Source organism: Anguilla anguilla, chromosome 19, assembly GCF_013347855.1.
Source record: "Anguilla anguilla isolate fAngAng1 chromosome 19, fAngAng1.pri, whole genome shotgun sequence".
Classification (NCBI taxonomy): domain Eukaryota; kingdom Metazoa; phylum Chordata; class Actinopteri; order Anguilliformes; family Anguillidae; genus Anguilla; species Anguilla anguilla.
Genome location: NC_049219.1, coordinates 2,806,506 through 2,950,684, shown reverse-complemented (window position 1 = coordinate 2,950,684; position 144,179 = coordinate 2,806,506). Strand labels below are relative to the sequence as shown.

Below are 144,179 nucleotides of genomic sequence, written 5' to 3'. Positions count from 1 at the left end.
TCATGAGAATTCTTGTGTCATCATCAAAATTCCGTCTAAAACAAACATGTCGTCAAGCAGAAAATTCGAGAGTGGGGCGCAAAAAAGAGCAAGAAAACAACAACAAAAAGCAAGAAACGAAGAAGTTCTCAGTAAAATACCGAAGCTTACTTCTTTCTTCAAAACATCGATGGATGATTACTTAACAGCAACCGAAGCAGGCTCCGACATCAACAACGATCCCTTCCCTGACACATGCCCTGACGCTGACGATGATGCAGATGCTAACCCAAGTCCCACCACACCAACTCAGTCAACCCGGCCGCCTTCTCCGGAAACTATACCGCCGTCACCAGGCAGAGATGGCACAGCCACGACATCAACCCTGTTAGCATCGAGTACGCCTTCTCTGGAACCCGGCTCCGGAGACACTGATAACATCAGCACTGTCAGTGCTGCTGACGAAACTACTCCGCTAGCAGGTGCAGGCGCCACGGTCGGGAGGAAAGATGCAACATGTGGAGCCACATCCACTGATGTAGCTTGTTGGGGACCCGTTACCGAAAACTTGCGTAGCTATTGGGTGAGCAAAGGAATAAAAGCATCCTTGTCATGTCAAAATAAAGACATAGCATTCACAGCATCAGAACGATCGTATAAAAATCAGAACAGACAATTGAGTAAGACCTTGTTTTCGCGTAATCTGCGTAATGGGGAGAGTGTTACCCGTGAGTGGTTAGTTTATTCTCCAACAACCGGTAATGTATATCGCTTTTTTTGTCGGCTTTTCGGCGGGACACCATCTGCCTTTTCTCAATCCGGGTTTTCTGATTGGAAACATGCTTCTTGTCGGACTGAAGAGCATGAGTCAAGCCAGTCTCATCGAAATGCAATGCTCATCTGGTTCGCTCGCACACAGGTGCACGGAATTGACAACGAACTTAAGGAGCGCTGCGAAGAGGAGGGGAAGTATTGGCGCGAGGTCCTAAAACGAATTGTCTCCGTTATACAGTTCTTGTCAGAACGAGGTCTCGCATTCCGAGGAGGCGATGAAGTTCTCGGTTCCCCTAACAATGGCAACTATTTGGGAATACTTGAGCTACTCAGCAAGTTCGACCCCTTTCTTGCCGAACATTTAAAGAAATATGGAAACCAGGGGAGTGGGTCTACTTCCTATTTATCCAACACTATATGTGATGCATTCATTGCAATTATGGGACAGCGAGTTCAAGCTGAAATTATTCTAATGGTGCAGAAAGCAAAGTACTTCTCTCTTGTTGTTGATTCAACCCCAGATTTAACCCATATTGATCAGCTAACATTCGTGATAAGATATGTCTCTCAGGAAGGTCAAGTCTTCGAGCGTTTTTTAAAATTCCTGCCCATATACAGTCATACCGGTGAGTCTCTTTTTCAGTCCGTTACAGACGTGCTAAATGACATGAATATTGATATAAATAATTGTAGGGGACAATGTTTTGATAATGCATCCAACACGTCAGGTGTGTACAAAGGACTGAGGGCCCGTATTCTAGAAGTAAATCCTTTGGCTGAGTGGATACCTTGTGCAGCCCACTCACTCAATTTAGTCGGAGTGAACAGTGTAGACTGCTGCTCTGAAACAACCACATTTTTCAGATCTGTTCACTCTTCAATCTTTTCTCGGGATCACCCCGCCGATGGAAGGTTATGATGGATGGACTTGAGCCCAATGTTAACAAACGCATAGAGACTTTAAAGGGACTGTCGGACACGAGATGGGCCGCTCACGCCCAGGCCACCAAAGCTCTCTGTGTAAACTATAAAAATATATTGAATTCGCTAATAATCATATCAGATGATGATTCTCAGAATGCTCTCACGCGTGACGAGGCGCGCTCTCTGGCTAACAAAATGAACCGATTAGAGACAGCTTTCTTGTGTATATTGTGGAACAAAGTATTACAAAGAATTCAGACAACGAGTACTATCCTCCAGAAGGTAGATGTGGATCTCGTTACGGCTGTGGATATGCTGCGATCACTGTCAGATTTCGTGGCAGGTTTACGCGACCAGTTTGGAGACCTGGAGACGCAGGCCAAGGAAATGGGAGGAACACAGGAATACAGGTCTGTGGTAACTCGGCAGGCGAAGAGAAAACGGAGAGCAGATGATTCCAGTGCACCTGACCACATTCTAATTGGAGCTGAGAAGTTTCGTGTCGAGGTATTTTTAGTCATAACTGACAAACTAACAAGTGCTTTGCAAGCAAGACATAAGTCCTACACAGAGACTTGCGACTATTTTGGCTTTTTAACCCATCTCAAGAGCCTGTCTGTGTCTGAAATACGCGAAGCAAGCCGCAATCTTCAGAAAAAATATAGCACCGATTTACAGGATGTTTTCGAGGATGAGCTTGTTCAGTTCATTAAATTCTGTGACACAACAACTGACGATCTGTCACCAAGAAACCTGATGGTCTTACTGAGAGAGAAACAACTCCAAAGTGCTTTCCCAAACGTGGACATCGCACTCCGAATTTATCTCACTCTTCCTATTTCAAATGCCACCAGAGAAAGATCATTTTCCAAGTTGGGCATTATTAAGAACAGACTGAGGGCATCCATTGAGGAAAATAGACTGAACGGGTTGACCATTCTGTCCATTGAGCATGATCTGCTGCGCCAGCTGGATTTTAAGGATTTAATTAAGGATTTTGCATCAAAGAAAAGCAGGAAAAAGGCCTTTTAATGACATCACTGGTGAGTCAGATTTTTTTTAATATGCTAGTTTAAGTCTTGAATATTATTGTGTAGTTTATAAACAAAAATGACTACGATATTCTATTCAGCGATGCCCATATGTATTTCTCATACAAATAGAATTAGAATGTTGTTTTTCTTTTGTGGACTGTTTGCCGTGTGATAAAACTGCTCGAATTTTGATTATCCTGCCGTTGTGTGTTTGCAGTATGACTATAATTGGCGTTCTTTTGTATGGCGTTGGTGTGTATTTTCCCATGGCCTCTTTGCACTGGCTTATTATGGGGTTGTCTTGTGTTGCGTATCTTTGCGTGCGTCGCCGCGGCGGGGGGGCCTCTGAGCTGCGTAGCCCAGGGCCTCAAGATGGGTAAACACGGCCCTGATAATATCTCATTTTATGCTCAATATCTTCAGAAACACCACAACCCTGTAGCACACACAGGTGTGTAATGTGAAGGAGTACAACTTATCTTCATCACAAGGTCAGCGTATGAAAGAGAGTTCATAGCAGGTAGTGAATAATGGGGATGGATGAAGACTGCAATATATGACAGAAGTGAATCCAGAAGTGGGCAGAAACCTGGCAAATGAAACTCAATAAAGCTAAATGTAAAGTTCTACATGTGGGAAATAATAACACAAGGCTAGATTACTTTATGGGAGGAACAACATTGGAATGTGCTCAATTTTGGGAGTAATAGTTGATCAAATCCTTTCAGGTTCTAGGCACTGTGCTGTTGCAGTAAAAAAGCCAACAGGATGCTGGGATAGTAGTGAGTATAAATCAAGGCTCCAGAGTGCGACCATTTTGGGTGCACATGCGACCAAAAATCTGTCAAGTGCGACTAAACATTTTCATTGGTCGCACCGGTGCACCTGACATTTAGCAGGTCTGTCTGTGTGTGTGTGTAGCGTTATTTTTTTCCCCACCCGCATTCTGTGAAGACCCGCCCCTACTCTGCCTCTGATTGGCTCTGACCCTGATATTCTTCTTCGCTGAATGCGGGTGGGGAAAAAAATAAGGCATGTGTGTATTAGTGATGTGCGGATCGCAGTTATATCCGCGGGCACCACGGTTAATCTGCGGATCGGGTGGGCCGAGTCATAAAAATTAACATTCTGATTAATAGCGGATGGGTTACGGGTGGGTGAAATAATACATCATTAATGAGGAAAATATTAATTACATTCTCTAAAATGTGAACATATTTTAAGCTTCATTTTTCGTCAGGCGTGAATTAGCAGACTAGACTCTCGTTGCGCCAATTGCGGCGTCCATTTGTCTTAAGCAGCAATGGAGGCAAAAAAGATCCGAGAGAAAATTAAAAAAGGAGAATTAAAAAAGGAAGGGCAGAAAAGTTCTGTGTGGGAGCGATTTAGTGAATGACGAGTCAAGTGCTGGGTATGTCATATGCAACAGCTGCGAAATAATGAGAAATAGCGGTAATGTGTGATCGGGTGCGGGTCTCTAAATCAGAGAAAATAATTTGTTCGGGTGGGTGGCGGGTGGATGATTGCGTACATGCGGATTCGGATGACGTCAGAGCCGATCCGCGCATCACTAGTGTGTATGTGTGAAACCGCGCCCTGTACTCCTCCGGGAGCAGCGCACACTTTTATTTGAGTTATTTGAGTTTGATTTATTTATTTCAGTTTGTCAAGCACTTTAAACATCAGCACTTTTTAAGTTTATTTTTTAAACAATTGAGGTTATTGCCATTTCTTGTTTGTGCTGTGATTTAAATAAAGAAAAAACATTTATCTGCACCTTTATTCCTGTTTACAATCATTTACATGTGTTAAGAAATTACCAATGTGTATGGGAACTGACAAAAAAGGTAACACTTAAAATGTATTATTACGGCGCCAAAAGGCGCGGTGAAAAATTTTGGGTCTAACTAAATTATGTGCTGCTGCACCTAAATGAAAAAGTTAGGCGCACCAGTGCATCCAATGTAAAAAGTTAGTCTGGAGCCCTGTAAATCCAAGGAAGTTATACTTATTTTATACAATACCTTTGTCAGACCACACTTAGTGAACTGTGTGCAGTTCTGGGGACTGTACTACAAGAAAGATATAGAGGATCTGGAAAAGGTTGAAATAAGGGAAACCAAACTGGTTCCTGGTATGAAAGATAAAAGTTTTGAGGAAAGACTTCAGATGCTTAACTTCTTCAAGCTTAGTAAAAGTAGACTCAGGGTTATTTGATTGAGTCTTTTAAATTCATAAAAAGGGATCAACAAAGTGAACTACAAGAGATTCTTCAGGTTCAGCTCTGTTAGTATGACGAGGGGGCATAAAAGGAAATTAGCAAAAGGTAAATTCCACACCGACGTTAGGAAGTATTTTTTCACACAGAGAGTAGTCACTGTGTAGAATAGCTTGGCGCATGTCATGTAGTAGAGGCAGAAACTCTGGGGGTTGTCAAGACCGGGCTTGATATGATGCTGGATACTATCTAGTTTGTAGGTAAACCTAGCACTAGTGGTAGGTAGTAAAACGGTGAGCATGTCGGGCTGAATGGCCTATTCTCGTCATTATGTTATGCTATTTTTGTTATGTTATGATAGACGTGAAACATATTACTGTACTGAAGTGGTCAATATTTTACAATGTCAATCATGCATTCAGCATTCAGTCATCACCTGTGACCTGATACTACAGACTCTACTGAAAACTTACATTCTGGTCAAGAACCACAAACCTGGCAACCCTAAGACTCATGAGGGTTTATCCTGCTTTTCTTTGTTGTGCTAGAGCAGTTAGAAGAGAGGGATGAGAACAATGTGGACAAAGAAAGAATGCTGGTGGACACAGGAGTAAACAGAGAGAAAGCACTTTATATATATTTCACTGCACAGAGCCATAATCACTAATTCTATTTAGTTAAGGTCACACAGTACACAGCACTACTCACCCCAGTCTCTGTAGTTTACAGTCTGGACTCATCAGTGCAGCACAGAGCAGCTTCACTCCTGAATATCCCAGGCTATTGTAGCTGAGGTCCAGATCTCTCAGGGCTGATGACTGGAGAGCTGAGGCCACAATTTCACAGGACTTCCCTGTGAGGTAACAGCTGTTCAGTCTGCAAAAGAGTGTTGATATATTATTGTATTTTAAATAGCGTAATATGCTGTAAAATCTGATATGTGCAATATTACAGTAATCATATTGAGTGATGAAGAGTGATATTGAGGATCTGCAGATATCCACCCCACACTTGCTGCAGCTGTGCGTCACCTGATCTTACTGTAAGAGGCCCTCTGTGTCAGTTCTGTTCTTTCCTAATACAGCTAGGTCTATTACAGGATCCAGAAGAAACCATGGGGAGATGACAGACCAGCAGGTTGAAGAAGCCATGTCTTTTCCCCACTTATTGTAGCTTTCCCCATTGCATACTTGCACAATTAATAAGAGCTTTTCTCCTCTTTCTGCCCTTGCATGTCCACTTCCCATGTGTCCTCAATAGGATGCTTAGCAGGGTGATCTACACTAGATCATTTAAACTTAATCCAGTTATGCAAAGCAAGTTTTATCCATCTATGCCTCAGTGATATTTCTCCCATCTCATTAGTAATGCATTAATTGGTGTTGTTCTGAGTGCCCCCACAGCATATCCTCAAAGCTTTTGCCTGTTTAACATGTGATACCAGGAAGTGAATTGGGGTGCTGTCCACCAGGGGGCAGCATTGGCCCTACAGACGGATATAGTTGCAACTGTGGCTCATTGCAATCACATCAGCTGTGGCCCATTACCTAACCATGGGCTCTATAAGAGGCCTAGCTTCCAGGCCAAGGGGAGGGTGCTTTTAGATGGTGTTTGGGAGCTGGGCTATGGACAGTATGGTGGGTTGGTGCCAGTTTTGTTTGGAGCAGCTAAAGGTGCATATAATAACCCTGTGCTCATTATATGACAATGAGGAGTCTCCTTGTGTTCCTGCTATATAATAACCCTGTGCTCTATACAGTAGTGAGGAGTCTCCTTGTGTTCCTGCTATATAATGACCCTGAGCTCTATATAGCAGTGAGGACTCTCCTTGTGTTCCTGCTATATAATGACCCTGTGCTCTATACAGCAGTGAGGAGTCTCCTTGTGTTCCTGCTATATAATGACCCTGTGCTCTATTTAGCAGTGAGGAGTCTCCTTGTGTTCCTGCTATATAATGACCCTGTGCTCTATTTAGCAGTGAGGAGTCTCCTTGTGTTCCTGCTATATAATGACCCTGTGCTCTATTTAGCAGTGAGGAGTCTCCTTGTGTTCCTGCTATATAATGACCCTGTGCACCCTCTACCCTCTGCCTAGCAAGATAAGTAAAGCCAACTGCTGTTGAAGTACACAGCACTACTCACCCCAGTCTCTGTAGTTTACAGTTTGGACTCATCAGTCCAGCACAGAGCAGCTTCACTCCTGAATCTCCCAGGTTATTGTAGCTGAGGTCCAGATCTCTCAGGGGTGAGATTGATGACTGAAGAGCTGAGGCCACAATTTCACAGGACTTCTCTGTGAGGTCACACCTATTCAGTCTGCAAATAAGAGTTTCTATATTATTGTATGATTAAATAGCGCAATATACTGTAAAATCTTATATGTGCAATGTTACAGTAATCATGCTGAGTGATGAAGAGTGATATTGAGGATCTGCAGATATCCACCCCACACTTGCTGCAGCTGTGCGTTACCTGAACTTACTGTAAGAGGCCCTCTGTGTCAGTTCTGTTCTTTCCTAACACAGCTAGGTCTATTACAGGATCCAGAAGAAACCAAGGGGAGATGACAGACCAGCAGGTTGAAGAAGCCATGTCTTTTCCCCTTCAATTGTAGCTTTCCCCATTGCATACTTGCACAATTAATAAGAGCTTTTCTCCTCTTTCTGCCCTTGCACGTCCACTTCCCATGAGTCCTCAATAGGATGCATAGTAGGGTGATCTACACTAGATCATTTAAATTTAATCCAGTTATGCAAAGCAAGTTTAATCCATCTATGCCTCAGTGGTATTTCTCCCATCTCATTAGTAATGCATTAATTGGTGTTGTTCTGAGTGCCTCGAAGCATATCCTCAAAGCTTTTGCCTGTTTAACATGTGATGCCAGGAAGGGAATTGGGGTGCTGTCCACCAGGGGGCAGCATCGGCCCTACAGACGGGTATAGCTGCAGCTGTGGTTCACTGCAATCACATCAGCTGTGGTCCATTACCTAAACATGGGCTCTATAAGAGGCCTAGCTTCCAGGCCAAGGGGAGGGTGCTTTTAGATGGTGTTTGGGAGCTGGGCTATGGACAGTATGGTGGGTTGGTGTCAGTTTTGTTTGAAGCAGCTAAAGGTGCATAAAATAACCCTGTGCTCTATATCGCAGTGAGGAGTCTCCTTGTGTTCCTGCTATATAATGAGCCTGTGCTCTGTATAGCAATGAGGAGTCTCCTTGTGTTCCTGCTATATAACAACCCTGTGCTCTATATAGCAGTGAGGAGTCTCCTTGTGTTTTGTTATATAATGACCCTGTGCTCTATATCGCAGTGAGGAGTCTCCTTGTGTTCTGCTATATAATGACCCTGTGCTCGATTTAGCAGTGAGGAGTCTCCTTGTGTTCTATTTAGTTAAGGTCACACAGTACACAGCACTACTCACCCCAGTGTCTGTAGTTTACAGTTTGGACTCATCAGTCCAGCACAGAGCAGCTTCACTCCTGAATCTCCCAGGTTATTGTAGCTGAGGTCCAGATCTCTCAGGGGTGAGTTTGATGACTGAAGAGCAGAGGCCACAATTTCACAGGACTTCCCTGTGAGGTCACACCTGTTCAGTCTGCAAAGAAGAGTTTATATATTATTGTATGATTAAATAGCGCAATATACTGTAAAATCTGATATGTGCAATGTAACAGTAATCACAAAGTGATGAAGAGTTATATTGAGGATTTAAAGTTACTGATGCTCTGAGGAAAATGACTTTGCTACAATCTCCAACTGCAGCACTTTGGGCCTGAGAATTAGACGTCCTGTTGGACAGAACTCTCTGACAGTTCTACAGATGAAATTCTTACCCAAATGGCCCCCTTTCTTCTGACATTTGCCACAGATACAACCAAATTAAAGATGCAAGAAATAACACACATCTTTCAGGGTGGATAGTGAGTTAGGCTCTGCTTCTTTACTTTTGCTGGTAACTGTGAGAAACTTCCCACAGCATTGCAAGCCAATACACAGCAAAAGCCAGATTCACTTTAGAAACAGGAATGCAAAAAAGTGATCTGTTCACATATAACCAGGTACTGTAGTGCAGTCTGTCTGTTTTGCTGAGGTTATATATAACCATGTAGTGCAGTCTGTCTGTTCTGCTGGTGTTACATATAACCAGGTAGTGAAACCAAAGCTATGTAGGAACTGTTAATGATGCCTTTGCGTTCATTTTGTTGGAATAGTGATACATTTGATGGTGCTGTCCAAGGAGACACCATTTAGCTTTTTCCAGGCTTTAGGAAACTTCAGAATCCTTGTACTGCCCAGACTTTAGCCTGAGATAAGCCACAGAATTACCTCAAAAACAGGCACTTTAACAGTCCCCTGAGAAGACCTCACCCTGACACCCCTTATATCCTACAATTCCTCTACCTTCCCATTTTCACTCTGTCTACAGGCACTATTGGATTCTGGGTCAGCCTACACCAGAATAAAGCAGAGACCAGGGTGGCACTACTGGCCTTGTAACATGGTGCATTTACTGCCTGAACTAATCTCACAATACAGTAACACAAACATTTCATTCACAACCACACTTGCCTCTCCCAAACCAAACCCAGCATTACATTAATCATAATGTTGAAAAAATATCTCATCTTCATGAACAATGTAAGAGGGGTACAGACTGAGCAGGCTCTCTCTGGTCATCTCCCACTCACAAATTATCTATGCATGGACTAGGAATAAAAGGGGGATTCTTCCCCCCTTTTGAAAAACATGGATTTGATTCAATCAACATTCGTCCTTAACTGACTGACATTTAAAAGGAGGGATTCTTTTTTCTACACAAGCACAGTTCGAACTACTTCACCAAACTGAGTTAGATAAGAATAAGTGTAGGCTAACACTTGTGCTTACTTGTCCAAGTCAAAGTTAAGGACAAATGTTAGTTCAATAAAGACCATAGGGGTGTTTGTATGGCTAATCTGCAAAAAATCAGACCTTGTTATTCTACTAATACTGACCAAACTCAGCTAAAAACTCAGCTAAAAATTGGATTAATTAATATCAGACCACTAGCCCCTAAGGCAACTCTTGTAAATGAATTAATTACTGATCACCAAGTTGAAATCTTGGCTTAAAACTGTATATTGCCTTAAATGAATCCACCCCTCCTGGCTACAGCTATACTCACGTTCCCCGTCTGACGGGTCGTGGCGGTGGTGTTGCTGCTGTATATCATTCTAATCTTTTTGCTATTTTGAAATCCGGCTTCAAATGTAACTTTTTTGAAGTGCTTGTTCTCAGTTTTGCACATCCAGACAGTTTTATCCTTGCAATTGTATACAGGCCACCAGGGCCATACAGTGGCTTTTTACTTGAATTTGCTGATTTCCTTTCCAGCCTGGTTGTTAATTCAGATAAAGTAGCAATTGTAGGGGACTTCAATATTCACATGGGTAGTGAAAGTGATCCTCTCAGATCAGCACTCTTGTCTATCACTGAATCTATTGGCTTTGATCAACATATACATCAGTCCACACATTCTCATAACCATATTCTTGATCTGGTCTTAACTTATGATACAGAAATAGCAAATATAGCAGTTATGCCTAAAAACCCTGTGCTATCAGACCATTATTTAATTACTTTCCAACTTTCACAAGTCTGTCATGTGTCACCAGATCCTTCATTCTACCTTATCTGTAAGCTTCCTCCAGGACTGCAAATGCTTTTATTAATGAGCTCCCAGGCTCATTTGTGCACTGTGGGGATTTTCTTGGCTCCCACCCAAACACATACAAAAATGCAAGCATTAGCTCAATTGATCAGCTGACAGACAACATAAATTACATACTTTCCAGAACCCTGGATACAATCACACCTCTTAAGAAGAAGAAAGTCCGCTATAAGAAATTAGCACCCCTCTACATTTAAATCTGCGAGTTGTATGTTTGGACCATTATTGATCCATCACATTGGTTTGCCTAACAAGGAATTCATGATGTATTTAATAACTGGTATCTTTAATGATAATATGTAAATTAAATCTAATAAAATACATGTTACATGTTGGATACATTTTTTACATTTGATGGTACTTCTGTATTCATTAAATGAGGGCACAATCTGTTAAAATAGCTTGACTCAAAAATCATAATTCTCACTTGCCTGACAATTTTATTGTATTCTATTTTCACTTTAACTATGAAGTGTTTATAAAAACATGCTGTCATCATCTACTTTAATAATTACATAATACTCACATGGCCTTCCTGCAGTTCCTGACTACTGGTAGCAGTCTCTGATAACCTGCTGCTGATGTGTTGTAGGTCTTCAAGTCAAACTCATCTAGGATCTCCTCTGACATCTGTAACATAAAGGCCAGGGCTGAACATTGGTGTGGTTCCAGCTTTTCATTAGAGAGTTTTCCTGATCTCTGGAACTTCTTTATTTCTTCCACTGGAGCGTTTTTATTCAGTTCATTGAGACAGTGGAACAGATTGATGGTCCTTTCTGCTGAAGATTCTTCTTTGATCTTCTTCTTAATGTACTGGACTGTTTTCTCAATGCTCTCTGATCTGCTTCTTGTCTGTGTATATAAATGGTAAATGGTAAAAGGACTGTATTTATGTAGTGCTTTTATCCAATCTGGTACAGGTGATCTGCTTCCTGTCTTTGTCAGTATTCCTCCTAATAGAGTCTGAATGGAGTCCAGAGAGAGGCCTAGAAGGAATCTGAGGAAAAGGTCCAGGTGTCCATTCTTACTCCCTAAGGCCTGATCCACTGCAGTCCTGTGTAACTCAGACAGCTGCACTCTGTCACTGCAAGGTTTTGATTCTTCTGCTCTGAGTACATTTCTGTTCTCATTCACACATGAATGAAACACAAACAAGGCAGCCAGATACTCCTGAATGCTCAGATGCACAAAGCAGTAGACCTTCTCCTCACCCAACCCACACTCCTCTTTAAAGATCTCTGTGCACACCCCAGAGTACACTGAAGCTTCACTGACATCAATGCCCATCTCTCTCAGGTCCTCTTCATAGAATATCAGATTCCCCTTTAACAGCTGTAGTAAAGCCAGCTGACCCAGTTTCAGGATGATTTCTGTATTTGATACTTTCTTTGAGGTTGTCTCATTGGTGTCAGGATACTTCTCATTCTTCACATTAGTCTGAATGAGCAGGAAGTGTGTGTACATTTCAGTCAGAGTTTTAGGCATTTTTCTATTGCCTACTTTACCCAACAGTGTCTCCAGCACAGTGGCAGAAATCCAGCAGAAGACTGGTATGTGACACATGATGTAGAGACTCCTGGATGACTTTACGTGTGAGATAATTCTGCTGGCCTTTATCTCATCTCTGATTCTCTTCCTGAAGTATTCCTCCTTCTGTGGGATCATTGAATCCCTCGTACCTCTGTCACCTGGTGGACGCACTCAGGAGGGATCCTGATTGGCTGCTGCTGGTCGGGAGGTGATCCAGAGGAGAGCAGAGGGAAGCAGATTCCCCTAATGAGGTTGGTCAGCAACACATCCACTGATGATGACTCTGTTATATCACAGCAGATCTCATTGCTTTGGAAATCTAGAGGAAGTCGACACTCATCCAGACCATCAAAGATGAACACAACTTTGACTTCATCATCTTCAAAACTTTTGATCTCTTTCAGTTGTGGATAGTATTGCTGCAGAAGTTTCATGAGACTAAAATCTCTCTCCTTTTTCAGATTCAGATCTCGGAAAGGAAGAGTGAAGATGAAATCAATGTCCTGATTGGCTTTTCCATCTGCCCAGTCCAGAATGAACTTCTGCACAGAGACTGTTTTCCCAATGCCAGCGATGCCCTTTGTAAGCACAGTTCTGATGGGTCTCTCTTGTCCAGGTAAAGGCTTAAAGATGTCATTGCAGATGATTGCAGTCTCCTGTGTGGTGTGTCTCTTGGATGCTGTCTCAATCTGTCTGACCTCGTGTTCATCATTGACCCCCCCACTTCCCCCCTCTGTGATGTAGAGCTCTGTATAGATCTCATTGAGGAGGGTTGGGTTGCCCTGCTTTGCTAAACCTTCAAATATGTGTTCAAACTTCTTCTTCAGAGCAGTTTTCAGCAGCTTCTGAGCTCTTTCTATGGATGTATCTGAGGAGAGGAAACATGAGAAACAATGTTTAAAATAACAGAACAGATAATAAAAAATACATATGCAGTCCATTTTCACAATGGTTTACACACCTCTTAAGGTGTTACACACTTCTCACAGTGTGTTCTACACACAAAATGAAAACATATCAAACAATGAAAAAGGATTCAATTCCTTTATCACATTCAATTTCTTAATTTTTCATAGTATGATGTGGTAAATATGGTCTTCATGGGTCATGTAGTAATTTAATCATCTTATAATTTTTATGCTCAGTGCTCATTAATCCTGAATAAAAACTCAGACCAGATTTGAATCTCTTTCAGGGACATTTAATCTGCATTTAATGTGCATTTGCTTGCCCCATAATCACTGCTGGATGCAGTATTTTAATTTAAACACCGTTGTGTACATGTAGTGTGTGATGGTTTCTATATGAAAGACTGTTGATGTAAAACACTATTATGAAAGTGTAGATGCTAAAAATCAAAACATTTTACTCTGTTATATTCGATTGCTAAGCTCATGTCAGCATTGTAATGGCCACAGTAGAAATGAGTGAAAACTCTTACTGTGCTGCTCATCTCTCTCCAGTGAGTCAGTGAGATCCTTCTGCTTCACAAGGTTGCTGGTCAGCTGTATCAGTGTGAAATAAACACATGAAGAGGTGTGCTGTATTAGTGTGAAATAAACACATGAAGAGGTGTGCTGTATCAGTGTGAAATAAACACATGAAGTGGTGTGCTGTATCAGTGTGAAATAAACACATGAAGTGGTGTGCTGTATCAGTGTGAAATAAACACATGAAGCGGTGTGCTGTATCAGTGTGTGAAATAAACACATGAAGAGTTGTGCTGTATCACTGTGTGAAATAAACACATGAAGTGGTGTGCTGTATCAGAGCCACTGAAACAATGAGATTCTTGCAATATGTCTCATGTTTTCTCTTTAGGATGGCCAGAACGGGGACAGATACTTTTAAACAGAATACATGCAGAAGGTCCAAAGCCTCAAGTTTGAAGTGCACCTTTAATCCCTGATTAATGCACAATAAAATGTCCAGTTAATGTCCAGTGTTAATTCAACTCTTAACAGATAACATTTGGTCCCACATTGCAGAGTGGGATGAAACATTACCTGTTAAGAGGTGAGAGTTGAATTAACACTGGATATTTTATTGTGTGATTTTGTAGAGACACTACTTGTGATAAATCAAGAGTTCCCATAGAATAAATCAGTTTCTCAGTGCAATACATTTGGAAAATTCGGACTATAAACTGCATGCTTCAAACACTCTGTTTGGAGTCTTACTCTGCCATTGTGTTTGGGACCTAAAAAAGAATTTGGGTTTTTCTGTGAGCCCAGGAGGACCAGGTAGCACTCTACAAAATTAAAAAACCTGATTACATGTTCAATCTTATCAATTAAAGGCTACTAATTCATTTTTTGTCATGCGATCAAATTCAAAGGAAATGCAGTGTACAGCAAAAGACAATCACACAAGCAAATATTAAAATAGAAAAGAATATAAATAATACCTGTTTTGACAACAGTTTATCTGAACTCCTCTCTACAATATGGTTGGACACCTGTGAGCAGTGGATCCTGTGAACAAATCATGAGACAGAGCATCCCGTTAAACTCATCTTCTTACTGCAGCTCTAACTCACAGCACATGGAGACAGAGCTTCCAGTTAAACTCATCCTCTTACTGCAGCTCTAACTCACAGCACATGGAGACAGAGCTTCCAGTTAAACTCATCCTCTTAGTGCAGCTCTAACTCACAGCACATGGAGACAGAGCTTCCAGTTAAACTCATCCTCTAACTGCAGCTCTAACTCACAGCACATGGAGACAGAGCATCCAGTTAAACTCATCCTCTTACTGCAGCTCTAACTCACAGCACATGGAGACAGAGCTTTCAGTTAAAATCACCCTCTTATTGCAGGTATAATTCAATACGAATGTGGTTCATTACCTTTGATCACCTCTTAACTCTCCTCTGAGGTTGACTGGAAAATCCATTGAACGGTCACTCTTCATAGACAGACAGCGGGGTACAGGTGACCCAGCCCGATCTACCTGGAGCCTGTGAACAAAACATGGAGACAGAGCTTCCAGTTAAACTCATCCTCTTACTGCAGCTCTAACTCACAGCACATGGAGACAGAGCATCCAGTTAAACTCATCCTCTTACTGCAGCTCTAACTCACAGCACATGGAGAGAGAGCTTCCAGTTAAACTCATCCTCTTTCTGCAGCTCTAACTCACAGCACATGGAGACAGAGCTTCCAGATAAACTCATCCTCTTACTGCAGCTCTAACTCACAGCACATGGAGACAGAGCTTCCAGTTAAACTCATCCTCTTACTGCAGCTCTAACTCACAGCACATGGAGACAGAGCTTCCAGTTAAATTCATCTTCTTACTGCAGCTCTAACTCACAGCACATAGAGACAGAGCTTCCAGTTAAACTTATCCTCTTACTGGAGCTCTAACTCACAGCACATGGAGACAGAGCTTCCAGTTAAACTCATCCTCTAACTGCAGCTCTAACTCACAGCACATGGAGACAGAGCTTCCAGTTAAACACATCCTCTAACTGCAGCTCTAACTCACAGCACATGGAGACAGAGCATCCAGTTAAACTCATCCTCTTACTGCAGCTCTAACTCACAGCACATGGAGACAGAGCTTCCAGTTAAACTCATCCTCTTACTGCAGCTCTAACTCACAGCACATGGAGACAGAGCTTCCAGTTAAATTCATCTTCTTACTGCAGCTCTAACTCACAGCACATGGAGACAGAGCTTCCAGTTAAACTTATCCTCTTACTGCAGCTCTAACTCACAGCACATGGAGACAGAGCTTCCAGTTAAACTCATCCTCTAACTGCAGCTCTAACTCACAGCACATGGAGACAGAGCTTCCAGTTAAACTCATCCTCTTACTGCAGCTCTAACTCACAGCACATGGAGACAGAGCTTTCAGTTAAACTCATCCTCTTACTGCAGCTCTAACTCACAGCACATGGAGACAGAGCTTTCAGTTAAAATCACCCTCTTATTGCAGGTATAATTCAATACGAATGTGGTTCATTACCTTTGATCACCTCTTAACTCTCCTCTGAGGTTGACTGGAAAATCCATTGAACGGTCACTCTTCATAGACAGACAGCTGGGTACAGGTGACCCAGCCCGATCTACCTGGAGCCTGTGAACAAAACATGGAGACAGGGCTTCCAGTTAAACTCATCCTCTTACTGCAGCTCTAACTCACAGCACATGGAGACAGAGCATCCAGTTAAACTCATCCTCTTACTGCAGCTCTAACTCACAGCACATGGAGACAGAGCTTCCAGTTAAACTCATCCTTTTACTGCAGCTCTAACTCACAGCACATGGAGACAGAGCTTCCAGTTAAACTCATCCTCTTTCTGTAGCTCTAACTCACAGCACATGGAAACAGAGCTTCCAGTTAAACTCATCCTCTAACTGCAGCTCTAACTCACAGCACATGGAGACAGAGCTTCCAGTTAAACTCATCCTCTTACTGCAGCTCTAACTCACAGCACATGGAGACAGAGCTTCCAGTTAAACTCATCCTCTTACTGCAGCTCTAACTCACAGCACATGGAGACAGAGCTTCCAGTTAAACTCATCCTCTAACTGCAGCTCTAACTCACAGCACATGGAGACAGAGCTTCCAGTTAAACTCATCCTCTTTCTGCAGCTCTAACTCACAGCACATGGAGACAGAGCTTCCAGTTAAACTCATCCTCTAACTGCAGCTCTAACTCACAGTACATGGAGACAGAGCTTCCAGTTAAACTCATCCTCTTACTGCAGCTCTAACTCACAGCACATGGAGACAGAGCTTCCAGTTAAACTCATCTTCTTAGTGCAGCTCTAACTCACAGCACATGGAGACAGAGCTTCCAGTTAAACTCATCCTCTTACTGCAGCTCTAACTCACAGCACATGGAGACAGAGCTTCCAGTTAAACTCATCCTCTTACTGCAGCTCTAACTCACAGCACATGGAGACAGAGCTTCCAGTTAAACTCATCCTCTTAGTGCAGCTCTAACTCACAGCACATGGAGACAGAGCTTCCAGTTAAACTCATCCTCTTACTGCAGCTCTAACTCACAGCACATGGAGACAGAGCTTCCAGTTAAACTCATCCTCTTACTGCAGCTCTAACTCACAGCACATGGAGACAGAGCTTCCAGTTAAATTCATCTTCTTACTGCAGCTCTAACTCACAGCACATGGAGACAGAGCTTCCAGTTAAACTTATCCTCTTACTGCAGCTCTAACTCACAGCACATGGAGACAGAGCTTCCAGTTAAACTCATCCTCTAACTGCAGCTCTAACTCACAGCACATGGAGACAGAGCTTCCAGTTAAACTCATCCTATAACTGCAGCTCTAACTCACAGCACATGGAGACAGAGCATCCAGTTAAACTCATCCTCTTACTGCAGCTCTAACTCACAGCACATGGAGACAGAGCTTTCAGTTAAAATCACCCTCTTATTGCAGGTATAATTCAATACGAATGTGGTTCATTACCTTTGATCACCTCTTAACTCTCCTCTGAGGTTGACTGGAAAATCCATTGAACGGTCACTCTTCATAGACAGACAGCTGGGTACAGGTGACCCAGCCCGATCTACCTGGAGCCTGTGAACAAAACATGGAGACAGGGCTTCCAGTTAAACTCATCCTCTTACTGCAGCTCTAACTCACAGCACATGGAGACAGAGCATCCAGTTAAACTCATCCTCTTACTGCAGCTCTAACTCACAGCACATGGAGACAGAGCTTCCAGTTAAACTCATCCTTTTACTGCAGCTCTAACTCACAGCACATGGAGACAGAGCTTCCAGTTAAACTCATCCTCTTTCTGCAGCTCTAACTCACAGCACATGGAGACAGAGCTTCCAGTTAAACTCATCCTCTAACTGCAGCTCTAACTCACAGCACATGGAGACAGAGCTTCCAGTTAAACTCATCCTCTTACTGCAGCTCTAACTCACAGCACATGGAGACAGAGCTTCCAGTTAAACTCATCCTCTTACTGCAGCTCTAACTCACAGCACATGGAGACAGAGCTTCCAGTTAAACTCATCCTCTAACTGCAGCTCTAACTCACAGCACATGGAGACAGAGCTTCCAGTTAAACTCATCCTCTTTCTGCAGCTCTAACTCACAGCACATGGAGACAGAGCTTCCAGTTAAACTCATCCTCTAACTGCAGCTCTAACTCACAGTACATGGAGACAGAGCTTCCAGTTAAACTCATCCTCTTACTGCAGCTCTAACTCACAGCACATGGAGACAGAGCTTCCAGTTAAACTCATCCTCTTTCTGCAGCTCTAACTCACAGCACATGGAGACAGAGCTTCCAGTTAAACTCATCCTCTTACTGCAGCTCTAACTCACAGCACATGGAGACAGAGCTTCCAGTTAAACACATCCTCTTAGTGCAGCTCTAACTCACAGCACATGGAGACAGAGCTTCCAGTTAAACTCATCTTCTTAGTGCAGCTCTAACTCACAGCACATGGAGACAGAGCTTCCAGTTAAACTCATCCTCTTACTGCAGCTCTAACTCACAGCACATGGAGACAGAGCTTCCAGTTAAACTCATCCTCTAACTGCAGCTCTAACTCACAGCACATGGAGACAGAGCTTCCAGTTAAACTCATCCTCTTAGTGCAGCTCTAACTCACAGCACATGGAGACAGAGCTTCCAGTTAAACTCATCCTCTAACTGCAGCTCTAACTCACAGCACATGGAGACAGAGCATCCAGTTAAACTCATCCTCTAACTGCAGCTCTAACCCACAGCACATGGAGACAGAGCTTTCAGTTAAAATCACCCTCTTATTGCAGGTATAATTCAATACGAACGTGTTTCATTACCTTTGATCACCTCTTAACTCTCCTCTGAGGTTGACTGGAAAATCCATTGAACGGTCACTCTTCATAGACAGACAGCTGGGTACAGGTGACCCAGCCCGATCTACCTGGAGCCTGTGAACAAAACATGGAGACAGGGCTTCCAGTTAAACTCATCTTCTTAGTGCAGCTCTAACTCACAGCACATGGAGACAGAGCTTCCAGTTAAACTCATCCTCTAACTGCAGCTCTAACTCACAGCACATGGAGACAGAGCTTCCAGTTAAACTCATCCTCTTAGTGCAGCTCTAACTCACAGCACATGGAGACAGAGCTTCCAGTTAAACTCATACTCTTACTGCAGCTCTAACTCACAGCACATGGAGACAGAGCTTCCAGTTAAACTCATCCTCTTACTGCAGCTCTAACTCACAGCACATGGAGACAGAGCTTCCAGTTAAACTCATCCTCTTAGTGCAGCTCTAACTCACAGCACATTGACTCTCTGATTCATCCATTTTTACCTCTTTCTCACAGTTCCATCGTCAGTCTCGGTCTCCTCTGAGGAACTCATTTTAGAAACAGCGCCCCCTGTCTCAGGACACCTGAACACACCAGATCAGTTTCACAAGTGGGTTCTGACCCAAATTGGTAGACCTGTAAATACACACAAAAAGAACATGATAACGCACAGACATAATAATACACACAGACACACACATTCATCAAATCTCATAGAACAGACAGGGACAAATCTGGAATTTAACTGAGCCATAAACTTGTACAGTAATACAATTCCCTCCAAAATATTCTGCACCCATGATAACAATTACTAAGACCATTGAATATAAAGATCACCAGTGCTGAGGTATATTTTCATTGTCCAACATATGGAATAGATTTAATGATATAATGGAAACTACCAAAATGACACATTTCTCAGATGATACAACAATTTTACAAAAATTGTGCGTCACAATTATTGGCACCCCTGTATTTGGTACTGTGTGCACCCTCCCCTTGCAGGGATAATGGCACAGTCTTTTTACATAACGTGTTATAAGACCAGAGAACACATTGGGAGGGATCTTAGACTCTTCCTCCACCCACAATCTTTCCAGATCCTGATGTCTTTGTTGATCCGTGCTTATGGGCCGTGCTGTTCAATTGATTCACAGGTTTTCAGGGAGTTTCAGCAGTCTTTAGACTGTTGTAGCCACTGCACAATGATGCTTCTGCATCATTAACCTTTTTATTTGTGGATTTTAACGTGAATTTGGGGTCATTGTCTTGCTGAAAGATCCACTAGTTTCAGTCTGCTGGCAGAGGTAGTCAGGTTTAGGGCTAAATTGTCCTGGTACTTGGGTAGAGTTCACGATGCTGCTTTCCTTAACAAGGGCCCCAGGACCAGTGTGAGCAAAGTAGCCCCATAACATTAAAGATCCACCACCGTATTTTTCTTTTCAGTATATGCATCCTTAAATCCATCCTACATCATATTCCTGGACATGGTTGTGAGAGGGGCTGGAGCCTCTCCCAGCATGCATTGGGCAAGAGGCAGGAAAAAACCCTGAACAGGTCACCAGTCCATCACAGGGCACACAGGGGCGATATAGCTCAGGAGGTAAGACCGATTGTCTGGCGGTCGGAGGGTTGCCGGTTCAAACCCCGCCCTGGGCATGTCAAAGTGTCCTTGAGCAAGACACCTAACCTCTAACTGCTCTGGTGAATGAGAGGCATCAATTGTAATGCGCTTTGGATAAAAGCGTTATATAAATGCAGTCCATTTACCATTACCATTTACTTACACACTCATACATTCAAGCAATTTAGTGTCTCCAATTAGCTTAACCTGCATGTCTTTGGACTGTGGGAGGAAACCCATGCACCCATGCACTCACACACACCACCATGCTGCCCTCCAGCAGTTTTAAACTTCTTCATTATTGCCCTCACAGTAGTAACTAGCATCTTCAGTTTATTTTTTGATCCATTGCCTGATTTTCAAAGGTCAGCAACCATTTTCATTTCTTTGTCAGTTCTTTGTCTTTCTCTGTGGCAAAGATGAAAAATGGGTTTCACAAGCAGGTTCTCAGTTTAATCCTCCAGTGAAACAGGAAGCCATGGAAGGCCACAAGAGTTTCTCTTAATATTGGTGTATATTTATTTTGATTTTATTTCTAAGAATCTTTAGGGGTGCTAATTATATATATATATATATATATATATATATATATATATATATATATATATATATATATATATATATATATATATATATATATATATATATATATATATATATATATATATTTGGGAAATAACCCTACCTGAATCCAACCGTCACACTAGAGGGCGCCAGTTCCCCCAATCTTAGTTTGTTTTCTGTGCCCGTTTAATGCTAATTAAGGTGTTGTGTCACAAACATTTAATAGCCTGACCAGATTCACATTACAGGTACCTGTAACTGATTTATGACTAGTCAAAGAGCTAATTTAAGATCTAACTGCATTTTCACTCAAAACAAACAATATAGGCTATCTTGCCTCACCGAAATTAAATACGATGTATTTCAAAGCAATGCTACCCAATATTTCCTCAGTTCTTGTAAATCACTAAAAATAACATCCCAATACATGTTATCATCTTACTCATTGGGATGGCAGGTATGCCATCCCGCCAAGTTACGCCTTACCCTCATATGTACCGTTATCTGTGTTGTCTATTTTACCTGCTATGGACCTCTTTTTAAGATGAGTCTTGAATAAAGTTGAAATGAAAAGAAATATAGAGTAATCTCTGCCTAATATAATCACTCCACTGTATATTTTGCCTCAATATTGCAAATATTGAAAAGGAATGATTTCCTATGAAACATAAAAGAATAAGTAACAACCTCTTAATTGTTTGATTAAAAACAAAATCCGGGTTTATACTGCAGCGTCAAAATGTCAACAACAAGCGACAAGTCCTGTGACCTCCGACTCACTAGGCTACCTCCTCACGAGGTAGAATTGGTCATAGAATATCAAAGATAGGCTACTGAAGTAAACTTTCTTAAAGGCTATTTCAATATTACTTTCTGGTCTAAATGGTATGTTCGGACTCCGTGTGAGCTCTTAGCTTATCAGGCTACGCATTAAACACACAATTTCATTGCCATTGTCAGTTTTTCTGAATTACGCTGGTTATGCGATTATACTTGCAGATTCCCATTCCTCGTCGCAGCCCTTTACCTTCAGCTTCTCTTACCTCAGTTCCACTCCACAACAGACGGTTTACTCCGTTTTTAATATTTAATTTAATTCCTTCTTTCCTGGGGATTCTTTCTCCTCCGTTTTTAAAATGGCCGTTAAGTTTCAGTTTCTCTTTTGGACCGCATTTCCTTACTTACTGGCTCAACTGAATGTTCGATGGGCGGAGTTTTATATATTTATACTATTTCTTAGCTGAAGCAGTCACGGTATTTAATAAGTTATGCAGAAGAAACAAATATTTCATCCATGTAGATCTTTGCCAAATTTTAGCACATAGCCTTCATATATCAGGCCTAATCAACAACTCGTGAATTATAATGTTGGGATTTAGGCTAACGTTCTCCAATATAATGGTGTGACCTGTAGGCTGAATACACAAATAAGCCTTTTTGATTATAACAAAGAATTTCAAGACAAATAGCCTACTACAGACAGCAAATTAAATAAATAAATCATTTAACACTCCACCAGCCTCCCTGCCATAGTCACTGACCCTTTAACATCCTGAGTGATGGCCCTATGTAACACGTTAATGTGTGAGGTAAGTGCTTTTTGTTATTTCCTATTACAAAATAAAAAATAACAAGCATGTGCTTTTGTTTATAAGTTTGTGTAATTTTTGGTATTTTGTCTGTACGTCTTGTGCCTTCCCCAATCAACTGTTTCTTTTTTTTTCTCTCTCTCACTTTTTTTTGTTGACAATTTTTAAAGTTAAAGGGCTATTTGCCCTTTGTATACTCATCAAATGTGTTTGTGAATTATTTAAATAAAATAATAAAACTAATGAGAGCTGACTTTCCATGATACCTGCTCTAACCAGTTCCACTTCATTTTATTCAAAATGAATCAAAATATATCAAATAAGCGTCATGGAAAATGTGGCTGGGGTTTGAACATTCAATACACAGGCGAATTTCATTCAATTAAATCCCAACTGCTTTCTGATACCATAACAGATATCATGCTCTGCTGCCTCCCCTGGACATGTTGTCTCAATGATATAGGGGTGCTTTGAAAACCTTGGACCCTCCACTCTTCAGATATGGTGTCACTTACATCAAATAAGCGTCATAGAAAATGTGGCTGGGGTTTTAACATGCAGTACATAGGCAAATTTCATTCAATTAAATCCTTTTAAGATGAATGAATTTCCACAAAATCCAGGTAGGGATATGCCTAATAATATATCACCAGAGGATCTAGTTTTAATTAAAAGTGGAAGATGGTTAAATGACCAATTTATTGATTAATACTTGGACCTCCTGAAAAAAAACTTAAAAGAGAATTATGTATGCATGGTCCCTTCAACCTTTGTCAGCCAGAATTTGAATTGTTTATTTTGGGAAAATATAGAGGTTCTCCCAAACATTTCCAAAAGTCATAGAAACTGGTGGTGCTTTGAAAACATTATAATTCCTTTAAATATCAGATCTACTCATTGGGCTGTGATAATCATTGAAATGCAAAACATAAAAGACAAAGAAAATAATATTACCCTAAAAGTGAAAATTCTTGATTCATTAAAAACATATGAAAATGATATAATTACTGTGATTTTCTCTCTTCCAAAGTATTTGGTTTTAGAATATTTGGCATTATTTGGCACAGTTGTGAAGTTATCACTAAATTATGAATTCTCCCACAACTGCCCACATTTTCACAAGCAACTAGATGCAAGTAGCTGTGGATTGTATGTGTGCTTTTTCACAAAATGTTTTTGTTTGGTCGGAATATTAACAAATTTTTCAACACAGATATGAGGACATATCTGCACTATGAATTAAGCCAACAAGTTTTGCTTTTGTAAGTCACACAAAAAATATCACTACAAAAATTCTGTTCACTGATTATTGTTATTGCTTAATGTGGAGGCCAGTTGTACTTTACATCCTGCTACAAGCCCAGGTGTCCAATACTGGCTGTTTCCTGCTATGAAATGTACCATGACTAATGACTATGTGCATCATATTCTGAATTCATAAAGAGATTTTAATTCATTCAAGACTGTTGTATGTGCACTTGTTAAAAACTGTATGCATTCAACAGTAGTAGCAGAAGATAGGAATACACTATTTGCCGAGAAATTGCATGTTTAAACCCCAGCAACATCTTCTACGACGCTTATTTGATATAAGTGACACCATATCTGAAGAGTGGAGGGTCCAAGGTTTTCAAAACACCTCCATATCATTGAGACAACATGTCCAGGGGAGGCAGCAGAGCATGATATATGTTATGCTATCAGAGCTATCAGAAAGCAATTGGGACTTGATTGAATTAAATTTGCCTATGTACTGCATGTTAAAACCCCAGCCACATTTTCTATGATGCTTATTTGATATAAATGACACCATATCTGAAGAGTGGAGGGTCCAAGGTTTTCAAAACACCCCCATATCATTGAGACAACATGTCCAGGGGAGGTAGCAGAGCATGATATATCATATGCTATCAGAAAGCAGTTGGGATTTAACTGAAAGAAATTTGCCTATGTACAGCATGCTTATACCCCAGCCATGATATACTGTGTGTGATATTTTCACCTTTACAAACGTGTTAATACTGTCCTATTCTCCTTGCCATACTAGCGCAATATCCAGCCACATTTTCATATTTATTTGTTTTAAGTTGCATAGTTGATGTTACAAGGTATCACAGAATGTTACAAATTACTCTAATTCTTCCCTTACCATTCAGTTAAACTCATGTACTGATGTAATGTTGTATTAGATATTGCAATAATAATTAAAAGTAATGGGTGTATTTCATCTATAATTCTCCATTAAAAATTTTGCATTTTCATTGTTAAAACTGTAGGGGAAAAAATAGAAAAAAGGAAGACATATTTGTTTATAATTAATGTTAGTGTGGTTCTAACTGAAAATGAATAGTATTACATGTCTATGTTAAAAATCGAAGTTGTTTTAATATTGTATGAATATAAAACGAATAGGTCATATTTTAGGACAACTACAGTTCGATTTTTCCTTAATTAATTTCATTTTGCTGAACGTAATAGTGGTTTTATCGTCGGACTTTTATTTTAAAATTTTCAGACCCGCGCGAAAGTCCTTACTGACGCTAGCATCAAACTGCTGTCAAACTATGAGTAAGATGATAATATAGCATATGTGCCATTGTCTGTATTGTCTATTTTACCTGCTATTGCTATGGACCTCTTTTTAAGATAAGTCTTGAATAAAGTTGTAATGAAAGCTCTTAGCTTATCATGCTGCGCATTAAACACACCATTTTATTGCCAGTTGTCAGTTTTTCTGAATTACGCGGGTTAATGCGATTATAGCCTACCTGAAGATTGTTATTCCTCCCCGCTCCCCTTTACCTTCAGCTTGTCTTACCTCAGTTCTACTCCACAACAGGCTGTTCACTCCGTGTTTTTACATTTATTTTGATTCCTTCTTTTCTAGGGATTCTTTCTCTTCCGTTTTTAAAATGGCCGTTAAGTTTTAGTTTCTCTTTTGGACCGCATTTCCTTACTTAGGTTTACTGGCTCAACTGAGTGTTCGATGGGCGGAGTTTTATATATTTTGTACTGTTTATTACCTGCACCACTCACTGTATTTAATAAGTCTTGCAGAAGAAACAAATATTTAATCCATGTAGATCTTTGCCAAATTTTAGCACATACATATTGTGGCGTTTTCGCGAGGAAGCAGAGACGGAGACTGGCTTGGCTGTTTTCGAATCGCTCCCGGGGAGCTTCGCTTTATTTGTGACATCTCCTCAAAACGGTAATTCGTAGACTGACCATCATAGCTGGGCGAAGCCTGCTTTTGTCAAACCCCGTTTGCCGTGATTGGCTGCCCCGGCGCAACGGAACTAACCAATCACACAGCCTTAACGGCACATCACTCAAAGGTCGGATTTACATACAGCGGGAAACAGCAGCACGAGACACGCAAAACAGAGACAGGCAGGGAATACAACAACAGTATTGGCTAATTGACTAATGACAGAAACATGACGGTGAAAATCATAAACCCGAGGGCTGCTAGCGCTACGGAAGCGATTCCTAGCAGGCTACACACATTCAAAATAACGAGTATTTACACGATCGCGGAGCGGGACAAGTTAACCGCTAACAAGCTAACAATTATTTAATTACACACAGGCAAGATCGCCACACAGCCCCCACCTAAAGGGTCGCTAGTCCCCGACGACCCACAATTTCTAGGCGATTTACCTCGTAGTCGATTAAATAATTCGGTAGCCGTCGCTTCCGAGTAGGTCGGCCCGCGGTGGGCTGTGCCATTTCCTCTGCTGCCGGTGGTGTAGAGGGGACAGGGCTGCTACCTTGTCCGCCAGCTGCGTCTTCGGTGGCGAGTGGTTGGTAAGGTGCGAGTCGGTCTTGGTGGAGCACCACCAGGCGCCCTCGATTTGGCATGCGCAGGCGATACGTCACCTCACTCAGCCGCTCCAAGATCTCGCCAGGCCCACGCCAATGTGACTGCAGCTTAGGAGACAGGCCCTTCTTGCGCACTGGGCAGTGGACCCACACTTTATCACCTGGCTTGAAGGCCTGCCCCTTGCAGTGCTGATCGTAGGCGCGCTTCTGCCGCAGTCCCGCAGTGTCCTGGGCCTGGCGAGAGAAGTCGTGTGCCACCCGCAGTCGTTCCAGCAGCTGGCGGAAGTAGCAGGCCTCTGTACGGGCTGGTTCCCTGCTTTCAGGCGGGGCCCCGAACACCAAATCCACGGGCGTCCGGAGCTCCCGTCCGAACATCAGGGCGGCGGGCGTGCAGAGGCTGGACTCCTGTACGGCAGTTCGGTAGGACCACAGGACCAGGGGCAGGTGGCGGTCCCAGTCTCGTTGGTGCTGGCTGGCGAGGATAGCGAGTTGTGCAGTCAGGGTCTTGTTGAACCGTTCAACCAGTCCGTCGCTCTGGGGATGGAGTGGAGTTGTGCGGGTCTTCGCTACCCCGAGCCGACTGCAGACCTCAGCCAGCACCCGCGATTCAAAATTTCGCCCCTGGTCGCTGTGGAGTTGGGCGGGGACCCCGAAACGGGCAAACATCTCCTCGACTAGCTTCCCTGCTGTTGTTGCAGCACTTTGGTCCGGCACCGCGTACGCCTCGGGCCACTTCGTAAAGTAGTCCATAGCCACAAGCACATAGCGGTTACCGGCCTCAGTGACAGGGAAGGGGCCGAGGACGTCCACCCCCACTCGCTCCATCGGGGCCCCCACCACGTAGCGTTGTAGAGGGGCGCGGGAGCGCCTGGTAGGCCCCTTGCATGCCGTACAGGAGTCGCAGCAGTGGACGTGCAGCTCCACGTCCCGGCGGCACCCAGGCCAGTAGAAGCGCCCCCTCAATCGTCGCAGGGTCTTGCTGTTCCCGAAATGGCCCGCCCCCACCGAGCCATGCACCAACCCGAGGACTTGGGGCCGGAGCGCTCGGGGAACGAGGAGTTGGAGGAGGTCGCTTCCAAGCCCGGGTGCCTGCCACCGCCGATACAGCAGCCCGTCCCGCAGCTCAAGGCTCCTCCTTTGCCCGTAGTAGGTCTTGAGCTCGGGCCCCTCAGCCGAGACCTCCGCCCACTGCGGCGGTGTTTCTGCCTCCAGCCAGCCCCTCACCTTTCTTAGCGTGCTGTCAGCCTCCTGGCCTTCCCGCAGCTGCTCCTGCGACACTGGCAGCCACCCCGCCTCGCTGATGTTAGCGGTAGCCACCGCTAGCTCCACCTGGCTCTTATCTTCCTGTCGCTGGCAGTGTTGACAATCCAGCTCAGCACAGGGACGGCGGGACAAAGCGTCGGCGTTGGTGTGGTGCCGCCCCGCCCTGTGCTCGATCTGGAAATCGCACTCCTGTAGCTCTTCTAACCACCGTGCGACTTGGCCCTCCGGGTGCTTGAAGTTTAGGAGCCAGGTGAGCGAAGCGTGGTCAGTGCGGAGGCGGAAGTGGCTACCTTGGAGATAGGGTCGGAAGTGCCTCAGTGCCTTGACTACGGCCAGCAGCTCTCGGCGGGTCACGCAGTAGTCCCGCTCTGCCCGGCTCAGGGCACCGCTGTAGTAGGCGACAGCTCTCTCTCCGTCGCTGTCCTCCTGAGAGAGGACGGCTCCCACCCCCACGTTACTGGCGTCGGTGTCGACAATGAATGGGCGGTTCACATCGGGATACGCCAGTACGGGGGCCTCCGTGAGAGCCGTTCTGAGCCGGGCAAAGGCTTCTGCGCATGCAGTGGTCCAGATGAACGGCTGGTACTTGTCAGTGAGGCGATGGAGGGGACTGGCAATGGAGGCGAAACCCCGCACGAACCGCCGATAGTAGCTCGCCAACCCCAGGAAGCTGCGCAGCTCGCCTACATTTGCTGGGGTCGGCCAATCCCGCACAGCAGTCACCTTAGCTGGGTCGGTGGCTACCCCTCGCTCACTCACAACGTGCCCCAGGAAGGCCGTCTCCCTCCGGAGCAGCTGGCACTTCCGGGGATTCAACCGTAGCCCAGCCCGGCGAATCGCCGCGAGCACGTTGTGGAGGTTAGCGAGGGCGTGCTCGAAGCTACTGGTATGTACTAGGAGGTCGTCCAGGTACACTACGCAGCAGCTTCGGGGGACGGCCGACAGCACCCTTTCCATCAGCCGCTCGAACGTGGCAGGGGCATTGCACAGTCCGAACGGCATCACGCGGAACTGCCACAACCCTTGCCCGATGGTGAAGGCGGTCTTAGGCTTCGCATCCTCGGCCATTTTGACCTGCCAGTAGCCACTCCGGAGGTCCAGCGAGCAGAACCAGCTGGACCCCGCGATGTGGTCTAGCGCCTCGTCGATGCGGGGGAGAGGGTAGGCATCTTTGCGCGTTACGGCGTTGAGGCGCCGATAATCCACGCAAAAACGCCACTCTCCGTTCTTCTTCCGCACTAGGACAGCAGGGGCCGCCCACGGGCTGTTGGAGGGCTCAATGACGCCTGCAGCGGCCATCTCTCTAACCTTCTCCTCTGCCCCCAGCCGCTTTGCTAGTGACAACCGGTGAGGGCGCAGACGAACCGGTGCAGCGTCACCAGTGTCAATGGCGTGCTGCACTAGCTCGGTCTGCGTGCATTCCTCATCGCGGGCAGCGAAGAGGTCTGCATTGTCCTTCAGCAAGCGTTCAAGCTGTTGGCATTGGTGAGGGTTGAGGCCGCTGCAGCTGCGTCGCCACAGCTCGCGGACAGCACTCACCGTCTCGACAGAGGGGGGCGCAGGTTGTGACAGTGGGGCAGGCGAGCCACGCTCTGTGTTGGTTAGCTGGGGCGGCGGCTGGTGAGGGTGGGCTGAGGCTGGCGGCGGCTGGTGAGGGTGGGCTGAGGCTGCTCGGCGACGGGTCCTCCTGGACCTGCGTTTCCTCTTGGGGGTGGCGTGGAGGGCGAGGGTGGTGGCACCGATGGAGAGCCTGGCGTTGGCGATGTCCACCGTAGCACCCCAGTGGACCAGCAGATCCAGGCCGATTATGCACGTGTCGCTGATGTCGGCCAGCCAGAACTCGTGCGTCACCACCTCTCTGTTTCCGACCTCCACGCTCACCATCTTCTTGCCCCGCATGGTGAGCCTCTGTCCCGTCACTGACTGTAGCTGAGTGGTTGTTGAGGACCAGGCAGTGTTGGGGAGCGTTCCCGGTCGCACCAGGGAGATGGTGGCCCCCGTGTCGACCAGTGCCCAGCAGGCTTGCCCATCCAGCCTACAATGCAGGTATAGCCCGCCCGCCTCTCCCAGTCGGCCCACTCGCTGTTGGATGGATTGCTCTTCCGCCCTCAAAAGGGCAGGCTGCTCTCCTGCCCTGAAAAGGGCGGGCTGGAATTTGCTTTCAGCTCTCATAATAGGACTTTGCTCAGTTCCCGCCTTCACAAAGGCAGATGAAACATTTGCTTCTGCGAGTGGGACCGAACTGGTTTCAGGCGCAGCAGGCTGCTCCTGGTTGAGGATGGGTTCTTGGGGCAGCGGTTTCCTCACAGCGCCGCCCCCGCGTCGTTTCCCGCCGGCCGTGGCGATCGGGGCTTGGGCGCTGGTGCTGGGCAGTCGCGGGCCAGGTGCCCTGGCTCGTCGCAGCGATAGCAGCGACCGCGTCGTGCTGGTGGTGGGCGCTGTCGCCGCTGTTGTGGGGGTGAGCGTGCCCAACGGACTTCCTCCTCCTCCTCGTAGCAGTCGATTTCGCGGACGTGGGGCCGGGTTGTCTGCCTTGGAACCAAGCAGAGAACGTCTTCCGCCCTCTCTACTTCCTTCAGAGCGTCGTCTAGGGAGCAGGGCGTGGTCAGGATGACGTGCTGGCGCAACCGTTCCGGGGAGAGAGTCTGGAGGAAGGCGTGCAACGCGAGCTCGTCCTGCCCTGCCGAGTCGAGGGACGGGTAGCCCTGCCGAGCGTGGAGCCGCACGTCTGCAGCCACGGTCCCCCAGCTCTCTTTTCCTTCGCGGCGGCGGCTGTTGAGCTTCTCCCGACTGCTCTGCATTGACCGCCTCTGGCCGAAACGCCTTGCCAAGGCCGTCGTCAGTGCCTTCAGATCGCCCTGTTCGGCAGCATCGAGGTCTAGCAGGACCTGCAGCGCTGGACCCTCCAGAGCGAGTGCTAGATGCGTCGCCGTCTGGCTCTCGCTCCAGCCGCAGTGACGGGCAGCCAGCTGCAGCTGGGCTAGGTACGTCTCCCACTGTGCTGCTCCACTGAACCGGGCTAGCTTCGGCTGTGCGCTAGCTGCCGTGGTGGTTGTCATGCTGGCGCTGGCTGGCGTGCTAACGTTAGCTTCCCTCTGGTGCGTTGGTCGAACAGCACTGGCTCCGTCTGGTTGTCTGGGGGCCCTCTGTCGTTGCGCCACCGAGCTCTGCAGATCGGCGCCCGTCGCCGTCTCTGCTGCCTCGGTCTTCCGCCGCCTCGGTACCCCCAGTCTGTCTTCCAGCTCTCGGATCGCCTTCTCCACTTCAGCTAGCTGAATCCCACTTCCGGACACCAATGTGGCGTTTTCGCGAGGAAGCAGAGACGGAGACTGGCTTGGCTGTTTTCGAATCGCTCCCGGGGAGCTTCGCTTTATTTGTGACATCTCCTCAAAACGGTAATTCGTAGACTGACCATCATAGCTGGGCGAAGCCTGCTTTTGTCAAACCCCGTTTGCCGTGATTGGCTGCCCCGGCGCAACGGAACTAACCAATCACACAGCCTTAACGGCACATCACTCAAAGGTCGGATTTACATACAGCGGGAAACAGCAGCACGAGACACGCAAAACAGAGACAGGCAGGGAATACAACAACAGTATTGGCTAATTGACTAATGACAGAAACATGACGGTGAAAATCATAAACCCGAGGGCTGCTAGCGCTACGGAAGCGATTCCTAGCAGGCTACACACATTCAAAATAACGAGTATTTACACGATCGCGGAGCGGGACAAGTTAACCGCTAACAAGCTAACAATTATTTAATTACACACAGGCAAGATCGCCACAATATATCAGACCTATTCAACAACTCGTGAATTATATTGATGTTGGGATTTAACGTCTCCTTCCAGCAGGTTCTTGTTTTCTTAGCAGATTCCTGGCACACAAGTGTTTTTGGGACCAGGACTTTGTTTCACGGTCTTTGTCTAAACTATTTAGCCAATCTAATATGCAGTAAAGTCATGTTTGGTGTTGTTGGAGAGCTAATATCATGAGCAGTTAGATGGTCTCATTCTATGTTGAGAATGTTGTCATTAAAAGTTTGTGTCACATGAAAGTGAAACACCCATCACGGAAATTTAGCTATTCAGCTGTTACACCTGAAATTGTAAAAATGGCGACACTATGTTTGAACAATTGTCTGCATCCAGTGCTTTGGGTGCTGTTTGGAATAAAATTATTCTTATTCTTATTACTATTATTATTCACAAATATGATTTTTACATTGTAAAATAAATGGTACTATTGTGCTAAACTTTATGCAACCCACAGCCATACAGTACATTAATTGGGAAAATGTCTGGATAGTTTTGTAAGATTAAAAAATGTTTTAATAGGCCACAATATTTGCCATTATTATGTATTTATTCATTCACTGCCCCACCCCTTTTTTATATGAAAAGTATTGATGTCAAAAAACTTTTAAAGGCCTAGATTTTGCAAGTTAATTATAGGCTTATAGACAGTGCTTTGTGTGGGTGAGTATCTTGGCATTTTTGTACGTTGAAAACGTGTTTTTTGTCATGGTTCTGTGTTTCTGTCTGTTTATCCCTGTTGGGCCGCCAGATGGCGGCACGTCTGTTTTGTGTCCTGCTCGTTCCCCTGTTGGTTAATTGTATTATTGCTTTCAATTATTTTATTGTCTCGTTATTTACATTATATTTACATTACATTACAGGCATTTGGCAGACGCTCTTATCCAGAGCGACGTACAACAAAGTGTATAACCATAACCAGAAACAAGTATGACGAAACCCCTAGAGAGAAGTACCGGTCCAAGTGCAGGGAACAACCGCATAGTTCAACTTGGACCCTGAAGGTTAAACTGATTAACACTAACACAACGAGAACGGCAACAACGCAATCTATGGAAAAAATACAAGCAGTAGTTAAGACAGTTAATGCACCTAAGTCACCTACGAAACAGCTGCCTAGTTACAACCCTAAGCTTACAGTCATTTACAGGGGGGTAGGGAGGGATGGGGAGAGGTGCAGCCTGAAGAGGTGAGTCTTCAGTCGTCGCTTGAAATGGGTCAGTGTCTCAGCTGTTCTGACCTCCACAGGGAGGTCATTCCACCATCGTGGGGCCAGAACAGACAGGAGACGTGTTCTGGAAGTGCAGGTGCGAAGAGGGGGAGGTGCTAGGCGTCCTGAGGTAGCAGAACGGAGGGATCTGGCTGGCATGTAGGGTTTGAATATCTTGTGGAGGTATGCTGGGGCTGATCCCTTGACTGCCTCATCCCCACCTGCCTCTCATTTTCCCTTCCCTCTGGTTTGATTGTTCTTTGAGTTCACCTGTGTCTTGTTACCCCAGTCTATTTAAGTTCTTTGTCCCCTTGACTCGGGTGCTGGTTCCTTGTGTTTGTTTCTGACTTGTGCTTGTTCCAAACCTGGTTGTATCTTCTCATATGGATTGCAGTGTTTGAAACAGTGCCTGTTTGTACACAGTTACAGAGCGAGAATAATGACTCAGTGCTGTCTGTACACAGTTACAAGGGAATAAGAACACAGTGCTGTTTGTACACAGTTACACAGAGAGAATAAGGAGACAGCTGTTTGTACACAGTTACACAGGGAGAATAAGGACACAGTGCTGTTTGTACACAGCAGCACAGAGAGAATAAGGACACAGTGCTGTTTGTACAGTAGCACAGAGAGGATGGACTAAACAGTGCAGGTATACACACTTTATTGATGTCTGGGGTTGCGCTGTGTTATAGCGTGTGCTGCACGCACACTCAGTGCTGTCAAAAAAAAGAAGCCAATCAATCCTCCGGCCACTGATAGCATGATCTGGGCTCCAGGCCCTGCAAGGAGTGAGAAAAGCAACCAATCACACAGCACATTCTAATCCACTCGACTACAATCACAACACATTCTAATTCATTCTACCACAATCATGCAGCACATTCTAATTCATTCTATTACAATCACACAACACATTCTGATCCATTCTACTATAATCACACCACACATTCTAATTAATTCTGCTACAATCACACAACACATTCTAATTCAGCCTGGAACAGTCTAAAAACCTGACAACGCACTCCACCCAGCTGCTCGTCCAGGCTACGGTGACCTCTCGCCTTGATTACTGCAACTCTCTCCTTGCAAGCCTGCCAGCTTGTGCCATACAGCCACTTCAAATGATTCAGAATGCCGCTGCCCGACTCATCTACAACCTTCCCAAATTCTCCCACGTCACTCCTCTGCTGCGATCACTCCACTGGCTACCGGTCGCCACCAGGATCCGGTTCAAAGCCCTGACCCTTGCCTACACTGCTGCCAACAGGACAGCCCCAATCTACTTGCAGGACATGACTCAATTCTATGTGCCTGCTCGACCACGCCGCTCTGCGGCAGCAGGGCGCCTTGTAACCCCTCCTACCCGCCCAAAAGGATCACAGAGCTTCTCCACCCTAGCTCCCCAGTGGTGGAACGAACTCCCCGTCCCTCTCCGAACCTCCCCCTCACTATCCATCTTCCGCCGTGGCCTGAAGACTCATCTCTTCAGACTATACCTAGACTAACCACCACCACGCTGTATATTTCACTCTTTTAAACCCCCCCCCCCCCCTTTTTGACACTTGTTACATGTTGCCCCATCCCAGCACTTTGGTAATTTGTATTTGTCCTAATACTGTAGCTTATTCCTCTGCCTAGTTGGCTTTGCAGAGGTTAGGTCAGAATAGTGTTCACTGTGTGAACTGTGTTCTTAGCTAGAAATAGCTGTACAAAATAAGTATTGTACCTTACTGAACCTGTGTTTAGCAGTTGTCTATGACCATGAAATGCACTTTTTGTACGTTGCTTTGGATAAAAGCGTCTGCGAAATAAATGTAATGTAATGTAATGAATATAGGCCTAATGTCTGGGTGGTATTATAATGCAATAATAAGAGCAATACTACTAATGTAATTAGTGTTTCCCATACGACCTTCAGTTTAATACGTTGTGTAGGATTATGCATACCACATTTTGCTCTGAAGTGTATCTTTTATCATTTCATATTTGGAGCATTCTAGCATGACCATATATTCGGATGGGGCCAACTCTGGTTTAGGGCTAGAAACATGATGTAGGTGCCAATGTAAATTCTCTGTTTCATCACAGAAAGTCACACCATTTGGCAGGTTCATACCATGCCATGGCTTTTTTTTCCACACACTGGAGAAAAGTTTATACATTTTTATAAGTTATTCAAGACCATATGCACAACATGTTGTATACCAAACCTTCAATATGGAATGCTGTGCGGACCCAAATAGCAAGTTTGTTCTTTTTGAGGAGTGGGATCTATGGGCATTGGTCTCGTGCCTCTAGGTCAAACACACTTTGATTGTTTAGTGTTTTTTTATGGGGCGACATAGCTCAGTAGGTAAGAGCGTTTGTCTGGCAGTCGGAGGGTTGCCGGTTCGATCCCCTGCCCTGGGCGTGTTGAAGTGTCCCTGAGCCAGACACCTAACCCCTAATTGCTCCCAATGAGCAAGTTGGAGCAAATCTGATAATGAGCCATAGCCATCACCCTAATAAGCCATCTACCACTGCAAAAAGCTTATTAAAAGGCAAAATTTCCCAAACACAGAAAGAGAAATAATAAAACCAGAAATTGCTACCAAAATATAATATGAAGAATAAAAATGACATCTTTTAAAAAACAAAAGCCATTAAATTACCCAGGTTCATGTTTTTGGTATAAAGAGTGCAATCCTAATGTTATCTGTAATAGGGCTATTTAACTGGCAGCCTGGGCATCAAATGCAACCTACCACTGGTGCACTCTTGGGCCTCCAAAATAAAGCCTTTTTATAAGGCATCTACTGTTATCACACGTACAATAAAATCTTATTCATACACTGTTTTAAAAGTACATGTTAATGAGACAAATACTACACAGGTACATGTCAGCAGAGCTTGAGGCACTGGAAATTAATTATGATTACAATGAGGCAGCATCAACCCAACAATCAAATCAAAGACAAAACGTAAAGGAAAAGAGAGAACTCACCCCCTCACCCCCCCTCAGGAACAGAGGACTAACCCCCCCACCCCTCAGGAGCAGAGAACTCACCACCCTGAGGAACAGATAAATAATCCCCACCCCCCTGAGGAACACAGAACTCAACCCCACCCCCACACCCCCCCTCCTCCGCCCTCAATATGAGAGAACTCACCCCCCCTTCAGGAAAAAAGCCTTCTTCTCCTCTTGTGGGTCTGCGGTCTGTGTGGCCCAGCAGGACTCCAGCTGTAGGCTCATGTTGTAGGCCAGGCTGTTCTCATAGTGCAGGGTCACCTGGATGTACAGCTGCTCTGCAGAAGGGAGCTCCACAGGGCCAGTGTAGTTGTATGCGTAAGATGAGTCACTGTACAAGGCCATGCTGATCTCCAGGAGGCGGGACGAATTCACCTGCACCACACTGTGAGAGGTAACCCTGCAGAGGAGCAGAGCAGAACACACAGCAAACACATCATCCATGTCCACGTCCACTAGATTTCGTAGAAAAGCACCATTTGTTTATTTTAAATAGCAATGTGATAAAAAATAAACCACAGTGCCAGCACATGAAGTGTATGACCAACAATGTGTGATGGAATAACAGACAAACAAACAGGCTGGATTATGACACACCAATAAAGAACCACACATTCCATTATATTAGCCTTAGTGCTAACAAAGACTAAGGTATTTTCATTGAGCCCAGGCTCTGTTACAGTTGTACATGCATAACTACTGAAAATGCTAGTTTGAGGCTTAATGTCCTTCATGCTACTTCCGTGGATGCTGATTGGATGGCTGAATGAGAGAGGGGTGTGTTTCTCACCAGTCCAGACCAGGCTTCATGCGGGCTGTGCTGGTCTGGAGCAGCGGGTAGGCACAGGTCCACAGCACCTTCAGGTCCCTCCGTGTGATGGATCTCCTGCTGCTGAGCATCACAGTCAGCGCGTTCCTCAACTCCACATGCGTCCTGTTAATCTAAATGAGCAGAAAGCGTGTTACACACCCAAGGCATTACACACTCATAATACCCAGTGTGATGTGTTACACACCCAAGGCATTACACACTCATAATACCCAGTGTGATGTGTTACACACACAAGGCATTACACACTCATAATACCCAGTGTGACGTGTTACACACACTAAGCATTACACACTCATAATACTCAGTGTGATGTGTTACACACTGCTAAGCTGGAAAGGTACTCAGTGAGGACCTTGGGACAGGTAGAGGTAGTGAGGGGTGCAAAATGGAGAGATGGGACAGGTAGAGGTAGTGAGGGGTGCTGAATGGAGAGATGGGACAGGTAGAGGTAGTGAGGGGTGCTGAATGGAGAGATGGGACAGGTAGAGGTAGTGAGGGGCGCTGAATGGAGAGATGGGACAGGTAGAGGTAGTGAGGGGTGCTGATTGGATAGATGGGACAGGTAGAGGTAGTGAGGGGTGCTGAATGGAGAGATGGGACATGTAGAGGTAGTGAGGGGTGCAAAATGAGAGATGGGACAGGTAGAGGTAGTGAGGGGTGCTGAATGAGAGATGGGACAGGTAAAGGTAGTGAGGGGTGCTGAATGGAGAGATGGGACAGGTAGAGGTAGTGAGGGGTGCAGAATGCAGAGATGAGACAGGTAGAGGTAGTGAGGGGTGCTGAATGGAGAGATGGGAAAGGTAGAGGTAGTGAGGGGTGCTGAATGGAGAGATGGGACAGGTAGAGGTAGTGAGGGGTGCAGAATGCAGAGATGAGACAGGTAGAGGTAGTGAGGGGTGCTGAATGGAGAGATGGGACAGGTAGAGGTAGTGAGAGGTGCTGAATGGAGAGATGGGACAGGTAGAGGTAGTGAGGGGTGCTAAATGGAGAGATGGGACAGGTAGAGGTAGTGAGGGGTGCTGAATGGAGAGGTCTGCTAGAGTAAAGGGTGTTAGCATTGTCTGAAGGGAGGAAGAAGCAGTAGCATTTGCAGCTTGCTATGCCAGGTTTAGTGAATCAGTTTTGTGACGGTGTGCATTCCCAGAATGCACCAGCTGTGTACATGACCTGGATCTGGTGCTGGTACTCACAAGCGTTTGGCCTCCACACTGGGAGGGGGCGCCAGTTATCCTGTAATAATAAAACTTGTCCGTCTCGTTGATGGAGCAGCGACCATCATTGAGGACAACAGTCACATTCCCGCCAAAGTGGTGGATGAGGAAAGGCTTGGAGATGCCCCCAGATACATGGTCCTTCAGGCATAGCGTGAACATCCCCTTCTCTGTTAAGACATGATGTTCTTTAGTCGCATTATGTAGGCATAGTTTTGATTAGCCTTTGGTTCATTACTTACAAAAGTGCATGAAATGCTAGGCTACGCCAATGCTGCCATTTTACAAGTAATACAGAAACAGACACAGCAAACTGCAGCAAACCACATAGGGTGTGTGCATGTGTGTAAGAGCAGCAGGTGTGTGAGTGTGTGTGTGTGTGTGTGTGTGTGTGAGTTTGTGTGTGTGTGTGTGCATGTGTAAGAGCAGCATTATAGTCTCTCACACACCATTATACTCAGTATGAGAGTATAATGGTGTGTGTGTGTGTGAGTTTGTTTGTTTGCGTGTGTGTCTGTGTGTGTATGTGAGTTTGTGTGCGTGTGTGTGTATGTGTGTGTGTGTATGTGTTAGTGCGTGTGTGTGTGTACGTGTATACCGTGGCAGGCAGGGCTGAGGATGGGGCTCAGGCTGTAGTACCCCGGCTCACACACGCAGGTGAATGAGTCCAGGGTGTTGATGCAGACGGAGTTGGAGCTGCAGTTGTTCAGGGCGGGGGAGTCACACTCATCTGGGTCTGTGGGTTATTACACAGTATACTGTCAGTCACACAGAGACCACAAGTACACAAGTATGCAGTATACTGCTGCTCCACTCAGTCACACACAGAACACAAGTACACTGCTGCTTCGGGGTGGGCGATATGGCATGCCCCCATACCTATACAGCACCGAGAGTTTGGCACTTTTCAGGGTTCCCCACAGAAATAACCACAACAGCCACAGACACTCAGCTCTTAAAAACATTAAATTCTGTACATTCTGACCCCATTTCAACAGACAGAATTCATAAACAACTTCACATATCCACACAATAAAGCCCCAAACTAAGGGGATTTTGCGTTTTCTCCTTCTTCTTCTTCTCTTTCTTCTTCTTCTCATTCTTATTTTTCCTGCCGCCTATCCCACTAACAACATGTCTCCCCATTGGACATTTCACTGACACCAGCCAAATCTGCCCTACACGACCCAATCAAAAACGCACATACACACGCAAAATACCCATACATTTTTATTCTGAAACATTTCCCGTTCAAACAGCTAGTCCGCCTGTGGCCTAGTGGGTAAGGTTACAGTCTTGGGAACATGGGGTCTTAGGTTCAAGCCCAGCTTAGAACACGTATCTTTAACCTGCTTCAACCCTCACTAATAATTGTCTACTAGCCTACTTATCAATTATTGCTTTTGCACCATATTTACCCGCCGTTCACCGTTTAGTTATTAACCGGCTACAATATTGCTAAGCCACATGGATTCAACGGGAGCTCTTCTGTGCTTACTGGCCTGTGTTCTTTAAAACCACCGGCAGGTTTGCTAATGATATTTCACGCATTGCATAGCTATGGCATTAGCTAACGAAGTCACGGCAAATGTATTCCTTTCATTAAAAAGTTACACCAGTTCACCACTGTGCCATTTCTATTAACTATATTTCTTCACTTGGCTACCGTACAAAACTTTCATATCAGCAAACGCCACGTTTCTATTTCTACATTCACGTTACCTCGCTGTGTTCTCTATCTAGCCACATACGCTACAAACAATTACTACTTATGTACATTCTGCAACTCCGCAATTTGAACAGCTAACCCATCCGTGGCCTAGTGGGTAAGGTTACAGGCTTGGGAACACTGGGTCGTATGTTCAAGCCCAGCTTGAAACACGTTTCTTTAACCTGCTTCGATCCTCACTAATAATTGTCTACTACTTCTTAATTATTGCTTTTGCACCATTTCTACCCGCCGTTCACCGTTCAGTTATTAACCGGCTACAATATTGCTAAGATATATGCATTATGACTTACCGTCTGTACGTTCAGTTATTGACCGGCTACAATATTGCTAAGCCATATGGATTCAACGGAAGCTCTTCTGTGCTTACTGGCTTGTGTTCTTCTTTAAAACCACCGGCAGGTTCGCTAATGATATTTCACGCATTGCATAGCTATGGCATTAGCTAACGAAGTCACACACTGGTAAACCTCACTCACTCACGGCCACCCATATGCATTTCATGACGCAAATGTATTCCTTTTATTTAAAAGTTACACCGCTTCACCACTGCGCCATTTCTACTAACTATATTTCTTCACTTGGCTACCGTACAAAACCTTAATATCAGCAAACGCCACGTTTCTACATTCCTGTTACCTCGCCCTGTTCTCTATCTAGCCACATAGGCTACACACAATTACTACGTATGTACGTTCTGCAACTCCGCATTAAAACATTACATTTCAAATCATGATTCACTCATAAGTATAACTACTAGCACTGAACATGAGAAAAACACATTCGTGCAATAGATTACATTACAGGTAAATAATGTGTGCAATGTTATTTGACCCTCCACTTCAACAACAAATGTTCAATACCGACTGTTATATATACCATTTGATAAGGAATATAAGCTCGCTCATGGTCACTCCATTTACTTCGCACTATACTCCGTGGTCAACCTTCACCTACATGCCCATTCTGCTAAAAACATATTGTTTCAACTACGGAATTTCGTAATTTCATTTTAATTTCTCTCACACTTGTTATTCTCTCATATGCAAAGCCTGCTGGGACATATGCGTCTGCTCCTATTCTCCACTATCATGTTTTCCGGTTCTAGTTTAGCAAAACGGCGAAGAGGATTCCTACCTGCAGATTAGCCTATCAAAATGCCTTATAAACCTTACAAACACTAAAAGTGCATCTCCACGAAATAACAGACAATGGAGCAGGACAGAAGGATAAACCTTACAAACACTAATAGTGCATCTCCACGAAATAACAGACAACGGAGCAGGACAGAAGGCTACACAAGTTGCGACCTAGGGAGTTATAATTCTACGGGCGTGTTGATTACTTTGTCAGTCAAGGCTCGTTGGATGGACGTCAAATCCGTGAGTACATACCATATTCCATCTGCGTTTCTGATGCGTTTACGCTTACGCCACTGCATCCTTTCTCACAGCCACTGTTTTACATATATAGCAAACCGAAACTGCTGAACGGTACACGCTCATCAGACTGTACAGATTCACACAACGATAGCCATAATCCACAACCGTTTCTTGCAGGGTCGCATTTCTCACTCTCATAATAAAACGCTTTGCAAAAAGAACTGATATCTCATAAAAAACACGTTTTCAACGTACAAAAATGCCAAGTTACTAAAAAGTATTGATATCAAAATGACGCCAAGTTACGATACTACAAACAATATAGGCTATCTTGCCTCACCGAAATGACATAAGATGTATCTCAAAGCAATGCTACCCAATATTTCCTCAGTTCTTTCAAGTCACTTGGCCCTGTGTTTTCTAATCTTACCATTTCACAATGTCATGCAAACTTTCTGTCAGATCAAAGAGACAAATATTTCGAATTGCCTCATGGAACACATTGAACATTGTACATTGAAATTAATGTATAAATTAATTAATGTACAGAACTGCTGCTGAGCAACGACAGGAAGCACATTTCTCCAGAAAACATGTTTATACTTGCTTCTGAACTGAATTTGAGTACATGTGCAAGTTATTGTATATTTGCTACGTACAATAAATACTGCATGTAAAACACATATTGTACATACATACATAGAGAACTTCTTTATCCGCATGGGGACATTTCCCTGGCAGCATCTTACATTCACATTCACGAACACACTTGTACCAAGAAACATACTATCATTCACGCAACAGAAAGCCTGGGCAGCGAAATACATAGGCCTACATACCAATACAAATTGGACATACACACACCTATTCAATCAATCTTGACTGTGAGAGAGCCATCCACACACATATTTGGCCTGTTCATGTAGTGCATGCTTATACACAGGGCCAAGTGACTTGAAAGAACTGAGGAAATATTGGGTAGCATTGCTTTGAGATACATCTTATGTCATTTCGGTGAGGCAAGATAGCCTATATTGTTTGTAGTATCGTAACTTGGCGTCATTTTGATATCAATACTTTTTAGTAACTTGGCATTTTTGTACGTTGAAAACGTGTTTTTTATGAGATTTAAAAATATATATTGCCAAAGCGTAGTGATAACAGTAATCAACTACAGTAGGAATATATAATTAAAAAGAAAAAAGAAGACAATTAGCAGTTCAATCAAACTAATATCCCTATTTAAGAAAATATTTCCCTTCAAGGAAACAAAACCTAAGGGCAGAGCAACTGATAGAATGTGTAGTCTCACTGTAGCCCGATACTCCCGATCTCTCTGGAAAGGCAGATCATGGAGACATTTTAGTCGTTCACAATCTAATATCGTCATACCGTCCACCCCTACTGCTGCTCCACTCAGTCACACAGAGAACACAGTATGTGAATGCTGGGCGTTGCTATAGCCTCTGAACACCAGACTCACTGTCATGAGGTGAGAAGACCTCGTCTCCCACAGTTTTTACTGAGCCTGGGATACCCTGCATTCCCCTCAATGTGGCAATGACTCCCTCCTCAGGAGAAACCAGCTGAGCCTCCTCAGCATGACTGGATTGTTATATGGCAGCAGTGTTTAGGAGTTCCTCACCATTATATAGAAGAAGATGATATACTATATTGAACCCAATGGGGTAATTTTTCTCTGCATTTGACCCATCCTTAGTTACCTAGGATCAGTGGGCAGCTGCCTCTCTGTGCTGTGCCTGGGGACCAACTCCAGTTCTGAGGCCTTAGTCAAGGGCACCTGCAGGAGCGCACCTAACATGCATGTCTTTGAGTGTGGGAGGAAACCGGAGTACCTGGAGTAAACCCACGCGAACACGGGGAGAACATGCAAACTCCGCACAGAAAGACCCCAACCCAAGATTCAAACCCACGACCTTCCTGCTGTGAGGCGACAGCGCTAACCACTTGCTGTGAGGCAACAGTGCTAACCACTATGCCACCGTGCCCGCCCTAAAACAATGTTGCATCGCATGAGCTGTCTGTCTATCTGTCCATCTGTCTCTCATTTACATTTCAGGCATTTCATAGACACTCTACAACCATGAACCAACAGCCTTGGAGCAAAATGTTATACTGCACTGCCACCAACACTTACACACACACATGCACAAACACACACACACACACACACACGCACGCACGCACACACACACACACAAACACAAACACACACACACACACAATCTCAAGGGTTTTATTTCACTGGGAACAGAACAGCCAATATTCCTCTGTCAGCTACCCATCACACACAGATCCCCCAGCATGTCTCGCACCTACCGTCCCAGTAGATGCTGTCGTCTGTGACGGTGATGTGGGCGTGGCCGAGAGAGATAATATGCTGCAGCTGCTCCTCAGGGCGGAGGATCACTACCCCATCCTGGCTGGAAACATCAAAGCTTTCAAAAGTGATCTTGGTTTTTGTTTTCCTCTCGCTGTCTTCAAACGAGATCAGCTGCACCTCCGCTTTTGGCCAGAACTTACTCAGTAAGTTCTGCAGCTGGTAAAAAGGAAATGGAAACCAAAAAGAAAATTGTAAAGCTGGTCCATCGTGCACAGTTGGCACAGGCTGACTGCAGGTGCCCAGGTGACTAACAGAGGCCTGTCCCAAGTGAAGAAGTGAGAGGAGGATAGTCTCGCTCGTACAAACCACAGCAGGGGTGCACAAGGGCCCGTCCATTTCAGGATTTTAGGCAAACTTTAGCCTGATCAAATCTTAATGTGAGCTTTGTAAAAACACCAGCAGTGATTATCAAAAGTGACTGTTTTCAATTTTGTTGAAGGTGATAAAAGTTCAACTAAAATAATGCTGTGAAAACATGTACTACAAAACGCTATAAACAGAACGGTGTGATAAGCGGCAATGACTGCTAGGACCCGGGAACAGGACCCACCTTGCTTTTAATAATGCCCTCCAGCAGGACTCGAGCTTCTGCCCTCGGATCCTCCAGCGATGGCGGCATTGTCCATGGCACAACAAGGAACATTTCATGGCTGGGGAGATGAACCTGCAGTCCTACAGTTGGGGGGTTAGGGGCACAAACACTGATGTAAAAATGTGTCTGAATGAAAGCTTTCTGCAACCAGCCCATGTTACCAGCCTTCAGGACACAGACCTATCGTGGGCCTGACCAGAGTCCGTGGTTATGAATAAATGTCAAATCTTTGCACCTGTGCATGCAACCACATACGCAAGCCTTTAATAAGATAATTCAGGCCAACTTCAAAACAAAGAGGCGTTCTGTCAGTACCAGCCTGCTTTAACACTGACTGTGGAGGTCTGTCAGTACCAGCCTGCTTTAACACTGACTGTGGAGGTCTGTCAGTACCAGCCTGCTTTAACACTGACCGAGTCAGTACCAGCCTGCTTTAACACTGACCGAGCCAGTACCAGCCTGCTTTAACACTGACTGAGTCAGAACCAGTCTTCTCATTCGCTGACGTGAAAAGAATTCATGCTCCCATTCCGGGTGGAAATAATATGTTTTTGATTTCTTTTTCACCAAACCCTCAACCATATCTATGTTGTTATGTTAGTTAAGGTGCATTCAGCGTCAATGTGTTTATTTTGGCTTCCAAAAGTAAAAATAAAACTACAGGACTAACATGACAAGGTATCTGTAAATGTGAATATTATTCATTGAATTGAGAAACTAAATATGAATATTGTGCATTGAACAGATACTGTAAATATGAATATTTTGCATTGAACAGATAACTGTGCATAGCTGTGTCTTCCTTTGTGAGTATGTATGCACGTACATAGAGCCTGTCTTAACGGAAATTGCAAAAATAAATATGACAGTGAACAGTCTTACTTATACACACAAATCCGCATACACCACACAGTCCACAATCCCTCCATACATTTTTTTTAAAAAATAGCAATGCTGTCATTATTATTATTCAATTTTTTGTTTTCTTTTCTGTTTACTTGTTTTTTTTTTTCATTTTTTTAAAAGATGATTTTTACTTCTCTTGAGTGTTGATTTGCCTTTCGATGGATGCTTCCTCATTTGCTTTTGTTATATTTTCCTTATAAAAATTGTTTAGGTAAAAAAAAAAAAAAAAAGCCAACACCGAATCTATAATTTTACACAACATAGAAGGTCCCTTAAAAATAAGAAACATCAGTGTCCCTGTTCTTGCTGAAAGCATGCAACCATTTATGATGTCTACAACAATGACAATTTGATGATACTCGTAGAGCAACAGTAATACACAAAAAGCCAACCTTCATGCTGATGCCTGTGACACTCTGACCAGAGAAAGCTACTGTAACCCATCTAGTGACAAGTTATTACAAGGCTAGCTCTCAGAACGTTACAGCTTCGTGTACTTGCTGTGCTTATTCTGCTATCGGCCTTTGTGAACAGCCCAAACAGTGGATTCTGGTTCAAGCGAGGAAGTGCCCATCAGACCAAAACTCAGTCATTTCCACATTTACATAAGTGTACTTATGCCTTAGTAATTGCAGCGGATATGGCTGTAAACTAAAATGTTTTACAAATAATTCAGACAATGTTTGATCGATCAGAGAAACAGTTTTCATGTCTATGTGAGCGCACATAGTGAATCACTGCCCATTCTTTCACTGCTCTGCCTCAGTTCCTGTAGATTCAGTGGCAAACCTGCAGTGGTTAATGCAATTCAGACTGTGTTCTGCGGTGTACAGCTGCTTGGAGGCTTAAGGTAGTGAAGGGAAGTGAATGTTTTTGTATTTCTGTATGCACTCCTGGCCACTTCTGCCTAGGCCTGCAGTCTTGTCCCAGTCTCCACATTCCCAGTTACCGTTGCGATGAGGGAGAGGAGCGATGGAGAGCTATGGGGAGGATGGAATGCAGCTCAGGGCTGTCCCAGGTGCACTCCTGAGAGGACCCCAAAAAACAGGCGTTAAACAGGCGGAGGTCAGAACAGGAATCAGCAAAACAAAGTCGGCAGGCAAAAAATGAGCGACCAGTTCGGCGTCCAAGAAATTCTTGTCGGCGCCAGAGTCGACCAACGCCTGTAGCCTGAGGGGTTGTTGGTCCTGAACCAGTGTGGCATCGAGCAGTGGGCTAGACTGGGTGGTAGGAGGGGAAGTGGTACGGCTCACCAGGATCCCCACTCTAATATCTTTTGGCCGAATAGGACAGGAGGATAATACGTGACCGGCTGTGCCACAGTAAATGCGAAGTCCCGTCCTGATTCGCCGCATACGCTCCGTTTGCGTGAGGTGGGCTCTTCCGAGCTGCACTGGCTCCTCGCTGGGCGTGCGGGGCGCAGTCGAACTCGGGGGTGCACTGATGCCGGGACCGGGACTGGAACTGAATCTCGCTGAAGGGCTCGCTGAGGGTTGGCGTCTGGCCGTCTGGCCGCTGAAGGGCTCGCTGAGGGTTGGCGTCTGGCCGTCTGGCCGCTGAAGGGCTCGCTGAGGGTTGGCGTCTGGCCGTCTCTCTGCGGCGGTCACGGAGGCGGTTGTCCAGCTTGATGGCCAGCAGCGCGATCAGGGCATCGAGGTTGTCGGGATCGTCTCCTGCAGCCAGTTCATCCTTCAAAGCCTCGGACAACCCGTCTCTGAAGACCCCCTGGAGCGCAGTATCGTTCCATCCTGATTCCGCAGCAATAGTCCGGAACTCAGCTGAAAATGCCGCCGCGCTGCGCGTGCCCTGGCGCATCGACAGCAGGCGCTGATTATAGTCTCTCCCGCAAACGGGGCGATCAGAGACTTCTCGCATTTCTGCAACGAAACTGGAGCAGGTGAAGTTTGTAGGAGGTTGGCTCTCCCAAACTGCTGTGGCCCAGTCTAATGCAGATCCCTTCAGCAGCCCCACGATGCAAGAAATCTTTTTCCCATCGTTGTTGTAAGTGGTGGGTTGCTGGTTGAAGGTCGAGCGAACACTGCATTAGAAACGCCTTGCACTTCCCCAAGTCTCCAGCGTAGCGCTCCGGAGCAGGAATGTGCGGCTCCCTGGGCAGGAGGGCTGCGTGGGTGTAGAGCTGGACCGGGTCGGGAGGAGCCCTCGGGGCTTCGGGAGCGGGAGCCGGGAGGCGGGTGGTCAGCTGCTGCATCTGACCAGCGAGTGCTGTCAGCGAATACCGGATCTCACGGAGGGCTTGCTCGTGCCGTCCCACGAGTGCTGCCTTGGCTGGCGAGGGCGTTGCGCAGGTGCTCTGGGTCCGCTGGGTCCATACTGGCCAGATTGTTCTGTCACGGGTCGGGGTGTGGTGGACCCAAATGCAGACTTGTACAACTGAGTGTCGAAACTCCCGAAGGAGATGTTTAATTCAAAGGTACACAATACAGCAGGCAGTCTCGTAGTCAGTTTGTGCAAAGATCAAAAACCAGAAAAATCCACCGGGGCAAAAATCGAAGTCGTTAAACAGGCGGAGGTCAGAACAGGAATCAGCAAAACAAAGTCGGCAGGCAAAAAATCGGTGGTCGGGTAAACAGGCAAGATCAAAACACGAGTCAGACTAACGAGAGGTAAACGCTGGAAAGGCACTGTAAACAGGAGGCACAATCTGGCAAGGAAGAACAGGGAAACAGAGAATGTATACCAAAAGAACCAGGTGAGTGAAATGAGAGATAATTGAACGGAGCGTGAACATGCAAACAGGGAACAGGTGAATGAAATGAGTGATTAGCCAGTGCATGAGAATGCGGCCAGAACAGGTGAGAGTGATCAGCTGAGGGGAGAGAGAGAGAAAGAGAAAACCACGCCCATACTACAAAACCGAAACAAAGATTGTGCAGGAGAAAAGCAGATAGTCAACTGAAAAGTGAAGTGACAACAGAAACATAACAAGATGCTGGTAAGGTGTAATTTTATTGAAATTAGGCTTGGGGCTGCTGGATGGCTCATTTAGTTAAGGCCCCACGCTGAGGTGCATGGATGAGCCTCACGGCCTCGGGTCGAATCCGGACCGTGCCAGTGCCGACTGTGGCCGGTAGCTCCACAGGGCGACGCACGATTGGTGCCTGTGTTGCCCAGGGTACGGGAGGGTTCAGTCAGACAGGGATCTGCGTTTCATCGCTCTCTAGCGATCCCCCTTGGGCGCTCATATGACTGCATGTCAGAGCTGCTTATGAAAGGTCTTCCTCCGGCATGAAAAACAGCTTTTGTGTTCTATTCCATTACAAAATATACATGCGCACAAGCTGAAATGTGGTAAATGTTTATTTTTCTCATCCAAGCAGAGTAAATTAATCCATTAATGTGTAGGCTTGTTATCATACCAAAGCTGATTTTTATTTTTTAAAGGAAAGCCTTAAGACTAAACATAAGGTCATGTCATACCTGTGGCTCTATCACATGGGTGTTTGATGTAATTACAACAGGGAAAAGGTTACTCAGACAAGCTCGCTCCTGTTAAGATAATATACTCCATACTGGTGTGTGCCATTAGAAAACTTCTGAGAATTCCTCTGCAGGCTGTGTAGTGTGTGTCTCGCTGGTGCCCCTTATATTAAAGCCTGTTAAAGGAAACCTGTCTACCTCATGTACAGTGCCATGAAAAATATTTTCACCCTTCCTGATTTCCTATATTAGGGCTTAGTTTCAGATTTTTACAAAAAATGTTATATTAGACAGAGGGAACCGGAGTAAGCAGTCAATGTTTTAGAAACTCCCAACTTCTGCCTTGAGTCTCACCCTCTGGAGTTCAGTCCCTTGTAGTAGCGTCACAAGACCACCGGATGGCGGAAAGCATCCACTTTGTGTTTCCAGTATTCCAATACAGCCCACAGGTCTGATAGTCAAAAATATCAGAGTATTTACTTTTGCTATTTCAAGCTCCTGCCACAGCACATAATGGTTTTATTAAATTCCATTTAGCATGATGATGGGGGTGTAATTTCAAAGAAACACTGCACTGGTTGATGCACTGAAGATGCTAATTTTTATTGTACACGCAGAGCACGTACATGCATAACATGCACACACACGCACACAAACACACACACAAACACATATACACCATGTTCACCTGATCATATAGATAGATGGTTTGATACTGTGGTCTGTGTCTTTGGAGGCCCTACTAGACTGAAGGCTTTTCTTTCTGGGGAGGCAACGCTCCTTCGGTGCTCCTTCAGGATGCTGGCCATGTTCTACCAGATCATTGTGGCCGGTGTCCTGTTCTACACCTGTGTGTGCTGGGCTGGGAGCCTCTACTCCAGGGACACAAAGAGGCTCAAACTGATCCAGAAGGCCAGCTGCCACCCTCTGCTGTTGTTTTGGGTGCAGTGGGTGTTTGCCGACTCTCCTCCCCCTCTCTGAGCCAGCCCCCCTTCTCTGCTTCCTCAGCCAGCCCTCTAGCTGCCCTCCTCAGCCTTGCCCCTGCCATGCCCGTGTTCTCCAGAAGGTAGAGCACTGACTGGCAAGTGAACCCCCAGCGTCCCACCTCCACTGGATATACTGTCGCTCTCTAACCGGCCTCCTTACACTCCTTACACTCTCACACTCCGCTGCCAGGTCGGAGTACTTCAGGCATTTCCGCTCATAGGCTGCTTCTGCCCCCTCCTCCCATGGGAGGGTGAGCTCCATAAGGAGCACCACCTTCACCCGAGAGGACCACGTCTCCATATAAGGACCACCACCTTCGCCCGAGTGGACCACATCTCCATATAAGGAGCACCACCTTCGCCCGAGTAGAACACGTCTCCATATAAGGAGCACCACCTTCACCCGAGTAGACCACGTCTCCATATAAGGAGCACCACCTTCACCCGAGTGGACCACGTCTCCATATAAGGAGCACCTCCTTCGCCCGAAAGGACCACGTCTCCATGTTAGGCCACAGGAACGCTGTGCTGATTTCATTTGGGAAATGGAGCTGTGGATTGAGATCTACACGCATGCTCCACCCTCTGCCTGGAACCAGGGCTCTACTCCCACCTTTGTGTCCTATGGTCCCCTCCTCCTCTGCTTGCCTCACAAAGTGGGTTTGATGCTCTTTCACAGGAGAGGCGTCTCTGTTTGCCTCCTGTCTGCTGGTCTCTAGTAATTCCAGAAGCTTCCGCAGCAGCTGGTCATACCTCCCCTGTGCTGGAGCCGTCTCACAGCCTGACAGAACATGCCGGAGGCCTACTCTGTGTCCCTGTGCTGGAGGCCTGCTGTCTGTCCCTGTGCTGGAGGCCAACTCTCTGTCCCTGTGCTGGAGGCCTGCTCTGTGTCCCTGTGCTGGAGCCGTCTCACAGTCTGACAGAACATGCCGGAGGCCTACTCTCTGTCCCTGTGCTGGAGGCCTGCTCTGTGTCCCTGTACCGGAGGCCTGCTCTGTGTCCCTGTGCTGGAGCCGTCTCACAGTCTGACAGAACTTGCCGGAGGCCTCGTTTGGGGGCAGCACAGAGCGGACGGTCTCATCCGCACCAAACCATTAGTGCAGGTTCTGAGGAGAAGGCAGGGTGTCATAATTGGCCCTGATCAGGAAGCTAAGCCTGGCTTGTGGTATCTTCCACCAGTCTGACCCACTGAGCGATCGGTCCTCCACACTTTCCCACGCTGTCCATCCTCCCAGACCACCTTAGCAAACTGATATAACCTGCTACCTCTACTGCGCCATCCATGGTGGGATGACCCAGAGTCTTCTGTGCCCCTCTGTTTCCCTGCTGGGGGGGCTGTGCCCCTCTGTTTCCCTGCTGGGGGGGTTGTGCCCCTCTGTTTCCCTGCTGGGGGTTGTACCCCTCTGCTTCCCTGCTGGGGGGGGGGGGGGGGGTTGTACCCCTCTGTTTTCCTGTTGGGGGTTGTGCCCCTCTGTTTCTCTGCTGGGGGTTGTACCCCTCTGCTTCCCTGCTGGGGGGGCTGTGCCCCTCTGTTTCCCTGCTGGGGGGAAGCAGTCAGGTAGAAGCAAACTGCTAACATAGAATACATATCAGGCCACTGCTATATGTACCACAATTAAACCATCAGTGAAAGCCCAGGATATACTGGTATATTTATAAATCAATGACAAACTATGTTCTACAGCATATCCACCAATTTACCCACCCAGATATCATTTCTGATTAACAATGTTGTACATTTTCAGCTCTCATAAAACGCCAGTAGTACAGATTCTGATGTAGTCAGCTGAAAGGAACTTCTTAGCTTACAAAGGAGATGGTACAGTAGAATGGGCACATCCAATTTAGAGTTAAAAAAATGTCTGATGTTTGAACAGACTAGGCAGAATGTGTCATTTCAAACAGATTGGAATATGGGTTTAACATCAGCATGCCCTTGGAGCTGAGTGAGTACGTTTAACATGGTCGGTGAAAATAGCGGCGATATGTGTTATTCAACCAATCATTTAAACAGAAACATTTACAATGTAGACATTTGACATGTAAACAGTAAAAATAACACATACAAATGCAACATTACAAACTTGCACCAGCAGGTCTTATCTGATAGAAGAAAAATCACATTATCAGAACAGACATTGTCACAGGAATACCAATCGTGCTGCAATGCGACTCACCTGGGCAATGTTGCTGGAAGTGATAAGACAGAATTGCAAACATCTTGACTTCATTTCACAATCTGCATGTCTAGCAATAAGCATTGGAACATTGTACTAATACGAGACAACTGCATTGTGAAAACTGAGTGTGATTTAGAGTTGTGTACTTTGTGGGTAGGTACTGCAATTAGTGTCTTAGGGTAAGAATTTTGCCAGTCAGTTTGGCAAATTGAGTTTTCCACATTGAGCCAAAGCAATCATAACATGCTGTAATGCATTTGTAATGTGTGACTGCAGATATTAGAAATGCATCTGAAAAAATGAGAAACTGTAGGGTCTCAGGAACATCTCAGAGACTGGATGTCATGCAAACCACACTTCTGCCCTGATTTTGGCTTAGTGGTCTAATCCATTCAACTGCTGTGCAGCAGATCCAGGTTCAAACCTACAGGAAAACTATTTATTTGAGAGGTAACATAAACATACCAGCTCAATAGACATGCAGTGCCTTTTCAAAATGTATTGAGTTGTGGTTACACTACAGTAACAGAAGCAAGCATTCATCAGACACTACACAACTTCTCTTATAATGGATTTTATTTCCACTACTGTAGATGAATGTCATTGCTTCAAATGCAGATTTTAGCCCCATGCTGATCTACTCAAATTGAGCCCAAACATAAACCCATACAGAATATGAAATAAGTACTACTGTGTCACAGGAGTTCAATACATCACACAATAATAAATCACAACAGCAAAACATTTAATATTTTAATAATTCAGGTTTAATCATTGCATATTATTGTCTGAAAATACAGAAAATTAAAGCAAAAACAAAAAACAAAAAAAAAAACAATCCGAAAAGAATTAATAAGGAAACTCAATCCATCATTGTTTACAGTAATGAAAGGAAATAAGTACACTGCAGTGATCATTCTGCATTCTCCCTATCAGCTGCGTTTGCCAACAGAAATTTGCACATTGGAACTCTTGTGAAAATGAATGAAAGCAACTGTAAAAACTAGTAAAATGCACATTTAAGTGGAGGAGTTTGCCACTGGCTTCTTTTAAAAAGGATGCAGATACAGGAGATAGAATTATTACTTCAAAAACATTTTACCCTGCCATCTTCTGGCATTATTACTCTCAATGTTATATTAATGTTTTAATAATCAAAAGTGCATAAACACACCTTGAACATTTGCAATATAAATGTATTCAAATGTAAAAAAAATATCACATTTAGACAGCAAGTGCTTAACCTGAACCTGCTAAAAGATATTACTCTTATGTACAGGGGTTAGGCTGTACTGAGGTTATATATATATATAATATTGGGCACAGCTGAAATTGCACTGGTAAGGCATTGGTCAAGGAAGGTTGCAAGTGTGTCGATGAGTGTGTGTGTGTGTGATTGGGTGAGAGTGTGTTTGTGTGTGTGAATTTGTGAATGTGTGTGCATGCATGCGTACATTTGTGGGAGTGACTGTGGATGTGAACATGTGTGTGTATGTGTGTGAGTGCATGAGTATGTGTGTGCCCGGATTGTGTGTGTGTATGGGTAAGAGAATGCGTGTGCGTGTGCACGCATGTATGTGTGTGTGCATGTGTGAGAGTATGATTGAGTGCATGAGTATGTGTGTGTGTACACACGGGGGCGTGTGTGTATGGGTAAGAGAAAGTGTGTGTGCATGCGTTTGTGTGAATGTGTGTGTGATTGTTTATTTCAGTGTGTGTGCGTGCAAGAGAATGAGTGTATGTATGTGTATGTGTGTGTGCGTGAGAGTGCCTTTGTGAATGTGTGTGTGTTTATACGTGTGTGTGTGTATGTATGGGTATGAGAATGTTTGTGTATACATGTGTATATGGTGTGTGCACGCAAGTATGTGTATGCATGTGTGTGCATGTGTGAGTGCATGAGTGTGTGTGTGTGCTTATGGGTAAGAGAATGTGTGTGTGTTGACACGTTTGTGTTTGTGCGTGATTGCATAAATGTGTGTGTGTGTGTGCTTTTGCGAATGTGTGTGTCTGTATACTGTATGTGAGTGTGTGAGTGAGAGAAAAAGTGTGTGTGTATGAGCGTGTGTATGTGTGCATGCGCGTGTGTGTGATTGTGTGTGTCCGTGTGTAGGTGTGTGTGAGTGACTGGGTGTGAGAGAGTGTGCGTGCATAGGTCTGTGTGTGCGTGTGCATGAGTAAACATGAGTGTATGTATTTGTGAGTGCGTGTGCATGACTGAGAGAGAAAGGGTGTGTGTGAGAGTATGTGTGTGTGATGGAGTGTATGTGAGAGAGAGAGGGTGTGTGTGTGTGACTGGTTGTTCGAGAGTGTGTGTAGATGTGTGAGTGCGTGTGTGTGAGTCTAGGAGCATATGAGTGTGTATATATATATGTGTGAGTGTGTGATTGAGTGTGTGTGTATGTGTATATGAGTGTGTGTGTGTGTATATATGTGTGTGTGTGTGCGAGAGTGTGTGTATGTGTACATGAGAGTGTGTGTATATATATGTCTGTGTGTGTGTGTGCATGCGTTGGAGTGTGTATGCTCACATGTGTGTGTATGCGTGTGTGTGTGTGCGCGTGCATGTGTGTGTGTCTCTACTCCAGTTAGCAGAGGGACACTGAGGAGTGTGTGTGTTGACACGTGTTTGTGTCTCTGCAGGCATGTGTGTGTGTGCGTGAGTGCATGAGTTTGTGTGTGTGTGCGTGCGTTTGTGTGAATGTGTGTGGATGTGAGTGTGTGTGTGTGAGAGAGAGAGTATGAGGGAGAGAGAGAGAGAGAGAGAGAGAGTGTGTGCATACGATTATGAGCGTGTGTATGTATGCATGCATGCGTGTGTGCGTGTGAGAGTGCCCTGGTGAATGTGTGTGTGTTTATACATGTGTGTGCATGCGTATGGGAATGTGAATGTGTGTGTGTTTATACATGTGTGTGCATGCATATGGGAATGTGAATGTGTGTGTGTTTATACATGTTTGTGCATGCGTATGGGAATGTGAATGTGTTTGTGTTTATACATGTGTGTGCATGCGTATGGGAATGTGAGTGTGTGTGTGTTTATACATGTGTGTGCATGCGTATGGGAATGTGTGTGTGTGTGTGTTTATACATGTGTGTGAATGCGTATGGGAATGTGAATGTGTGTGTTGACACGTGTTTGTGTCTCTGCACACATGTATGTGTGCGTGCGTGAGTGCATGAGTTTGTGTGTGTGTGCGTGCGTTTGTGTGAATGTGTGTGGATGTGAGTGTGTGTGTGTGAGAGAGAGGGTGTGTGTGTGAGTGACTGAGTATGAGAGAGAGAGAAAGTGTGTGTGTGCATACGGTTATGAGCGTGTGTACATATGTATGCATGTGTGTGTGCGTGAGAGTGCACTGGTGAATGTGTTTGTTCGTGTGTGCGAGAGATTGTGTGTGTTCATGTGTGTAGGTGTGTGTATGCATGTGTGTGATTGGGTGTGAGAGGGTGTGCACATGTGTGTAAGAGTGTGAGTGTGTGTGCACGAGTGTGTGCGTGCGTAGGTGTGTGAGTGCGTGTGCATGAGTGTACATCAGTGTGTGTATTTGTGAGTGCGTGTGCATGAGTGTGAGAAAGCAAGGGTGTGTGTGAATGTATGTGTGTGTGGATGTGTGGATGTGTGTATGTGGGTGTATGTGTCTATGTGTATCTGAGTGAGTGTGTGTATGTGTATATGAGTGTGTGTGGTGTGTGTGTGTGAGTGGGTATATGAATGTGGTGTGTGTGTGTGTGTACATGAGTGTATGTATTTGTGTGTGCGTGCATGCGTGCGAGTGTGTATGTGCACGTGTCTGTGTGTGTATGCGTGTGTGTGTGTGTGCACGTGCATATTTGTGTGTGCGCGCACGTGCGTGTGTGTGTGTCTCTACTCCAGTTGGCAGAGGGACACTGAGGAGGAGTTCCACACATAAAATCCAGCACAGAGGGGTGTGTTTTGAGTGAAGTGTGTGTGGAGTCTGTGCAGGAGGGTCAGTGTGTCAGAGTCAGAGACGCTGTAGAAGGACAGAGTGCCGGTTTGACGGTCCACACACACTCCTACCCTGTACACACACACTCCTCTACCATCATCATCATCATCATCACACACTCCTGCTCTGCGGTAGGGGGAGGGGGGGGCAGGTAGGTCTGTTCGGTTCTTATTGTGCCAGACAGAGTAACTGAGTTCATCAGAGCGACCGTAATCATCAAAGCACCGCAGACTCCAGGAGTTTTTATTCTCTCCAAACCCACAGTCAGAACCCAGTCCTTTCCTGCTGATTCCTTTATCTGTCACTGCTATATCAACCCTCCCCCTCTCAGACACACTGAACTCAGCCTCCCAGTAACAGCGCTCACACACACTCTCTCTGCACACAACCTGGAGCTCGTACTCAAATCTCTCTGGATGATCAGGATATGGCTCCTCTCTCCCCCGTGTGTGTGTCACCCTCCTGTTCCCCTCAGACAGAGACAGGTTTCTCTGCGCTGTGTTTGGATCCAGTGTGAGCTGACAGCCGTCTGCACACCAGAGACATTAATGAGATTAATTATCATTATTAATATTCACCTTATTATGTGTGTGAGAGAGAAAGGACTGTCATAGTACCTCTGTGTGTGTGTTTGTGTACATGTGTGTTTCTGTTTGTGTGTTTATGTGTGTAAGAGAGAAGTCTCTCGCTCTCTCTCACACACACACACACACACACACACACACACAGCAGAGTGTGTATCTATGCAAAGTGTTCTGTCGATACAGACTCACATTTCCTGGGTCCTGGTTTGGTCCTGTTCTCTCCTCCATGGTCCACACTGTAAGAACAGCAGAACAGAATTCTGAATTTTAACCATCCTTTATTTCCACTCTTAACACACCAATGACATCACATATATAAAAACAAAGGCACAATAAAACACAAAACCACGATCATATGAAAAAAACACAAATCTGTCAGAAAGGAAACTTATTCCATTCACTCACCCTGTTCCATGTGCAAAAACAGCTCCCCTCCCTCCACTGAACATAAAACACCCTTATAACACACATACTCTGAAACACACTCAGGTTCTCCATTGCTTTGTAATACTGAAACTCCACCATCACTGTGTCCCTGATCAAACCCCTAACTACAACAACCACATCTTATTTACTGCAGTGATCCCATGCAGCACCCTCCACAGGAGATCCCCAACTCTCTTGAGTAACGCTGGTTTGTACAGTGCCATCCATGCCCCCACCCAACTCCTTTTGTGTGTGTGTGTGTGAGGTGCACTATGGAAACTCTCTGTACTTACAGCAGTGTGAGTGTGTCCAGTTTAGCAGCAGACAGCGCTCTCACTCCTGAGTCTCCTGGGTGATTGTATCTCAGGTCCAGCTCTCTCAGGTGTGAGGGGTTTGAACACAGAGCTGAAGCCAGAGAATCACAGCCTCTCTGTGTGACTCTACAGCCTGACAGCCTGCAGAGAGGACACACATACGTTACATGCATTAATATAAACGAACAGGGCTGTGTGTGTGTCAAACACATAGCTGTGTGTTACATACCTTACACACATTAATATAAACGAATAGGGCTGTGTGTATCAAACACATAGCAGTGTGTTACACACCTTACAGCACATTAATATAAACTAACAGGGCTGTGTGTGTCAAACAATCAGTGTGCACAGGTTAAATCTGCCATCCCCACTCACAGAAGGGAGCCTCTGTCATGACAGTTTTATATCTGCTCCTTGGCGGTAACATCTTGCCAACCTCGTAAATAAATGTGGACGGTTTGAACATCATCTCCCTGTGTCTCTGTGCTGGAGGGCCCCTAAGAAAGCCACTTCGGTGGCCTGTGGCAGGCGTGTTTGCCACAGTGGCGCCCAACGTGGGGCTGCTCCGGCACAGGGAAGAGGCACAGGAGGGCCAGCCTGGAGGCACACTGGAGGAGGTGCAACTGAGGTGTTCCCGACATGGCTTCAGACAGATCCTCCAGGCCAAAGACAGGGAGCGGGAGATGATCAGGGAGGGGAAGGAAGTGATCCTCAGCTGGGACGCTGGGGAGCTGGACCTGGCCGGGAAGGCAGGTTAGCTACGGGCGGTGCACGAGAGGTGGTCGCGCCGTGAGCTGGACTTGGCCGGGAAGGCGGGTCAGCTACGGGCGGCGCACGAGCGGTGGCCGCGCCGTTTTGCTTCCTTTCTTGTCCCTTTTGTTGTTTTAGTTTGTTGTTTTGGCCTGGTTGGTTTGCCCGGAGCCCATGAGGGGGTAAGCCTGCAGCAGCCTACCAGCAGAGCCGACTGGCGGCCACCTCAGCCACGAGGGTTCCTGGTCACCAGCGCCACAAGGAAGCCAGCCCACCAGCCCACCAACCCAGCCACCCCACCACAGCCCCTGGAACAGCCCAAGCCGGTGACACCCCCACCAGCCAGCCGAGCAGCCCAGGACTCCCCGCGCTCCGAGAGGGAGGAGGGGGGAGGGCTGCCTCATCGTCCGGGGGAGGGTCGCGACATGTACTGGACTGTTCCGGGGCCACCTGCCCCTGAAGATGTGTTAGGGGAGTGTTAAGAATGCTTGAATTTTTTTTTTTTTTTGCTTGGTTGGAGTGCTGGGGGGGGAGTAGGCTTCGGCCAGAGATTCTCCCTGGCCTCAGTTTGGCGTTGGGGGTATGTGGTGTGGGGATGGCTGGTTTAAGCAGCCACACCTGCCCTGGGTCAAGCTAATTAGACCTGGCCAATTGGATAATTGGTTAAGAATGAGATAATTGCCCAGGCTAATTGGACCCAGGAGCAGGAGTGGCTGCACCTGTGCGTAGTGAGGTAATCACTGCGCACAGGTTAAATCTGCCATCCCCACTCACACGAGAGAGCCTCTCTGTCATGACAGGGTTTAACATCTGCTCATTTGGTTGTACCATCTTGCCAAACCCTCGTCAATAAATGTGGACTGTTGGAACATCATCTCCCTGTGTCTCTGTGCTGGAGGGCCCCTAGGAAAGCCACTTCGGTGGCCTGTGGCAGGCGTGTTTGCCACAACACCTTACACACATTAATACAAACTAACAGGGCTATTTGTGTTAAACACATAGCAGTGTGTTACACACCTTACACGCACTAATATAAACTAACAGGGCTGTGTGTGTCAAACACATAGCAGTGTGTTACACACCTTCTACAGCTCAATATAAAATAACAGGGCTCTTGAATTAATCATGACTATTTAAGAAAATGACCAGTTAAACTAAATTTGAACAGATTCAATTAATTTTCATAATTTTGAATAATGTATGAATAGAAACGATTTGACGCTTCTCAAAAATATGTTTTTTCCAACTCATGTCAGATTTAAAATGGGTTTCTGCCAAGAGGAAGAACAGGAAAACGTTGCTTTATTTCAGTGAAGAAAAATAACTCTCTTGTCTATTTTAACATTAAAAACATTAGTAAAATTAGTGCTATATTTAGTCATTATTAACATTAGTGCTGTATTTTGTCACATTGGAACCCTTTTTGATTGAAGGGGTTTGTGTTTGTACTCACCCCAGTCTCTGCACTTTACAGTGTGGGTCCTCCAGTCCAGCAGAGAGCGCTCTCACTCCTGAATCCTGCAGGTCATTGTCTCTGAGCTCCAGATCTCTCAGTTCTGAGTGAGGAGAGCGCAGGACTGAGGCCAGAACATCACAGCAGCCATCTGTGATATTACACCAACCCAGCCTGTGGAGAGACCACACACACACACACACACACACACACACACACACACACACAAACAAGCACACACACACACACACACACACACACACAAACACACAACACACATGCGCACACACACACACACACCACACAGACACACACACACACACACAGACACACACACATACAACCACACACACAATTGAAATTCACTGCTAATTGTCACCTGTGCACCTTGGCAGCAGATAAATGTGGAATTTCCTATTTGTACAGTACGTGCATTCCTGGGATGTACACAGTACACACAAAAACAGGAAGAGTTTATATTAATTATGTTCATAAAGTATTCTGACTAATCCACAAAACAAATGTCATCACTTGGCTCAATTAACAAAAAATAACTAAAAATAAGGAGCCAATTCAACTCAAGGTTGGAGGCTTCCTGCAAGGATTTCATTAACAAACTGTTCCATGTTGCGATGATATCACATGGCAAACAACCATATTTCATTTGCTAACACAAGAAACTGCAGTAGTATGATCACTATGGTGTACTTTACCTCACCTTCAGTCTACAAACATCTTTATATTTTAAAAACATTCAATCTTCATCTAATAATGTAACCAAGGCGGCAAATGAAATACACTGCAGCGCCATCTGCTGGCTGCAGAGAAACACCATAACTGATTATTGCCATTGACTGGTACTACAGGTATATGGAGGACCAAAAATGTAAAATAAATAAATAAATAAATGACTCAATAAATGAATTAATGTATAAATAAATAAATAAATACAAAAGCAAGAAAATGTAAAAATTAATGAATGTACAAATAAATTAATAGACAAAATCTGACAAATGGGTATTTGCATTTATTTCCATATTTATTTCTTGATTCATTCATTTCTGTGGATGTTCATTTCCATATTTATTTATTGCTTGATTCATTTATTTCTGTATATACTTATATCCTTATTTATGTTTTGATTAATTTATGCCTGTATATATATATTGTGGCATGGATCGGGGCATGCCCCCACAGTGCTCCTCCCAACCTTATAGGCATCAGCTAAAACCTGCCACCAGGCCAGCTCTTCAGGACCCAGGACAGCGCCCCACTATGAAGCCCAGCCACAGGACCCTGGAGAGCGGCAAATTGGAAATTCCTCAACTCCCTCCTTTGCAGTCAACACACCTGCAATCAATGAGGCAACACAGCTGCCGCCACTCCAGGGAGATGGCTGGGAGCTTAAAAGGAGGCCTTTTGTCTCCCTTGAGGAGAGGGGGTTTTGGGCTGCAGGAGAGCTGTTGAAAACTGTTGATAACTTTTTCCCTACTTTGCAGAATCCGGTGGAGACGCAGGACCACATCCCTCTTCCTGCTTTGAAGAGGGATCTCCTCAGCGGTCTCCCGGACACCGTTACTCCTAATTTTGGTTGCTTTACTTTAAGTTAATTCTGACAAGAGACTTTAGTTGTCGAGTTTGCTTTGGTTTTTTTGTATATAATTTTTGGTAAATAAAAGGCCCTGTTGGGCTATTTTTCCCCAAACCTCCGGGCTGTGTATTTCTGTGCCGCCCCGCCTGCACCGTCATGCCCAGTGCAGTGCCACAATATATTTCTGTATTTTTTTAATCCATATGTTAATTAGGGGGCTGTCAATGAAAATATGTCATAGTGTCACAATATTCCCATTGGTTGATCGATACCAGAGTACGTAGATTCACTGTACATGCCTTGCTTCAACACCGGTTGCTTTTTACCACATTTACGTTAGTAGGGCAGAGCAGGGCAAAACGTAACACAGATTTTATTTTTTTGGTTAGGTGGTGCAGCTTGAGTGATGTATTTCAGGATAAACACTCAGAATGACCCTTGCTTTCTCTCCAACGAAAGGTGAGGGATTTTGATAAACATTTTGGGAGATATTGCCAAATAAAGTTTGTTTTGGTGATATGTAAGCACATTGTTTTACCATAAGTATTTTTTGGGTGCTGTAATGTGTGTGCATATCAAAGATCCAAATGTATGTAATCGTAAACAGTCTTTTCGTGACTAACAGATTGCATATTTTTGATAGAGCAATCAGCTCCACCTGCAGGATTAAGACATGCACGCAGACTCACAGAGCAAGGGAACATAACAGGACTGAAAAGGGAAGACATTCAACGGGAACTGCAGAATAATGCTGGGATAATGATAACTTCAGAAGGGAAAAGAATAGGACCACATAGAAGAGTTTATGATAAACTTTACTTTGGAGCTTAAAGAACTGTGGCATACATACAGTACGGCTGCACTCAATCTCCTGAACAAGCTACCTCACTACCTCACTGACGTCTTACATTGGTTGGTATATCCTGTTTCGAAAAGCCTAGGGCTCCACCTAGTGGATAACCTGACTACACTACAAATGTACAGTATCGTGATAAGTTTTCACCAGTTGGCAATAGGCTATGAAAAACATTTAAATGTAATCAATAGATAGATTAGAAACAGTGTTTGTATCCTAAAACATCAAACTGTATTGAGTTACCTTACTTTGTGTGAACCTTTAAAGGTATTAAAACTTAGGTTAGCTCGCCATGTCAGTTTCTGAATGGCACGTCCCAGAAATTCCATTATGGTATTAAATCATAATTAGGATGTAGGTGTGAATGGTTTGTATTAAAAATGATTAATCTAGTTCTAGTTATATTTTCAGAATTGAGCCAAATAGGAAAACTGTTGTTTCCTATACAGGCAAGAGATAGCCAGAGGCTTGAGCCTGGCTGACCTAGCTGAAAATGCTAGTCCTCATTATGTGCTCTTTTGTGTGGATGCTTTGACAGTTTGTTCCAGGTAGCTGCATCACAGAGATTGACCCTGTAGTGTTCAGCCATTTGGAGGAAGTGGCTCTTCGCCTGAATGTTTCACTCCATAATTCAGATTACGCCAGATCAATTGGATGCCCTTCTCACATACTGCCTGAGGAAGCACTGGAGAGTTATTTATTAGTTGGTTTGTCTGTTCGTCATGTTGCAGCACAATTAATTAACAATTAATCCCATGCATGTCCACTTCCCATGAGTTCTCAATAGGATGCTTAGCAGGGTGATCTACACTAGATCATTTAAACTTAATCCAGTTATGCATTCTTAGCAGGGTGATCTACACTAGATCATTTAAACTTAATCCAGTTATGCAAAGCAAGTTTTATCCATCTATGCCTCAGTGGTATTTCTCCCATCTCATTAGTAATGCATTAATTGGTGTTGTTCTGAGTGCCCCACAGAATATCCTCAAAGCTATTGCCTGTTTAACATGTGATGCCAGGAAGGGAATTGGGTGCTGTCCACCAGGGGGCAGCACCGGCCCTACAGACGGGTATAGCTGCAGCTGTGGTTCATTGCAATCACATCAGCTGTGGCCCATTACCTAACCATGGGCTCTATAAGTGACCTAGCTTCCAGGCCTAGGGGAGGGTGCTTTTAGATGGTGTTTGGGAGCGTGGCTATGGACAGGTCGGTTGGTCGGTTGTTTGGAGCAGCTAAAGGTGCATATAATGACCTTGTGCATTATATAGCAATGAGGAGTCTCCTTGTGTTCCTGCTATATAATGAGCCTGTGCTCTGTACAGCAATGAGGAGTCTCCTTGTGTTCCTGTTATATAATGATCCTGTGCTCTATGTAGCAGTGATGAGTCTCCTTGTGTTTCTGCTATATAATGACCCAGTGGTCTATTTAGCAGTGAGGAGTCTCCTTGTGTTTCTGCTATATAATGACCCTGTGCAACCTCTACTCTCTGCCTAGCAAGATAAGTAAAGCCAACTGCTGTAGAATTTAAATGTTCTGAAATCCAGACTTTGGCTTTGGATTGGAACCACAGAAGAGTGACAAAACTAAGTGATGTAACATTGCACCTAAACAGCAGTTTGCACGTTGATTAGATTGACCCTCTTCCCGAAGATGTACACACATACCCTATCGACCAATAGTTGATTTTACCAACAGTAATAATATCTGATTTTATGCTCAATATCTTCAGAAACGCCACAACCTTGTAGCACACACAGGTGTGTAATGATGAAGGAGTACAACTCATCTTCATCACAAGGTCAGCATGAGAAAGAGAGTGGGGTATAAGTTAGAGCTGCCGCGGTATTGATTTATTTCCTTACCGCAAAAATTAGCGAAGCCATTCAAACCGTTGCGGTAACCGCCATAAAAAAATAATAATTTAAACCTCCGGCTACGATTTCGTTTTTTACTTTCAAGTACATTTCTGGAATGGCTGTTTCCGAGAAATAGGTTCTGCCCGGCAGTTCATACTGCTTGTCGAAGGACTGAAGCATAGCTCGGAATGATGGCTTTCCTACAGTCCGGAAGGGCACCATCTCCACAACCAAATACTTTGTTACAGTTGTTGTAAGTGCTCGCCACTTGTTGCTGTCCCGGTTGTATTTAGTCACTCTGGCAAATGCCTCTGAGACTCCTAACTGACGTAGTGCCGAGCCGGTACCTCCCGAGGTAGATGGGGTGCCTTTCATTGCATCGTATAACGGACGATGAGTGGTCCTAAGATGCGATGCTAGATTTGTCCTGTTTCCTCGCATGACGTTGATTTTCTTGCTGCAAATGCGGCACACTGCCTCATCCAAATTCTTTGGCTTTCCATCTTCATCAGGCTCAAAGCCAAAATGTTCCCAAACAGGAGAAGTAACGTTGGGTTTCGCTACAAGATCCATGTTTTTAGCCTAATTTGAAGCGAAAACTTTCCGTAGCCAACAGTTGCAAAGCACGTTCTGGGTGACACTTTCTCCGATCAGAACGTTAACTGCGCAACTGTGAGTGAAAACTTTCGAACACATGGAGTGAAGAAAATAGGCTACACAATTATAATTATAATTATTTTAAAAATTGCATTGCATTTATTTCAGATCACAACTTTTACAAGTAAAAATTGGAACATAAACAATTGGCCTAAAATAAACGGGAAAAAAACAAAACCCAGCGGTGAAGCGGTGATCAGCTTGACTCTGCGGTGGACGTGACGTGATTGCGTTACCACGGTAATGCAGTAACCGCGGCAGCTCTAGTTTGCCGGCCACTGACCTGTGTTCAAAGCCTCTCTAACTACTCTGAGAACACTGTCCTCTAGCTGCGCTTCTCGCAAGTCTTCTCGGGTGAACTGTTCTAGCTGACCCAAATTGAGATGAGTTGCAAAAGCATACAGCTCAGGAACACCTTCTGCTGGAACACCTAGTTTGTCTGCCAAGTGCACATCACTGTCACTAGACTCCTGCACATGCACACGACCACAAATCGCCTTCACATCACCCTGTGAAAGGTTTCTCCACGTCTCAGTGTCCAGTTTCGGGAAAGCAAATCAGCCTCAACATTGACCTTCTCAGGGCGATATTTTACTTCAAAATCGTATGTGGCTAGGGCAGCAAGCCACCTATGCCCTGTAGCATTAAGTTTCCCTGTCGTCAACACGTGATTGCGTTACCGCGGTAATGCAGTAACCGCGGTAGCTCTAGTGTAAGTATGGATTTCATTAGAGTGCAGAGCAGGTAGTGAATAATGGGGATGGATGAAGACTGCAATATATGACAGAAGTGAATCCAGAATTCAGTGAAAACCTGGCAAATGAAACTCACTAAAGCTAAATGTAAAGTTCTACATGTGGGAAATAAAAACATCAGGCTAGATTACTTTATGGGAGGAACGACATTGGAATGTGCTCAATTTTGGGAGTAATAGTTGATCAAAACCTTTCAGGTTCTAGGCACTGTGCTGTTGCAGTAAAAAAGCCAACAGGATGCTGGGATAGTAGTGAGTATAAATCAAGGCTCCAGAGTGCGACCATTTTGGGTGCACATGCGACCAAAAATCTGTCAAGTGCGACTAAACATTTTCATTGGTCGCACCGGTGCGCCTGACATTTAGCAGGTCTGTCTCTCTGTGTGTGTAGTGTTATTTTTTTCCCCCACCCGCATTCTGCGAAGACCCGCCCCTACTCTGCCTCTGATTGGCTCTGACCCTGATATTCTTCTTCGCTGAATGCGGGTGGGGAAAAAAATAAGGCATGTGTGTATTAGTGATGTGCGGATCGCAGTTATATCCGCGGGCACCACGGTTAATCTGCGGATCGGGTGGGCCGAGTCATAAAAATTAACATTCTGATTAATAGCGGATGGGTTACGGGTGGGTGAAATAATACATCATTAATGAGGAAAATATTAATTACATTCTCTAAAATGTGAACATATTTTAAGCTTCATTTTTCGTCAGGCGTGAATTAGCAGACTAGACTCTCGTTGCGCCAATTGCGGCGTCCATTTGTCTTAAGCAGCAATGGAGGCAAAAAAGATCTGAGAGAAAATTAAAAAAGGAGAATTAAAAAAGGAAGGGCAGAAAAGTTCCGTGTGGGAGCGATTTAGTGAATGACGAGTCAAGTGCTGGGTATGTCATATGCAACAGCTGCGAAATAATGAGAAATAGCGGTAATGTGTGATCGGGTGCGGGTCTCTAAATCGGAGAAAATAATTTGTTCGGGTGGGTGGCGGGTGGATGATTTATGCGTACATGCGGATTCGGATGACGTCAGAGCCGATCCGCGCATCACTAGTGTGTATGTGTGAAACCGCGCCCTGTACTCCTCCGGGAGCAGCGCACACTTTTATTTGAGTTATTTGAGTTTGATTTATTTATTTGAGTTTGTCAAGCACTTTAAACATCAGCAATTTTTAAGTTTATTTTTTAAACAATTGAGGTTATTGCGATTTCTTGTTTGTGGTGTGATCTAAATAAAGAAAAAACATTTATCTGCCCTTTATTCCTGTTTACAATCATTTACATAACGTGTTAAGAAATTACCAATGTGTATGGGAACTGACAAAAAAGTTAACACTTAAAATGTATTATTACGGCGCCAAAAGGCGCTGTGAAAAATTTTGGGTCTAACTAAATTATGTGCTGCTGCACCTAAATGAAAAAGTTAGGCTGCACCAGTGCATCCAATGTAAAAAGTTAGTCTGGAGCCCTGTAAATCCAAGGAAGTTATACTTATTTTATACAATACCTTTGTCAGACCACACTTACAGAATTGTGTGCAGTTCTGGGGACTGTACTACAAGAAAGATATAGAGGATCTGGAAAAGGTAGAAAGAAGGGAAACCAAACTGGTTCCTGGTATGAAAGATAAAAGTTTTGAGGAAAGACTTCAGATGCTTAACTTCTTCAAGCTTAGTAAAAGTAGACTCATGGTTATTTGATTGAGTCTTTTAAATTCATAAAGGGGATCAACAAAGTGAACTACAAGAGATTCTTCAGGTTCAGCTCTCTGTTCAACCCTATATTTCACTGCACAGATCCATAATCACTAATTCTATTTAATTAAGGTCACACAGTGCACAGCACAACTCACCCCAGTGTCTGTAGTTTACAGTCTGGACTCATCAGTGCAGCACAGAGCAGCTTCACTCCTGAATCTCCCAGGTTATTGTTGCTGAGGTCCAGATCTCTCAGGGGTGAGTTTGATGACTTAAGAGCAGAGGCCACAATTTCACAGGACTTCTCTGTGAGGTCACACATGTTCAGTCTGCAAAGAAGAGTTTATATATTATTGTATGTTTAAATAGCGCAATATCCTGTAAAATGTGATATGTGCAATGTAACAGTAATCGCATTGAGTGATGAAGAGTGATATTGAGGATTTAAAGTTACTGATGCTCTGAGGAAAATGACTTTGCTACACTCTCCAACTGCAGCACTTTGGGCCTGAGAATTAGACGTCCTGTTGGACAGAAATCTGACAGTTCTACAGATGAAATTCTTACCCAAATGGCCCCCTTAATTCTGACATTTGGCACAGATACAACCAAAAGTAAAGATGCAAGAAATAGGCTAACACAAGTCTTTCAGTTTGGATAGTGAGTTAGGCTCTGCTTCTATACTTTTGCTGGTAACTGTGAGAAACTTCCCACAGCATTGCAAGCCAATACACAGCAAAAGCCAGATTCACTTTAGAAACAAGAATGCAAAAAAGTGATCTGTTCACATATAACCAGGTACTGTAGTGCAGTCTGTCTGTTTTGCTGAGGTTATACATAACCATGTAGTGCAGTGCATCTGTTCTGCTGGTGTTACATACAACCAGGTAGTGAAACCAAAGCTGTTAATGATGCCTTTGAGTTCATTTTGTTGGAATAGTGATACATTTGATGGTGCTGTCCAAGGAGACACCATTTAGCTTTTTCCAGGGTTTAGGAAACTTCAGAATCCTTGTACAGGCCAGACTTTAGCCTGAGATAAGCCACAGAATTACCTCAAAAACAGGCACTTTAACAGTCCCCTGAGAAGACCTCACCCTGACACCCCTTATATCCTACAATTCCTCTACCTTCCTATTTCCACTCTGTCTACAGGCACTATTAGATTCTGGGTCAGCATACACCAGAATAAAGCAGAGACCAGGGTGGCACTACTGGCCTTGTAACATGGTGCATTTACTGCCTGACCTAATCTCACAATACAGTAACACAAGCATTTCATTCATAACCACGCTTGCCTCACCCAAACCAAACCCAGCATTACATTAATCATAATGTTGAAAAAATATCTCATCTTCATGAACAATACAAGAGGGGTACAGGCTGAGCAGGCTCTCTCTGGTCATCTCTCACTCACAAATTATCTATGCATGGACTAGGGATAAAAGGGGGATTCTTCCCCCCTTTTGAAAAACATGGATTTGATTCAAGCAACATTCGTCCTTAACTGACTGACATTTAAAAGGAGGGATTCTTGATTCTACACAAACACAGTTCGAACTACTTCACCAAACTGAGTTAGATACAAATAAGTGTAACACTTGTGTTTACTTGTCCAAGTCAAAGTTAAGGACAAATGTTAGTTCAATAAAGACCATAGGGATGTTCGTATGGCTAATCGGCAAAAAATCAGACCTTGTTATTCTACTAATAATGCAGCTGACCAAACTCAGCTAAAAACTCAGCTAAAAATTGGATTAATTCATATCAGATCACTAGCCCATAAGGCAACTCTTGTAAATGAATTAATTACTGATCACCAAGTTGAAATCTTATGTGTAGCCTAATTGAAACTTGGCTTAAAACTGTATATTGCCTTAAATGAATCCACCCCTCCTGGCTACAGCTATACTCACGTTCCCCGTCTGACAGGTCGTGGCGGTGGTGTTGCTGCTGTATATCATTCTAATCTTTTTGCTATTTTGAAATCCGGCTTCAAATGTAACTTTTTTGAAGTGCTTGTTCTCAGTTTTGCACATCCAGACAAAAAAGCAGTCCGTTTTATCCTTGCAATTGTATACAGGCCACCAGGGCCATACAGTGGCTTTTTACTTGAGTTTGCTGATTTCCTTTCCAGACTGGTTGTTAATTCAGATAAAGTAGTAATTGTAGGGGACTTCAATATTCACATGGATAGTGAAGGTGATCTTCTCAGATCAGCACTCTTGTCTATCACTGAATCTATTGGCTTCGATCAACATATACATCAGTCCACACATTCTCATAACCATACTCTTGATCTGGTCTTAACTTATGATACAGAAATAGCAAATATTGCAGTTATGCTTAAAAACCCTGTGCTATCAGACCATTATTTAATTACTTTCCAACTTTCACAAGTCTGTCATGTGTCACCATATCCTTCATTCTACCTTATCTGTAAGCTTTCCTCCAGGACTGCAAATGCTTTTATTAATGAGCTCCCAGGCTCATTTGTGCACTGTGGAGATTTCCTTGGCTCCCACCCAAACACATACAAAAATGCAAGCATTAGCTCAATTGATCAGCTGACAGACAACATAAATTACGTACTTTCCAGAACCCTGGACACTATCGCACCTCTTAAGAAGAGGAAAGTCCGCTATAAGAAATTAGCACCCTGGTGCAATGACCATACTCGTGCTCTCCAACAAGCTTCATGCCAACTTGAGCGCAAATGGCGTTCTACTAAATTGCAGGTATTCCTCCAGGACTGGAAAGACAGTCTACTAACTTATAAACATGCCCTCTCCACAGCACGTTTATCATACTTATCTACTTTAATAGATGAAAATAGAAACAATCCTAGGCACCTGTTTAACACTGTTGCCAGACTGACCAAGAATCAAGTTGATCCATGTGCCTCAATATCATTTAGTAGCAATGACTTCATGAATTTCTTTGATGACAAAATTAGGCTATAAAAATCAGGGGCAAGATTCAAAGTTCTCCTACTACCCCTCATATAGGGTCTGCCCTTCCATCCGCTCAACGCATGGATGCAGAATCTTCAGAAGAATCTTCAGAAAGACGGGCGGCCTATCTGAACTCTTTAGCTCCAATAGATCTCATGGAGTTTAATGCCATAGTTAATACCTAACAATCTTCTACTTGTCTTCTAGACCCTATCCCTACGAAGCTTTTCAAGGAGCTATTACCAGTGATTGGAACACCAATGTTACATATTGTCAATGTGTCTTTAGCGTCTGGACACATACCACAGACTCTTAAACTTGCAGCCATCAAACCCCTTCTTAAGAAGCCAAACTTGGATGTGAATGACCTGTCTAACTACAGGCTTATCTCGAACCTCCCTTTCTTTCTAAAATACTAGAAAAGGCCATTTCAAAACAACTTGGTTCATTTTTGCACTCCAATCATATATTGGAAGTTTTTCAATCTGGTTTTAGACCCTCTCACAGCACTGAAACAGCCCTGGTCAAAGTACTCAATGACCTACTCCTCACTTCCAACCATGGCTGCATCTCTGTACTTGTGCTTCTAGACTTAAGTGTGGTATTTGACACAGTTGATCACCTCATCCCTCTGGATAGACTTGAAAATCTTGCAGGCCTCCTTGGACAGGCACTCTCTTGGTTCAGGGTTGCTTTTCATCACTTGAGAAACATCTCAAATTCAGAAAATACTGTCCTTACATGATGCAGAAAAGCTAGTTCATGCTTTGTTACTTCAAGATTATATTACTGCAATGCTCTTTTGTCTGGATGTGCAAATTCCTCTCTGAAGGGCTCCAGCTAATTCAAAATGCAGCAGCTCGTATTCTCACTAGAACAAGGAGATTCGAGCACATCAGCCCAGCGTTAGCATCGCTTCACTGGTTGCCAGTTAAATTCCGAATAGACTATAAGATACTACTTCTTACCTTTAAAGCCTTACATAGGCTTGCCACTTTGTACTTAAATGATTTACTTCTTCCTTATATTCCCTGACGAACGCTCTGTTCGCAGGGTGCAGGCCTCCTTGTTATTCCTAGAATATCTAAAAGTACCATAGGTAGAGCCTTCTCCTATTGTGCTCCCCTCCTGTGGAACAAGTTGCCTGCCCATGTTTGGGGCGCAGACACTATCACCTCATTTAAAGCTAGGCTCAAAACATAAATTTTTAGTCTCTCTTATATTTGAGGGGCAGGAGTGGGTGGTGGCATAGCTATAGAGTCTCTGGTAGACTGAGCGGTTAGTGCTGTCACTGGATCATCATTGGTAGTGCTGTGTTAAGCTGAACTGGTCATGGTCTGGTGATGACTGTCTCAGGCTGCCCTCATGGCTGCGTTGGCCCCTGCCTCTGTTTCCCTTAGCTATGCTGCCATAGCCTTATTCTGCCGGGGTTTTCCTTATCGCACGTGGGCACCTCTGTTTCTTCTGCTCTGCTTGCTATTCTACCATTTGAACCCCCTAACAACGTTTTTGTTCTCGTTTTCCTCGGCTCTGGACACCTGCCTGGAGCTCTAGCCCAAGTTTGCTGAGCACCCCCCCCCTGGCCCGGAGCTCCAGCCCTAGACCAGCTAGACCAACTGGGCACCCCCGCCTCCTGCCACTGTTGATTTTCCATAACAAACCGGTGCCTGCCCGCGGCAGATGGGTTCCCCCTCTGAGTCTGATTCTGTTCAAGGTTTCTTCCTGTTATCAGTCAGGGAGTTTTTCCTTGCCACTGTTGCCCTAGGCTTACTCTTTGGGGGCCGGTAAAGCTGCTTAGTGACAAAGCTCCTTTGTTAAAATACAAATTATTTAAAAAATTGAAATAAAGTGTTGGCCTGTAAAGCAAAAGTTAGCCTGTGATCTTATGCCATTTGCCTTGCTTCTCAGCTCTGCCTTGGTCTTTTTTGATCACAGTCTTGGATCTCTGGTCTTGATTCTTTAGCTGCTTATTTTACCATCCTGGGTCACAGTGGGACAGACGAGCTGTGGTTCTGCGGTTCTGTGGTTCTCATTCATTTTTTTCACAATTATATTATTTATTTTCCATGTCTGTCTAATTTTGTGTCAAGGAAGTGTAGCTTGTATTTTTTTATTTGATGGGGAATATGTTCATCTTAATACTGTAACATACTATACCCTCTCTTCATTTAAATCTGCGAGTTGTATGTTTGGGCCATTATTGATCCATCACATTGGTTTGCCTAACAAGGAATTCATGATGTATTTAATAACTGGTATCTTTAATGATAATATGTAAATTACATCTAATAAAATACATTTTCCATGTTGGATACATTTTTTACATTTGATGGTACTTCTGTATTCATTAAATGAGGGCACAATCTGTTAAAATAGCTTGACTCAAAAATCATAATTCTCACTTGCCTGACAATTTTATTGTATTCTATTTTCACTTTAACTATGAAGTGTTTATAAAAACATGCTGTCATTATCTACTTTAATTATTACACCATACTCACATGGCCTTCCTGCAGTTCCCGACTACTGGTAGCAGTCTCTGATAACCTGCTGCTGATGTTTCGTAGGTCTTCAAGTCAAACTTATCTAGGATCTCCTCTGACATCAGTAACATAAAGGCCATGGCTGAACATTGGTGTGGTTCCAGCTTTTCATTAGAGAGTTTTCCTGATCTCTGTAAATTCTTGATTTCCTTCACTAGAGAGCTGTCATTCAGTTCATTGAGACAGTGGAAAAGATTTATGGTCCTCTCTGCTGAAGATTCTTTTTTGATCCTCTCCTTTATGTACAATACTGTTTTCTCAATGCTCTCTGATCTGCTTCCTGTCTGTGTCTGTGGATCTAAATGGTAAATGGTAAATGGACTGTATTTATATAGTGCTTTTATCCAATCTGGTACAGGTGATCTGCTTCCTGTCTGTGTCTGTGGACCTGGTACAGGTGATCTGCTTCCTGTCTGTGTCAGTATTCCTCCTAATAGAGTCTGAATGGAGTCCAGAGAGAGGCCTAGAAGGAATCTGAGGAAAAGGTCCAGGTGTCCATTCTTACTCCCTAAGGCCTGATCCACTGCAGTCGTGTGTAACTCAGACAGCTGCACTCTGTCACTGCAAGGTTTTGATTCTTCTGCTCTGAGTACATTTCTGTTCTCATTCACATATGAATGAAACACAAACAAGGCAGCCAGATACTCCTGAATGCTCAGATGCACAAAGCAGTAGACCTTCTTCTCACCCAACCCACACTCCTCTTTAAAGATCTCTGTGCACACCCCAGAGTACACTGAAGCTTCACTGACATCAATGCCACTTTCTCTCAGGTCCTCTTCATAGAATATCAGATTGCCCCTTTCCAGCTGTAGTAAAGCCAGGTTCCCCAGGTTCAGGATGATTTCTGTATTTGATGCTGACATTTTCTTTGGGGTTGTCTCATTGGTGCCATGATACTTCTCATTCTTCACATTAGTCTGAATGAGCAGGAAGTGTGTGTACATTTCAGTCAGAGTTTTGGGCATTTTTCTATTGCGTACTTTACCCAACATTGTCTCCAGTACAGTGGCAGAAATCCAGCAGAAGACTGGTATGTGACACATGATGTAGAGACTCCTGGATGACTTTATGTGTGAGATAATTTTGCTGGCCTTGTTCCGATCTCTGATTCTCTTCCTGAAGTACTCCTCCTTCTGTGGGTCATTGAATCCTCGTACCTCTGTCACCTGGTGGACGCACTCAGGAGGGATCTGATTGGCTGCTGCTGGTCGGGAGGTGATCCAGAGGAGGGCAGAGGGAAGCAGATTCCCCTTAATGAGGTTGGTCAGCAGCACATCCAATGATGATGACTCTGTTATATCACAGCAGACCTCATTGCTTTGGAAATCTAGAGGAAGTCGACACTCATCCAGACCATCAAAGATGAACACAACTTTGACTTCATCATCTTCAAAACTTTTGATCTCTTTCAGTTGTGGATAGTAGTGCTGCAGAAGTTCCATGAGACTAAATTCTCTCTCCTTTTTCAGATTCAGATCTCGGAAAGGAAGAGTGAAGATGAAATCAATGTCCTGATTGGCTTTTCCATCTGCCCAGTCCAGAATGAACTTCTGCACAGAGACTGTTTTCCCAATGCCAGCGATGCCCTTTGTAAGCACAGTTCTGATTGGTTTCTCTTGTCCAGGTGAAGGCTTAAAGATGTCATTGCAGATGATTGCAGTCTCATGTGTGGTTTGTCTCTTCGATGCTATCTCAATCTGTCTGATCTCATGTTCATCATTGACCCCCCCACTTCCCCCCTCTGTGATGTAGAGCTCTGTATAGATCTCATTGAGGAGGGTCTGGTGGCCCTGCTTTGCTAAACCTTCAAATATACATTCAAACCTCTTCTTCAGATGAGTTTTCAGTGCCTGCTGGGCATTTTCTTTGAATTCATCTGAGGAGAGGAAATATGAGAACCAATGTTTAAAATAACAGAAATAGACAAAAAATACTTATGCAGAAAGTTTTCACAATGTTTTACACAGCTCTGAAAGTGTTGCACATTAAGTTGCAGCTATACCTATATAGTTAAATTGTAACTAATTTGGTAACAAGAGGTTATTACTGATTAACGCCAATGTAGAAAACATGGAACAGTTAACAATATATTTGATTACACATGCGAAACAAAGGCCAGCCCTGTTACATCTCGTCTGTTAATATGAAATAATTCTGCATCATGAGGACACATTGTGAAATTAACAGGCAAGGTTTATTTGTTATGTATCATGAAGATATGCCCTATATGGTATAACTGCACCTTCAAGTAAAGTGTTGCCCATACCTCTAGTAGTGTTTCACACTTCTCACAAACTGTTGTACACACAACAATGAAAACATAAAAAGGATTCATTTCCATTTCAACATTCAATATCTAAATTGTTCATAGTATGATGTGTCTTTATGGTAAATATGGTCTTCATGGGTCATGCAGTAATTTAATTATCTTATAATTATTATGATCGGTGCTCTTTAATCCAGGATAAAACCTCAGGGCAGTCAGTCTGATGGGACAGTGGTTTAGTAACTGGCTTTTGATCCCAAGGCTCCTGGTTTTAAAGTCTTTCGGAAACATTTAATCTCATGTGCATTTGATTGCCCCCATTATTACTGCTGGATGCTATATTTGAATTGAAATGCCTTCCTGTACATGCTGAGTGATGTTTTTTATATGCAAGACTGTTGATGTAAAACACTATTATCAAAGTGTGAATACTATAAATCAGTACTCTGTTATTTTGTACTCTGTTATATTTGTTGGCTAAACTCATTTCAGCATTCTAATGGCCACAGTAGCAATGAGAGAAAATTCTTACTGTGCTGCTCATCTCTCTCCAGTGGGTCAGTGACATCCTTCTTCTTCATGTTCCTCAGGATATGGAGTGTGATCTTCAGAGACCTCTCAATGCCACAGGTCTCCAGCATCTTCTCAACTATGTACAGGGCCTCAGGATCCTCCTGCTCTCTCTCAGTGCATTCTGGGTAATCAGCAATTTGATGACTCTTGAACAATTCCTTCATCTTCATAAACGTATCCAGTACAGAAGGATCTTCTGTTCTTCTACTATAAAAGCATTCTGGGCAATCCTGACTCAGATGGCTCTGAAACAGTTTCAACTTTTCAGTCTTCTTCAGCTTCATCAGAGTGCGCAGGAGAGACTGAAATAAACACATTTAGAGGTGTGCTGTATCAGAGTGTAAAATAAACACATGAAGAGATGTGCTGTATCAGAGTGAAATAAACACATGAAGAGGGTATGCTGTCTCAGAGTGAAATAAACACATGAAGAGGTGTGCTGTATCAGAGTGAAATAAACACATGAAGAGGTGTGCTGTCTCAGTGTGAAATAAAACTTATATGTATGTATATGCATGTGACAAATAAAGCCTTTGAACTTTAAAACAATCTGTTTGGAGTCATCCACTGCCATCGTTTATGGATCCTAAAAAAGAATCCAGTCTTTCTGTGAGCCAAAGAGGGCCAGAGCACTTTTTATAAACTTTAATAAACCTGAATGGATATTCAATCTGACCGTCTGAAAGTCATATTAACTTCAAATATTAAAATAGAAAAAGAACATTTCATACCTGTTTTGAGGAGAACAGTTTATCTGAGCAGTGAATCCTGTGAATAAATCATGAGACACAACTTAGCTAAACTCTTTTACTGCAGCTCTAACTGACAGCACCTGGAGACAGAGCTTCCAGTTAAACTCATCCTCTTGCTGCAGGTCTAATTCAATACGAACGTGGTTCATTACCTTTGATCACCTGTGACCTCTCCTCTTAAGTTGATTGGACTAATCATTGAATGGTCACTCTTCATAGACAGACAGCTGGGTACAGGTGACCCAGCCCTCTCTACCCGAACCCTGTGAACAAAACATGGAGACAGAGCTTTCAGTTAAACTCATCCTCTTACTGCAGCTCTAACTCACAGCACATGGAGACAGAGCTTCCAGTTAAACTCATCGTCTTACTGCAGCTCTAACTCACAGCACATGGAGACAGAGCTTCCAGTTAAACTCATCCTCTTACTGCAGCTCTAACTCACAGCACACGGAGACAGAGCTTCAAGTTAAACTCATCCTCTTACTGCAGCTCTAACTCACAGCACATGGAGACAGAGCTTCCAGTTAAACTCATCCTCTTACTGCAGCTCTAACTCACAGCACATGGAGACAGAGCTTCCAGTTAAACTCATCCTCTTGCTGCAGGTCTAATTCAATACGAACGTGGTTCATTACCTTTGATCACCTGTGACCTCTCCTCTTAAGTTGATTGGACTAATCATTGAATGGTCACTCTTCATAGACAGACAGCTGGGTACAGGTGACCCAGCCTTCTCTACCCGAACCCTGTGAACAAAACATGGAGACAGAGCCTTCAGTTAAACTCATCCTCTTACTGCAGCTCTAACTCACAGAACATGGAGACAGAGCTTCCAGTTAAACTCATCCTCTTACTGCAGCTGTAACAGTGCGTTCACACAGTGAGTAACTCGGTTGATGAGTTGCTGGAAGTCCATTCATTCGCTATGTAGCTGATCAAGGCCCAGAAACACAAGCAACTGGGCAACTGAGCAACCAAAGTTGCCCTAAAAATGTTGCTCACAGTATAACTTTTTGCTGGCATCGCCCGTCAACAGCCAATCAGAGTATCAGGCTTCCTATTTCTCCAACCGATATGATACCATTTCGCAAATTATTATCCCGCTCAGTGAGAAAAATTGGCGAACAACTTATCATTATGATACAATTACACCCGGTGTTATACAACGTTTTTAAAAAAAGAGTACAGGGATAAGCATCTGAAAATGACACTTGGATGGCAGTTTCAGCTTGCTTGCTAGCAAGCTAGTCTGTGAGATAAAGAGATCGCTAGCTAGGCATCTGACTAGTAAGAGAGATATGGAGAGATTGCTAGCCAGTTAGTGAGAGGGATAGACAGGTCACTAGCTAGGTTGCTAACTAGTGAGAGAGATATAGAGAGCTATATGGCCAACGAGGTAGCAATAAAAAATATTTATCAGTGTCTGACATAACTATAGAAACAAAAAGAGATGACATTTGGCTATATGGCAAATATGCGTCTTTTGTTACGCTATTATTTCTCTTCAAAAATATGTAGTTGCACAGAACCCCAAAGAGGATACAAAGGGAAGCTCCTGCCCCTCCCTCAGCCTAGTAAACTTGAGCAACCCATCAACCCAGTTGCTCGCTGTGTGAAAGCAGGATAACTCAGCACATGGAGACAAAGCTTCCAGTTAAACTCATCCTCTTACTGCAGCTCTAACTCACAGCACATGGAGACCGAGCTTCCAGTTAAACTCATCCTCTTACTGCAGCTCTAATTCACAGCACAAGGAGACAGAGCTTCCAGTTAAAATCATCCTCTTACTGCATCTCTAACTCACAGCACATGGAGACAGAGCGTCCAGTTAAATTCATCCTCTTACTGCAGCTCTCTAACTCACAGCACATGGAGACAGAGATTCCAGTTAAACTCATCCTCTTACTGCAGCTCTAATTCACAGCACAAGGAGACAGAGCTTCCAGTTAAAATCATCCTCTTACTGCATCTCTAACTCACAGCACATGGAGACAGAGCTTCCAGTTAAACTCATCCTCTTACTGCAGCTCTAACTCACAGCACATGGAGACAGAGCTTCCAGTTAAACTCATCCTCTTACTGCATCTCTAACTCACAGCACATGGAGACAGAGCTTCCAGTTAAACTCATCATCTTACTGCAGCTCTAACTCACAGCACATGGAGACAGAGCTTCCAGTTAAACTCATCCTCTTGCTGCAGGTCTAATTCAATACGAACGTGGTTCATTACCTTTGATCACCTGTGACCTCTCCTCTTAAGTTGATTGGACTAATCATTGAATGGTCACTCTTCATAGACAGACAGCTGGGTACAGGTGACCCAGCCATCTCTACCCGAACCCTGTGAACAAAACATGGAGACAGAGCTTTCAGTTAAACTCATCCTCTTACTGCAGCTCTAACTCACAGCACATGGAGACAGAGCTTCCAGTTAAACTCATCCTCTTACTGCAGCTCTAACTCACAGCACATGGAGACAGAGCTTCCAGTTAAACTCATCCTCTTACTACAGCTGTAATAGTGCGTTCACACAGTGAGTAACTCGGTTGATGAGTTGCTGGAAGTCCATTCATTCGCTATGTAGCTGATCAAGGCCCAGAAACACGAGCAACTGGGCAACTGAGCAACCAAAGTTCCCCTAAAAATGTTGCTCACAGTATAACTTTTTGCTGGCATTGCCCGTCAACAGCCAATCAGGGTTTCAGGCTTCCTATTTCTCCAACCGATATGATACCAATTCGCAAATTATTATCCCGCTCAGTGAGAAAAATTGGCAAACAACTTATCATTATGGTACAATTACACCCGGTGTTATACAACGTTTTTAAAAAAAGAGTACAGGGATAAGCATCTGAAAATGACACTTGGATGGCAGTTTCAGCTTGCTTGCTAGCAAGCTAGTCTGTGAGATAAAGAGATCGCTAGCTAGGCAGCTGACTAGTGAGAGAGATATGGAGAGATTGCTAGCCAGCTAGTGAGAGGGATAGACAGGTCACTAGCTAGGTTGCTAACTAGTGAGAGAGATATAGAGAGCTATATGGCCAACGAGGTAGCAATAAAAAATATTTATCAGTGTCTGACATAACTATAGAAACAAAAAGAGATGACATTTGGCTATATGGAAAATATGCGTCTTTTGTTACGCTATTATTTCTCTTCAAAAATATGTAGTTGCACAGAACCCCAAAGAGGATACAAAGGGAAACTCCTGCCCCTCCCTCAGCCTAGTAAACTTGAGCAACCCATCAACCCAGTTGCTCGCTGTGTGAAAGCAGGATAACTCAGCACATGGAGACAAAGCTTCCAGTTAAACTCATCCTCTTACTGCAGCTCTAACTCACAGCACATGGAGACCGAGCTTCCAGTTAAACTCATCCTCTTACTGCAGCTCTAATTCACAGCACAAGGAGACAGAGCTTCCAGTTAAAATCATCCTCTTACTGCATCTCTAACTCACAGCACATGGAGACAGAGCGTCCAGTTAAATTCATCCTCTTACTGCAGCTCTCTAACTCACAGCACATGGAGACAGAGATTCCAGTTAAACTCATCCTCTTACTGCAGCTCTAATTCACACCACATGGAGACCGAGCTTCCAGTTAAACTCATCCTCTTACTGCAGCTCTAATTCACACCACATGGAGACCGAGCTTCCAGTTAAACTCATCCTCTTACTGCAGCTCTAATTCACACCACATGGAGACCGAGCTTCCAGTAAAACTCATCCTCTTACTGCAGCTCTAACTCACAGCACATGGAGACAGAGCTTCCAGTTAAACTCATCCTCTTACTGCAGCTCTAATTCACAGCACAAGGAGACAGAGCTTCCAGTTAAAATCATCCTCTTACTGCATCTCTAACTCACAGCACATGGAGACAGAGCGTCCAGTTAAATTCATCCTCTTACTGCAGCTCTCTAACTCACAGCACATGGAGACAGAGATTCCAGTTAAACTCATCCTCTTACTGCAGCTCTAATTCACAGCACAAGGAGACAGAGCTTCCAGTTAAAATCATCCTCTTACTGCATCTCTAACTCACAGCACATGGAGACAGAGCTTCCAGTTAAACTCATCCTCTTACTGCAGCTCTAACTCACAGCACATGGAGACAGAGCTTCCAGTTAAACTCATCCTTTTACTGTAGCTCTAAGTCACAGCACATGGAGACAGAGCTTCCAGTTAAACTCATCGTCTTACTGCAGCTCTAACATGGAGACTAGGGCTGGCCCCGAACGTTCGAAGGATTTGGAATTCATTCAGTATATTGGCATTCGAATCTCGATGCAGGATTTGGATGATTCGTTTTTTTAATTATTATTATTATTATTATTATTATTATTATTATTAAGGGTCCAAGCAGAGAAGCTGGTGGAATCCTATTGTATCTGTTAGGATTATTATTATTTATTTATTTTTTTTCTCCGCTAAAAGTGTCTGAGGCTCAACAACCATACGTCCTAGACCAACCACATTTGGTAGGTGGGTTCCTATGGCCCCCCACTACTCAGACACTACAAATGACCTATGTCGGCCAGATGGTGGCGCTATAACAAAGGGTCATGTTTAAAAGGTCATAACTCCCACACCAAAAGTCAGATCAACAGAAAACTTCATCGACCTATGCACCTGAATGTGCTCTACAGCTTTGCTATTGGGACCAATGCTTTTGGGACTTATGTCTGCCATATTGTTTGCCCGCCATTTACACTTTTTTATTAGTTGCATTGCGGAAGAGCTGTTGCTCCAAATCTAAAGTGTTACGACATCTAGTAAACTCCTTTACGGCAAGCGGCTAGAAGACATCCATGGCGAGGCAACTACGTAATCCAACACTGTCGGGTCTAGTTTTTATCAGTGAGGGGAGGATATGAACTTCATAATGGAAAATATTGTCTATCTGGGCATTCACAAAAATATTCTTTCACCACTGAAAAATCGTATTCCGTCACAGCAACAAGATAAACCCGACAATAGCCCTAAGATATGCCAATACGGCAGTGAAAAGGCTGCTCACTGAGTAACAAAATAAACGAGACAACGTTTTAAAAAATGATACCATGTCATTCTACAGTCAATGTCTGGGACTAAATATTGAATAAATATACAACCTTACCATTGGTTTTACGTGTAGAGATGTACCTTTTGAGACTGAGTGGTCATATATTGTCTTGGACAATCCGTTTGTGAAATATACGTGCATCTGTGATGCCTGGGTACCTTCAAAAATACCACACCTGTTGTTTACAGCGTTGCCGCCCTTTTTTGTACAGCCTGGCTTGATTGACAATTCATTTATTCAGTAGGTGAGAGTATAAGCTTTCTAACTATGTATAACATGTCTGATTTTGCTTCTGGAATCGCATTTTATCGGTCATCGTAACCGAAAAAAGTCTTATCATCGCATTCACTTACGCATTCACTCTGGGGCTGCACCTAACAAAACGTTGTCAACAATTTTTCATTATTTCTTGGAAAATACTATTATTGTTGAGGACTTCTGGGCATAGCTAAGCCATATGTTTGCTGATAGACCTATCTGACATCGTTTTCTGGAGCAAAACAGAAGCGGATAGGACTATCATTTCTTTACTGTCTCTGCCTTTATCTACTGAACACATAAAATTTCATCATTGCTATGTAAGTATTACTGCTCAAAATATTTCGGTTCGTTCCATTTGCTACCATAATATAACAAGCTTTCTTGGGTCTACAGCTGGAGTTTCTCGCTGCAATTACTAATATTGCATATAAACAAAAGACGCAATTGATGCTGTAGTCTGCCAAAGTCAAAATAAATAATACGGTAGCCTACTCTGCGGGCAGCGCACAGGTAGCAAGGACGGCGAGTTGATATTTCGTTTTTTGTTTCCTTTTTTTCAATGTCGTATTTATTATTTGAAACATGTATTATTTTATATGTCTGAAGCATTCGGAAATGTGCATTCTCTGCTAAGCTGAGCAATGGATTGGAATAGGCCTATGTGTCTGACGTAGTGTTGCACGGTATACCTTCTCGGTACTTAAAAAAAACGGTTCGGTATTAGAATTTTCCGATGTTCAGTACTTTTAGGTCAAATGTAAAAGCCAGGGAAATGTCTCCCGCATTACTGATTGAGAGGATGAAAGGTGTAATTTGTCAGAATCTTCGCTAGATGGCAGTAGCAACTAAGTTATCCAAGTCAGGTGACGTACGTTCGTGCATTACTCCTCGTTGATACAGCGCAAGCTTCGACTCAGTACACTTCAGTAGCAATAGGTGTTCTAATTTGGAAATATTTTATTATAGGAAGATGCTGTATTGTTATTAAAATATGCTGTTTTTAGATCTATTTAAAAGTGAAAGACCTGTTTAAAGATTATTTTATATTAGTTTACAATTGTTTAAATTTTGAAATATATTTAATATATTTTTCTATTAGTGTTGTAACACTATAGGTCTATGCTTATTAATATGTTGAACAGGCTTCAACTTAAAGGTTGTTAATAACCCAGGTTGTTAATAAACCCTGAATTCGAAAATGAGGTCAACCCTTGAGGACACTACGTTTCTGATCTATTAAGGTAATTTCAGTATCGTTAGGTACCGAGTATCGAATCAGTATCATTTAAGTTTCAAGTATCGTTTCAGTATCGAGTATCGTGATACTAAACCTGGTATCGGTATCAAAGTCAAAATTTTGGTATTGTGACAACATTAGTCTAACGCCTTTTTTAGTTGCAGCGCAGAAGCACTGCAGCTCTACATACACGCCGGGCCATCCTAGTGTTACGACATAGTAAAGGCCTTTACAGCAAGCGGCTAGGACACATCCATGGCGACGCAACTAAGTAATCCGACAGCGTCTCATAGCACAAAATTGGCCATCAATATTTTATACAAACATCATGACATTCAGTAGATATGTTGGGTGAAGCTATATGATCATGAGGACAAAACCATTTTAAATTTGCTCCATAAGGGGCGCGATAGTGCCAATGTTTGGACCCCTCCCAACGCCGCTTGCGGCTTTTATTATTATTATTATCATTATTGTTTGTAATTTGAGGATAGGTTAGATAACCAAAAAAAAAAAAAGACAGAGCACGTAACGTACGTCACTCACTCTACAAACGCTTCAGTCCATGTGTCCATTAGCACAATGGCAACTGCGAAAAAATTGGCTGTTTGGAAACACTTAAAAATTACCGATGACAAGAAAAAGGCTCAATGTCAAATATGTAACCAGCAAGTTGCATACCACGGCACAACAAATCTGACTGCTCATTTGAAATCAGTAAGTATGTCTATAATTAATTTGTCGGTGAAAAGATATCCTGTAGCTAGCCTAGTAGGCTAGCCTAGGCAGTTAGTTAACGAACTAGCTAGCTAACTTTGCATTGGCTAACTGCTGTTAAAGGTATAGGCCATTGGTGTCAAAGAAATGTAATAATAATAATAATAATAATAATAATTATTATTATTATTATTATTATTATAGCCAATTTATTATTATAGGTGCATCCCCTGGTATCACAGCCCTCAGCATCATCAACCTCCTCAACAATGCAGCAGACGCTTCAGTTCCAAAAGCCGCTAAGTGAGAAAAGAAAGAGTGAGTTGGTGGACTGCATTGTTGAATTCATTGCCCTGGACATGAGGCCCATCAATATAGTTGAAGGTGAGGGGTTCAAGAAATTAATGAAGACAATGATGCCCAGCTACACAGTGGCCAAAAGGTCCACTATTTCCAATGCCCTGACCCTGAAGCACGGGGAAGTGCGGGAGAAGGTTTTCTCACTTATTGAAAACGCCACCGCAGTAGCACTTACAACGGACATTTGGACCTCGATGAGGATGGAGGCGTACATGGCTGTCACCTGCCACTTTGTTTCAGAAGAGTGGGAACTACTGGGATACGTGTTGGAAACAAATGAATTGGAAGTGGAACACTCTGGCGTGAACATAGCGCGACGGCTTGGTGAAGTGGCCGACGCTTACGACATACCAAACTACAAGCGAGTAGCCGTTGTCCATGATAATGCCAGCAACGTGAAGCTGTGCACCGAAACGTTGAAGGAAGAGTCGGAAAAGTGGGGCAGCATTCAGGGGGTCTACTGCTTGGGACACACACTACAGCTGTGCATTAACACATCCCTAAAACAAGGCACAGTAAATCGCACAGCGTCCGCAGGCAGGAACCTTGTCGGGCATTTCCGAAAAAGCGCAAAGGCTACAGCTGCTCTGAAAGACAAACAAAAGCAGCAGAAAATCGTAGAACACAAACTAATCCCAGACGTTGCCACTCGTTGGAATTCTACATTGGCAATGTTGGAACGTCTAGTGGACCAACGATGGCCAGTGACAGCTGTGTTGTCCGATCCCACGATCACCAAGAAGGAGATCGTACACTGGACCTCACTCGGCCGAGCGAGGCCATTCGTTTATTTAAACATTTTGAAAATGTCCCAAACTAGGCCTACTTATTATTTAATTAAGTTGTATGCACAATGTTTTCTTCTCCGCTAGCTATTTTTATTTGCCAGAGCCATTTGTCCGACAATGATTGCTTTTTATTGTATCGTGCTGAGATTGCACCTGTTACATTTTTGTTACTAGGCTACTGATCTGCTGATTTTATAACGACTTTGTGCAATAAAATTTAATTTTGGAAATAACTGTTGTGTTATTTGATCTTTTCAATAAATGGGAATACGAAACTTGAAACCCTTCATTCACGGCTAGGCTATACAATGTTGCCCCCCACTGGATGTATAATGAACTGAAGCTTTCGGTAATGAAAGCTAATAGGCCTACGGTATTTCTCATTTTTAACCGTGTTTTTGTGAGAACGAACGTTCGGAGCTTCGCTTGGAAACACCAACAAATGTCCGAAGCCTAAAAAATGGCATTCGGCCAAGCCCTAATGGAGACACAGCTTCCAGTTAAACTCATCCTCTTACTGCAGCTCTAACTCACAGCACATGGAGACAAGGCTTCCAGTTAAACTCATCCTCTTACTGCAGTTCTAACTCACAGCACATGGAGACAAGGCTTCCATTTAAACTCATCTTCTTACTGCAGCTCTAACTCACAGCACATTAACTCTCTGATTCATGCATTTTTACCTTTTTCTCGCAAGGCCGTGGGTTCCATCGTCAGTCTCAGTCTCCTCTGACGAACTCATTTTAGAAACAGCGCCCCCTGTCTCAGGACACCTGAACACACCAGATCAGATTCACAAGTGGGTTCTGACCCAAATTGGCAGACCTGTAAATACACACAAGAAGAACATGATAACGCACAGACATTGGGATGGCAGGTATGCCATCCCGCCAAGTTACGCCTTGGCGGGGGCATGCCCCATACCTATACAGCACCGAGACTTTGGCACTTTTCAGGGTTCCCCACAGAAATAACCACAACAGCCACAGACACTCAGCCCTTAAAAACATTAAATTCTGTTCATTCTGACCCCATTTCAACAGACAGAATTCATAAACAACTTCACATGTCCACACAATAAAGCCCCAAACTAAGGGGATTTTGCGTTTTCTCCTTCTTCTTCTTCTTCTTCTTCTACTTCTTCTTCTCTTTCTTCTTCTTCTTCTTCTTCTTCTCATTCTTATTTTTCCTGCCGCCTATCCCACTAACAACATGTCTCCCCATTGGACATTTCACTGACACCAGCCAAATCTGCACCTACACGACCCAATCAAAAACGCGCATACACACGCAAAATACCCATACATTTTTACTCTGAAACATTTCCTGTTCAAACAGCTAGTCTGCCTGTGGCCTAGTGGGTAAGGTTACAGTCTTGGGAACATGGGGTTGTAGGTTCAAACCCAGCTTGGAACACGTTTCTTTAACCTGCTTCAACCCTCACTAATAATTGTCTACTAGCCTACTTATCAATTATTGCTTTTGCACCATATTTACCCGCCGTTCACCGTTCTGTTATTAACCGGCTACCATATTGCTAAGCCACATGGATTCAACGGGAGCTCTTCTGTGCTTACTGGCCTGTGTTCTTTAAAATCACCGGCAGGTTTGCTAATGATATTTCACGCATTGCATAGCTATGGCATGGTGCTGCACTAACGAAGTCACAGACTGGTAAACCTCCGGTTTCAGGATTGAACCCTGACTCGCCCTCAGGCAGATAATTTCCTCTTTTACACTAACGTTTTCTTACGCCTATATTTTCTTTACCAAAACTCACTCACGACCACCCATATGCATTTCATCACGGCAAATGTATTCCTTTTATTAAAAAGTTACACCAGTTCACCACTGTGCCATTTCTACTAACTATATTTCTTCACTTGGCTACCGTACAAAACTTTCATATCAGCAAACGCCACGTTTCTATTTCTACATTCATGTTACCTCGCTCTGTTCTCTATCTAGCCACATACGCTACACACAATTACTACTTATGTACATTCTGCAACTCCGCAGTTTGAACAGCTAATCCGACCGTGGCCTAGTGGGTAAGGTTACAGGCTTGGGAACACTGGGTCGTATGCTCAAGCCCAGCTTGGAACACGTTTCTTTTACTTGCTTCGACCCTCACTAATAATTGTCTACTACTTCTTAATTATTGCTTTTGCACCATATCTACCCGCCGTTCACCGTTTAGTTATTAACCGGCTACAATATTGCTAAGATATATGCATTATGACTTACCGTCTGTACGTTCAGTTATTGACCGGCTACAATATTGCTAAGCCATATGGACTCAACGGAAGCTCTTCTGTGCTTACTGGCTTGTGTTCTTCTTTAAAACCACCGACAGATTCGCTAATGATATTTCACGCATTGCATAGTTATGGCATTAGCTAACGAAGTCACAGACTGGTAAACCTCACTCACTCACGGCCACCCATATGCATTTCATGACGCAAATGTATTCATTTTATTTAAAAGTTACACCAGTTCACCACTGTGCCATTTCTACTAACTATATTTCTTCACTTGGCTACCGTACAAAACCTTAATATCAGCAAACGCCACGTTTCTACATTCATGTTACCTCGCCCTGTTCTCTATCTAGCCACATAGTATCTAGCCACTTACTACGTGTACGTTCTGCAACTCCGCATTAAAACATTACATTTAAAATCATGATTCACTCATAAGTATAACTACTAGCACTGAACATGAGAAAAAAACATTCGTGCAATAGATTACATTACAGTACAAGCAAATAATGAGTGCAATGTTATTTAACCCTCCACTTCAACAACTAATGTTCAATACCGACTGTTATATATACCATTTGATAAGGAATATAAGCTCGCTCATGGTCACTCCATTTACTTCGCACTATACTCCGTGATCATGTCAACCTTCACCTACATGCCCATTCTGCTAAAAACATATTGTTTCAACTACGGAATTTCGTAATTTCATTTTAATTTCTCTCACACTGTTGTTTTCTCTCATATGCAAAGCCTGCTGGGACATATGCGTCTGCTCCTATTCTCCACTATCATGTTTTCCGGTTCTCGTTTAGCAAAACAGCGAAGAGGATTCCTACCTGCAGATAAGCCTATCAAAATGCCTTATAAACCTTACAAACACTAAAAGTGCATCTCCACGAAATAACAGACAATGGAGCAGGACAGAAGGATAAACCTTACAAACACTAAAAGTGCATCTCCACGAAATAACAGAAAACGGAGCAGGACAGAAGGCTACACAAGTTGCGACCTAGGGAGTTATAATTCTACGGGCGTGTTCATTATTTTGTCAGTCAAGGCTCGTTGGATGGACGTCAAATCCGTGAGTACATACCATATTCCATCTGCGTTCCTGATGCGTTTACGCTTACGCCACTGCATCCTTTCTCACAGCCACTGTTTTACATATATAGCAAACCGAAACTGCTGAACGGTACACGCTCATCAGACTGTACAGATTCACACAACGATAGCCATAATCCACAACCGTTTCTTGCAGGGTCGCATTTCTCACTCTCATAATAAAACGCTTTGCAAAAAGAACTGATATCTCATAAAAAACACGTTTTCAACGTACAAAAATGCCAAGTTACTAAAAAGTATTGATATCAAAATGACGCCAAGTTACGATACTACAAACAATATAGGCTATCTTGCCTCACCGAAATGACATAAGATGTATCTCAAAGCAATGCTACCCAATATTTCCTCAGTTCTTTCAAGTCACTTGGCCCTGTGTTTTCTAATCTCATAAAAAACACGTTTTCAACGTACAAAAATGCCAAGTTACTAAAAAGTATTGATATCAAAATGACGCCAAGTTACGATACTACAAACAATATAGGCTATCTTGCCTCACCGAAATGACATAAGATGTATCTCAAAGCAATGCTACCCAATATTTCCTCAGTTCTTTCAAGTCACTTGGCCCTGTGTATAAGCATGCACTACATGGACAGGCCAAACATATGTGTGGATGGCTCTCTCACAGTCAAGATTGATTGAATAGGTGTGTGTATGTCCAATTTGTATTGGTATGTAGGCCTATGTATTTCGCTGCCCAGGCTTTCTGTTGCGTGAATGATAGTATGTTTCTTGGTACAAGTGTGTTCGTGAATGTGAATGTAAGATGCTGCCAGGGAAATGTCCCCATGCGGATAAAGAAGTTCTCTATGTATGTATGTACAATATGTGTTTTACATGCAGTATTTATTGTACGTAGCAAATATACAATAACTTGCACATGTACTCAAATTCAGTTCAGAAGCAAGTATAAACATGTTTTCTGGAGAAATGTGCTTCCTGTCGTTGCTCAGCAGCAGTTCTGTACATTAATGAATTTATACATTAATTTCAATGTACAATGTTCAATGTGTTCCATGAGGCAATTCGAAATATTTGTCTCTTTGATCTGACAGAAAGTTTGCATGACATTGTGAAATGGTAAGATTAGAAAACACAGGGCCAAGTGACTTGAAAGAACTGAGGAAATATTGGGTAGCATTGCTTTGAGATACATCTTATGTCATTTCGGTGAGGCAAGATAGCCTATATTGTTTGTAGTATCGTAACTTGGCGTCATTTTGATATCAATACTTTTTAGTAACTTGGCATTTTTGTACGTTGAAAACGTGTTTTTTATGAGATAATAATACACACCGACACACATACATCAAATCTCATAGAACAGACAGGGACAAATCTGGAATTTAACTGAGCCATAAACTTGTACAGTAATACAATTCCTTCCAAAATATTCTGCACCCATGATAACAATTACTAAGACCGTTCAATATAAGGAGTACCAGTGCTGAGGTATATTTCCATTGTCCAACATATGGAATATATTTAATGATATAATGGAAACTACCAAAATGACACATTTCTCAGATGATACAACAATTTTACAAAAATTGTGCGTCACAATTATTGGCACCCCTGTATTTGGTACTGTGTGCACCCTCCCCTCGCAGGAATAATGGCACTGAGTCTTTTTACATAACGTGTTATAAGACCAGAGAACACATTGGGAGGGATCTTAGACTCTTCCTCCACCCACAATCTTTCCAGATCCTGATGTCTTTGTTGATCCGTGCTTATGGGCTGTGCTGTTCAATTGAGTCACAGGTTTTCAGGGAGTTTCAGCAGTCTTTAGACTGTTGTAGCCATTGTACAATGATGCTTCTGTATCATTAACCTTATTATTTGTGGATTTTAATGTGAATTTGGGGTCATTGTCTTGCTGAAAGATCCACTAGTTTCAGTCTGCTGGCAGAGGTAGTCAGGTTTAGGGCTAAATTGTCCTGGTACTTGGGTAGAGTTCACAATGCTGCTTTCCTTAACAAGGGCCCCAGGACCAGTGTGAGCAAAGTAGCCCCATAACATTAAAGATCCACCACCGTATTTTTCTTTTCAGTATATGCATCCTTAAATCCATCCTACATCATATTCCTGGACATGGTTGTGAGAGGGGCTGGAGCCTCTCCCAGCATGCATTGGGCAAGAGGCAGGAAAAAACCCTGAACAGGTCACCAGTCCATCACAGGGCACACAGGGGTGATATAGCTCAGGAGGTAAGACCGATTGTCTGGCGGTCGGAGGGTTGCCGGTTCAAACCCCGCCCTGGGCATGTCGAAGTGTCCTTGAGCAAGACACCTAACACCTAACCTCTAACTGCTCTGGTGAATGAGAGGCATCAATTGTAAAGCGCTTTGGATAAAAGCGTTATATAAATGCAGTCCATTTACTTACACACTCATACATTCAAGCAATTTAGTGTCTCCAATTAGCTTAACCTGCATGTCTTTGGACTGTGGGAGGAAACCCATGCAGACATTGGATGAGAATATGCAAACTCCACACACACCACCATGCTGCGCTCCAGCAGTTTTAAACTTCTTCATTATTGCCCTCACAGTAGTAACTAGCATCTTCAGTTTATTTTTTGATCCATTGCCTGATTTTCAAAGGTCAGCAACCATTTTCATTTCGTTCGTCAATTCTTTGTCTTTCTCTGCGGCAAAGATGAAAAATGGGTTTCAGAAGCAGGTTCTCAGTTTAATCCTCCAGTGAAACAGGAAGCCATGGAAGGCCACAAGAGTTTCTCTTAATATTGGTGTATATTTATTTTGATTTTATTTCTAAGAATCTTTAGGGGTGCTAATTATTTATATATATATATATATATATATATATATGGGAAATAACCCTACCTGAATCCAACCGTCACACTAGAGGGCGCCAGTTCCCCCAATCTTAGTTTGTTTTCTGTGCCCGTTTAATGCTAATTAAGGTGTTGTGTCACAAACATTTAATAGCCTGACCAGATTCACATTACAGGTACCTGTAACTGATTTATGACTAGTCAAAGAGCTAATTTAAGATCTAACTGCATTTTCACTCAAAACTTTTAATATCTCAAATTACATTTTGCTAGTAAGATTGAAGTTACTTTCGCCATTCAGTTGTATGGGACCTCATATTAAGATACCTACAATTCAGTTTTGACTATCCAAAACGTGAATTCCAGATACTGTATCGCCATTTCAATTATGACTAGTCATAACTCAAATTAGAGATATCTCCACATTAGCTCTGACTTAATTTCAGTTAAAGATCTTTCATTCCTCGTGATTTAAGATATGTCAGGTAACGGGGGACCAGGACCCAAACGCAGAGTGGGAAAAACACCAGGAACTCCAAAAAGTCAAATACAATCAAAGACTTTACTCTCATACAGGTAACAGAAAAGAGGGAACAAAAACAAGGCCACTTTCAAAAACAAAAACAGCAGAATTTTCAACAAAAAAAAAACACAGACAGAACCGCAGGCAGAAACAGACGGACAGATACTCTCAGGCAGAAACACAAGGAACCAGCACCCAAGTCAGGAAAACAGAGAACTTAAATAGCCACAAAGATAACAAGACACAGGTGAACTCAAAGCACAATCAAACCAGAGCAGGGAGGGATAACGAGACACGAAGAAAAACAATGACAGAATTAAAGCCGCAAGCGGCGTTGGAAGGGGTCCAAGCAGTGGCAGCATCGCGCCCCCTATGGAGCGATTTTAAAATGGCTTTGTCCTCATGATCATATGCCTTCACCCAACATATCTACTGAATGTCATGATGATCGTATGAAATATTGATGACTTATGGCCAATTTTGAGCTAAGAGACGCTGTCGGATGACTTAGTTACGTCGCCATGGATGTGTCCTGGCCGCTTCCCGTCAAGGCCTTTACTATGTCGTAACACTTAGATGGCATGTCATAACACTTAGATGGTCCGGTGTGCATGCACAGCTGCAGTGTTTCTGCGCCGCAACTAAAAAAGGCGTCACACTAGTGTTGTCACGATACCGAAATTTTGACTTTGACACTGGTACCAGGTTTAGTATTACGATACTCAATACTGAAATGATACTTGAAACTTAAACGGTGCTAATTCGATGCTCGGTACCTAACGATACTGAAATTACCTTAATAGATCAGAAACGTAATGTCCACAAGGGTTGACCTCATTTTCTAATTCATGGTTTATTAACAACCTGGTTGATTAACAACCTGTAAGTTGACTCTTCAACATATTAATATGCATAGGCCTATAGTGTTACAACACTGAACAATAGAAAAATATGTTAAATATATTTCAAAAATTAAACAGTTGTAAAGTAAATAATCTTTAAAACAGGTCTTTCACCTTTAAATAGATTTAAAAACAGCATATTTTAATAACAATAAAGCATCTCTCTATAATAAAATATTTCCAAATTGGAACACCTATTGCTACTGAAGTGAACTGAGTCAAAGCTTGCGCTGTATGAGGGAAGTGAATGCACAAGCGCAGGTCACCTCACTTGGCAACCTTAGTTGCTACTGCCATCTAGCGAAGATTCTGACAAACTACACTTTTCATCCTCTAAATCAGTAATGCGGGAGACACATTTCCCTGGCTTTTACATTTGACGCAGAACTACCGAACGTCGGAAAATTCAAATACGAAACCGTTTTTTTTTTTTTTTTTTTTTAATTACCGAAAAAGTGTTGAAGTTTTGGTATACCGTGCAACACTACGTCAGACGGATTCCAATCCATTGCTCAGTTTAGCAGAGAATGCACATTTCAGAGCGCCTCAGAGAAAGAATAATAACACATAAATACACATTTCAAATAATAAATACGACATTGAGAAAAAACGACACAATAAACGAGTTATCAACTCGCCACCTACGCGCAGAGCAGCCGACCGTTTTATTTATTTATTGACAGATGAGAAGCAACAGGAATCACAAACGGATTGTCCAAGACAATATATGACCACTCAGTCGCAAAAGGGACATCTCTACGCGTGAAACCAGTGGTAAGATTGTATAATTATTCAAAGTTTAGTCCCAGATATTGAATGTAGAATAACATGGCATAATTTTAAAAAAAAACTTTGTCTCGTTTATTTCGTTATTCAGTGAGCAGCGTTTTCACTGCTGTATTGGCATATTTCAGGGCTAACGCCGGGTTTATCTTGTTGCTACGGAATATTACAGTAGCCTACATTACAGGCATTTGGCAGACGCTCTTATCCAGAGCGACGTACAACAAAGTGTATAAACATAACCAGGAATAAGTGTGCCGAAAACCCTAGAGAGAAATACCGTTCCAAGTGCAGGGAACAACCGCATAGTTCAACTTGGACCCAGTAGTTTAAACTGATTAACGCTAACACAAACAAGAACAGCAACAACGCAGTCTATGAAAACATTCAAGCAGTAGTTAACTAAGTAGTAGACTAAGTCACCAACGGAACAACTACCTAGTTACAACCCTAAGCTTACAGTCAATTTAGAGATTAAATTGAGAATACGATTTCTCTCAGCACAATGACGGATTTAAAGACTAAACGAACTCACCCGATATTGTCTTCAAATGGACCGTATTATTTATTTAGACATTGGCAGACTACAGCGTAAAATGCGTCTTTTGTTTATATTCAATATTAGTAAATGCAGCGAGAAACTGCAGCTGTAGGTCGTTATGTTATGGTAGCAACGGAACGAAGCGGACTATATATGTATTGGACTACCGTCATTGTTTCATTATACCAGCGTGTTTTCGCGCGTTTACACAGAAACTCAGAACCTATCAATAAAATGGTTTAGCTATTTCTCAGCATAATTACTGATTTAAAAATTAAACGAACTCACCCGGCACTGTCTTCCAATGCTTCCCGTCTGACCGTCCCCTCACTGATATAAACTAGACCCTACGGCAATAGTTAAGAAGAGTTAAGTCACCTACGAAACAACTACCTAGTTACAACCCTGAGCTTACAGTCGATTTAGAGATTAAATTGAGGATACGATTTACAGCATAAATTGCGTATTTTGTTTATATTCAATATTATTAAATGCAGCGAGAAACTGCAGCTGTATGTCGTTATGTTATGGTAGCAACGGAACGAAGCGGACTATATACGTATTGGACTACCGTCATTGTTTCATTATACCAGCGTGTTTTCGCGCGTTTACACAGAAACTCAGAACCTATCAATAAAATGGTTTAGCTATTTCTCAGCATAATGACTGATTTAAAAATTAAACGAACTCACCCGGCACTGTCTTCCAATGCTTCCCGTCTGACCGTCCCCTCACTGATATAAACTAGACCCTACGGCAATAGTTAAGAAGAGTTAAGTCACCTACGAAACAACTACCTAGTTACAACCCTGAGCTTACAGTCGATTTAGAGATTAAATTGAGGATACGATTTACAGCATAAATTGCGTATTTTGTTTATATTCAATATTATTAAATGCAGCGAGAAACTGCAGCTGTATGTCGTTATGTTATGGTAGCAACGGAACGAAGCGGACTATATATGTATTACCGTCATTGTTTTATTATACCAGCATGTTTTCGCGCGTTTGCACAGAAACTCAAAACATACCAATAAAATTGTTTAGCTTTTTCTCACCATAATGACAGATTTAAAGACTTAACGAACTCACCCGATACTGTCTTCAAATGGATCCATGCCAAAGAAAAGTAATTATTCATCCTCTCAGAAAGCTTTTACTAAGAAACTTTGGGTAGCCGATCTTAGCATGCACGCTAGGTGGCAGTGTCACACCGTGCTTTCACTGATAAAAACTAGCGTCGCCATGGTTGTCGCTTGCCGTAAAGAAGTTTACTCGATGTCGTAATCGTTTGGATTTGGAGCTCCAGCTTTTCCGCTCCCCACCTAATGAAAAAGTCCAAATGGTGTGCAAACCATATGGCGGACATAGGTGCTCCCAATAGGAAAGTTGTAGAGCACATTCAGATGCATCAGTCGATGAAGTTTTGTGTTGATCTGACCTACGGTGTGGGAGTTATGGCCTTTTAAACTATGATCCTTTGTTATAGCGCCACCATCTGGCCGACATAGGTGATTTTTAGTGCCTCGTTAGTGGGGTGCCATAGGAACCCACCTACCAAATTTGGTTGGTCTACAACTTATGGTTGCTGAGCCTCAGACATTTTTGCGGAGAAAACTGCCACGCCTCAACTAAAAAGTCTAAATGGCAGGCAAACAATATGGCGGACAAAAGTTGGGCCAATGGCAAAGTTGTAGAGCACGTTCAGATGCTTATGTCGATGAAGTTTTGTGTTGATCTGACTTATGGTGTGGGAGTTATGGCCTTTTACGCAAAACCCTTTGTTATAGCGCCACCATCTGGCCGACGTACGTGGTTTTTAGTGCCTGAGTAGTGGGGGGCCATAGGAACCCACCTGCCAAATTTGGTTGCTCCAGGACTTATGGTTGCTGAGCCTCAGACACTTTTACCGGAAAAAAATAAGAATAATTAAAGCCGCAAGCGGCGTTGGAAGGGGTCCAAGCAGTGGGAGCATCGCGCCCCCTATGGAGGGATTTTAAAATGGCTTTGTCCTCACGATCATATGCCTTCACCCAACATATCTACTGAATATCATGATGATCGTATGATATATTGATGACTTATGGCCAATTTTGAGCTAAGAGACGCTGTCGGATGACTTAGTTACGTCGCCATGGATGTGTCCTGGCCGCTTCCCGTCAAGGCCTTTACTATGTCGTAACACTTAGATGGCATGTCATAACACTTAGATGGTCCGGTGTGCATGCACAGCTGCAGTGTTTCTGCGCCGCAACTAAAAAAGGCGTCACACTAGTGTTGTCACGATACCGAAATTTTGACTTTGATACTCGTACCAGGTTTAGTATTACGATACTCAATACTGAAATGATACTTGAAACTTAAACGGTGCTAATTCGATACTCGGTACCTAACGATACTGAAATTACCTTAATAGATCAGAAACATAATGTCCACAAAGGTTGACCTCATTTTCTAATTCATGGTTTATTAACAACCTGGTTCATTAACAACCTGTAAGTTGAAGTCTCTTCAACATATTAATATGCATAGGCCTATAGTGTTACAACACTGAAAAATAGAAAAATATGTTAAATATATTTCAAAAATTAAACAGTTGTAAAGTAAATACTCTTTAAAACAGGTCTTTCACCTTTAAATAGATTTAAAAACAGCACATTTTAATAACAATAAAGCATCTATCCATAATAAAATATTTCCAAATTGGAACACCTATTGCTACTGAAGTGAACTGAGTCAAAGCTTGCGCTGTATCCAGGGAAGTGAATGCACAAGCGCAGGTCACCTCACTTGCCAACCTTAGTTGCTACTGTCATCTAGCGAAGATTCTGACAAACTACACTTTTCATCCTCTAAATCAGTAATGCGGGAGACACATTTCCCTGGCTTTTACATTTGAGGCAGAACTACCGAACGTTGGAAAATTCAAATACGAAACCTTTTTTTTTTTTTTTTTTTTTTTTAAGTACCGAGAAAGTGCTGAAGTTTTGGTATAGCGTGCAAAACTACACCAGACACATATTCCAATCCATTGCTCAGTTTAGCAGAGAATGCACATTTCAGAGCGCCTCAGAGACAGATAGAATAACACATAAATACACATTTCAAATAATAAATACGACATTGAGAAAAAACGAAACAAAAGATGAGTTATCGAGTCGCGACCTATGCGCAGAGCAGCCGACCGTTTTATTTATTTATTGGCAGATGAGAAAATGTTCGGTTACGCTGACCTATAAAACGCTATCCCAAAAGCAAAATCAGACATGTTATACATCGTTAGAAAGCTTATACTCTCACCTACGAAATAAATGAGTTGTCAATGAAGCCACGTTGCCCTAAAAAGAGCGACAACGACGTAAGCAACAGGTGTGGTATTACGCACAGCTATTATTGAAGATAGCCGAGCCAGGAGTGACAGATGCGCGTATATTTCGCAAACGGATTGTCCAAGACAATATAGGACCACTCAGTCGCAAAAGGGACATCTCTACGCGTGAAACCAGTGGTAAGGTTGTATAATTATTCAAAGTTTAGTTCCAGATATTGAATGTAGAATGACATGGCATAGTTTTTTTTAAAAAACTTTGTCTCGTTTATTTCGTTATTCAGTGAGCAGCGTTGTCACTGCTGTATTGGCATATTTTAGGGCTAATGTCGGGTTTATCTTGTTGCTACGAAATATTACATTACATTACATTACAGGCATTTGGCTGGCGCTCTTATCCAGAGCGACGTACAACAAAGTGTATAACCATAACCAGGAACAAGTGTGTCGAAAACCCTAGAGGGCAGTAGCCTACCGTTCCAAGTGCTCTACGCGTGAAACCAGTGGTACGATTGTATAATTATTCAAAGTTTAGTTCCAGATATTGAATGTAGAATGACATGGCATAGTTTTTAAAAAAAAACTTTGTCTCGTTTATTTCGTTATTCAGTGAGCAGCGTTGTCACTGCTGTATTGGCATATTTTAGGACTAATGTCGGGTTTATCTTGTTGCTACGAAATATTACATTACATTACATTACAGGCATTTGGCAGACGCTCTTATCCAGAGCGACGTACAACAAAGTGTATAAACATAACCAGGAATAAGTGTGTCGAAAACCCTAGAGGGCAGTAGCCTACCGTTCCAAGTGCTCTACGCGTGAAACCAGTGGTACGATTGTATAATTATTCAAAGTTTAGTTCCAGATATTGAATGTAGAATGACATGGCATAGTTTTTAAAAAAAAACTTTGTCTCGTTTATTTCGTTATTCAGTGAGCAGCGTTGTCACTGCTGTATTGGCATATTTTAGGACTAATGTCGGGTTTATCTTGTTGCTACGAAATATTACATTACATTACAGGCATTTGGCAGACGCTCTTATCCAGAGCGACGTACAACAAAGTGTATAAACATAACCAGGAATAAGTGTGCCGAAAACCCTAGAGAGAAATACCGTTCCAAGTGCAGGGAACAAGCGCATAGTTCAACTTGGACCCAGTAGGTTAAACTGATTAACGCTAACATAACCAAGAACAGCAACAACGCAGTCTATGAAAACATTCAAGCAATAGTTAAGACGAGTTAAGACTAAGTCACCTACGGAACAACTACCTAGTTACAACCCTAAACTTACAGTCAATTTAGACATTAAATTGAGAATACGATTTCTCTCAGCACAATGACGGATTTAAAGACTAAACGAACTCACCCGATATTGTCTTCAAATGGACCGTATTATTTATTTAGACACTGCCAGACTACAGCATAAATTGCGTCTTTTGTTTATATTCAATATTAGTAATTGCAGCGAGAAACTGCAGCTGTATGTCGTTATGTTAGCAACGGAACGAAGCGGACTATATATGTATTACCGTCATTGTTTTATTATACCAGCGTGTTTTCGCGCGTTTGCACAGAAACTCAGAACTTATCAATAAAATGGTTTAGCTGTTTCTCAGCATAATGACAGATTTAAAGACTTAACGAACTCACCCGATACTGTCTTCAAATGGATCCATGCCAAAGAAAAGTAATTATTCGTCCTCTCAGAAAGGTTTTACTGAAAAACTTTGGGTAGCCTATCCTAGCATGCACGCTAGGTGGCACTGTCAGACCGTGCTTTCACTGCTAAAAACTAGACCTACGGTGTCGGATTACTTGCGTCGCCATGGTTGTCGCTTGCCGTAAAGAAGTTTACTCGATGTCGTAATCGTTTAGATTTGGAGCTCCAGCTTTTCCGCACCCCACCTAATGAAAAAGTCCAAATGGTGTGCAAACCATATGGCGGACATAGGTGCTCCCAATAGGAAAGTTGGAGAGCACATTCAGATGCATCAGTCGGTGAAGTTTTGTGTTGATCAGACTTACGGTGTGGGAGTTATGGCCTTTTAAAGTATGACCCTCGTGTTATAGCGCCACCATCTGGCCGACATAGGTGATTTTTAGTGCCTGAGTAGTGGGGGGCCATAGGAACCCACCTGCCAAATTTGGTTGGTCTACAACCTATGGTTGCTGAGCCTCAGACATTTTAGCGGAGAAAACTGCCACGCCCCAACTAAAAAGTCTAAATGGCGGGCAAACAATATGGCGGACATAGGTGGGGCCAATGGCAAAGTTGTAGAGAACGTTCAGATGCATAGGTCGATGAAGTTTTGTGTTGATCTAACTTATGGTGTGGGAGTTACGGCCTTGTGCGCGTTACCCTTTGTTATAGCGCCACCATCTGGCTGACATACGTGATTTTTAGTGCCTGAGTAGTGGGAGACCATAGGAACCCACCTGCCAAATGTGGTTCCTCTAGGACGTATGGTTGCTGAGCCTCAGACACTTTTAGCGGAGAAAAATAATAATAAGAATAATTAAAGCCGCAAGCGGCGTTGGAAGGGGTCCAAGCAGTGGCAGCATCGCGCCCCCTATGGAGCGATTTTAAAATGGCTTTGTCCTCACGATCATATGCCTTCACCCAACATATCTACTGAATATCATGATGATCGTATGATATATTGATGACTTATGGCCAATTTTGAGCTAAGAGACGCTGTCGGATGACTTAGTTACGTCGCCATGGACGTGTCCTGGCCGCTTCCCGTCAAGGCCTTTACTATGTCGCAACACTTAGATGGCATGTCGTAACACTTAGATGGTCCGGTGTGCATGCACAGCTGCAGTGTTTCTGCGCCGCAACTGAAAAAGGCGTCACACTAGAGTTGCCACGAGACCGAAATTTTGACTTTGATACTGGTACCAGGTTTAGTATTACGATACTCAATACTGAAATGATACTTGACACTTAAACGGTGCTAATTCGATACTCGGTACCTAACGATACTGAAATTACCTTAATAGATCAGAAACGTAATGTCCACAAGGGTTGACCTCATTTTCTAATTCATGGTTTATTTACAACCTGGTTCATTAACAACCTGTAAGTTGAAGCCTCTTCAACATATTAATATGCATAGGCCTATAGTGTTACAACACTGAACAATAGAAAAATGTTAAAAATATTTCAAAAATTAAACAGTTGTAAAGTAAATAATTTTTAAAACAGGTCTTTCACCTTTAAATAGATTTTAAAACAGCATATTTTAATAACAATACAGCATCTATCTATAATAAAATATTTCCAAATTGGAACACCTATTGCTACTGAAGTGAACTGAGTCAAAGCTTGCGCTGTATCAGGGAAGTGAATGCACAAGCGCAGGTCACCTCACTTGGCAACCTTAGTTGCTACTGCCATCTAGCGAAGATTCTGACAAACTACACTGTTCATCCTCTAAATCAGTAATGCAGGAGACACATTTCCCTGGCTTTTACATTTGACACAGAACTACCGAACATCGGGAAATTCAAATACGAAACCGTTTTTTTTTCAGTTTTTTTTTTTTTTTTACGTACCCAGAAAGTGCTGAAGTTTTGGCATACCGTGCAACACTACGTCAGACACATATTCCAATCCATTGCTCAGTTTAGCAGAGAATGCACATTTCAGAGCGCCACAGAGACAGATAGAATAATGACACTAAATGCACATTTCAAATAATAAAGACGACATTGAGAAAAAACTAAAAAAAGGACTTAATATCAACTCGCGACCCGCGTGCTGACCGCAGAGCAGCCTACCGGTTTATTTATGTAGACATTGGCAGATCAGAAAATTTTCGGTTAAGCTGACCTATAAAACGCTATTCCAAAAGCCAAATCAGACATGTTATACATCGTTAGAAAGCTTATACTCTCACCTACTGAATAAATGAATTGTCAATCAAGCCAAATTGGACTAAGAAGAACGACAACGCCGTAAGCAACAGGTGTGGTATTACGCACAGCTATTTTTGAAAATATCCGACATTTCACAAACGGATTATCCAAGACAATATATAACCACTCATTCGCAAAAGGGACATCTCTACGCGTAAAACCGATGGTAAGATTGTATATTTATTAAATGTTTAGTCCCAGATATTGACTGTAGAATGACATGGTATAATTTTTGTTTTTAATTGTCTCGTTTATTTCGTTATTCAGTGAGCAGCCTTTTCACTGCTGTATTGGCATATTTTAGGGCTAATGTCGGGTTTATCTTGTTGCTACGGAATATTGCATTACATTACAGGCATTTGGCAGACGCTCTTATCCAGAGCGATGTACAACAAAATGTGTAACCATAACCAGGAATTAGTGTGCCGAAAACCCTAGAGAGAAATACCGTTCCAAGTGCAGGAAACATCCGCATAGTTCAACTTGGACCCAGTAGGTTAAACTGATTAACGCTAACACAAACAAGAACAGCAACAACGCAGTCTATGAGAACATTCAAGCAATAGTTAAGACGAGTTAAGACTAAGTCACCTACGGAACAACTACCTAGTTACAACCCTAAGCTTACAGTCAATTTAGAAATTAAATTGAGAATACGATTTCTCAGCACAATGACGGATTTAAAGACTAAACGAACTCACCCGATGTTGTCTTCAAATGGACCGTATTATTTTAGACATAGGCAGACTACAGCGTATAATGCGTCTTTTGTTTATATTCAATATTAGTAATTGCAGCGAGAAACTGCAGCTGTAGGTCGTTATGTTATGGTAGCAACGGAACGAAGCGGACCATATATGTATTAGGCTACCGTCATTGTTTCATTATACCAGCGTGTTTTCGCGCGTTTGCACAGAAACTCGGAACCTATCAATGAAATGGTTTAGCTATTTCTCAGCATAATGACGGATTTAAAGACTTAACGAACTCACCCGATACTGTCTTCAAATGGATCCATGCCAAAGAAAAGTAATTATTCATCCTCTCAAAGCTTTACCGGAGCGTATTATTTATTTAGACATTGGCAAAGTACAGCATAAATTGCGTCTTTTGTGAATATTCAATGTTAGAAATTGCAGCGAGAAACTGCAGCTGTAGACACAAGATAGTCTGTTATGTTATGGTAGCAACGGAACGAAGCGGACTATATATGTATTACCGTCATTGTTTTATTATACCAGCGTGTTTTCGCGCGTGTGCACAGAAACTCAGAACCTATCAATAAAATGGTTTAACTATTTCTCAGCATAATGACAGATTCAAAGACTAAGCGAACTCACCCGATACTGTCTTCAAATGGATCCATGCCAAAGAAAAGTAATTATTCATCCTCTCAGAAAGCTTTTACTGAAAAACTTTTGGTCGCCTATCCTAGCATGCACGCTAGGTGGCAGTGTCAGACCGTGCTTTCACTGATAAAAACTAGCGTCGCCATGGTTGTCGCTTGCCGTAAAGAAGTTTACTTGATGTCGTAACCGTTTGGATTTGGAGCTCCAGCTTTTCCGCACCCCACCTAATGAAAAAGTCCAAATCGTGTGCAAACCATATGGCGGACATAGGTGCTCCCAATAGGAAAGTTGTAGAGCACATTCATATGCATCAGTCGATGAAGTGTTGTGTTGATCTGACTTACGGTGTGGGAGTTATGACCTTTTAAACTATGACCCTTTGTTATAGCGCCACCATCTGGCCGACATAGGTGTTTTTTAGTGCCTGGGTAGTGGGGTGCCATAGGAACCCACCTACCAAATTTGGTTGGTCTACAACTTATGGTTGCTGAGCCTCAGACATTTTAGCGGAGAAAACTGCCATGCCCCAACTAAGAAGTCTAAATGTCGGGCAAACAATATTGCGGACATAGGTGGTGCTAATGGCAAAGTTGTAGAGCACGTTCAGATGCATAGGTCGATGAAGTTTTGTGTTCATCTAACTTATGGTGTAGGAGTTATGGTCTTTTACGCGAAACCCTTTATTATAGCGCCACCATCTGGCCGACGTACGTGATTTTTAGTGCCTGAGTAGTGGGGGCCCATAGGAACCCACCTGCCAAATTTGGTTGCTCCAGGACTTATGGTTGCTGAGCCTCAGACGCTTTTAGCGGAAAAAAATAATAATAAGAATAATAATAATCCTAACAGATACAATAGGGTTCCACCAGCTTCGCTGCTTGGACCCCTAATAATCCTAACAGATACAATAGGGTTCCACCAGCTTCGCTGCTTGGACCCCTAATAATCCTAACAGATACAATAGGGTTCCACCAGCTTCGCTGCTTGGACCCCTAATAATTGAAAACAATAATACAAGTAACACAGGGGTAACTAAAGAGGGAGCAAACTGAAATACAAACTGAAGTACCGCCATCTGGCGGCCCAGAAAAGGAAAAAACAGAAACAGAAAAAGGCAGAATCCTGACAACTGAATCTAAGATATTACTAGCCAAAATATGGCAAGCCATTTTAACATCTAATAATAATAACCTGTGCGGTTTCACATTACAGATATTTGTCATGAATTTATGACTAGTCAAAACGCTAACTTAAGATATCTCTAATTATATTTCAACGAGTCAAAACGCTCATTAAAGATATCTCTAATTAGATTTTGACTAGTTTCACCACTAAGTTCTATGCAACTCCAATTAAAGATATCTAATTCAGTTTTGACTATCTAAAACGTGAATTCCAGATATCACCACTTAAACTATGACTCTTACCAAGTATGAATCTGCCATTACCCATAGTCGGACACCGAGCAAAACCCGTGCCGTCAAGACTAGTTTATGCATGTCTATGGTTAGAACCCCGGTTCTCGCGCACCAATCAGAAGCCAGCACCCAGTGTTAGGAGGAAGTTGGACAGGTTGCCAATAGATGGACGCTTTTTCACGATTTTCTTATAATAATGTGTGTCTGCGTTGTTCCATGTCCGTTTACCCTATGAACAAACAGTTTGAAACAAAGGACCACTTGTCACAAATACATATATGAATTGGAAGGTCAGCTAACCTTATTTTTTTCCTAGTGGGAAAACTAGACCTTCTCCGGTTAGCCTAGCCGCACGGCTAGCCTGCCCATAGACAGACATCCCCAGTCAGCCTGCGAGAGTAGACGGTAAACTGTCGCGATATTGTCATCCAGTGCCGAATTGGCACATTTTATTCACTCGAACAGGGTAATGTTTATTAAAGTCGTCCTAATATGTCCATATATGTTTGTATGGACATGACATTTCGCAGAAAGGTAGTTTAATCATCCTAAATACCGGGGACACCTACTCCTACCCCCCCCCCCCCCCCCCCCCCCCCCCCGGCCAGTGAACAGGACGGGACAAACGTAGCAAGGGAGCATATGTCTGGGTTTGGGATGGTATACAACTATCTCATAAAAAAACACATTTTCAACATGCAAAAATGTCAAGTTACTCAGACATACAAGACATACACCGTCTATAACTCATTCATTCAGACTGCCAAAATCCAGGCCTGCCATTAAAAGTATTGATATCAAGTTACGGTACTACAAACAATATAGGCTATCTTGCCTCACCGAAATTAAATACGATGTATTCCAAAGCAATGCTACCCAATATATCCTCAATTCGTTCATGTCACTTGGTGTGTGTTTTGTAATCTTAACATTTTACAATGTCATGCAAACTTTGTGTCAGATCAACGTGTAACGTGTAACGTGTGAAATCTATTGCACAGATATGCTTTTGTCATGTTCAGTACTAGTAGTTATAATTATGAGTGAGTCATGATTTTAAATGTAATGTTTTAATGGGGAGTTGCAGGACGTACATACGTAGTAGTTGTGTGTATGTGGCTAGATAGAGAACAGGGCGAGGTAACATGAATGTAGAAACGTGGCGTTTGCTGATAAGAAGGTTTTGTACGGTAGCCCAGTGAAGAAACATAGTTAGTAGAAATGGCACAGTGGTGAACTGGTGTAACTTTTTAATAAAAGGAATACATTTGCCGTCATGAAATGCATATGGGTGGCCGTGAGTGAGTTTTGGTAAAGCAAATATAAAGCGTAAGAAAACGTGAGTGTAAAAGAGAAAATTATCTGCCTGAGGGCGAGGCGGGATTCGATCCTTCATCCGGAGGTTTACCAGTCTGTGACTTTGTTAGTGCAGCACCATGACATAGCTATGCATTGCGTGAAATATCATTAGCAAACCTGTCCGTGGTTTTAAAGAAGAACACAGGCCAGTAACCACAGAAGAGCTCCCGTTGAATCCATATGGCTTTGCAATATTGTAGCCGGTTAATAACTGAACGTGCAGACGATACGTCATAATGCAGTGTACACGTTCGGTGAACAGCGGGTAGATATGGTGCAAAAGCAATAATTGAGAAGTAGTAGACAATTATTAGTGAGGGTAAAAGCAGGTTAAAAAAACAGGGCTTGAACCTGAGACTGCATGTTTCCAAGACTGTAACCTTGCCCTCTAGGCCACAGGCAGACCAGCTGTTTAAACTGGAAATGTTTCAGAATAAAAAGGTATGGGTATTTTACGTGTGTATGCGAGTTTTTGATTGGGTCGTGTAGGTGAAGATTTGGCTGGTGTCGGTAAAATGTCCAATGGGGAGACATGTTGTTAGTGGGATAGGCGGCAGGAAAAATAAGAATGAGAAGAAGAAGAAGAAGAAAGAGAAGAAGAAGGAGAAAACGCAAAATTCCCTTAGTTTGGGGCTTTATTGTGTGGACATGTGAAGTTGTTTATGAAATCTGTCTGTTGAAATAGGGTCAGAATGTACAGAATTTAATGTTTTTAAGGGCTGAGTGTCTGTGGCTGTTGTGGTTATTTCTGTGGGGAACCCTGAAAAGTGCCAAACTCTCGGTGCTGTATAGGTATGGGGCATGCCCCCGCCAAGGCGTAACTTGGCGGGATGGCATACCTGCCATCCCAATGAGTAAGATGATGACATGTATTGGGATGTTATTTTTAGTGACTTGCAAGAACTGAGGAAATATTGGGTAGCATTGCTTTGGAATACATCTTATTTCATTTCGGTGAGGAAAGATAGCCTATATTGTTTGTAGTATCGTAACTTGGCGTCATTTGGATATCAATACTTTTAATGGCAGGCCTGGATTTTGGCAGTCTGAATGAATGAGTTATAGGCTAGACGGTGAATGCCTTGTATGTGTGAGTAACTTGGCATTTTTGTACGTTGAAAACGTGTTTTTTATGAGATCATATGTACCGTTATCTGTGTTGTCTATTTTACCTGCTATGGACCTCTTTTTAAGACGAGTCTTGAATAAAGTTGAAATGAAATGAATTATAGAGTAATCTCTGCCTAATATAATCACCCCACTGTATATTTTGCCTCAATATTGCAAACCAATTAATGTGATTTAGTAATGGGAATGATTTCCTATGAAACATAAAAGAATAAGTAACAACCTCTTAATTGTTTGATTAAAAACAAAATCCGGGTTTATACTGCAGCGTCAAAATGTCAACAACAAGCGACAAGTCCTGTGACCTCCGACTCGCTAGGCTACCTCCTCACGAGGTAGAATTGGTCATAGAATATCAAAAATAGGCTACTGAAGTAAACTTTCTTAAAGGCTATTTCAGTATTACTTTCTGGTCTAAATGGTATGTTCGGACTCCGTGTGAGCTCTTAGCTTATCAGGCTACGCATTAAACACACCATTTTATTGCCATTGTCAGTTTTTCTGAATTACGCTGGTTAATGCGATTATACTTGCAGATTCCCATTCCTCCCCGCAGCCCTTTACCTTCAGCTTCTCTTACCTCAGTTCCACTCCACAACAGACGGTTTACTCCGTTTTTAATATTTAATTTAATTCCTTCTTTCCTGGGGATTCTTTCTCCTCCATTTTTAAAATGGCCGTTAAGTTTCAGTTTCTCTTTTGGACCGCATTTCCTTACTTACTGGCTCAACTGAATGTTCGATGGGCGGAGTTTTATATACTATTTCTTAGCTGAAGCAGTCACGGTATTTAATAAGTTATGCAGAAGAAACAAATATTTCATCCATGTAGATCTTTGCCAAATTTTAGCACATAGCCTTCATATATCAGACCTAATCAACAACTCGTGAATTATAATGTTGGGATTTAACGTTCTCCAATATAATGGTGTGACCTGTAGGCTGAATACACAAATAAGCCTTTTTGATTATAACAAAGCATTTCAAGACAAATAGCCTACTACAGACAGCAAATTAAATAAATAAATAATTTAATGCTCCACCAGTCTCCCTGCCATAGTCACTGACCCTTTAACATCCTGAGTGATGGCCCTATGTAACACGCTAATGTGTGAGGTAAGTGATTTTTAAAATTTCCTATTACAAAATAATAAAAAATAACAAGCATGTGCTTTTGTTTATAAGTTTGTGTAATTTTTGGTATTTTGTCTGTACGTCTTGTGCCTTCCCCAATCAACTGTTTCTTTTTTTCTCTCTCTCACTTTTTTTTTGTTGACAATTTTTAAGGTTAGGCTATTTGCCCTTTGTATACTCATCAAATGTGTTTGTGAAGTATTTAAATAAAATAATAAAAAACTAACGAGAGCTGACTTTCTGTGATACCTGCTCTTACCCGTTCCACTTCATTTTATTCAAAATGAATCAAAATGTATGTACCATAATGAAATGTGGAGAGACATATATACATATGTATACACATACAAACAGTTGAGGCCAAAAGCTTACATACACCTAGGCTAAAGATATTCAAACTAAGTCTTTTATAACTCTGCACATTTCATGTTGCCAAACATTTAGTTTGGCAAGTCAATTAAGGCATCTGCTTTGTTCACATCAGAGGTAATTTTAAAACAATCGATTGGAGACATATTTATTTCAGCTTTAATTCACTATCAAATTTTACATACACCTAGTTTAGTGTGTCTAAACAGTCTGGAAGATTCCAGAAATTGATGCAATTACTTTTTAGAAGCTTCTGATTGGCCAATTGTCATTAGGAGTTAATTGGGAGTTAATTGGCACGTGGCTGTATTTAAGGGCCTACTTTTAGAGCCACTGCCTTTTTGCCCATGATATGATGAGAAAATCCAAGCAACTCTGCCAAAAAATTGTGGACCTCCACAAGCCTCGGGCATTTGGGCGGACGTACGTCGGTGGTGTGCGTCCTGTCCTGAATGTCAATTAGTGAACGCCCCAGCCACCCCAAAAGCGCCGTTGTGCCCCCTACCCTTAACAGAGGTCCCATTTGATAGAGTTGCTATGGACCTCATCGGCCCATTTGAACGGAGCACCCAGGGATACCGTTTCGTATTGGTCTTAGTGGATTATGCGACCCGGTATCCCGAAGCAGTGCCATTGCGCAATATTTCAGCTAAAAGTGTTGCAAGGCTCTGTTTCAGATTATCTCCCACGTCAAAATCCCAAAAGAGATTCTAACTGACCGGGGCACTTTGTTTGTGTCACGCACACTAAACGAGCTATACGGCTTATTGGGCGTCCGGTCTATTAGAACCGGTCTATTTTACCATCCCCAAACGGATGGGCTCGTTGAGCGTTTCAATAGGACTTTGAAGTCCATGATTCGGAAGTTCGTTCACGACGATAGCCGAAATTGGGATATATGGGTAGTCCCTCTATTATTTGCAGTGCGGGAGGTTCCCCAGGCCTCCACGGGATTTTCTCCCTTTGAGTTATTATTCGGTAGAAAGCCTCTGGGAATATTGGACCTAGTTAAAGAAAGCTGGGAGGACGGTCCAAGCCCCAGTAAAAGTGAGGTACAATACGTTATGGACCTGCGAGCAGAACTCCATACACCCCTAATTTCTCTTTTCACCCTGCAGACCGATGCCTCGGACAGAGGGCTGGGGGCCGTTTTGACCCAGCAGGTGGAGGGAGTCGACCGCCCGGTGCTGTACATCAGCCGGAAATTATCATAGCGGGAGGCAAGGTACAGCACAATTGAAAAGGAGTGCGTCGGTCACCCATTCACCCTCTGTTCAGACCACACTCCCCTCCAGTGGCTCCACCGCATGAAGGATGCCAACGAGCGAATCACCCGTTGGTATCTGGCTCTGCAGCCCTTTAATTTCAAGGTGGTTCATAGGCCGGGAGCGCAGATGGTGGTGGCGGACTTCTCTTCTTAATCAGCACCGTTCTTTAAATGTTTAATTTAAGTAGTACGGCAGTACGGCGATTGTATTGTAAAAACCCCATGTAACCGGGTGAACAAAAAGCCGTGTGTTCGGCTACAAATAAAAAAGAAGTGATTACTTCGAACTCGTCTCTCTCTCTACACGCGAGCGGTGGCACTCACCTTGCCACAGTACAACGGTTAGTTGGAGTTTGGGTTGCTTACAGCAGTAGTTTAGGTGGTTGAATTTCATGATTGGAGGCGACAGTGATAACGTTGTCGTAAATATTGTTTCCCCCCATTATTACCCCATAACGTGGCAGTTTTTCTTTGGAATCCTGTAGAGTAGTAATCCTTCCTCGACTCAGTGCACACACTGACGCTGCGAACAAATAGGGTTCCGTTTCTTAAATTATTTGTACATGTCCGGCTTGTGGTCCCGACCAGACAATTTAATGAGTAATTGATTGAATAAATTTGTAGTTTGTAATGAATTTGCTTGTCTGCGACTCCCTGATCTGACATCGGTTTCAAGGGGGTTTCCCGACGTCGTAGCTGGTTTCCAGGGGATTCCCCCTGGCTAACGTGGATGACAGACAACAGGAGCAGAGTTAACACCATCCTACAGCCATCCTGCTTGTTTCTTAGGAGTGATGATTCATATCGGCGTGTAAGCACACACAAATTACAGCGTTCCTGCTCTGAACATGGACTCAGGCTGGTTGATCTGAATGTACAGAGTAAACAGGCACATGCTGACTTGTGCATCACATCTCATGTACAAAATCTATGCTCAAATGGTTTTAAGGCCACGTCTGAAGGGTTTATCTATGCTTCCTGTACTTTCGGGGGCACTCGGTGCCATGTGGTCTTCACTCATAAACCGGTTGGATTTTATTCATATTTTAATAATCTGACTTTTTATCCTACGAGCAGGCATATCATAAGCTCCCCAGAAACCTGATGCTAAAGGCATTGTTCAGTTCTGTTGTGCAGAGTGACCGCACATGACCATTGTAGCACCCACAATTATAATATGGAGCTTATTTTCATATACACAATTTCTAGATGATCTTATTCAGATTCCTTCTCACATATAGCAAATCATCTAGCAGAATTGCAGAGTGAGACACGCCGATCATGGAGGAAAATCATGAAACTCCACAACAGAGCCCATAACAATGCCTCTACATGCACAAGATGTCTTCCAGTGTGGAGAGTATGTATAATGTTCTTAAAATGTTTTCAGAAATCGCATGGCACTTTCTAAAATGGCCTTAACTTGATGCACTCAAAGCTAGTTTTTCCTATACATATATAAGGTTATAGATAAATACTTGTGACCTTTAACAGAAATTACTTGCACATGGAAAATACAGTGGATTTCATATAAGCCATCTCTACTGAACATGACTTGACTTTATTGTCCCTGTAGAGAAATGTGGTTTGCAGCACTGTGTTATGTTAAAGGACATCGCAGAGAACAGAAAGTTAGAAACATTGCAAATGTCACAGTAGTAGTAGCACAGGAGTATACAATATGCAGGGATGCTACACAGGCAGCCCAGTGTGACACAGACAGCTGGAGCAGCCAGATCAGCTGGTATTAGGCATGGCTGGTGCCTGATGGCGATCTGATATCGGAGTGAGTTCCAGTTTCATTTTTGAAAGTAGAAATATATAACTTGACATAACTGTGAGACAATATTTTACAGTAAGATAAGATTGCTATTAAGCTACTTGAACCAATTCATATGCAGATGAAGACATTTGATTGCAAAAGCAACTGTCAACTGAGAAACATTAGCCATAATCTGAATGCTGACTTCAGTGACTATTGAGCATGTGGCTCTATCTAGTGGTGGTTTCTTTAATTGGTTTTATAAAAGGATGTCAGGTTTTGAATGCCTTTACATTATGGTAGGCCCACCATCAAATGTATATCACGTTAAATGTCATTAAAAACAAATTATTTTTAAGATTACTACTACTACTACTACTATTATTATTATTATTAGTAGTAGTAGTAGTAGTAGTAATTATAACTTCAGAAAAAAGTTGAATTGAGTGTATATTTTCCAGAAAAAATGAGCTCAATTAGATTACACATAACTCAAATGGGTGCCACCGATAGACCGTATAACAAGACCAGGTCAAAACCTAGTGGACCGAACCGGCCGACGTCACAGACAGGCGCGGTGTAACTTTATCACTCACTCAGTCAGTCAGTCACAGACATTTGTGTTTGTAGGGCTGGCCCCGCTGTTGCAGTCCGGCCAAAAATAGGTCAGTTCTAAAGGCACCCCGAGGAGGCCGTGAGTCTCTGTAATTGTTGGTAGTGAGATCCAATCAAATCCCTGTTCGCTACCAAGATTCGACCAATGAATTGAAGGGGATAGCCAATCAGAGCGCGTATTTCTACCAAGACCCAATCGCTTGCTCGAGTCTCTCGGGCTGAGAGACGTGCAAATATTGAATGAGGTAAATCGCTGTTTTATTTTCCTGCATCGGTAGGTAAAGATAACCGCAAATTTAACTGAATCATAACTGGTAAAAAGTTACGACAAGCTATGGATAAGTATGGTAATGTTACCGAATGTAAAGAAATATTAATTTTTACAGTGTTACCTTAGTTAAGTCAGCTTCAAACAAGGTAGCCAAGTAACGTTCGCCGGTTTAAATTACGGTAGACGATCTAATCTGAGGAATTGTTCTTAATTTAAATCAGGCGCAACAAGGTAAATATATATTTTTAACCTTTAAGTGGATTTTCTCTGGCATTATAAATAGCTTGTTTTATATGATTTATCTGAATGATCCTTTGTAACTAGCTATCTGGATTGAACTCCGTTTTCTGTCATTTATAGCTAATCAAATAACCTTGCTCACACTGTAAGAAAATAAAATGTCCTAGAAATGACCGATAGCTAGCTACATTTTTATTTTTCTTTCTTCATTGGGATGGCAGGTATGCCATCCCGCCACGTTACACCTTGGCGGGGCGGCATGCCCCATACCTATACAGCACCGAGAGTTTGGCACTTTTCAGGGTTCCCCACAAATATAACCACAACAGCCATAGACACTCAGCCCTTAAAAACATTAATTTCTGTACATTCTGACCCCATTTCAACAGACAGAATTCGTAAACAACTTCACACGTCCACACAATAAAGCCCCAAACTAAGGGGATTTTGCGCTTTCTCCTTCTCCTCCTCCTTCCTGCCGCCTAGCCTACAAACAAAATGTCTCCCCATTGGACATTTTAACAACACTAGCCAATCCTTCACCTACACGATCAAATCAAAATCTCACATACACATGCAAAATAGGAAATGTTTTAGAGTAAAAAGATATGTCTCTCAATCGCTAGTTCCTTTGTGGCTGAGTGGTCAATGTCATGGTCTATGGATCGCAGGGTCCCTGGCTCAAGCCCTGCCGGAAGCAAGTTTCTGAACTGTGCTTTTTTGCTCACTAATATTTGTCTATTACTTATCAACAATTGCTTTTGCACCACATCTACCCAGCTTTCACCGAACGTATACACTGCATTATGATGTACCATCTGCACGTTCACTTAATTGGCTACAATATCTTCTGTAAAACCACGGACAAGTTTTACCAAAAAATTTCACGCATTGAACAGCTATGTCATGGTGGCGCACTGCCAAAGTTACAGAGTATAAAGGTTGGAACACAACCAGAGAGTCAGTTAGAGGGGAGGACACCAAAATCAGATGCCCTCCTTATCTCTAGATTGCAGTGTTTGAAACAGTGCCTGTTTATACGCAGTTACACAGAGAGAATAAGGGCACAGTGCTATTGTACACAGTTACACAGGGAGAATAAGGACACAGAGCTGTCTGTACACAGTTACACAGAGAGAATAAGGACACTGTTGTCTGTACACAGCTACACAGAGAGAATAAGGACACAGAGCTGTCTGTACACAGTTACACAGAGAGAATAAGGACACAGTGCTGTTTGTACAGTAGCACAGAGGACAGACTAAACAGTGCAGGTATACACACTTTATTGATGTCTGGGGTTGTGCTGTGTTATAGCATGTGCTGCACGCACACCCAGTGCTGTCAGAAAAAAGAGGCCAATCAATCCTCCGGCCACTGATAGCATGATCTGGGCTCCAGGTCCTGCACGGAGTGAGAAAAGCAACCAATCACACAACACATTCTAATCCATTCTACTACAATCACACAGCACATTCTAATCCATTCTACTACAATCACACAGCACATTCTAATCCATTCTACTACAATCACACAGCACATTCTAATCCATTCTACTACAATCACACAACACATTCTAATCCATTCTACTACAACCACACAACACAGTATATAATAATAATAATTATACATATATATATAATTATTATTATTATTATTTTGAAGAAAATACCCCCTTTTAAACATTATAAACATAGCTCATTGCTTGATTATTTAGAGAGCCTTCTTTGTTCACTTTTATCAAGTGTAAAAATAATTCTGGAAGGCAGTATGTATAAAAAATGTAGGTTGTGTGTTGAAGTTGCTCTGGACAAGTTTCTGCTAAATGCCTACATTCTAGCAATCCCACACTGAGCCAGCATAACCAATCCCTCAGAAACGCACGCTTACACGCATACATGCACACGCACACACAGATGCGCATGCGTGCGCGCACAAAGAAATGCACAGAAATGCGCACAAAAGTTTCAAGTTTAATTGTCATTTCCACATACATAGTATACGGGAACAAAATGTCGTTCCTCATGGTCCTCAAGGTGCTAACACAAAAACAACACAGTCTCGAAACATAAAAACAGAATAAAAGCAGTGATAAATATAAATAATGCAGTATAAGTGTAATTATAAGAACAGTAAGAATATAGGTAATATAAATACTGCCTAACCAGTGGCCTCAGTGGTAATTATACATAGTATAAATAGGAGGCACAGCGGTGATGATGGCCCGGAATAAAGGGTCGGTACAGGGTAGTCATAAAATGTCCATTCCAGGGGCAGAGAGGTGTAGTCCAGGTGCGCATCTGCGCACACACACAGATGTGCCCACACACACACGCATGAACGCACACACACACTCTCTCTTGCACTTCTATGAAGATGTGGGATGGGGCAGAAAATTAACTGTCAGGGAGGAAAATAATCAGTGACAACAATCGTAACTACAGAACCCTTTTAAAATACTCCAGATATTACAACCATTTTTACCACGCGCCATTATTTAGAGAAATTTCACACTATATTTGGTATTTTTACATAGTATCAATTTATACAGCTGTCTGCATATTGAAGCAATTCAGGTGAAGTATTCTGCTTACGGTATAACAGCTGTGTCCTACCTGGAAATCGAACCTGAAACCTTTAGGATGCAAGCACAGTTCCTCAACCAGCAAGTTACTCACACATACAAAGAACTGTCAGCAGGTCATTAGTTCAAATGGTGTAGGTCATATTTTTTAGACTGAAGTGTTTTTTAATGGGCTATTGTACACAACAGACCTACTAATAGTTTGTATATTGGCAGAGGATCTATAGGGCTAGATAACATTAATTTAGAAATGTGAGTAGCTACAGTAGTTAAAAAGTAGTTATCAGGACAGGCACAACAGTGAATGTGAACCATTCTGACTTAAAGAAAATCGATATACCTGGTGTGAGGAAGTCATTATCTTGCATCAGTTTCTATACCGAATTGCAACACAGATTGTACTTAATTTCAGAGGCATCCGTACCTGCACTAACATAATACACTCGGTCTGTTGTCTCGTTAACAAGGTAGCTAACATTAAACTCGGTGAAAATGCAGAAAGCGGAACTGTCTAAAGTGGGTGTATTTTATTTGGATTTCAGAAATATGTTTCCCGCAAAGACATAACCGATGCAAAAACAATAGTTTAAATGCGTTATTTTTAGTTAGCCAACCAGCCAGTTTAATGAGTTAGAGGTTTGCTTGAGTCTGAGGGGGGATTTGAACCTGCGTCACTCGTCACTCGTCCATAATGTTCCATTGGCAAACATGCTACCCAGTGAGCTACGAGGAAAACAGATGTTGGGGCTGCAAATTTTTGGTCTTTTAAACGTATGCACCTGTATGTATGTCCAATGAGGCAACCTATTCTGGCGCATTTGTGATGATGTAATCTGAGTTGTGGTTACAATACACAAACAGAAGCAAGCATTCATCGGACACTACACAACTCCTCTTATAATGGATTTTATTTTCACTACTGTAGATGAATGTCATTGCTTCAACTGCAGATTTTAGCCCCATGCTGATCTACTCAAATTGAGCCCAAACATAATCCCATACAGAATATGAAATAAGTACTACTGTGTCACAGGAGTTCAATACATCACACAATAATAAATCACAACAGCAAAACATTTAATATTTAAATAATTCAGGTTTAATCATTGCATATTATTGTCTGAAAATACAGAAAATTAAAGCAAAAAAAAAAACAATCCTAAAAGAATTAAAAAGGAAACTCAATCCATCGTTGTTTACAGTAATGAAAGGAAATAAGTACACTGCAGTGATCATTCTGCATTCTCCCTATCAGCTGCATTCGCCCACAGAAATTTGCACATTGGAACTCTTGTGAAAATGAATGAAAGCAACTGTAAAAACTAGCAAAATGCACATTTAAGTGGAGGAGTTTGCCACTGGATTCTTTTTAAAAAGATGCAGATACAGGAGAATTATTACTTCAAAAACATTTTACCCTGCCATCTTTTGGCATTATTACTCTCAATGCTATATTAATGTTTTAATAATCAAAAGTACATAAACACACCTTGAACATTTGCAATATAAATGTATTAAAATGTAAAAAAAAATCACATTTAGACAGCAAGTGCTTAACCTGAACTGCTAAAAGATCATACTCTTATGTACAGGGGTTAGGCTGTACTGAGGTTATATATATATATATATAATATTGGGCACAGCTGAAATTGCACTGGTAAGGCATTGGTCAAGGAAGGTTGCAAGTGTGTCAACGTGTGTGTGTGTGATTGTGTGAGAGTGTGTTTGTGTGCGTGAATTTGTGAATGTATGTGCATACATGCGTACGTTTGTGGGAGTGACTGTGGATGTGAACATGTGTGTGTGTGTATGTGTGTGAGTGCATGAGTACGTGTGTGCCCGGGTTATGTGTGTGTATGGGTAAGAGAATGCGTGTGCGTGTGCACGCATGTATGTGTGTGTGCATGTGTGAGAGTATGATTGAGTGCATGAGTATGTGTGTGTGTGCACACGGGTGCGTGTGTGTATGGGTAAGAGAAAGTGTGTGTGCGTGCGTTTGTGTGAATGTGTGACTGTGTATTTGAGTGTGTGTGCGTGCAAGAGAATGAGTGTTCCTATGTGTATGTGTGTGCGTGAGAGTGCCTTTGTGAATGTGTGTGTGTTTATACGTGTGTGTGTGTGTATGTATGGGTGTCAGAATGTTTGTGTATACATGTGTATATGGTGTGTGCACGCATGTATGTGTATGCATGTGTGTGCATGTGTGAGTGCATGAGTATGTGTGTGTGTGTGTGTATGGGTAAGAGAATGTGTGTGTTTATACATGTGTGTGCGTGCGTGCGTATGGGAATGAGAGTGTGTGTGTGTGCATACGGGTATGAGCGTGTGTATGTGTGCATGCGCGTGTGTGTGTGTGTGCGTGAGATTGTGTGTGTCCGTGTGTAGGTGTGTGTGAGTGACTGGGTGTGAGAGAGCATGCGTGCATAGGTCTGTGAGTGCGTGTGCATGAGTAAACATGAGTGTATGTATTTGTGAGTGCGTGTGCATGAGTAAACATGAGTGTATGTATTTGTGAGTGCGTGTGCATGACTGAGAGAGAAAGGGTGTGTGTGAGAGTATGTGTATGTGAGAGAGAGAGGGTGTGTTTGTGTGACTGGGTGTGTGAGAGTCTAGGTGCATATGAGTGTGTGTATATATGTGTGTGAGTGTGTGACTGACTGTGTGTGTATGTGTATATGACTGTGTGTGTATATAAGTGTGTGTGTGTATATGAGTGTGTGTGTGTGTGTATATGTGTGTGTGCGCGTGTGTGAGTGTGTGTGTGTGTGTGTGTGTGTGTGATTGAGTGTGTGTATGTGTACATGAGAGTGTGTATATATACATATATATGTGTGTGCGTGTGTGTGAGTGTGTGTGTGTGTGTGAGTGTGTGATTGAGTGTGTGTATGTGTACATGAGAGTGTGTATATATACATATATATGTGTGTGTGTGTGTGTGCATGTGTTTGAGTGTGTATGCGCACGTGTGTGTGCGTATGCGTGTGTGCATGTTTGTGTGTGCGTGTCTCTACTCCAGTTAGGAGAGGGACACTGAGAAGTGTGTGTATTGACACGTGTTTGTGTCTCTGCAGGCATGTGTGTGTGTGCGTGAGTGCATAAGTTTGTGTGTGTGCGTGCGTTTGTGTGAATGTGTGTGGATGTGAGTGTGTGTGTGTGAGAGAGAGGGTGTGTGTGTGTGTGAGTGACTGAGTATGAGAGAGAGAGTGTGTGTGCATACGGGTATGAGCGTGTGTATGTGTGCATGCGCGTGTGTGTGTGTGTGCGAGAGATTGTGTGTGTTCATGTGTGTAGGTGTGTGTGTGCATGTGTGTGATTGGGTGTGTGATTGATTGGGTGTGAGAGGGTGTGTATGTGTGTGTAAGAGTGTGAGTGTGTGTGTGCGTAGGTGTGTGAGTGCGTGTGCATGAGTGTACATCAGTGTATGTATTTGTGAGTGCGTGTGCATGAGTGTGAGAAAGCAAGGGTGTGTGTGAGAGTATGTGTGTGTGTGGATGTGTGTATGTGTCTATGTGTATTTGAGTGTGTGTGTGTATGTGTATATGAGTGTGTGTGGAGTGTGTGTGTGAGTGGGTATATGAATGTGGTGTATGTGTGTGTACATGAGTGTATGTATTTGTGTGTGCGTGCATGTGTGCGAGTGTGTATGCGCACGTGTGTGTGTGTCTATGCGTGTGTGTGTACGTGCATGTGTGTGTGTGTATGTGTGTGCGCGCACATGCGTGTGTATGCGTGTGTGTGTGTGCATGTTTGTGTGTGTGTCTCTACTCCAGTTGGCAGAGGAAAACTGAGGCGTAACGCATTCTAAATCCAGCACAGAGGGGTGTGTGTTGAGTGATGTGTGTGTGGAATCTGTGCAGGAGGGTCAGTGTGTCAGAGTCAGAGACGCTGTAGAAGGACAGAGTGCCGGCCGGACGGTCCACACACACTCCTACCCTGTACACACAGACTCCTCTACCATCATCATCATCATCATCATCATCATCATCACACACTCCTGCTCTGCGGTACGGGGGGGGGGCAGGTATGTCTGTTGAGTTATTATTGTGCCTGACAGAGTAATTATCAGAGTGACTGTATTTAAAGCAGCTCAGAATCCAGGAGTTTTTATTCCATCCAAACCTACAGTCAGAACCCCCTCCTTTCCTGCTGATTCCTTTATCTGTCACTGCTATATCAACCCTCCCCCTCTCAGACACACTGAACTCAGCCTCCCAGTAACAGCGCTCACACACACTCTCTCTGCACACAACCTGGGGCCAGCACTCAAATCTCTCAGGATGATCAGGATATGTCTCCGCTCTCCCCCGTGTGTGTGTCACCCTCCTGTTCCCCTCAGACAGAAACAGGTTTCTGTTCGCTGTGTTTGGATCCAGTGTGAGCTGACAGCCGTCTGCACACCAGAGACATCAATGAGATTAAATATCACTATTAATATTCACATTATTATGTGTGTGAGAGAGAAAGGACTATCATAGTACCTCTGTGTGTGTGTTTGTGTACGTGTGTGTTTCTGTTTGTGTGTTTATGTGTGTAAGAGAGAAGTCTCTCTTTCTCTCACAAACACACACACACAGAGTGTGTATCTATGCAAAGTGTTCTGTGTCGATACACACTCACATTTCCTGGGTCCTGGTTTGGTCCTGTTCTCTCCTCCATGGTCCACACTGTAAGAACAGCAGAACATAATTCTGAATTTTAACCATCATTTATTTCCACTCTTAACACACCAATGACATCACATATATAAAAACAAAGGCACAATAAAACAAAAAACCACGAACATATGAAAAAAACACAAATCTGTCAGAAAGGAAACTTATTCCATTCACTCACCCTGTTCCTTGTGCAAAAATAGCTCCCCTCCCTCCACTGAACATAAAACACCCTTATAACACACACACTCTGAAACACACTCAGGTTCTCCATTGCTTTGTAATACTGAAACTCCACCATCACTGTGTCCCTGATGAAACCCCTAACTACAACAACCGCATCTTATTTACTGCAGTGATCCCGTGCAGCACCCTCCACAGGAGATCCCCAACTCTCTTGAGTAACGCTGGTTTGTACAGTGCCCTCCATGCCCCCCCACCCCAACTCCTTTTGTGTGTGTGTGTGTGTGAGGTGCAGTGTGTAAACTCTCTGTACTTACAGCAGTGTGAGTGTGTCCAGTTTAGCAGCAGACAACGCTGAGTCTCCTGGGTGATTGTATCTCAGGTCCAGCTCTCTCAGGTGTGAGGGGTTTGAACACAGAGCTGAAGCCAGAGAATCACAGCCTCTCTGTGTGACTCTACAGCCTGACAGCCTGCAGAGAGGACACACACACCTTACATGCATTAATATAAACTAACAGGGCTGTGTGTGTCAAACACATAGCAGTGTGTTACACACCTTACACTCATTAATATAAACTAACAGGGCTGTGCGTATCAAACACATAGCAGTGTGTTACACACCTTAAACACATTAATATAAACTAACAGGGCTGTGTGTGTCAAACCCTTTCTACAGCTCAATATAAAATAACAGGGCTCTGGAATTAATCATGCCTATTTAAGAAAATGACCAGTTAAACTAAATTTGAACAGATTCAATTAATTTTCATAATTTTGAAGAATGTATGAATAGAAACAATTTGACACTTCTCAAAAATATGTTTATTCCAACTGATGTCAGATTTAAAATGTGTTTCTACCAAGAGGAAGAACAGGAAAAAGTTGCTTTATTTCTGTGAAGAAAAATAACTCTCTTGTCTATTTTAACATTAAAAACATTAGTAATATCAGTGCTATATTTAGTCATTATTAACATTAGTGCTGTGTTGTGTCACATTGGAACCCTTTTTGATTGAAGGGGTTTGTGTTTGTACTCACCCCAGTCTCTGCAGTTCACAGTGTGGGTCCTCCAGTCCAGCAGAGAGAGCTCTCATTCCTGAATCCTGCAACTCATTGTCTCTGAGCTCCAGATCTCTCAGCTCTGAGTGAGGAGAACGCAGGACTAAGGCCAGAACATCACAGCAGCCCTCTGTGAGATTACACCAACCCAGCCTGTGGAGAGACCACACACACACACACACAAAAACATGCACACGTACACACACACACACAACACACATGCGCGCACACACACACACGCACACACACACACCACACAGACACAGACACACACACACACACACACATACAGACACACACACATACAACCACACACAAACACACACACAATTGAAATTCACTGCTGATTGTCACACTGTGCACCTTGGCAGCAGATAAATGTGGAATTTCCTATTTGTACAGTACGTGCATTCCTGGGATGTACACAGTACACAAAAAAATAGGAAGAGTTTATATTAATTACGTTCATTAAGTATTCTGACTAATCCACAAAAAAAGTTATCATTTGGCTCAATTAACAAAAAATCACTAAAAATAAGGAGCCAATTCAACTCAAGGTTGGGGGCTTCCTGCAAGGATTTCATTAACAAAACTGTTCCATGTTGCGATGATATCACATGGGACACAACATGATTGCAAACATATTTCATTTGCAAACACAAGAAACAGCACTAGTATGATCACTATGGTGTACTTTACCTCACCTTCAGTCTACAAACATCTTAATATTTTAAAAACATTCAATCTTCATCTATTATTGTAACCAAGGGGGCAAATGAAATACACTGCAGCGCCATCTGCTGGCTGCAGAGAAACACCACAACTGATTATTGCCATTGACTGGTACTACAGGTATATGGAGGACCAAAATTTTAAAAATAATAAATAAATAAACGACTCAATAAATGAATGAATGTATAAATACAAAAGCAAGAAAATGTAAAAAAATAAATGAATGTACACAGAAATAAATTAATAGACAAAATCTGACAAATTATTTGCATTTATTTCCATATTTATTTCTTGATTCATTCATTTCTGTGGATGTTCATTTCCATATTTATTTATTGCTTGATTCATTTATTTCTGCATATATTTATTTCCTTATTTATGTTTTGATTAATTTATGTCTGTATATATATATATATTCCTGTATTTCTGTATTTTTTCATCCAAATCTTAATGAGGGGGGGGGGGGGGCTGTCAATGAAAATATGTCATAGTGTCACAATATTCCCATTGGTTGATCGATACCAGAGTACGTAGATTCACTGTACATGCCTTGCTTCAACACCGGTTGCTTTTGACCACATTTACGTTAGTAGGGCAGAGCAGGGCAAAACCTAACACAGATTTTATTTTTTTGGTTAGGTGGTGCAGCTTGAGTGACGTATTTCAGGATAAACACTGAGAATGACCCTTGCTTTCTCTCCAATGAAAGGTTAGGGATTTTGATAAAAATTTTGGGAGATATTGCCAAATAAAAGTTTGTTTTGGTGATATGTAAGTACATTTTTTTTACCGTAAGTATTTTTTTGGTGCTGTAATGTGTGTGCATATCAAAGGATCCAAATGTATGTAATCGTAAACAGTCTTTTCGTGACTAACAGATTGCATATTTTTGATACAGCAATCAGCTCCACCTGCAGGATTAAGACATGCACGCAGACTCACAGAGCAAGGGAACATAACAGGATCGAAAAAGGGAAGACATTCAACGGGACCATCAAACTGTATTGAGTTACCTTACTTTGTGTGAACCTTTAAAGGTATTAAAACTTAGGTTAGCTCGCCATGTCAGTTTCTGAATGGAATGTCCCAGAAATTCCATTATGGTATGAAATCATAATTAGGATGTAGGTGTGAATGGTTTGTATTAAAAATGATCAATCTAGTTCTAGTTATATCTTCAGAATTAAGCCAAATGGGAAAACTGTTGTTTCCTATACAGGCAAGAGATAGCCAGAGGCTTGAGCCTGGCTGGCCTAGCTGAAAATGCTAGTCCTCATTATGTGCTCTTTTGTGTGGATGCTTTGACAGCTTGTTCCAGGTAGCTGCTTCACAAAGATTGACCCTGTAGTGATCAGCCATTTGGAGGAAGTGGCTCTTCGCCTGAATGTTTCACTCCATAATTCAGATTACGCCAGATCAATTGGATGCCCTTCTCACATGCTGCCTGAGGAAGCACTGGAGAGTTATTTATTAGTTGGCTTGTCTGTTCATCATGTTGCAGAACAATCAATTAACAATTAATCCCATGCATGTCCACTTCCCATAAGTCCTCAACAGGATGCTTAGCAGGGTGATCTACACTAGATCATTTAAACTTAATCCAGTTATGCACAGCAAGTTTTATCCATCTATGCCTCAGTGGTGTTTCTCCCATCTCATTAGTAATGCATTAATTGGTGTTGTTCTGAGTGCCCCACAGCATATCCTCAAAGCTTTTGCCTGTTTAACTTGTGATGCCAGGAAAGGAATTGGGGTGCTGTCCACCAGGGGGCAGCATCGGCCCTACAGAGAGGTATTGCTGCAGCTGTGGCCCATTACCTAACCATGGGCTCAAAAAGAGGCCTAGCTTCCAGGCCTAGGGGAGGGTGCTTTTAGATGGTGTTTGGGAGCGTGGCTATGGACAGTAATAATGACCCTGTGCTCTATATAGCAGTGATGAGTCTCCTTGTGTTCCTGCTATATAATGACCCTGTGCTCTATATAGCAGTGAGGAGTCTCCTTGTGTTCCTGCTATATAATGACCCTGTGCTCTATATAGCAGTGATGAGTCTCCTTGTGTTCCTGCTATATAATGACCCTGTGCTCTATATAGCAGTGAGGAGTCTCCTTGTGTTCCTGCTATATAATAATACTGTGCTCTATACAGCAGTGAGGAGTCTCCTTGTGTTTCTGCTATATAATGACCCTGTGTTGTATATAGCAGTGAGAAGTCTCCTTGTGTTTCTGCTATATAATAACCATGTGCTCTATATCGCAGTGAGGAGTCTCCTTGTGTTTCTGCTATATAATGACCCTGTGCTCTATACAGCAGTGAGGAGTCTCCTTGTGTTTCTGCTATATAATGACCCTGTGCTCTATACAGCAGTGAGGAGTCTCCTTGTGTTCCTGCTATATAATGACCCTGTGCTCTGTACAGCAGTGAGGAGTCTCCTTGTGTTTCTGCTATATAATAACCCTGTGCAACCTCTACCCTTCTGCCTAGCAAGATAAGTAAAACCAACTGCTGTAGAATTTAAATGTTCTGAAATCCAGACTTTAGCTTTGGATTGGAACCACAGAAGAGTGACAAAACTAAGTGATCTAACATTGCACCTAAACAGCAGTTTGCATGTTGATCAGATTGACCCTCTTCCCGAAGATGTACACACATACCCTATCGCCCAATAGTTGATTTACCAACAGTAATAATATCTGATTTTATGCTCAATATCTTCACAAACGCCACAACTAGCACACATAGGTGTGTAATGTGAAGGAGTAAAACTCATCTTCATCACAAGGTCAGCATGAGAAAGAGAGTGGGGTATAAGTTAGAGCTGCCGCGGTATTGATTTTTTTCCTTACCGCAAAAATTAGCGAAGCCATTCAAACCGTTGCGGTAACTGCCATATAAAAATAATAATTTAAACCTCCGGCTACGATTTCGTTTTTTACTTTCAAGTACATTTCTGGAATGGCTGTTTCCGAGAAATAGGTTCATACTGCTTGTCGAAGGACTGAAGCATAGCTCGGAATGATGGCTTTCCTACAGTCCGGAAGGGCACCATCTCCACAACCAAATACTTTGTTACAGTTGTTGTAAGTGCTCGCCACTTGTTGCTCTCCCGGTTGTATTTAGTCACTCTGAGACTCCTAACTGACGTAGTGCCGAGCCGGTACCTCCTGAGGTAGATGGGGTGCCTTTCATTGCATCGTATAACGGACGGTGAGTGGTCCTAAGATGCAATGCTAGATTTGTCCTGTTTCCTCGCATGACGTTGATTTTCTTGCTGCAAATGCGGCACACTGCCTCATCCAAATTCTTTGGCTTTCCATCTTCATCGGGCTAAAAGCCAAAATGTTCCCAAATAGGAGAAGTAACGTTGGGTTTCGCTACAAGATCCATGTTTTTAGCCTAATTTGAAGCAAAAACTTTCCGTAGCCAACAGTTGCAAAGCACGTTCTGGGTGACACGTTCTCCGATCAGAACGTTAACTGCACAACTGTGAGTGTAAACTTTCGAACACATGGCGTGAAGAAAATAGGCTACACAATTATAATTATTATTATTTTAAAAATGGCATTGCATTTATTTCAGATCACAACTTTTACAAGTAAAAATTGGAACATAAACAATTGGCCTAAAATAAACGGGGAAAAAACAAAACCGAGCGGTGAAGCGGTGATCAGCTTGACACTGTCCTCTAGCTGCGCTTCTCGCAAGTCTTCTCGGGTGAACTGTTCTAGCTGACCCGAATTGAGATGAGTTGCAAAAGCATACAGCTCAGGAACACCTTCTGCTGGAACACCTAGTTTGTCTGCCAAGTGCACATCACTGTCACTAGACTCCTGCACATGCACACGACCACAAATCGCCTTCACATCACCCTGTGAAAGGATTCTCCACGTCTCAGTGTCCAGTTTCGGGAAAGCAAATCAGCCTCAAAATTGACCTTCCCAGGGCGATATTTGACTTCAAAATCGTATGTGGCTAGGGCAGGAAGCCACCTATGCCCTGTAGCATTAAGTTTCCCTGTCGGCAACACGTGATTGTGTTACCGCGGTAATGCAGTAACCACGGTAGCTCTAGTGTAAGTATGGATTTCATTAGAGTTCATAGCAGGTAGTGAATAATGGGGATGGATGAAGACTGCAATATGTGACAGAAGTGAATCCAGAAGTCGGTGGAAACCTGGCAAATGAAACTCAATACAGCCCAATGTAAAGTTCTACATGTGGGAAATAAAAACATCAGGCTAGATTACTTTATGCTAAATGGACTGCATTTATATAGCGCTTTTATCCAAAGCACTTTACAATTGATGCCTCTCATTCGCCAGAACAGTTAGGGGTTAGGTGTCTTGCTCAAGGACACTTCGACACGCCCAGGGCGGGGTTTGAACCGGCAACCCTCCGACTGCCAGACAACCTCTCTTACCTCCTGAGCCATGTCACCCCAACTTCAGGAGGAACAACATTGGAATGTGCTCAATTTTGGGAGTAATAGTTGATCAAAACCTTTCAGGTTCTCAGCACTGTGCTGTTGCAGTAAAAAAGCCAACAGGATGCTGGGATGGATAGTAGTGAGTATAAATCAAAGCTCCAGAGTGCGGCCATTTTGGTTGCACGTGACCAAAAATCTGTCAAGTGCGACTAAACATTTTCATTAGTCACACCGGTGCACCTGATATTTAGCAGGTCTGTCTCTCTCTGTATGTGTAGTGTTATTTTTTTTCCCACCCGCATTCTGCGAAGACCCGCCTCTACTCTGCCTCTGATTGGCTCTGACCCTGATATTCTTCTTCGCTGAATGCGGCTGGGGAAAAAAATAAGGCATGTGTGTATTAGTGATGTGCGGATCGCAGTTATATCCACGGGCACCACGGTTAATCTGCGGATCGGGTGGGCCGAGTCATAAAAATTAACATTCTGATTAATAGCGGATGGGTTGTGGGTGGGTGAAATAATACATCATTAATGAGGAAAATATTAATTACATTCTCTAAAATGTGAACAATCGCGGCGTCCATTTGTCTTAAGCAGAAAAGGAGGCAAAAAAGATCCGAGAGAAAATTAAAAAAGGAGAATTAAAAAAGGAAGGGCAGAAAAGTTCCGTGTGGGAGCGATTTAGTGAATGACGAGTCAAGTGCTGGGTATGTCATATGCAACAGCTGCGAAATAATGAGAAATAGCGGTAATGTGTGATCGGGTGCGGGTCTCTAAATCGGATAAAATAATTTGTCGGGTGGGTGGTGGGTGGATGATTTACGCGTACATGTGGATTGGGATGACGTCAGAGCCGATCCGCGCATCACTAGTGTGTATGTGTGAAACCGCGCCCTGTACTCCTCCGGGAGCAGCGCACACTTTTATTTGAGTTATTTGAGTTTGATTTATTTGAGTTTGTCAAGCACTTTAAACATCAGCACTTTTTAAGTTTATTTTTTAAACAATTGAGGTTATTGCCATTTCTTTTTTGTGCTGTGATTTAAATGAAGAAAAAACATTTATCTCACCTTTATTCCTGTTTACAATCATTTACATAACGTGTTAAGAAATTACCAATGTGTATGGGAACTGACAAAAAAGGTAACACTTAAAATGTATTATTACGGTGGCAAAAGGCGCGGTGAAAAATTTTGGGTCTAACTAAATTATGTGCTGCTGCACCTAAATGAAAAAGTTAGGCGCACCAGTGCATCCAATGTAAAAAGTTAGTCTGGAGCCCTGTAAATCCAAGGAAGTTATACTTATTTTACACAATATTTCTGTCAGACCTCACTTAGAGAACTATGTGCAGTTCTGGGGACTGTACTACAAGAAAGATATAGAGGATCTGGAAAAGGTTGAAAGAAGGGAAACCAAACTGGTTCCTGGTATGAAAGATAAAAGTTTTGAGGAAAGACTTCAGCCCAGGTACAATTTGCAGCAGGGAGCCATGTTGGGACGCCACCAGTCTCACTTGGAGTCGGTCTCTCACCAGCTGCAGACCCTAACCTCCTGCGTGGCGGAGCTGACATCTGCACTCCGGGCTTCCTCACCTGGCTTCGCTCCCCAGCAACCTGCGGCTCCCGCTACGCCTGACATCCCACCTGCACGTGCTCGTGAACCCCACCTTCCTCCTCCGGAGAAGTATGACGGAGAACCTGGTGGCTGCCGCCCATTCCTTACTCAGTGCCGGCTGATCTTCCAGCTACAGCCAGCTACCTTCCCCACTGAGCAGGCCCGAGTTGCCTACATAATCACGCAGCTCAACGGGCGAGCTAGGAAGTGGGGAACGGCTGCCTGGGAAGAGGGGCTTCCCTGCGTGCAGACCTCCATGCTGCTCGCAGAAGAGACGAAACGGGTCTTCGACCGCTCCAAGCACGGCCATGATGCGGCGCAAGAACTCCTGCGCATGCACCAAGGGGGAATGACGGTGTCGGACTTCGCCATCGACTTTCGTACTCTGGCTACCGCCAGTGGCTGGGAGAAGAAAGCTCAGTACGACACCTTCCTCAATGGCCTGTCTGAGCGCGTGAAGGACGAGCTGCTGACCCGGGACCTGCCTGAGGACCTCAACGATCTCATTGCCCTGGCTATCCGTGTGGATTCACGCATCCAGGAGCGCCAACGGGCTCACAGTCAAGGGGTCTACAACCGAGCAGTCACTGAGAGGTCCAGGACCACTGCTGCACCTCCTACCAATCCCAAACCTCCTCCAGTCATGATGTCGGACTCGGAACCTATACAAGTCAACCGTGCTCGCCTGACCCAGGAGGAGAGGGATAGAAGGATGCACACCAGGTCATGCCTCTACTGTGGGAAACCAGGTCACTATGTTGCAGCCTGCCCGCTAAAAGACAACGCCCGCTAGTGTATCGAGGAGCACTAGTGGGCATGATTCCAACTGAATCCTCCTCAAAACACCGGACTTGTCTGCCTGTCACCATTGAGTGGGAGGGACGAACCAAGGGGACCACCACTCTCATCGACTCCGGGGCCGAGGAGAACTTCCTGGACGCTGGGGCCGCCAAGTGATGGGGGATCCCCTTGGAGAAGATATCATGCCCCCTAGTGGCCAACTCGCTCAATGGTCAGAAGTTGGCAAACATCACTCACACCAGCGTTCCTCTCAAGGTTCGACTCTCCGGTAACTATCAAGAAGAGCTTCGGCTCCACATCATTGAATCTCCCCACTCACCCATCATTCTCAGGCACCCCTGGCTTGAGAAGCACAACCCCTCCTTGGAGTGGAACTCGCACAAGATTTTGGGCTGGAGCCCATTCTGTTTAGCATCTTGTCTGCGAGAGGCCCATTCTTCTGTTCCCGAGTCACCTCCTCCCGAGAAGCCGACGGATCTGTCGGCGGTCCCTCCCGAGTACCTGGACCTAGAAGAGGTCTTCAGCAAATCCCGAGCCACCTCTCTGCCTCCTCACCGCCCTTACGACTGCGCCATTGACCTGAAGCCCGGCACCACTCCCACCAGAGGTCGATTGTTCTCTCTGTCTCGGCCGGAGACGGAAGCAATGAACAAATACCTCCAGGAGTCCATGACTGCCGGCATCATCCGTCCTTCATCCTCACCAGCGGGGGCCGGATTCTTCTTCGTGGGGAAGAAGGATGGCTCACTCCGGCCGTGCGTCGACTACCGAGCCCTCAATGACATTACGGTCAAGAACCGTTACTCACTTCCCCTCATGGCTTCCGCCTTTGAACTCCTGCAAGAAGCCACGATATTCACCAAGCTGGACCTGCGCAACGCCTATCACCTGGTGCGCATTCGAGAGGGCGACGAATGGAAGACAGCCTTCAACACTCCTACCGGACACTGGGAGTATTTGGTGATGCTACCACCAGCTATTTTCCAGACACTGGTTAATGATGTTCTGAGGGACTGGATAAATAAGTTCGTTTTCGTATACCTGGATGACATCCTGATCTTTTCCAAAACTAAGGAGGAACATATCATCCAGGTCCGCAAGGTGCTCCAGAGACTGTTGGAGAACCGCTTATTTGTCAAGGCGGAGAAATGTGAATTTAGTTGTAACACCACTTCTTTCCTGGGATACATCAACTCCGCCGGCAGCATTCAGATGGACCCCCAGAAGATCCGGGCGGTTGTGGAATGGCCTCAGCTAGACTGTCATCGGGAACTGCAACGTTTCCAGGGCTTCGCCAATTTTTACCACCGTTTCATCCGAAATTACAGTTCTCTGGCAGCCCCACTCACCGCCCTCACATCCATTAAGACCCGATTCCAGTGGAACGCCCAGGCTGAAACAGCCTTCCGAGCCCTCAAGAACCACTTCACCTCTGCACCCATCCTTGTTCATCCTGACTCTGCGGCTCAGTTCATTGTAGAGGTTGATGCCTCCAACATTGGGGTGGGAGCCCTTCTCTCTCAGCGTTCATCCAGGGACAATAAGATCCATCCCTGTGCCTACTTCTCTCACCGCCTGACACCCACGGAACAGAACTACGACATTGGGAACCGTGAGCTGTTGGCGGTGAGGATGGCTTTGGGAGAATGGCTCCATTGGCTTGAGAGTCTCAAACACCTTTTATGGTGTGGACTGATCATAAGAACCTGGAGTACCTTCACACAGCCAAACGCCTCAACTCTCGCCAGGCCCGATGGGCACTATTCTTCTCCAGATTTGACTTTACCCTTGCTTACCGCCCCGGGTCGAAGAATACCAAGCCTGACGCCCTCTCCCGCCGGTTTGAACCACCCACCAAGGATCCTTCACCTGACACCATCCTCCCGCGGAGCTGTTTCATCAATGCCATTCACTTGGACATCGAGGAGATGGTTCGTAAGGCCCAGGAGGATGAGGCTGGTCCAAGTAATTGCCCGGCGGATCGTCTCTACGTTCCTGCCCAAGTCCGCTCTCAAGTTCTCCTTTGGGGCCACGCTTCGCAACTCTCATGCCACCCGGGGGCCACCAGAACCAGGACATTTATTCAGAGACGTTTTTGGTGGCCCTCCATGAAACAAGAGATCTTGGACTTTGTGGCTGCCTGCTTGGTCTGTGCCCAGAACAAACCCTCTCACCACCCACCCTCAGGTCTGTTACAGCCCCTCCCCATCCCACACCGCCCCTGGTCTCACATAGCATTAGATTTCATCACAGGCTTACCCCCATCCAACACTTTCACCACTATCCTCACCATAGTTGATAGGTTCTCTAAAGCTGTTCACTTCGTTCCCCTCACCAATCTTCCCTCTGCCAAAGAAACCGCCAACTTACTCATTCGTCACGTTATTAGATTACACGGCATCCCCACTAATATAGTTTCCGATAGAGGCCCCCAGTTCACTGCACATTTCTGGAAAGCTTTCTGCTCACTGTTGGGTTCCTCCATTAGCCTATCCTCAGGATTTCACCCCCAGACCAATGGCCAGACCGAGCGGGCCAATCAAGTGATCGAAACTGTCCTTAGATGCCTCTGCTCCAAGTACCCCACCTCATGGTCTTATCAACTACCCTGGGCAGAGTATGCCATTAACTCACACACCACCGCTTCCAAACTTTCTCCGTTCGAGTGCTGCCTAGGGTACCAGCCGCCTCTGTTCCCTAGTCAGGAAGAGGAGGTGGGGGTCCCCTCAGCTGAAGCCTTCATCTGGCGCTGCAGGAAAACATGGAAGATCGCTCGCCTCAACTTGCTTCACGCCAGCGCCAGGATGAAGGTGACAGCCGATCGCCGCCACTCTAAAGCCCCCTCCTACAGAGTTGGACAGCGTGTTTGGCTCACCACCAGAGACATTCCCCTACGTGTTGAGTCCCAGAAGTTAGCTCCTCATTTTATTGGCCCCTTCCCTATTGTTAAAATCCTCAGCCCCACTGCTGTTATATTAAAGTTACCCTCCACCATGCGCAGAATTCACCCCACTTTTCATGTTTCCCGCTTAAAACCGGTTGTTACCCATCCCCTCTGCCCTGCCCCTGAGCCCCCCCCCTCCCCCCCAACTCATTGATGGTGGTGATGCCTACACCGTGAACAAACTGTTGGATGTTTGTCGTCGGGGTCGCGGCCTTCATTACCTGGTGGACTGGGAAGGCTACGGCCCCGAGGAAAGAAGCTGGATCCCCTCTCGCTTCATTTTGGATAAGCAGCTTATTAAGGACTTTCATGTCAAACACCCTGTGCCACCGGTGAAAACGCCAAGAGGCGTTTCCTAGGGGGGGGGGTTCTGTTGTAGTCTGTATCTCCCGGTCACTTGTCTCCCCAGTACTGTCTCTGTGTCTGTGTTCCCTGAGCTGCTTCACTCCCCTGTACTTGTGTGATTCCACTATTCGGGTGGTTCCGGGTTTTCGTGGTTTCCCCCCCTTCCTTTCAGTCTCGTTTTTACTTACTTCCTACTTATTTCTAGTTTTACTAATTTCTACTAATCCTTACTAACTTATAGATTGTAAAGTACTAACCTCATTAATATACTAACATGTGAATATTACTAATGGACTAACACACACTAGTTTTGGGTTTTTGATAGTTTAGATCACTATACTAATACATTAACCAGTCTCCCCTTTTCCATGCTGCGCTGTAGCTCCGCCCCTTTTCTTTCTAGCCTGCTCTAACGCTGAGTTCTGCAATTGCCTGCACCTGTCTCTTGCTCTGACTGCACCTCTCTCTCTCTGCACGCGTTTGTACCTGCTCAACCCAGGCCGTCTATTATCATTGTGGTCTATGTGATTCCAGTCCGCGTTTTGTCAGTCCCGTCATTTAATTAGTTTTCCTAATGTTCTTCACCTGGATGTTGTTTGTTACTCCTCCCTCACTCACTTAACCCCTCCTTGATTGTTATCTTCCCCAGTGTATAAATGTCAGTCTTTTCCACCTGTTCAGTGTCAGAACATTGATCGAATTCATTGTGCCGATTATTAGTAAGCCTTTGTCTATCGAGATTCCTGCGACACCCCTTTGTACGACTTCGAGTTTGCCTGCCCCTTTTGGTTTTGTTTGCTTCTGGTTTGACCTTCCCTTTGCCTTGACTTCTCTTTTGCCTGTCCCTTTGTACCTTCGCCACTCTGATCTCCTGGTTTTTGAATTTTCGCCTGTTTTTTCACTATTCTTTTGGAAACTCGATTCGGCACCGTACTCTCTCTGATTACCTGGCTTCGAACCTCGGACTGAATAAAGACAACGTTTTTTGGATTTCCCTTGTCTGCGTGTGGGTCCTTGCACAGAACATCACATAGGCAGTAAAACGGTGAGCATGTCGGGCTGAATGGCCTATTCTTGTAATTATGTTATGTTATTTTTGTTATGTTATGATAGACATGAAACATTACTATACTGAAGTGGTCAATATTTTACAATGTCAATTATGCATTCAGCATCCAGTCATCACCTGTGACCTGATACTACAGACTCCACTGCAAACTTACATTCTGGTCATGAACCACAAACCTGGCAACCCTAAGACTCATGAGGGTTTATCCTGCTTTTCTTTGTTGTGCTAGAGCAGTTGGAAGATGGGGATGACAATGTGGACAAAGAAAGAATTGCCGTGGACATAGCAGTAAACAGAGAGAAAGCACTTTTTATATTTCACTGAACAGAGCCATAATCAGTAAATCTATTTACTTAAGGTCACACAGTACACAGCACTACTCACCCCAGTGTCTGTAGTTTACAGTCTGGACTCATCAGTCCAGCACAGAGCAGCTTCACTCCTGAATCTCCCACGTTATTGTAGCTGAGGTCCAGATCTCTCAGGGGTGAGTTTGATGACTGAAGAGCAGAGGCCACAATTTCACAGGACTTCTCAGTGAGGTAACAACTGTTCAGTCTGCAAAGAAGAGTTTATATATTATTGTATGATTAAATCTGTAAAACTGTCAAATCTGATATGTGCAATGTAACAGTAATCGAACTGAGTGATGAAGAGTTACATTGAGGATTTAAAGTTACTGATTCTCTGAGGAAAATGACTTTGCTACACTCTCCAACTGCACTTTGGGCCTGAGAATTAGACGTCCTGTTGGACAGAACTCTGACAGTTCTACAGATGAAATTCTTACCCAAATGGCCCCCTTTCTTCTGGCATTTGGCACAGATGCAACCAAAAGTAAAGATGCAAGAAATAACTCAGAAATAAAATCTCTCAGAGTGGATAGTGAGTTAGGCTCTGCTTCTTTACTTTTGCTGGTAACTGTGAGAAATGTCCCACAGCATTGCAATCCAATACACAGCAAAAGCCAGAATCACTTTAGAAACAGGAATGCAAAAAAGTGATCTGTTCACATGTAACCAGGTAGTGCAGTCTGCTTGTTTTGCTGAGGTTATATTTAACCATGTAGTGCAGTCTGTCTGTTCTGCTGGTGTTACATATAACCAGGTAGTGAAACCAAAGCTATGTAGGAACTGTTAATGATGCATTCAAGTTCACTTTGGAATAGTGATACATTTGATGGCGCTGTCCAAGGAGACACCATTTAACTTTTTCCAGGCTTTAGGAAACTTCAGAAACTTGTACAGGTCAGACATTAGCCTGAGATAAGCCACAGAATTCCCTCAAAAACAGGCACTTTAACAGTCCCCTGAGAAGACCTCACCCTGACACCTATTATATCCTACAATTCCTCTACCTTCCTGTTTTCGCTCTGTCTACAGGCACTATTGGATTCTGGGTCAGCCTACAACAGAATAAGGCAGAGACCAGGGTAGTACTACTGGCCTTGTAACATTTACAGCCTGACCTAATCTCACAATACAGTCAGTAACACAAACATTTAATTCATAACCACACTTGCCTCTCCCAAATCAAACCCAGCATTACATTAATCATTATGTTGAAAAAATCTCATCTTCATGAGATATAAGAGGGGTACAGACTGAGCAGGCTCTCTCTGGTCATCTCCCACTCACACATTATCTATGCATGGACTAGGGATAAAAGGGGGATTCTTCCCCCCTTTTGAAAAACATGGATTTAATTCAATCAACATTTTCCTTAACTGACTGACATTTAAAAGGAGGGATTCTTTTTTCTACACAAACACAGTTCGAACTACTTCACCAGACTGAGTTAGATAAGAATAAGTGTAACGCTTGTGTTTACTTGTCCAAATCAAAGTTAAGGACACATGTTAGTTCAATAAAGACCATAAAGTGTTGGCCTGTAAAGCAAAACTGAGCCTTTGATCTTGTGCCTTTTGCCTGGCTTCTCAGCTCTGCCTTGGTCTTTTCTGATCACAGTCTTGGATCTCTGGTCTTGATTCTTTAGCTGCTTATTTTACCATCCAGGGTCACAGTGGGACAGACAAGCTGTGGTTCTGCGGTACCTTTCATTCATTTTTTTCACAATTATATTTATTTTCCATGTCCGTCTAATTTTGTGTAAAGGAAGTGTAGCTTGTATTTTTTTATTTGATGGGGAATATGTTCATATTAATACTGTAACATACTATACCCTCTCTTCATTTAAATCTGCGAGTTGTATGTTTGGACCATTATTGATCCATCACACTGGTTTCCTAACAAGGAATTCTGTATTTGATTCTGATGTATTTAATAACTGGTATCTTTAATGATAATATGTAAATTAAATCTAATAAAATACATTTTACATGTTGGATACATTTTTTACATTTGATGGTACTTCTGTATTCATTAAATGAGGGCACAATCTGTTAAAATAGCTTGACTCAAAAATCATAATTCTCACTTGCCTGACAATTCTATTGTATTCAATTTTCACTTTAACTATGAAGTGTTTATAAAAACATGCTGTCATTATCTACTTCAATAATTACATAATACTCACATGGCCTTCCTGCAGTTCCTGAGTACTGGTAGCAGTCTCTCATAACCTGCTGCTGATGTGTTGTAGGTCTTCAAGTCAAACTCATCCAGGATCTCCTCTGTCATCAGTAACATAAAGGCCAGAGCTGAACATTGGTGTGGTTCCAGCTTTTCATTAGAGAGTTTTCCTGATCTCTGGAACTTCTTTATTTCTGCTACTGGAGTGTTTTTATTCAGTTCATTGAGACAGTGGAACAGATTGATGGTCCTTTCTGCTGAAGATTCTTCTTTGATCTTCTTCTTAATGTACTGGACTGTTTCCCTAATGCTCTTTGAACTGCTCTCTGTCTGTGAGTCTGGCACTGGTAATCTGCTTCCTGTCTGAGGGTCTGGTACAGGTGATCTGCCTCCTGTTTGCATCAGCAGTGTTCCTAAGAGAGTCTGAATGGAGTCCAGAGAGAGGCCTAGAAGGAATCTGAGGAAAAGGTCCAGGTGTCCATTCTTACTCGCTAAGGCCTGATCCACTGCAGTCCTGTGTAACTCAGACAGCTGCACTCCGTCACTGCGAGGTTTTGATTCTTCTGCTCTGAGTACATTTCTGTTCTCATTCACACATGAATGAAACACAAACAAGGCAGCCAGATACTCCTGAATGCTCAGATGCACAAAGCAGTAGACCTTCTCCTCACCAAACCCACACTCCTCTTTAAAGATCTCTGTGCACACCCCAGAGTACACTGAAGCTTCACTGACATCAATGCCACTCTCTCTCAGGTCCTCTTCATAGAATATCAGATTGCCCCTTTCCAGCTGTAGAAAAGCCAGCTGCCCCAGTTTCAGGAGGATTTCTGTATCCGACTCTGAGATTTCTGGGTTTGTCACATCGGTGCCATGATACTTCTCATTCTTCACATTAGTTTGAATGAGCAGAAAGTGTGTGTACATTTCAGTCAGAGTTTTGGGCATTTTTCTATTGCCTACTTTACCCAACATTGTCTCCAGCACAGTGGCAGAAATCCAGCAGAAGACTGGTATGTGACACATGATGTGCAGACTCCTGGATGACTTTACGTGTGAGATAATTCTGCTAGCCTTTTTCTTATCTCTGATTCTCTTCCTAAAGTATTCCTCCTTCTCTGGGTCATTGAACCCTCGTACCTCTGTCACCTGGTGGACGCAATCAGGAGGGACCTGATTGGCTGCTGCTGGTCGGGAGGTGATCCAGAGGCGAGTAGAGGGAAGCAGATTCCCCAGAATGAGGTTGGTCAGCAGCACATCAACTGATGATGACTCTGTTATATCACAGCAGATCTTATTGCTTTGGAAATCTAGAGGAAGTCGACACTCATCCAGACCATCAAAGATAAATACAATTTTCACTTTATCGCCTTCAATACTCTTGATCTCTTTCAGTTGTGGAAAGTAGTGCTGCAGAAGTTGCATCAGGCTGAATTCTCTCTCCTTTTTCAGATTCAGATCTCGGAAAGGAAGAGTGAAGATGAAATCAATGTCCTGATTGGCTTTTCCTTCTGCCCAGTCCAGAATGAACTTTCGCACAGAGACTGTTTTCCCAATGCCAGCGATGCCCTTTGTAAGCACAGTTCTGATGGGTTTCTCTTGTCCAGGTGAAGGCTTAAAGATGTCATTGCAGAGGATTGCAGTCTCATGTGTGGTTTGACTCTTGGATGCTGTCTCAATCTGTCTGACCTCGTGTTCATCATTGACCCCCCCACTTCCCCCCTCTGTGATGTAGAGCTCTGTATAGATCTCATTGAGGAGGGTTGAGTTGCCCTGCTTTGCTGAACCTTCAAATATGTGTTCAAACTTCTTTTTCAGAGCAGTTTTCAATGCCTGCTGGGCTCTTTCTATGGATGTATCTGAAGAGAGGAAACCTGAGAAACAATGTTTAAAATAACAGAACAGACAATAAAAAATACATATGCAGTCAATTTTCACAATGGTTTACACACCTCTAATTACACACTTCTCACAGTGTGCTCTACACACAAAATGAAAACATCAAACAATGAAAAATGATTCAATTCCTTTATCGCATTCAATTTCTTAATTTTTCATAATATGATGTGGTAAATATGGTCTTCATGGGTCATGTAGTAATTTAATCATCTTATAAATTTTATGCTCAGTGCTCATTAATCCTGGATAAAACTCAGACCAGATCTGAATCTCTTTCAGAGACATTTAATCTCATGTGCATTTGCTTGCCCCATAATCACTGCTGGATGCAATATTTTAATTTAAACACCTTTGTGTACATGTAGTGTGTGATGTTTTCTATATGCAAGACTGTTGATGTAAAACACTGTTATGAAAGTGTAGATGCTATAAATCAACAAAACATTACAAAACATTGTACTCTGTTATATTTGATTGCTAAGCTCATTTCAGCATTCAAAAGGACACACAGTAGCAATGAGTGAAAACTCTTACTGTGCTGCTCATCTCTCTCCAGTGAGTCAGTGAGATCCTTCTGCTTCACAGGGCTGCTGGTCAGCTGTATTAGTGTGAAATAAACACATGGAGAGGTGTGCTGTATCAGTGTGAAATAAACACATGAAGAGGTGTGCTGTCTCAGTGTGAAATAAACACACAACAAGGTGTGCTGTACCAGTGTGAAATAAACACATGAAGTGGTGTGCTGTATGAGAGCCATTGAAACAATCAGATTCTTGCAATATGCCTCATGTTTTCTCTTATAGGAAAGCCAGAACGGGGACAGATACTTTTAAACAGAATACATGCAGAAGGTCCAAAGCCTCAAGTTTTCTAGTGCACCTTCTATCCCTGATTAATGCACAGTAAAATGTCCAGTTAATGTCCAGTGTCAATTCAACTCTTAACAGATAACATTTGGTCCCTCATTGCAGAGTGGGATGAAACATTATCTGTTAAAAGAGTTGAATTAACACTGGACATTTTATTGTGTGGTTTTGTAGAGACACTACTTGTGATAAATCAAGAGTTCCCATAGAATAAATCAGTTTCTCAGTGCAACACATTTGGAGAATTCTGACTATAAACTGCATGCTTCAAACACTCTGTTTGGAGTCTTACTCTGCCATTGTGTTTGGGACCTAAAAAATAATTTGCATCTTTCTGTGAGCCCAGGAGGGCCAGGTAGCACTCTACAAAATTTAAAAACCTGATTACATTATCAATCTTATCAATTAAAAGCTACTAATTCATTATTTCTCATGCGATCATATAAAAAAAAGGAAATGCAGTGTACAGTACAAGACAATCACACAAGCAAATATTAAAATAGAAGAAAATATAAATCATACCTGTGTTGAGAACAGTTTCTCTGAACTCCTCTCTACAAGACAGTTGGATGCCTGTGAGCAGTGGATCCTGTGAACAAATCATGAGACAAAGTTTACAGTTAAATTCATCTTCTTACTGCAACGCTAACTCACAGCACATGGAGACAGAGCTTCCAGTTAAACTCATCCTCTTGCTGCAGGTCTAATTCAATACGGACGTGGTTCATTACCTTTGATCACCTGTGAACTCTCCTCTGAAGTTGATTGGATGATGCATTGAATGGTCACTCTTCATAGACAGACAGCTGGGTGCAGGTGACCCAGCCCTCTCTACCTGAACCCTGTGAACAAAACATGGAGACAGAGCTTCCAGTTAAACTCATCCTCTTACTGCAGCTCTAACTCACAGCACATGGAGACAGAGCTTCCAGTTAAACTCATCCTCTTACTGCAGCTCTAACTCACAGCACATGGAGACAGAGCTTCCAGTTAAACTCATCCTCTTACTGCAGCTCTAACTCACAGCACATGGAGACAGAGCTTCCAGTAAAACTCATCCTCTTACTGCAGCTCTAACTCACAGCACATGGAGACAGAGCTTCCAGTTAAGCTCATCGTCTTACTGCAGCTCTAACTCACAGCACATGGAGACAGAGCTTCCAGTTAAACTCATCCTCTTGCTGCAGGTCTAATTCAATACGAACGTGGTTCATTACCTTTGATCATCTGTGAACTGTCCTCTGAAGTTGATTGGATGATGTATTGAATGGTCACTCTTCATAGACAGACAGCTGGGTGCAGGTGCCCCAGCTCTATCTATCTGAACCCTGTGAACAAAACATGGAGACAGAGCTTCCAGTTAAACTCATCCTCTTTCTGCAGCTCTAACTCACAGCACATGGAGACAGAGCTTCCAGTTAAACTCATCATCTTACTGCAGCTCTAACTCACAGCACATTGACTCCCTGTTCATGCATTTTTACCTCTTTCTCGCAGGGCCGTGGGTTCCATCGTCAGTCTCGGTCTCCTCTGAGGAACTCATTTTAGAAACAGCGCCCCCTGTCTTAGGACACCTGAACACACCAGATCAGATTCACAAGTGGGTTCTGACCCAAATTGGCAGACCTGTAAATACACACAAGAAGAACATGATAACGCACAGACATAACAATACACACAGACACACACATACATCAAATCTCATAGAACAGACAGGGACAAATCTGGAAATGAACTGAGCCATAAACTTGTACAGCAATACAATTCCCTCCAAAATATTCTGCACCCATGATAACAATTACTAAGACCGTTGAATATAAAGACTACCAGTGCTGCGGTATATTTTCATTGTCCAACATACGGAATATATTTAATGATTTAATGGAAACTACCAAAATGACACATTTCTCAGATGATACAACAATTTTACAAAAATTGTGCGTCACAATTATTAGCACCCCTGTATTTGGTACTGTGTGCACCCTCCCCTCGCAGGGATAATGGCACTGAGTCTTTTTACATAACGTGTTATAAGACCAGAGAACACATTGGGAGGGATCTTAGACTCTTCCTCCACCCACAATCTTTCCAGATCCTGATGTCTTTGTTGATCTGTGCTTATGGGCTGTGCTGTTCAATTGAGTCACAGGTTTTCAGGGAGTTTCAGCAGTCTTTAGACTGTTGTAGCCATTGCACAATGATGCTTCTGCATCATTAACCTTTTTATTTGTGAATTGTAACGTGAATTTGGGGTCATTGTCTTGCTGAAAGATCCACTAGTTTCAGTCTGCTGGCAGAGGTAGTCAGGTTTAGGGCTAAATTGTCCTGGTACTTGGGTAGAGTTCACAATGCTGCTTTCCTTAACAAGGGCCCCAGGACCAGTGTGAGCAAAGTAGCCCCATAGCATTAAAGATCCACCACCGTATTTTTCTTTTCAGTACATGCATCCTTAAATCCATCCTACATCATATTCCTGGACATGGTTGTGAGGGGGGTTGGAGCCTCTCCCAGCATGCATTGGGCAAGAGGCAGGAAAAAACCCTCAACAGGTCACCAGTCCATCACAGGGCACACACACTCATACATTCAAGCAATTTAGAGTTTCCAATTAGCTTAACCTGCATGTCTTTGGACTGTGGGAGGAAACCCATGCAGGCATGGGATGAGAATATGCAAACTCCACACACACCACCATGCTGCCCTCCAGCAGTTTTAAACTTCATTATTGCCCTCACGGTAGTAACTAGCATCTTCAGTTTATTTTTTGATCCATTGGCCTGATTTTCAAAGGTCAGCAACCATTTTAATTTCGTTCGTCTGTTCTTGGTCTTTCTCTGCGGCAAAGATGAAAAATGGGTTTCACAACCAGGTTCTCAGTTTAATCCTCCAGTGAAACAGGAAGCCATGGAAGGCCACAAGAGTTTCTCTTAATATTGATGTAGTTTGATTTTATTTTATTCATAAGAATCTTTAGGGGTGCCAATTATTTTTATATATTTTTGGGAAATAACAACCCTACCTGAATCCAACCATCACACTAGAGGGCGCCAGTTCACCCAATCTTTGTTTTCTGTGCCTGTTCAGTGCTAATTAAGGTGTTACGTTACATTACAGGCATTTAGCAGACGCTCTTATCCAGAGCGACTTACAACTTTTTTTTTTTTTTTTTACACAGCATTTTACATTGTATCCATTTATACAGCTGGATATATACTGAAGCAATTACGGTTAAGTACCTTGCTCAAGGGTACAACAGTAGTGTCCTTACCCAGGAATCGAACCTGCGACCTTTCGGTTACAAGCCCAGTTCCTTACCCACTGTGCTACACTCCGTCCTTGTTGTGTCGCAAACATTTAATAGCCTGACCAGATTCACATTACAGGTATCTGTAACTGATTTATGACTAGTCAAAGAGCTAATTTAAGATATCCAACTGCATTTTCACTCATCAAAAAACTTAATCTCGAATTACATTTTGCTAGTAAGATTGAAGTTACTTTCGCCATTCAGTTGTATGGGACCTCCAATTAAGACATCTACAATTCAGTTTTGACTATCCAAAACATAAATTCCAGATACTGTATCGCCATTTCAATTATGACTAGTCATAACTCAAATTAGAGATATCTCCACATTAGTTCTGACTACGTCATTTCATTCCTCGTGATTTAAGAGGTCAGGTAACAGGGGACCAGGACCCAAACGCAGAGTGGGGAAAACACCAGGAACTCCAAAAAGGCAAATCCAATCAAAGACTTTACTCTCATACAGGTAACAGAAAACAGGGAACAAACACAAGGCCACGCAGGGCACTTTCAATAACAAAAACAGCAGAATTTATAACAACAAAAAAAACATGAGGAAACAAAACTTGGGCAGGGCAGAACTCACAGACAGAACCGCAGACAGAAACAGACAGGCAGATACTCTCAAGCAGAAACACAAGGAACCAGCACCCAAGTCAGGAAAACAGAGAACTTAAATAGCCACAAAGATAACAAGACACAGGTGAACTCAAAGCACAATCAAACCAGAGCAGGGAGGGATAACGAGACACAAAGAAAAACAATGACAGAATAATTGAAAACAATAATACAATTAACACAGGGGTAACTAAAGAGAGAGCAATACTGAAGTACCACCATCTGGTGGCCCAGAAAAGGAAAAAACAGAAACATAAAAGGGCAGAATCCTGACAATATCTAAATTATCTTTTTGGATAACTGAATCTAAGATATTACTAGCCAAAATATGGCAAGCCATTTTAACATCTAATAACCTGTGCGGATTCACATTACAGATTTGTTATTAATTTATGTCTAGTCAAAACGCTAATTTAAGATATCTCTAATTATATTTTGACAAGTCAAAACGCTCATTAAAGATATCTCTAATTAGAATTTGACTAGTTTCACCACTAAGTTCTATGCAACTCCAATTAAAGATATCTACAATTCAGTTTTGACTATCTAAAACGTGAATTCCAGAAATCACCACTTAGCCTAAATTATGTCTCTTAGCAAGTATGAAGCTGCCATTACCCATAGTCGGACACCGAGCAAAACCCGTGCCGCCAAGTCTAGTTCATGCATGTCTAGGGTAAACGGACATGGAACAACGCAGGCACACATTCTTGCAAGAAAATAGCGAAAAAGCGTCCGTCATTGGCAACCTGTCCAACTTCCTCCTAACACTGGGTACTGCCTTCTGATTGGTGCGGGAGAACCGGGGTTCTAACCATAGACATGCCCAAAGACATGTCACAAACACATACATATATGAATTGTAAGGTCAGCTAACCTTATTTTTTTTCTAGTGGGAAAACTAGACCTTCTCCGGTTAGCCTAGCCGCACGGCTAGCCTGCCCATAGACAGACATCCCCAGTCAGCGAGAGTAGACAGTAAACTGTCGCGATATCGTCATCCAGTACCGAATTGGCCCATTTTATTCACTCGAACAGGGTAGTGTTTATTAAAGTCGTCCTAATATGTCCATACATGTTGGATGGACATGACATTTCGCAGAAAATCATCCTAAATACCGGACACCTACTCCACCCCCCCCCCCCCCCCCGCCCCCCGCCCCCCCTCAATGAACAGGATGGGACAAACGCCGCAAGGGAGCATATGTCCGGGTATGGGATGGTGTACAACTATGAGTAATAACATGTATCATATGTACCATTACCTGTGTTGTCTATTTTACCTTCTATGGACCTCTTTTTACGATGAGTCTTAAATAAAGTTGAAATGAAATGAAATATAGAGTAATCTCTGCCTAATATAATCACTCCACTGTATATTTTGCCTCAATATTGCAAACCAATTAATGTGATTTAGTAATGGGAATGATTTCCTATGAAACATAAAAGAATAAGTAACAACCTCTTAATTGTTTAATTAAAAACAAAATCCGGGTTTGTACTGCAGCGTCAAAATGTCAACAACAAGCGACAAGTCCTGTGACCTCCGACTCGCTAGGCTACCTCCTCAAGCGGTAGAATTGGTCATGGAATATCAAAGATAGGCTACTGAAGTAAACTTTATGAAAGGTTATTTCAGTATTACTTTCTGGTCTAAATGGTATGTTCGGACTCCGTGTGAGCTCTTAGCTTATCAGGCTACGCCTTAAACACACCATTTTATTGCCAGTTGTCAGTTTTTCTGAATTACGCTGGTTAATGCGATTATACCTGCAGATTCCCATTCCTCCCCGCAGCCCTTTACCTTCAGCTTCTCTTACCTCAGTTCCACTCGACAACAGACTGTTCACTCCGTTTTTTACATTTAATTTAATTCCTTCTTTCCTGGGGATTCTTTCTTCTCTGTTTTTAAAATGGCCGTTAAGTTTCAGTTTCTCTTTTGGACCGCATTTCCTTACTTACTGGCTCAACTGAATGTTCGATGGGCGGAGTTTTATATATTTATACTATTTCTTAGCTGAATCAGTCACGGTATTTAATAAGTTATGCAGAAGAAACAAATATTTCATCCATGTAGATCTTTGCCAAATTTTAGCACATAGCCTACATATATCAGGCCTATTCAACAACTCGTGAATTATGATGTTGGGATTATAATGGTGTAACCTGTAGGCTGAACACACAAATAAGCCTTTTTGATTATAACAAAGCATTTCAAGACAAATAGCCTACTACAGACAGCAAATTAAATAAATAAATCATTTAACGCTCCACCAGTCTCCCTGCCATAGTCACTGACCCTTTAACATCCTGAGTGATGGCCCTATGTAACACACTAAAGTGTGAGGTAAGTGATTTTTGTTATTTCCTATTACAAAATAATAAAAAATAACAAGCATGAGCTTTTGTTTATAAGTTTGTGTAATTTTTGGTATTTTGTCTTCCCCAATCAACTGTTTCTTTTTTTTTGTTGAGAATGTTTAAGGTTAGGCTATTTGCCCTTTGTATACTCATCAAATGTGTTTGTGAAGTATTTAAATAAAATAATAAAAAACTAATGAGAGCTGACTTTCCATGATACCTGCTCTAACCAGTTCCACTTCATTTTATTCAAAATGAATCAAAATATATCAAATAAGCGTCATGGAAAATGTGGCTGGGGTTTGAACATGCAGTACATAGGTGAATTTCATTCAATTAAATCCCAATTGCTTTCTGATAGCTCTGAAAGCATAACTTATATCATGCTCTGCTGCCTCCCCTGGACATGTTGTCTCAATGATATGGGGGTGTTTTGAAAGCCTTGGGCCCTCCACTCTTCACATATGATGTCACTTATATCAAATAAGCATCATAAAAAATGTGGCTGGGGTTTGAACATACAGTACATAGGTGAATTTCATTCAATTAAATCCCAATTGCTTTCTGATACCATAACAGATATCATGCTCTGCTGCCTCCCCTGGACATATTGTCTCAATGATATGGGGGTGTTTTGAAAACCTTGGATCCTCCACTCTTCAGATATGGTGCCACATATCAAATAAGCATCATAGAAAATATGGCTGGGGTTTTAACATGCAGTACATAGGTGAATTTCATTCAATTAAATCCTTTTATGATTAATGAATTGCCACAAAATCCAGGTAGGTATATAACTAATAATATATCACCAGAGGATCTAGAATTAATTAAAAGTGGAAGATGGTTAAATGACCAAATAATTGATTAATACTTGGACCTCCTGATATAATTATATATATGATATAATTACTGTGCTTTTCTCTCTTCCAAAGTATTTGGTTTTAGAATATTTGGCATTATTTGGCACAGTTGTGAAGTTATCACTAAATTATGAATTCTCCCACAACTGCCCACATTTTCACAAGCAACTAGATGCAAGTAGCTGTGGATTGTATGTGTGCTTTTTCACAAAAATGTTTTTGTTTGGTCGGAATATTAACAAATCTTTCAACACAGATATGAGGACATATCT

The 144,179-nt window shown here is 43.1% G+C and overlaps 5 protein-coding genes and 1 long non-coding RNA gene across 6 annotated transcripts in view; all 6 read right to left on the bottom strand.

Annotated features, from left to right (window-relative positions):
- The window catches only part of LOC118218982, a 10,346-nt gene extending 1,966 nt beyond the window's left edge, over positions 1-8,380 (bottom strand). The window contains exon 1 of the long non-coding RNA XR_004763626.1: positions 8,347-8,380. This is a non-coding gene — a long non-coding RNA (uncharacterized LOC118218982). The remainder of the gene's footprint in view (positions 1-8,346) is intronic.
- A 21,750-nt stretch (positions 8,381-30,130) lies between these two features.
- LOC118219207 lies at positions 30,131-44,103 on the bottom strand. Its single transcript, XM_035402201.1, has 8 exons — positions 43,974-44,103; positions 43,360-43,579; positions 38,507-38,644; positions 37,888-38,078; positions 36,656-36,807; positions 36,008-36,265; positions 35,842-35,908; positions 30,131-31,099 (listed from the first exon to the last, which is right to left on the bottom strand). The coding sequence occupies exons 1-8, from the start codon at positions 44,064-44,066 to the stop codon at positions 30,131-30,133; spliced, it is 2,088 nt and encodes a 695-aa protein (XP_035258092.1). The 5' UTR covers positions 44,067-44,103.
- Positions 44,104-45,924: 1,821 nt separating this feature from the next.
- On the bottom strand, positions 45,925-64,773 carry LOC118219206. Its single transcript, XM_035402199.1, has 8 exons — positions 63,227-64,773; positions 59,024-59,197; positions 56,797-56,958; positions 56,267-56,313; positions 55,413-56,022; positions 46,975-47,266; positions 46,529-46,727; positions 45,925-45,947 (listed from the first exon to the last, which is right to left on the bottom strand). Exons 1-8 carry the CDS (start codon positions 63,265-63,267, stop codon positions 45,925-45,927), a joined length of 1,548 nt encoding a protein of 515 aa, XP_035258090.1. The 5' UTR covers positions 63,268-64,773.
- A 6,981-nt stretch (positions 64,774-71,754) lies between these two features.
- On the bottom strand, positions 71,755-106,123 carry LOC118218911 (protein NLRC3-like). The gene is made up of 9 exons (XM_035401664.1): positions 105,976-106,123; positions 84,636-84,777; positions 77,759-77,869; positions 76,163-76,273; positions 75,677-75,787; positions 75,504-75,540; positions 74,732-75,074; positions 72,326-73,809; positions 71,755-72,196 (listed from the first exon to the last, which is right to left on the bottom strand). Exons 2-9 carry the CDS (start codon positions 84,692-84,694, stop codon positions 71,885-71,887), a joined length of 2,568 nt encoding a protein of 855 aa, XP_035257555.1. The 5' UTR covers positions 84,695-84,777; positions 105,976-106,123; the 3' UTR covers positions 71,755-71,884.
- Positions 106,124-117,339: 11,216 nt separating this feature from the next.
- Positions 117,340-118,030, bottom strand: LOC118219205 (stonustoxin subunit beta-like; the record flags this gene model as incomplete). The annotated part of the gene is made up of 2 exons (XM_035402198.1): positions 117,340-117,587; positions 117,645-118,030. Coding segments are annotated over 2 exons (576 nt in total), but the record flags the coding sequence as incomplete, so codon positions are not given.
- Positions 118,031-118,889: 859 nt separating this feature from the next.
- Positions 118,890-142,482, bottom strand: LOC118218908 (protein NLRC3-like; the record flags this gene model as incomplete). The annotated part of the gene is made up of 10 exons (XM_035401659.1): positions 142,454-142,482; positions 138,244-138,333; positions 137,977-138,087; positions 137,491-137,601; positions 137,282-137,348; positions 136,428-136,491; positions 133,999-135,853; positions 131,848-132,021; positions 119,510-119,683; positions 118,890-118,941 (listed from the first exon to the last, which is right to left on the bottom strand). Coding segments are annotated over exons 1-10 (2,712 nt in total), but the record flags the coding sequence as incomplete, so codon positions are not given.
- Positions 142,483-144,179: the final 1,697 nt, after the last annotated feature.

Coding starts and splice junctions, on each gene's coding strand:
- LOC118219206 (XM_035402199.1), bottom strand. CDS start 63,267: ATGAAGATGAGTTGTACTCCTTCATCATTACACACCTGTGT. Junction 59,198..63,226: donor TCATCATTACACACCTGTGT/GTGCTACAAGGT, acceptor GTCTCTCCACAG/GCTGGGTTGGTGTAATATCA. Junction 56,314..56,796: donor CTGGACACACTCACACTGCT/GTAAGTACAGAG, acceptor CTGTTCTTACAG/TGTGGACCATGGAGGAGAGA.
- LOC118218911 (XM_035401664.1), bottom strand. CDS start 84,694: ATGAGTTCGTCAGAGGAGACTGAGACTGACGATGGAACCCACGGCCTT. Junction 75,788..76,162: donor GAGGTCACAGGTGATCAAAG/GTAATGAACCAC, acceptor TTTTGTTCACAG/GGTTCGGGTAGAGAGGGCTG. Junction 75,075..75,503: donor AACTGTTCTCCTCAAAACAG/GTATGAAATGTT, acceptor TGTTTATTTCAG/TCTCTCCTGCGCACTCTGAT.
- LOC118219207 (XM_035402201.1), bottom strand. CDS start 44,066: ATGTTCCTTGTTGTGCCATGGACAATGCCGCCATCGCTGGAGGATCCG. Junction 36,266..36,655: donor ATGAAGCCTGGTCTGGACTG/GTGAGAAACACA, acceptor GCTCCTCTGCAG/GGTTACCTCTCACAGTGTGG. Junction 35,909..36,007: donor GCTTTTTTCCTGAAGGGGGG/GTGAGTTCTCTC, acceptor TCTGTTCCTCAG/GGTGGTGAGTTCTCTGCTCC.